The sequence below is a fragment of the Desmodus rotundus genome, chromosome 9 (genome assembly GCF_022682495.2).
Source record: "Desmodus rotundus isolate HL8 chromosome 9, HLdesRot8A.1, whole genome shotgun sequence".
Taxonomy (NCBI): Eukaryota; Metazoa; Chordata; class Mammalia; order Chiroptera; family Phyllostomidae; genus Desmodus; species Desmodus rotundus.
The window spans coordinates 105958495-106099442 of record NC_071395.1 but is presented as its reverse complement, the minus strand read 5'-3'; the positions used below and the strand labels follow the sequence as shown (position 1 = coordinate 106099442).

Genomic DNA, 140948 nt, shown 5'->3' with positions numbered 1-140948 from the left:
CAGGTTCAATGATCTCGGAAAGTAATCCTAATTCACTACAAGGACCAAAGCAGGGTTAGTTCAAACTGATGCATAATGGATAACAATGGTTTCCGGGGCATGGCCTATGGATGGAATAATGCCGTCTGAACCAGTAATAGAAATTATTTTTCTAAAATGGCTCAAAAGAAAGATCTCCTGGGCGGAATCTCAGAAAAGCCTAAAGACACACCGTGCCTGCGGCACACCGCTGGGTAGGCAGACCCCTCGTCCCAGAACAACGTTGCATTTACAGATCATGCATCCAAGTTACTTTCTTTCAGGACAAGGAACTGTGGCTGTGATGGCACTTTAAAGACTGAACTTGGGCCATTTCAAATTGTGTGAAATAGCCCTAACATTACAAACAGGTATGTTCAGCAGGTCAAGGCACACTAACAGGGTGTGTGTTTCACTGCTCGATTTTCTGAGGCTAAAAAGAGCTGGGCGGCCCCGCTGCACCCTCGGGGGAGGCACGTTTCTCTTACCCTTCGCAGATTTTCTTGACTCTGTTTTTCAGCTGATCGCCTTGGAAGAAAATGATGAACACCGACTTGTGCACGTAGTCGCCCTAGGCCCCAAACCACAACCGTGAGTTCAGCCTTCCACTCCGGAAGGACGGCTTTAAATAACTCCCTGCCTTGGTGGTGCGGCACCGGCAGCGACTCCGTAAGGACGTGCAATCCTGCACTTCAGCCGCTGTCCTGCACCCGGCTCTTCGGCTCCCCTATATTCGCACTTGCCTGTAATCGCTAAGTCACAAAAAACTTCCTGTGTTTCCTTTTGATCTCAACCAGGAGCCTGACACAGACTCCAGGATGACTCTCCTCTTAGTACAAGTTAGCCCCACTCAGCAATTCCACTTTGAATCTTATATTGCCCGGATGCCTAAGCACAGAGGAAAGAGAAGAGCCATTCCTGTCTGTTCCCACATTCTGAAATGCCCAGTTTGGAGCCAGATATCTTTTGGTCCCAGATAAGTAACAGAAAACATGTAAGGCTAAAGGTTAAAATAACTGGAAAAACATATTTGCAATCAAAATAATGCACAGGTGTAGCTTTAAAATGTATATGCCATGGCAGTTAAGAAGAAAAGAGCAGCCCCTCAAAGCAGAGGCAAACACAAGGGCTCCTCTGTGGGAGGTGGGAGTCAGGTGGCACCGGGCCGTGTTACAGCTCTGGGCTCCCTTTACAAGACCTACTCCGTGAGACACAGTTCCCTTGTCTTACAGTCACAGGGTCCTCCAGGGGGTTCTCGATTTCAGCCTGTCGCAGGAACACATTCCCCCGGCACACCCGCCAAAGCATGCGCTCAAAAGTAGGGATGCGCTCCCGGTTAATCACACCAGCCACGAAGCTGTGGGAAGAAGAGCCAGATTGGGAAACCTGTTCCGTGCCATGGGATGGAAGGCTTTTCGACAAAGAAGGAAAACGAGGAGAGGGACAAAGACACAAACTATGCACTGTTATGTCAAAAGGACGGGTGAAGTTTTATCCCTGGGCCTAGAAGAGAGTTGCCTAAACACAACTCAGGGACTGAATCCAGATCGACTTAGAAACACCTCTCAGCAGGCTCAGAGGGGCATCCACCTGGAAGCAAGTGAAGGCCAGCCTCTTGCTCTTCTGAACAGCGAAAATGAACAAGGCCCCACTGAGTACGGAGGGCTGAAGTGGTACTTACCCAAGCCTCAAAGGCGTGCCTCTTCCCAGCTCACTTGGCTCCAGGAGGGATGAGGACTCTTCCAACAGGTCTGGATCCGCCATCTGCTGATGATGCAATTCAGCCTGAATTCACAAATCAATTAATATCTAATGAAAATAGTTAGTGGCATGCAGGGAACGAGGAACCAGGAGATGAGTTCAGAAAATAAAGATGGAAAACAAACCACCGAGAGAGAAGACATACCCACAAAAAGAACACAAGGAGAATACGGAAAGAAAACAAAGGAAAGAAACAAGAGGTAAAGAAAGCATAACTGACCCAGTAAAGCAACTGGGGAAACGGCTTAAGAAATAAAAACTTAAAAAGAAAACAACATGAAATGATGGTGACATGTATAAATCTTAGTTGGTGGAAGCCATTTTTTCTCTTATATTTTCCTAAATGAGCCATGAAAGTACCAGGAAATACCTTTTCATGTGGATAGAAGCTGAGCGTTTCTTCCTTTTGAGCAAAAACAAGGCAGCTCGGCAGATGCTCTCAACATCACATTTCCAGGCAGTTACAAACTAGAATTTTCCCTGCGTGAGAGTGTGAAAGATGCAGGCCCTCTTTCCAGGGAGGAAAGCAGAGCATCGTCACAGTGCGTGCGCTGAAGAAAGGCAGAAGAAGCACCTCCAGGTAGCTAGATGCTCTGTGCTCTTAAAAATGTAAAATATAAGAACTTTCAGCATGGCCACTGTATGAAACACTCCCAACTGTGGGCTTTAAAGGGTATTTCTTTCTCCAAAAGGATAAGAAGCACAACAGCTGGACAGGCCTGGGCCTCCACTGCATACATAAAGGGGAGAAAAAGTGAAAAAAATACCTGAATGGGCTACTTTCTGAGCAGGAATCTAGGAATATTAAAAAGTCCAGGTAAGCTTTACAGTTTGAGGATTCTTGAAACATAGCTCAATCCAACAATCTAAATCAAGTGAAGCAAAGAGAGTAACAGATACTAAGCCAACAGAGAGTGTGCGGGCTAGTTTAATAGTTTAGATGTAAAATGATTTCCACCATGACAGTTTATACAATGAAATGAAGGAGCAGAGGGACCTTCTCAGATGCGCTGGGTCTGTATTTCCTAACCTCTCTCTATGGAACACACCCCGCCACTTTCTACTCCCACGAGGAAGGAGAAGCGGCCCTAAAAAATAAAGGCCAATCAACGTCTCCACGGCCTGATCTCCCCAACTTCAATACCCATGCACTTCTTGTTTGACCGAGGACTAAAAGTAAGCCAGAACAATCTTCTTTGTCAAGAGCAAAATTAATGGGGAAAAAAAAAAAAAAAACAGGAAAATTTTTCTCCGTCATTTTCATTCTGAATTTCAGGATTCTACTGCTGTCAACTCATTAACAAAAACCACCTCATGGGAACCTCAAATATAAGTCTGAAAGCCTGAAAAAGTGAAAGTAATTATTTTAGGAAGTAAATTCTAACAGCAGGATCAACGTTGATCCAAAAAAGAAAAAGGGAAGGGCCACACTGAGCATGTCAGAAGAACAGAGGGGCAGAGAAACACTGTCAGGAGATTTGGAAAAGCTTGAGACAGATAACGGGAGCACAGGTTACCACCTGCTGCCAAATGGAAGTGCAGGGGCCCTTTTGGTTTCTACTAAAAGGCAAATCAGGTGACTGTAAGCCACATGTGATTTATTCTGAGGACCCAGATGATTACCACATTTCACTCTGGGGATTCCCTTGGCGAAAACCAGTGAAACGGGCTGCTCCTCACAGGACTCCTGCCTGCGTCCCCGTGGGGTCCATGAGACCTGATTCAAATCTACCCTAGAGAGCGGACTCAGAGCAGACTTGTGCTCTAAAGGGGACAAACGATGGAGCAGCGATTAGGCTACCCCAAAGACTGTTATCTGGGACTCTTTTGGTTAAAACTTGCAATAACATTCTAATTCATAATTTCAGTACTTTATACCTAAGAATCCTATGTCTTAGACAGGAAAGTTAAAAATTTTTTAAATAAAATAATCGTGCCTGCCCTGGCCGGTGTGGCTCAGTTGGTTGGAGCATCATCCCATAACCAAAAGGTTGCAGGTTAGATTCCTGGTCAGGGGACATACCTAGGTTGTGGGTTCGATCCCTGGTCTGGGTGCATTCAGGAGGCAACCAATTGATGTTTCTCTCTCCCTTTCTCTGTCTCTAAAAGCAATGAAAAAATGTCCTCAGATGAGGATAAAAAAACAAAAATTAAAGTAATCATGCCTGATGAGAAAATAGGATGACCAGAACCAGTAACTGAAGGCCTTTAAAGCAATCTCTAAAACCATGTTTTCGAGTATCTAAATCCTAATCTGGGTTCTCTGGTAACAGTAACATCACTGCCAGTGTTCCTCAAGTCACTTGCTCTGCCCTCTCGTTTACCCCCCTGCCCAATCAGAACACCGAAACCAGGCCTAGAAACAGGAAGCAGCAGAGCTTCAGCAGTCCTAGTTCCACTCTTAAGTATAAGCAGCACGCTCAGTTCAAGCTACGTTAGTTACCAAGGACACACACTTTTAGTTCCATCTAATGTTAAGAAAGAAATTACACTTTATCACCTAAGGTATTCACCCACACCCCAAAGGAGATGGCAGATGGAAAACAAAAGTAAGGAAAGCGGATGAATGGAAAACTCAGAAGGAAAAGGAAGGCGGGGATCTGCATGCCATTAACCATTACTTTTCCAGTCTTCTTTACGTTCTCATATGTTATGGTGCTTATGGTAAAAGATGCAGAGAAATCTCTCCAGCTCTTACAGGTCTTCATAAGCAAGAAGACTGAGAAAAGGATAATCATTAACAAGTCATTTTAAATGCTATGGATAAGAAATGGCTAAGTCGGATTTGTAATCATCTTAAATCGTAATAATATTCGATGTGTTTACCTTTCCCCTTCTACACCCCTCACCAGCCATAACCCCTCTACCAAAAGGTGGAAAGAATCATTCTCTGATTTAGTCATTTTCTGCTAACTCATTATTATAAGTTATTAATCATATTCACCAGGAAGGCGGCTTTGAAACTGGTAGTGTTTTAGGCCATTTGCAAATCTTCTCACTTCAGGCATGGAAGAACATCTCATGGAAAAACCTATGTTTTCAAGATTTGAGGGTCTCGAGTTTCCTTATCCTTTGCGTTATTGAAAGCGTGCCCTCGCACGTGCACACGCGCTTACTCCGTGAGGTCTGGTCTCCTGTGGTGGCAGCGTTTCGTAACAGCAGGGCAAGGGCTATGGGAAGGGGCCTGGCTGAGGCTGCAGGCCAGTGGCAAGGGCAGGCAAGGCACTTGGAGAGAAGGCGCAAGGTGGTTCTTGCCAGACTTCCTGCACTGCGCCGAGGATGCTAGGAATGAGAGGGACTGATGACAAGACCTCGTGTTCCAAAGCACTTCCAGAAATGTGTGTGTGTGTGCGTGTTTGAATATCTTGCTTAATTAGGAAGGGAAAACAACTCGCCATGGATTGGGCACGAAGGTTGTGAAGACTTAGAGCTAGGTAGGCTTCCCAGCACGGGCTTTGCGCATTAGGAGTGTCAACCACAAAGAAGTGCCTGACCCCTAACTTAGGATTTTAAAATCTTGTATTGTCTTTCCAAGTGGTTCCTCTTATTTTATTTTTACTGTTTAAAAAAAAATTATAACAAAGTTTAAATAACTATTTCTATTAAGGGAGTCCATTTGTCCATCTTTATTCAGAATTTCTTCTGGAATGAACTAGACTAGGAAGCCTATTTCAATCCTTAAACTTGGGAGGTTATGAAAGAACTTTTCATACTTTGCAGCAACATCTCAGCAGCAAACAAAGACTATATCAAAAGGAAAAAAGAGGAGGGGGGAGAATTAAGTACCGAGTGATGCCAAAAATAGCTGGGCTTTGATCCTGAGGCCAGGTTTACTCTGCATCTGGGGGCTGCGGCTGGAACACAGTTAGAAAGGTGCACATCTGTGAGCACCTGGAGGCGCCGCGTCTGGGATGTTTCCTCTTATGACTCAGTGGTAACATTCCTTGAGCACAGGAACTGTGGTTACTCATCTCATGCCTCACAAAGAGTAGGTGTTCATCCAGTCCCCAGGGAGTTAATGAGGATCGATACAATGCAGGCGGTGAGCACCCTGAAACTCCAGACTACTTGTTCCTTAAAACCATGTGGCACAGTGGCCATGCCTGTTGCAAAAGACCTGAAAGACTTGTAAGGACTTAATCACACTGTCCCCACACCCTCTAATGTGACAGTAATTGGGGACCAGGGAAAGAAGTTACCATGAGTCTCAAAATTCTCAACTCAGTGGGCAGGCTGAGTATTCACACCAAACCTCTCTGCATAAATATTGCCAGATTCTGATTCTTGGAAGGACCTGGCAATTCAATTCATAAGACCTTTCCCCCTTTCCCTAGCTCCCGCAGATCTTTTTAATTAGCCTGGCTTCTCTAAGTTAAATCCTTAGTTACTGAGGAATGTATCACATTTTCGGATTCCTCTAGCACAGCGGTTCTCAAACTAATCTGCCCTGGGATCTCTGGGGAAAACAGATTGCTGGGCTCCACCCTCCGAGTTCCCCACAGAAGGCTGGGGCGGGGGACACTGCTGGTTGGAGAAACACTGCTCTGCTCTAAGAACTACAGGGACTCGTCCTTTCCTGCAAAGACAGAAAGTAAAAGTAGAACTGAGAACACAGCAGCTGCTCACTAAAACGGGCCCTCTATTTTTGAAAAGTTTTGCCACACACACAGAGAGATTTTTTTTTTTTTGAGCAAAGGAAATAAAGAACTTTCTGGGAAGGCACACTGAACGGTGACTAGAACGATCTCTGAGGTGCCTGATGGTGCTAATCGGGTGGCAAAGTCACCTGTAAAAAAGAGAATTACCCGTGTTTTCCGCCATCAGAAAAAGCACGTCCAGGTTGAGAGCTAAGACTCCTTCCCAAGTTTAATTAGAAGAAGGGAGCCTGTCATCTGACAACTTAGTCACCTGCACTTGAAATCCAGGAACTTGTTAACATTTCCCCTGTATGGCAATGCGGTTGAGTTTATGTGAAAATCCAGGAATTCGAAACAAGCATCCTACCAATATTTCCATATAGGATTGAAAAAACGCAAATCAAAGTGTTACGTGTGCTCTCTAAAATAGTTCAAAGTGTGCTCAAAGACTGATGGGCAAACATAGAGAATAAAATCAAAATTTGATGACAAAGCTTGGGAGATTAAACTTTTGTTATCATATCACATATTATCAAATGTTTCTTGTCGCTTCAATTTTAACCTTAAGCTTTTACTTACCTTAATATATAATGTAAAAATTTCAACTAACTACGTTTATACAACTACTTTAGGATTCCTTCCCCCATCTGGAGATGAAAAATTACAAAAAAATGAAAAAATATACAAAACTATGTCTGGCCGTGTTCTGCATGAAAAAATGGAACATAATCAGATATTTCTTCAACGCAAACGGTGTGAAAATGGCACTGCTTTCAAACTAGCAAATTAAAAGAATTACTGGAATAAAAATATGGCCCACTTATGCAGGTGTAATACCAGCTGCTCATATACTGAAATAAACAATAGTCTGACCTCATCAAAAAACTGCTGAGTTTTGCGAAGTATAAATTTTAATTCAGTCAGTTCCAGGAAGTTTCTCTTCAGAGCTTCCTGGTTTGTGTTGATTTCCTTCAGTTCATTTTCAATCTTCTCAAAATTAGCCTACAAAAAAGGAAAGGAAATCAAACTACCAACTCACACGAAGCTCAGAGTGCTTGCTCTGAAAGACACGAATTCATCTGTCCAACAAAATTCTTGCCACCCTGATGGCGGTCTTCTATCTACCCTGCAAATACGTTTTTTTTCCCAGGGCAACTTTCATTATGAAAAATTTTGTTTAAAATCATCTTTGGTTACATATTCTATTATACATTGGGTTGCATTTCTCAGGGGACTTCAGATGGATAAAATAAACATTGAAATCTATTGGCTACTCGTTTATTTGGCCTATGAGAGTAATAAATTACTAGAAAAACTGACATGAATTCAATAAGTCTTCAATAAGCCAATAAACACTTATTTAGTGGCACGTGATACTGTTCAACGTACTGTTCCGTGCCATAAAAAAGAGACTTCATTTTAGTCCCATCCACGAGAAATTTGCAATCAACAGGCAATGCTGACAAGGACAGCAAGAATTCCTCTGCTCTCCATCCACTCAGCAACTTCTACATTTCAGCGGCAACAAAGTTATCTGGCTTCTCCAGAACTGTTTACCTCTAAGTCAATCATGTCCCGGGGGAAGGGCACCTCTGGATTTTCGCCAGTGTCCATGATTGGAATATTAGCTTTTCTTATCTCTTTCTCAACAAATCCTAAAATGACAGAATCAAAACATTCATGTACAGCACATGGCTGGAATTGCCAATATTTGAGGAAATAAGATGCCAAACATGGCTAAAAAAGAACTTCATTCTAAGAAAGATACTTTTACATAAAAGAAGCAGAACATGTAAATCCTTTTTTACTCTCTACATTCCTCTTTCTCCTATCCCACATCCTCTAAACCACAGCTACTCCAAAGAGGGTTATCATCCCACTGCCACCTTCTTTCCTCCTCTGATATTCAAACTGGCCCACATCCGCTTCAGCTCTGCACCCCGCGTGACGGCCACCCCAGAGTAGGATGGTTCTGGCCACAGGTACTGCCGGCAAAGCAGAACTACGGAAGAGCCAATTCAATAGCATATTTGAAAATCGACACACTGGTAGACAACTCTAGGTGAAAGGGTTGCATTACATTTGAAAAAGAGTTGTCTGTCTGTTGGAATAAAACAAACAAAAAGCAAGAGGCAGATGAAGACCCCAAAACACAAGAAAAATGTTGGCAACTATGGACATTTTTGTTTAGGATGGGGGACGAATTCACCTATTAGCTCAGGGAGAGCTGGCATAGATAGTACAATAGCGAGATCTCGGGTTTTACTGACTCCATCACGACCACTTACACTATTGGTCCACGTCACTTAAGCTCTCTGATTTTTGGTTTCCGCATTTATTAAGTGAGGTTAACACCCATCTTGAAGGAATGTTGCGGGAAATGAATGAAATAAGGTATACGAACACCCTAACTCTCAGTTAGACCTTAATAACTGTTAGTTTCTTCCCTTATACATAAATAGCTCAGATTAAAAAGTGGCTAGGCTGACATCCAAAATTGATGGTAGTCTGGGTTCCACTTCTCAGAATTCTACAATGCAATTCTACTCTAGAACCCCTCCCACAAAAAACAAAGCAAAACAAAAAAAACAGTATTTTCAGCTTGCAGCCTTGTTACCTCAAACAAGGCTTCCATTAAATACTACCTACCCAAAACACCAAACTCTACTGCATACTAGAAATTCATCTTAACATCAGGGCCACAAGATTTTTCCTCCTTTCTTTTTCTTCTATACTATTTCCTTTTTTTCTTTTTTCTCCCCCCCTCTCTAGTTTTATTGTTATTCAAGTACAGTTCTCTGCCTTTTCCCCCTACCCCAGCCTAATCCCCAGCCCTTCCCACCTCCCTCCCATTTCCACCCTCCCAATCCCCCCGTTATTGTCCACGTGTCCTTTATAATTATTCCTACAAACCCTTCACCCTTTTCCCCTGAAATTCCCTCCTCTCTCTGGTCACTGTCGGCCTTTTCTCAATTTCAGTGTCTTTGGTTATATTTGCTTTTTCTTCTATTTCCTTCCTTTATTAAGAGGGCTGGTGTCTCTAATTTAAGACAAATGACTCATTATAGGACCAAAGTGCACATACGAAGCTTTCGATCCATTTCTTCACATCTTCTAACTTCATTCACAAATTTGCGCTGGAAGACATTCACATCTGGATTTAACTGCAAAATAAGAAAACGATACCAAAAATTCAAACATTGCATCTATTTCCTCCGTTTCACAAGCAACACATCCCGCAAAGTGAAAGCCTACTTTTGTGTCAACGTATGATGCAACACGCTGATTCACCTTGGAGCCAGCTGCACCAACTAAAGATAAAAACCCCTTCCTCACTGCTGCTACACATTGGAATGAGGGCAAATCAGATACAGTACAGAAAGCTCTTCCCAGGCCCAAAGTCTCAGTGAGTCCCCTCCTCAACACACCACCAAAGCTTTGGACCACTAATGTCGTAGAAATTGCCTGGTTTTCCTTCTCTCCTTCTCCCCAATCAGAAGAAACAGAAGGTACACTTCTCTTGTTCTTCTGTTCCAGGTTTTTCACCTTCTAAGTGACAAGCTGGCTCACTCACTCACACATCACAAGTAATTTTCATTTCTAAAAAATAATTATCTTAATCTTCACACAAGGAGATGTTTATTGATTTTAGAGAGGAAGTGAAATATAAACATCAATGTGAGAGAGAAACATCAATTGGTTGCCTCCCATACGCGCCCTGCCTAGGGACCGAAAGCGCAACCCAGGCATGTGCCCTGACCGGGAATCAAACTCAGTGACCTATCACTTTGCAGAACAATGCCCAACCAACTGAGCCATATCAGTCAGGGCAGAAAGAACCATTTCTGTTAACTCTTGGCCTTAACATTCATTAGAATCATGCTTCCATCACAAAATTACAGGTTACGTATGTTTAAGGATTTATTTGTGAATGATTGTAATAATTTCCTATAAAAGAGCTTAATGATAGTAAGAAGAAATTAATACTTAATAACAGATATATATGAAGCAATTTAAATAATTTATGAAATGATAATGAAAACGCTTAAGATCAAATTTTGTAGGACGCAGCTAAAGTGGTATTTAAAGGGAAAATTGTAGACTTAATTGCATATAGCAGAAAAGACTAAACATTAATGTACTAAATGTTCAAATTCAAGATGTTAGAAAAAGATAACAGGAAGTAGAAAACAACAAAAGAGCAGAAATGAGGGGAAGTCCCAGAACAAAACAAAGTCCTAGAGAAGATTCCCCAGATCAAAAGCTGGTTATTTTTTCTTAGTATTTTATTTTATTATGATTTTTTCTTAATAGCTGGTTCTTTGAAAAGACAAAATGGCCAAAATGTTTATAAGACTGAGAGAAGGCAAAAATAAATATGATAAAAAAAGGCAACGACACACAGAAAAGATTTTAAAAATATGATACTATAATCAGCTTTATGTCAATAATGTCTCAGAAAGCTTAGATCATAAATGGCCTATTTTCTAGAAAAATATAACTAGTAAAACTAACTTGAAAAAAACCTATAATTTGAAAACACCAGGCCTACAAGGTTTAAAGATAGGTTCTACTAATCATTCAAAGACTAGACAAGATCAAATCTTAGAAAAATCAATCCAAAGAGGAGAAAAATGAAGGAACATTCCTCAACCAATACCTCAGATTGGCCCATATAACCCTGCTGCCAAAATAAGAATAGTTTGAGAAAGGGTCATTCTAGGCCACTATCACTTACAATAATTTTAAAATCCTAATAAAATATTAGAAAACTGAACTCTAAATTTTTTTTGAAATATAGTTCATGACCAGTTGATATAGTTCATGACCAGTTGAGTTTATCCCAGGCTTGCAAGCATGATTTTATGTTTTTTTAAAAAAACCTATACAAATGACTGATAAGCATATGAAAAAATGCTCCCCATCACTGACCCTGAGGGAAACGCAAATCAAAACCACACTGAGATACCATGTCATACCCACTAACTAGGGTGGCTGTAATTCTCCTTCAGTGGAAAGTAACAAGTGCTAGTGAGGCTGTGAGGGAACTGGAACCCTCATGCGTGGCTGGTGAGACCGTAAAATGGTGTGGCTGCTATGGAAAGCCGTCTGGGGGTTCCTCAAAAAGTTAAACATGGAATTACCAGATGATCCAGCAATTCCACTCCCGGGCATACTCATACATCCCGAAGAAGTGAACACAGGTACTCAGACAAAGAAATACTCGACACATATTTACAGCAGCATCACCCCCAACAGCCAGGAGAACGGAAACACCCCAAGTATGTTCATCGACTGCTGCATGAATAAATAACAGGTGGTGTGAACACACCAAGGATACGGAGAGATAAAAGGGAAGGACATACTAACACATGCCACAGCACGAATGAGCCCTGAAAACAGTGTGCTCAGTAAAAGAAGCCAGTCACAGGACTACACATTGTATGATTCCATTTACATACAGGGCGGGACAAAATGGGTTTACAGATATTTGTATGGAAAATAATATAATAATAAATAGTAGCACAAGAATAAACTCTGTTTCTCGTACTCACAACTGTAAACCTGCTTTTACCCCACCCCGTATAATGTCCAGAATAAGAAAATCTACAGACAAAGGTAGATGAAGTGGTTGCCAAGGGCTGGGGGAAGAGGGGTGACTGTGAATGGGTACAGGGCTTCTTTTGGGGGTGACGAAATGTTCTGCAACTGGACAGTGATGGTAGTGGCACAACCCTGTAAGTACAGTAAAAACCACTGACTTGTACCCTGCAAAAGGGTGACCTTTTTGGTATATCTCAATTAAAAAGAACACGGGCAGAGGAGTCAGATAATCCTGGGGGCTAACCTTTGTGTCCTTGTGGTAGTTATTCTCATCTGTAAAATGAGAACGGTAGGCTCCACTAAGTAAAAGCAGGTTCTCCTTTGCAGGGTCGTTATGAGAAATGCCTGCGTAATAATGCAAAATGCTCAAGAGGACATCTATTGAAGAAAATGTAAACTGTCATTTTGCTCGTGTTAGCCAGTAAGGGGCTGATGAGTAGGAAAGAGTCTGACCGAGAGCAGGAATAGATGAGGGAACGTGAAAGATTTTGAACACGTTGAGGGAGGAAACATGCCTTCTCAATGTCTTCTCTCTAAACCCAGAGTGATATCTTTTGCAGAGAAGAGAGAAGATACCAACTACTTCTTATATTGAAACCAATCATTTTAGTATGTTGCATATTTTCATATTTAAAAAAGGATGCAAAAAGACAGAAAAGTATAGACACATGTTACGACACAGATGAGCCTTGGAAACACTACGCCGGTGAAAGAAGCAGTCACAAAAGACACGGTGCATGATTCCATTCACACGAACTGTCCAGAACAGGCAAATCCACAGAAACGGGACGCACATTAGTGGTTGCCAGGGGTTGTGGGGAGTGATTGTTAATGAGTACAGGGTTTCTTGCAGTAATGAAAATGTTCTAATATTGATTGTGGTGATGCGTGTACAATTCCGTGAATACACTAAAAATAATTGAATTGTACACATTAAAAGGACAAATTATATGGTATGTGAATGATATCTCAGTAAAGCTGTTAAAAATTATAGAAAAACAATCTGGATATGTAACTCAGAAGATTACTAGATTAAAGAGAAAAAACATGATAACCTCAATAGAAGAAAAGGCATTCAATGAAATTCTACAATCATTTGTAACAATAACTTCAGAAAATCACAAATTGAAAGGGATCTGCATAATCTAATAAATAGAATTTTAAAAAAATGTAAGAGTAAATATCTTAGTTAAATTGTGAAACATCAAAAAAAAGTCCCCCTTAAAGTCAGGAGCAAGACAAGAGTCCCATGTGACAGATACAGTCCATGACATTTTGCCCTATTTCTTCAGTAACAAAAACCCCAATTTTGTTCAATGTAGCGACTGCTCAATTGAAAAACCATGTTTCCCAGAGTCCCTTGCAGCTAGTGTATGCCATAATCTTGGTGCCAATAATAAGTCAGGAAAGTTCGCTGAGGATTTCTGGGAAAGTTTTTTTTCTCCTGATATAGGTACTTCCCCATCCTCCTTGCACTTCCTTCAGTGAAGCGCCTGGAGCCGTGGCGGTTAATCTCAGTACAAACGCCAAATGTTCCAGGATGTTCGGAGGGATGGAGATACAGAATGATCTTAGGACACTGGTAACAGCGTGGGGCTGGGCGCCATGTAACAGGAGAAAAGCACACCCCTGTCATTTGGGTTTTCGGTTACACACAGCTAAACACAACCCTAACCAGTATGAGCTTGCTGTCCTTCAGCTTGTTACTGAAGGTCGCGGTGTGTGTGGTGAAATGAGGGAAAAGAAAGAAAAGGGTAAGGATTCGGAAGGAAGGAACAGCTTGTTCTCTAATGGCGCCGTAAAAAAGATTATATCAAATGTGACAAAATGTTAACAACTGGTGAATCTCCGTAAGAATAGTCGGGCTGGAAATTTTTCAAAATAAACCATTTAGGAAAAGAATACCCATCTGCAAACAAGAAAGTGATACTTTATGTATGACAAAATATACTATAAACAAAGGGAAAAGACAAACAACAGCCTAGAACTCCTTGGTAAAGGAGTAGGAAAAGGTTAGCTTCCACAAGGCATGAACGAGTTTTACAAACCCTGCAAGTTAACAAGCAGAAGACCAACAAACTCCATAGCAAACAGGCAGATGATATGGACAGACACTCGAAGAAAATGAAACCTATTATGTCCAATGCACAGATAAAAAGATATCAAATGTACTAATCTAGAAAATGCAAAATAAAACAGTAAGATATTACTTAACACCCATTGGGTTGGTAAATTTCTCTAGCTCTGAGCACGGAAGTGCTGACACCGTTGTGGAGTGACGCCAGGGGAGCGTGAAGAGACGCACGCGCTGTGAAGTACACCTTGACAACACCTAACAATCAGAGACGCACACTACACTCAGCAATGCCCATCGTAGCTATATCCCTGGAGAGGCAGCAGGTCGGCGTGCTCCACGCCATTTTCACAGTCACACTAAGACCTCATTTGCCTTTTTCATTTTCATTCTCGTGAGTGCCTGGCGAAGTATTCCAGAGTCGTATGATGTTTTCACAGCAGACTGACCGCAGATGCCAATGAGACTCCAGCTTTCTTCTATTAATTCAGACACTAAAAGACTTTCAAAAATGTAAAAGCAATACCACTCCTCTCACTGTTTTTTTAAATATAGCAATTTTTTACAGATATGTTATGGTAACATAGTGAGTTTTTATTACAATTTTTAAATGATTTAATAAATATTTTAAACATTTCTCAGTTTTAATTTCTAATCCAGTAATTATGAATAGCTATAATTCACATAAAAGCCTTTTAGGGGTCTCTCTCTCTCTCTCTTTTTTTAAATTAGAAGATTTTATTTATTTATTTTTAGAGAGAGGGGGAAGAAGGGAGAAAGAGAGGGAAAGAAACATCGATTTGTGGTTGCCTCTCACACACCCCCCACTGGGGACCTGGCCCACGACCCAGGCATGTGCCCTGACTAGGAATCGAACCAGCGATCCTTTGGTTCACAGGCTGGTGCTCAATCCACTGAGCCACACCAGCCTTTTTTTTTTTAAATCAGTGTAAAGAAGTCTTTAGGCTAAAATGTTTGAGAACCACTACCCTGGAGAAACTATCACAGATAGTTTCACCATAGACAGAGACAAGAATTTTCATTGCAACATTGTAATAGCAAAGAACTGCAATCAATCGAAATGTTCATCAGAAGGAAATAATGATAAACTGTGTATTCTTACAATAACTATATAGCAATTTTTAAATAAAAGAACTAGCTGCAAGTATCAACATGGTCAAACCTCACAAATGTTAAGTTTAAAAAGTATCTGCTGAAGGATACATACAAAATTGTACTATATGTTATTTAGTGATATATACATACGTAGCAAAGGTAAAAAATACAAGCATATGGGAATGATAAAAGCAAAAGTCACTGTAGGAAGTTACCTCTGGGGAGGAGGGGGGAGAGATGAATGGCAGGGGCCTTCAATTATATGTGGAATGTTTATCTCTTAAGTAGATAGTACAAATATAGTTACTCATTATATTATTCCCTATAATTTTCTGTATGATTGAAATACATCCTAAGTAAAAGTTAAGAATGCTGAGTGGACAAAAAGGGTGTTAGAAAGGGAGACACTATAGGATCAGATGAAGGATTGCAAATTAAGGATGACTTCGATTTAATTTAGGTTTCAAGTCTAGAAAACTGGAAGAATATCAGTGCATGAGCTCAACTCCAGGAAGTCAGGAGGCAGAAATAGTTGGTGAAAAGGTAAGGTGTTGGGATTTAGACATTCTAGCTTGAAAAGCAAGGATGAAAACAATCCTAGAGAGTATAAATTCAGAGAAGGTGTTTGGGAGGTCAGGGTCAGAAATATAGATTTGGGACTCACTGAATAAAGATGGAAAATTTGAGAATAGATGAGATCACCCGCCCCCACCCCCCCAAAGAAAAACAAACCCAACAACAGTAAATGGAGATGTGGGTATGGAGGAGAGAGCTTAGGAAACACTGACTCCAAGGGCAGGGGTGGAGGAGAAGAAAGAGGGGCTGGTGGAAGAAATCGAGACGGTCTCAGAAAAGTAAGAGAAGGAATCCGGGTCAAGTGGAACACTCCAAAAGAGACGGTGTGAAAAGGTTCAAGGAGAATGAGGAATAAGACTATGTCTCTGGATCCTCTTTGTGCAGTTTCAGCTCAGACTGAGAACTTCCTGAAAGCCTGCCAGCTCCAGGAAGCTACTATCGATGAATCTCACACTTTCCTGCCCACTCCTCTTTTTCTCTTTTTTAAAAACATTATTGTTGTTCAAGTACAGTTGTCTGCCTTTCCCCCTCACCTCTCCTCCTCCCTACCCCAGCCATCCCCACCTCCCTCCCCTGATTCCACCCAGTCTTTCGTAGTCTTTGTAGTTGCTCCCCAAAACCCTTCACCCTTGACCACGCCTCTTTCACCCATCCATTCATTCCAGCAAATACCAATTAAGCATCTTCTATGTGGGCACTAAGGATAAGATACCGAATGTCTCTGTCTTGATGGTACTTAGATCGTGGTCGAGAAGGGCAACGTTAATCAACTACTCACATGGATGAATGTAGAATCATGACTATAACGAATGCTGACAGGGAGAGGTACATGGAGCTTTGAGATGGTCTGATGGAGAACTGTTACCTCCCCCCTCCCTTCCCGTAGCATCTGTCAGATTGTAAGCCCCACAGGTGTACTTTTTTATACTCTCAGACTGTCCATTTCCTTTTGGTATCTTCTCCAACTTCCCAGCATAATGGGTATTCAGAATAATGGGTATTCAATATATGTTTACTTCTATACATCTGTGACTGGGTGTTTCAGATCTTGTAATAAATACGTCCTAGTGCATGGAAGAGCTATGAAGAAATCTTAACACCCTGCTATGGGTGTTAAGGAACCCAAAAATAAAGTGCAAGCCCCAAACAGGTTAGTTTGGAGTCTTCCACCTGCATCCCAAGCAATTACCTTGAGAATGCTTAGGATTATTCTCAAAGAGGGAGATAGGAAAAATATGAAGGGATTGGCACATGACATTCTCAGCTCCAGAAAGACAACTCAAAAAACTACCAACAGTAAATAACAGTAAGCTGTGCTATAATGTTATTTCTGCAAATAAAAAGCAAAACATTCATCCTAAGGCAATTGGCCATAACAAGAAAAATACAGTTCAGTGGTAATCCAGGAGCAACCCACAACTACTTACATCACGAAACTGAACCTTTCCAAGTTCTCCTAGTTCACTGACGCAACAATAAGCAGCTTCTGACTGTAGAAAAAGCTGAGCCAGCGTCATCTCCTCACTCCGGAAAAGCTCCCCCATGGTGCCAGACAGTCAACTGAGTACCTGGATTTCTGTCCAACCTAAGGCAAAAAGAGAAAAATTACATGACCTTGGAAAGTACTGAGAGGGCTAAGAGCAAACAACAGCCCGGAAGTCTCTTCTGTTTTTGCATTTCATGTATTCCCGCTCATGCTGACAAGTCTTTAACAGCTGTTTTGACATCCTGCTTAGGAAGACGGAAAGGAGAAACTGCTGAGGCTGTTACTGAATCCTCTTCCACAGAGGGCCTGATGAAAAGTCACTTCCTTTGCCGTCAACGTCAGGATCAAATGACAATATTTGGGGACATCTTAATACATGAGAATATATCCAGATTAAAAACAGGAACTGGGAATCCCAAACAACTTTTTAATACCCTGGGCACAGTATTATAAAGCAGTGACATTCACACTGCTCTGTGTTGTTTTCCACTTACGTCAGGAAACAGAATCGCTCACTTTCTACCCTCTGCTGTCCATTCCTAACAGCCCATGTCCCAGCATTACCCTAAAGCTATGGCTACCTTAAAGAGTTTAACCTTCCGAATTCCCCAGCAAGCACCATTTTCTCTCTAAAGAATCTAAATACATAATCAGTATCTAAGAAAAATAAATAAAAAGGAACTGGCTTGCACATTATGCTCAATTTCAAGTCAAGCATAACAAGAATACGCTGGTAATGACAAAGCAGTTTTATCAAGCCACAGAGAATAAGCTTTCGACCTCTGAAGCTTTCTGTTTCTTATCCCCACCTTGGAGACTAATTACATTGTCCCATCTGTTAAAGCTTCTCATACATGAGCCAATAAAGGTTTCATTTTAGGGCTGTCTGATCACTGCCAGGTAAGAAAGACAATTTGCGCTATCAGTGGTCCTGAAACTGCAATTATTTATTCTCAATCGGCTATTGTGAGGCACAGACTGTACCCTCTAAACTCAGCAAAACGTACAGTATTTTTAGTATCACGAGTGCATCCATGATGATAGGTGAAGCTGGCGTCAAAGGAAGAATTACTCTTCGGGAAGGCTGGGAGACATTTTGAAAAACTTGAATGACAAAACCTTTGTGTGTTTGATGTTCAAGGCAACAGAACAACACAGACATAAGCAAGGATTTCTCAAGAGATTATGTAGCTTGCCTTTATGACTGTCTATACCTGAATCATCCAAATCAGCTGTTACCAGTCCCCAGTACACATCGCCCCTCAATGATGGGACAGATTCCACAGTCTCTAAACACATAAAATTACGCCTGATCAGCAGAGTTCAGAGGCTGCCCATACTGACAGCCCACAATGAGTTGCCTCCCTCCTATCTTTTAACGATTACAAGTCTCCCTAGGACACCTCTCCGACTGGAGCCAAACAGAAAACCACAGGCCAAAGCTTGAGTAGGGGATGCGGGGTGGGGGGCTGTCACCAAACGAAATAAGAAAAAACAGTAATTCTGCACGAGATGAATCCAAATAACGCGTCCCCGCGCATGACCTGTCACTTAATCCTCACCTCCTAACGAGGTATTTAGATTCACCTGCTCCGTTTCCTGTCCACTCGGTGAGCCCAGGCACACCTACCTCCTTAAGTAGGGACTAAAAGGGGAAAATCCTCAAGTTGGGACCCCCTTTAAGGAGCCCCCCCCCAAATTCTTCGGACATCCCAATAACCTTCAGTTCCTCCGCATACCCCTTAAGTGGGGGAAGGGATCGGGGCTTCTAAAAGGGAGTGAACCTCCAGTTCTTCTGTCTACAAGAGGGATATCCAAAGAGGGGTGTCCAAAGAGGGGTGAACCCACATTTCCTTCCAGAGACCCAAGATCCCTGCCAATTCCTTTGACAAGCGAGGGGGCTGTCAGAGGAATTTCCCGTGCCCCTCGGGGGCCGTTTCCTGCCGCGCTGTACCTCCAGCCCCCGCTCACCTCCAGCCGCCAGCGGGGCCACTACCACGGCAGTCGCGGCAGACCGAGCCCGCAGTCTCCCCAGCTCGGGGCTGCAGCGCCTGGACGTGCCTGCGTCAGCAAAGCCCCGCCCCCGCGCCGCCGCAGGACTCCGCCCCCAAGATAACCTCATCGAAGTCGGCCAATAGGGTGCGGCGTCCTTCAGCTGCCGCAGTGTGTTTACGCCATCTTGCCCGCCCTGCGGGGGCCGCGGGCGGGGGCGGAGGGCTGGGTGGGGCCGCCAGTGCAGGTACTCGAGGTCTTGGGTCCGCGAACCCTTCAGACTCTTTTCTCGAACACTAATACTCCGGGCTAGGCTGACTGCTTTCTTTATTGTCCTACCCAAAGGATCAGGCCGCAACTGTTTCTTCTCGAGGGAAGTAGCCTGAAGGAAGGGGAGAAAGCATTTCTATGAAAGGACCCGAGAGCCGGAGGGGAGCTTGCAAGCGCAGCCGGCGCTCACATGCACTTTTGTCTTTAGTTTACAGAACAGAAGATTTGAGCTCTAGAGTGCGGAGCGGCTTGCGAAAGGCGGGAGTGCCTGCAGTAGAGCCCTGAACGGGGGCTCCTCCCTTAACTACGGAAAACTCCCCTTCGCAAAGATACTTGGTTTAGTCCCTCCAGCAGCTGGACAGGGTCTGTTTTTCCTCAATTAACGATGGCGGGGGCGGGGGGGGGGGGGGAATGCCAAAACCGTGATTTGTATCTTGTTTGGTTGATGCCTGCGGGCTCATTTGACCACATCAGGGTTTTCTATTCCTCAAAATTTTTAAAAGAATAACTCCCCCCCCAAACTAAGAAGTGATGCCCACCCGTTTTTATAAAAATGACGTTCTCGAGTAATTGGTCTTGATTCCTTCTTCTTGGCCTTTTAAAGGGGAGTAGGGAATCCCTTGTCATTGGTAATAACTCAAACCATATCAGGAAAAACTCGGAAAACCGGTTATTCCGTCTCCGTGGGTGGTGGAACCCTGTTGAGATTCAAGTGTAACGAGGGAGACGTTTCACATAACTACCCGGTGCTAAGTTTGTCTACCTGACAATGACGTCATCGACCCTGCTTTACCAGCCTAAACGAAATAAGGAAGGGCAGAAAGACACATTTTGTTTCATTTCTCTAGTTCACATTGAGAGTGAAAATAGAATTTAGCTGCGTTACGATTGGGTTGAGAAGTAGCACCTTGGAGAGCCCCAGATCCTCCCGTTCACTGGTGAACTTAAATGCTCCCTTGTTCTCTCAACTTGCCCAGCGAGGTAGAGAGTCCCACATTGGAAAGCCTGTCAAGTTTCAGAAAACTATTAGGCAATGACGGTCATTTCCTTTCTGTGACCTTTAAAAAACGAACAAACAAAAACCATCTTTTTAAACCTCAGCGTCAGCTGCATGCCAACCACCAATTTTTCATACTCCACCTTTAAGACACCCTTTCCTCTGGACTCAGCTTAATTCCCTTGAACTCTCTTTTTCTCATGGCTTCCTTGAAAGTATACCCTCCAGAGCTCCTTCTCTGTCTCCTTTCATCTCCGGCCCTCAGTGTTTCTCCAGTGTTCTAGTTCTGTTCCCTCCACCATCTCTTCCTCAGCAGCCCTGCGTGTTTTCAGGTGTAAATGTCTATGTGTGGGACTCGTACCTAGTTTTTCCATCCACCTCTCTTTTCCGAGGCTCAGAGATAGAGTTTCCAGCTGCTGGAATAACGTCATTCAGGCAACAAATGCTTGCTGAGGCCCTAATATGGGGCAGACGTCCTAGGTGCTGGGGATAAGAAAATGAAACACATTTCCTGTCTTAAAGAAGCTCAAGTGCAGTGAGAAGTAAAGTCCTAATAATTGAGAGAGACAGAGACAGATAGATATTGTAGATACATAGAGACCAGAGGTATGAGTGCAATGGCTAGTATTTACTTTTAACCATTATTTCCTTTCCTTTACTTTATGAACCACACACTTTTCTACATGCTGCATAAACAGGATCCCATGTAACCCTCACAACAGTATTGGGAGGCAAATACTACTATCATCACCATTTAACAAATGACACGGTGATGGTGAAACGGACGCACAAAAATCTTCCCAAAGCCACTCAGCTACTCCATGGCCGATCAGGGACACCCGGTCGGCTTGTCGTCGTTTCTGCCCCCGCGTGTACTGCACAGGCTTGCCCGTGGTGAGAGTGCTGTCTCTGAGCCCGCCCTCAATTCAAATCCTGGTCTGCCACTTAGTATCCGTAACCGTAGAACTCTGTAAGCCCCCATTTCCTCATCCGTAAAATGGAGTTAATAATAGTACTGACTTCATAGGGTTATTTTGAGAAGTCAAAGGAACCTAGCACATTCTTGACACTGTCTGCATTTTTAAAATGTTTGCTGTCATTTTCATGGTCATTCTTACCGTTGTTGCTGACATACAAAAAATACTGTAGAATGGAGCTGGGGATGTCAGAAAAGCTTGCATTGAGGGGATGATAAGAGAGCAGGGTTTTGAAGGATTAGAGCTCTCATTAAATAAAAGCTGTCCCTTCCCCTGAGATCCTTAATCCTGCTAATGGCATCGTTGTTCTTTGCAATCACCCAGGGTCCAAGCTTACGCCATCCTTAATTCCACTTTTTTCGTTTCTTTCCACATTTAGTTGCCATGGCATGCTATGGGTCCTGCATTTATTTCTTGCCTTTACCCCCTTCACTCTTTTTTCTTTTAACTGCCAATAACCTAGTACAGGTTCAGTTGCCTCTCTCAGATAACTGAAGAAGTAGCCTGTGGGAGGCAGCATGGTGTGCAGTAGACCACAGCTTTTGTACTGGGTGTGAATCTCAGTCCCTCCATTTACTCCATCTGATGTCAAATGTAGGAGAAATAAATCTCAGCTCTAACAGCTGCATGGTGTGTGAACTTGATCAAGTCAGTTCACTTCCTTGAGCTTCGTTTTCCTCGTTGGGAATCTCATGAGATTTTTTGGTTTCTTTTTTTATAAAACACAGTGCTTTCTACATGACTTTTCGGGTCCAAACTATAAACTCCTTTTCTTCCCTAGCATTGGGCCTACTCATTCAATAGTAAGTACTGCTTCTTGAATGAATGCGTGAACGGATAGATGACCATGAAAGAAGTGGGCCTTCTAATAAAAATCTGCTACCAACAAGAGAACACAGGTGTCACGCAAAAAGGAGTATGATCTCATCCTGCCTCGTCTCTGTTCCCTTTGTCTTATGAACTTCATTATCTGTGCGGAGGAGAGCTCAGGCAGATGCTTGTATCCCGGTAACACAGATGTGAAGGACAGCTGGGAAAGGTTCAGAACAGAAGCTAGAATCAGAAAATGTCTGTGGAGTCGGTGAGAACTGCGGGATCATCAGCCTCAAAAAAACAATAGTGCTGTGTCTGTATTCCTTTTACAGTTCTCAACTCTATTCTACATCGAAGCATACCTGTGAGGGGAAATGCTCTTCAAATTCAATGAAGTGTACTTTTATTAAGAAATCCAAAATCCTCAAAAACCCAACATTCCCTTTAACAAATATCTATTAAGTGCATACTTTATACCAGGCCTAATGCTAGAAACTGGAAATGCACAGATGAACAGGAGCTCAGAGTCTATTGAGGAGTCAGTCAAACAACTAACTGTAATATATAGTATGTAATACAGCAGCGATTGGAACAGAAGTCTATGGAAGCCCAGAGAAGAGCATGATGAATCCTGTCTGGCCTTGGGAAAGGCTTTAAAAAGACATGACATTTACCCCCCAGTTGGTGTGGCTCAGTGGATTGAGCGCCAGCCTGTGAACCTAAGGGTTGCCAGTTTGATTCCTAGTCAGGGCATGTGCCTGGGTTGCAGGCCAGGTTCCCAGTTGGCGGCTAGTGAGAGGCAACCAATTGATGTATCTCTAGTACATCAGATGTTTTCTTCCCTCTCTCCCTCCCTTCCCCACTCTCTAAAAAATAAATAAAATCTTAAAAATATTTTTTTAAAAAAGACATGACATTTGAGATGGGTATAGGTAGGTAGATACAGATATTTTTTTGTTTTAAGGGTTTTTTTTTTAGATTTTATTTAAAGTGTCAGGCTGTATTTTTTAAGAAATAATTCTAATTTCAAAAAAGTTCTTCAGAGCAGGTAAGCAGTTCATTTAAATTATTTCTCCTACTTGTTATTAACAAGGAGACTACAAAAGAAGAGAAAATAAAGAATTATGCTTCCCAGAGCTCTTCTGCACACCTGCTCACTCCTTTGGGCCAATTCCACCCCGTGGAAAGACCTGAAATGCTGCAACAGGCCCTCGAACCAATCCCAGGCCATGAGTATCAGCATGGATGGGAAAACCCAAGACTTGAAGGTGCCAGAGACACGAAAACTCAGCAGCAGAATAGACAGTAGGGACAGGCCTGGCCCTGCCCCTCCTCCACACAGTTCTGAGGACTTGGGCTCAGCCTGCTGCTTGGCCAAGGTTAGACAAATCAAAGCAACTCCCCTCAGGAAGAAGTCAGTTCCTGACTCTCCACAGTGTCTCTTCGGGGGGCCAATGCCAGCCCCCTAGGCTCCCTGAACAGGTGAAGGCTGGCACCCTTAAAGCAGGCCATTGGGCCTTCCAGGCTCCAGGACCAGCGTGCCACGCTCCTGCCGTTGGATCTTTTGGTGCTCCCAGAAGTGACGCTTCTGAACAAAGCTCCTTTCACCCTTGGTGCAGCTGTAGGGCTGCTCGCCCGTGTGGATGCGCTGGTGCTGCACCAGACCCGACAGCTGGCTGAAGCTCTTGCCACAGTAACCACAGATGAGGGAACTGACTTTTCCTCCAGGGCATGTGGCTGGGCAGAGCAACCAGTTCGTTGGGCAAGAACCTCTCCTGGACACAATGGCCACCACTGGTACCCTCCTGCAAGTGGCAGTGCTGGTGGGTCACCTGGCTCACCCTGAAGCTGAAGTTTCTCATGCACACCTCACACTGATGCTGTCTTGTCGTCTTGGACTGGGGCTTCAGCTGTGGCCTGTGCCTAAGGCTGTCCTCTAGCTCTGAGGCAGAGAAAGACTCCCACCCTGAGTGGGTCCACAAATAGGTGGCCAGCTGCTTCTCACTGCAGAAGCTGATCTTGCACTCCGAATGTTCTTCGTAGGAAATGGAGGTATCCTTTTACAGCTTCAGGCCCTGCCCACATTCCTGACCCAGTTGCACCTGCCTATTAAATTTCTGCTTGGGTCGGGGGCAGCCCAGAGTTCTGTCACATCCAGGGTCTCTGCTGCCCTCAGTGGGTTCCTCTACATTAGCGTCCCTGGGATCTGATTCCAGGAGGACAGAACCGCCCTGACTATCCCAAAGCTCAGTCTGCTGCAGGGTCAGAAAAGCCTGCTCTTTTGCAATGCCCAAGAACTCTCCAGGAAGATCCTCAGAACGTTCCTGTAGGCAGACACCAACAAAGCCTTCCTCCTTCAAGTCATCCAGCATCTTTGACCCAACTCTGCTTCTCCTTCTGGCTAGCCAAGGACCTTCAGAGAGACCAGAGTCTCATAGTTGCTCGTCATCACATTTCTGTAAATCTCCTCTGCCAGTCCTCCAGATTGTCCTACTCCTGCTCTGAAAAACAGGCTCCATCATTTTTGAGTGACCGGGACACCTTGGGGGGCCTCCCCTGTGCTGTTTGGGGGCAGCTGCAGGACTCAGAAGTTTCTGTTCTTCAGCAGGTTCTCCCAAGTTCTCTAGCCACTCTGCAGCAGGCTCCCCAGCACAGCCCACTTGCCTTCCAGCTGGTTTCCAAACTCCAAGGTCGTCTTCTTGAGGTTAGCCAAATTCTTCTCAGCTGTCCCCGTGTGTCTCTCCAGGCTCTGTAGCTAGGCAGCTTGGGACTCCGTCTTCTTCTCCATGCCCTGAATGGTGGCCACCACTCTGAGGAGTGAGTCTCTGTGGTCTGAAAACAGGAGCTTTTCTCAGTTGCTTGTGGGGGCAACATGGAAGGAGTCAAAGGCGTGGAGGCGCTTCCTCCTGTGCTGAGCCAGTGCAGATTCCGCTGTGGCTCCTGGTCGCCTGTCAATAGCAGGGCCCTGCCTGATGCCCTTCTGACTGCCTTGAAGGCATAGTTTTATAAAAGAATACGATTTCAGAAGTCAAACATAAATCATTCTTATAAAATGCAAAGTAAGCCCTGGCCAGGTAGCTCAATTGGTTAGAGCATCGTCCCAATACGCCAAGGTTGAGGGTTCAATCCCTAACCACAAATTGATATTTCTGTTTCTCTCTCAAATCAATGAATAAAAAAAAATTTTTAAGGCAAAATAGATGTAGGAGACAATATTCCTACTGAAATGGGAAAAATAATAACAGAACTAGAAATTTCCAATGAAACAACTAGGAAATAAGTATTTATTTTCTAATGTTGGGGCATTATTTGAGGTTTGTCCATGATCTTCCCTTATACTTTTAATATTTGCCTTCTGGCGTCCATTGTTTGGGATGAGAAGTCAGCCATTTATCTTACTGTGGTTTTCTTGTATGTGATGAATCACGAATGACTCATTTCAAGATTTTTCTGTTTCTTTTCATAGTTTTATGTCAGTGTGTCTAGGAATGAATTTCTGAGTTTTGAGATGGGTATTGAAGGATGAATAGAAGTTTGTTCACAGGAGGAGACAGAAACAGTACAAATATTAGACTAAAATCGGATTTTCTTTTCATCATAGTCAGCATATATACTAACTTAGCCCAAAGCTAATTAAAATGTTTTGATCCAGAATAATCAGGCATTTATGTTGATTTCATCTATAGCTACCTATATGCTTCGGTAGGAAAGAAAGGAAATAGAGAAGGAAGGAAGAAGAGAAAAAGGATCTTCTGTGCTCCATCTTTCTGTCACTTGAACAAATACAGCACATGTTCAACAAGATCAAGTATAAGATGCCGTTGACCACATGGTCCTAGAAGACATGAGCAATTTCTTGTGAGGACTAGCCAGCACTGTAATTCTGGGTGTCTGAATGGAGCTATTTCTCAGCATCTGTAAAGATGTCTAAGCAATAGTACAAAAATTAGTATTTTACTACCAAGACAAAGCAGAAACAGAGGCACGGATTATAAAAATTATAAAAATTTTTATGAAATTATAAAAAGTGTCATTTTAGTGAAATGATTAAAATAAATGTTTTTCCTACTTTTTCAGTTTGACTGAATACACAGCAATTGTCAAAATTTCCACAAATGAAGGGTCAGCTCATATTTACCCATCCAATTTAGATTCCTAGATGGGGCCTACAGAAGAGCGTGAAAGTTAAACCAAGTGTTTTGAAATATGTTGCTCAAGTGCCCTTTTTTTCCTTATGCTTCCTATGTTAGTTTCATAGGGCTGTTGCACAAATACCATAAATGGGGTGGCTTAAAACAACAGAAATTTATTCTCTTAGAGATCTGGAGGCTAGAACTCTGAAATCAAGATGTCCACAGGACCATGATATTTCCAAGGAATGTCTGGGGAAGGATCCTTCCTTCCCTCTTCCTAGCTTCTGGTGGTTTCCTACAATCCTTAGCTTTCCTTGGCTTCAGGCTGTGTCACTCCGATTACTGTCTCTCTCACAAGGCATTCCTCCCTCTCTTTGTCTGTATCTATGTCCAAACTTTTCTCTTCATATAAGGGCACCAGTCATTGAATCAGGGCCCACCTTAATCCAGTATGACTTCATCTTAAATTGTTTACATCTGCAAATACACTATTTCCAAATAAGGTCATATTCACATGTTCCAGGTGGACATGAATTTTGGGAAAATGTTTTCAACCCAGTACATTTCCCTTACCAATTTTGGGAAGGAAATTTTGTTTTGCATAATTTTTCAACTGTTCACCTGCAAGGAGTTGGCAACAACCACTAAAATTGTTATTTAAAATTTTACTTCCTCTTGTCTGAAATCTCTGAGATGCCAGTAGCTCAGTTCAATGATTGTCTAATCGAATTATTTTTTGTTTTTCCCTTTTATGTGAAAAGGAACTCTGGTTCTTAAACTGTTCTTCCACGGACCTACTTTGAGTGTTGGATGAGAGCTCTCCTGCCACGACCTATGGGTGACCTGTAACCACTTTGACTGGCCGTCATTCTCCAAGCGTTGATTTGCATTTTGTATTCATAGAGTTAGTTTCTTCTGCAGTTTCAGCCTGAGTTCCTCTAAATAACACCTTGTTTTTACTTTCAAAGGCTGCCAATGTTTAAAATAAAAGTCTTTTGGTAAAAAGCAAAATTCTCTTCATAACAGATTTTGAGGCTTCCTTTGGAGTTCAAAGAATGTCAGCTTCCTTAGCTCTGTTAATGATTACATCTATAAGTAGATAGGAATGAGTCTAAGGCATGTGACACTTTCTGCAACCCTCAAGGTTCTTGTGACCAACACATGAGGCAAAGAGCCTTTAACTCCAGGAAGTTAAGAAAGCCATGAAAGAGGCTTCTTTAAAGAAATAAAATTTAGAAAACATGAGGAAGGTTGAGATGGGAAGAAGGGACGGAATGATTGACACAGGGCAGAGAGGCCTCTCTGAGACATTAGACCTAAAGTATTTGCCCAAGGGAAAAAAAAAAAAGAAACTAGTTCGAGAAGTGTTCTGAAGTACAGAATCCGGCAAATGTTTCTGTATTGGGTTTCTGGTGACGTAGAGAAAGGAGGCTGTACTTGGAGTGAAGAAATACATTGGAAAATTCCAGTAGAAAGAACCTGGTTGATTCAGTAGTCAAGGGATAGATCTAACTTGAACTGTTGTTATTTCCACTGCCTAGCTTAGTGCCTGGCATTCAGATGTGCTTCATAAATATTTTCGAAAGGAAGAAAACAAAGCTGGAAATGTAGTTTCTTAACTTGGGACAAACTGATGTGGGCTCTTTGTAACCATGTACTTATATAAGGCTGGAGATTGCTATGCCTTATAGTTGACTTGTTTTTGTTTTATAAAAAAGCTACTGGGCTGATGTGGTCTCTTAAGGAGGGAGCTGTGGGGAAGGGTGTCTGCAGGAAATGGGTGGGAAGAATGTATAAGGACATGGTCTTCGGAGAAGAAAAAATTTTTAGGGGAAGTAAGAAGTTATCTGAAAGAAAACCTTCAGTTGGATATTGTCTTGAGCCCTATTTGAATTGTTTCTTTTTGCTTGGAGTTTTAGAAACTCTGAATACAGATGAACAATTATTTCTATTTAAAAATATAATTTGGGACCAAAAAATCTTCTGGTAATATGTATAGCCATTGCTAACACTATATTTGAGTAGAAATGTGAGGTAAGTAAGTTTTAGAGGCTTTCCAATCAACTTTTACATGCCTCTGTTCAATTCTTCCTTTTAAATCCTCGCCTGAGGATATGTTTATTATTTTAGAGGGGAAAGGAGGGCGGGGGAGAGAGAGGGAGAGAGAGAAAGAGAAACATTGATCAGTTGCCTCCCTTTAGCGCTCCTACCTGGGGATCCAACCCATAACCTAGGTAGCTGCCCTTACCAGGGTCGGAGCTGCAACCTTTTGCTGTACAGGATGACGCTCCAACCCACTGAGCAACTCTGCCAGGGCTCTCCAATTCTTTAATTCAACACAAAGTTTGGGGCTTGATATGACCTAGGCCGAGGTATAAGAAATTGGACAAGGATCCTAACTTTAAGGAACTTGGAATCTATGACGCAATAAGGATTTTATCAGCAATGTATGGATAGTGCTTGGATAAAGGCATCACTAGCTATGCTTGGAAACCTTTAGTGCGAAGATTAAATTTGAGTTGAGTCTTAAAGGATGAGAAGGGTCTGCCTGTTCACTATGAACCTGGTCTGTTCTTTGCCTGCTTTGCACACTGGGAGTGATTCTACCACCTCTCTGCAAAATCGTTTCTTTCAAGACTGAGTCAAAGATCAGTCTTTTAATAATGACAACACTATATATCAAATTTTATGGGATATCACTAAAGTTACACTGAGTGAATGAGAAAAGTAATCATAGGTTTAAATGTGTTCATTAAACAAGAAAGAATTAAGGTAAATTATTATTATTATTATTTTAAAGATTTTACTTATTTTTAGAGAGAGGGGAAGAGAGGGAGAAAGAGAAGGAGAGAAACATCAGTGTGTGGTTGCCTGTCTTGCACCCCCTACTGGGGACCTGGCCAGCAACCCAGGCATGTGCCCTGACTGGGAATCAAACTGGTGACCCTTTGGTTTGCAGGCTGGCACTCAATCCATTGAGCCACACCAACCAGGGTGAATTAAAGTAAATTAAAAAAGCATGACTCAACATGTTTTAAAAACACAACAAAATAAACCCAAATAAGACAAAAAGAATTAGTAAAGTCAAAATAGCTTAAAGGATAACAAAAATAATAGCTAGTTCTTTTTGAATATTAATAAAAATAGAAAAACATCTGGTAAAGTGAGAGACTACAAATATAATAATAATGAGAATTGGTTTTAACTACAGATACAGAAGAAATGTTAAACATAAAATACTATATAGTCATAAATATAAATGTTAATATATTTTTAAAAATATTAATAGATTGATTTTACTTAAAAATTATAATTGAACAAAACTGACTTAGTTTTACATGTTTTCATGTTTGTTAGATTCATACATGTTTCATTTTTTGAGCAATTTAAATTGTATTTTTAAGTTGATTTGAGAGAGAGAGAGAGACAAAGGAAGAGGGGAAGAGAGAGAGAGAGGGAGGGAGAGAGAGAGAAAGGAGAGGTTTGTTGTTCCGCTTATTTATGCATTCATCGGTTGATTCTTGCATGTGCCCTGACCTGGGATTAAACCTGAAACCTTGATGTATCAGGACAACATACTAACTAACTGAGCTACCTGGCCAGAGCAGGATTGTATTTTAATTCCAGTTTCCATGTGTTCACTCTAACCATAGAGAAATAGGATTGATTTTTGAGTGCTTATTGTGTATCCTTTAACTTTGCTGAACTCATATATTTATTCTAGAGTTTTTGGTAAATACATTCCTTGGGATTTTTTAAAAAGATTTTATTTATTTATTTTTAAAGAGGGGAAGGGAGGGAGAAAAAGAGGGACAGAAACATCAATGTGTGGTTGCCTCTCACGTGCCCCGCTCCGGGGACCTGACCCACAACCCAGGCATGTGCCTTGACTGGGAATCGAGCTGGTGGCCTTTTGGTTCTCAGGCCGGCATTCAGTCCACTGAGCCACATGAGCCAGGGATTTTTTACATAGACCATCATGACACCTGCACAAAGTCAGAGTTGGATTTTTTTTTTCTTTTCCAAACTGTATGCCTTTTTTTTTTTTTCCTTTTCTTACCTTATTGTGCTGGCTAGTTCTTCCAGTACTATGTTGAATAAGAGTGATAAGAGCAGACATGCCTGACTTATTTCCAATCTTAGGAAGAAAGACTCCAGTCTTTCACTTTAAATATGATACTAGCTAGGCAGATATTTTTATCAAGTCGAGGAAATTCCCCGCTATTTCTGGTTTTCTGAGAGGTTTTTTTGTTTGTTTGTTTGTTTGTTTGTTTTTTATCATGAATCAGTATTGAATTTTGTAAAAGACACTTTCTGAATCAATTGGTGCAATCTATTTTTCTCTGCTTCATTTATATGGTGAGTTACACTGACTGAATTTTGAATGCTGAATTAGCCTTGCAACCCTAGAATAAACACCACTTAGCCATTATATAATTCTTTTTTACATATCGCTGAATTCTATTTGCTATTGTTAAGGATTTTTGGATGTATTTTCATGAAGGATATTGGTCTGTACTTTTCTTTTTTTGTACTTTCTGTCTGGTTTTGATGTCGGGATAATACTGGTCTCATAAAATGGGTAGGAAAGAGATCCAAACTCTTGTTTTCTGGAAAAGATTGTGTGGACTTGGTGTTAATTCTTCTTTAAATGTTTGACAGAATTCTCCATGAAAACCATCTGGACATGGAAGTTTCTTTTTTTTGAGATTTTTAAATTACAGATTAAATGTCCTTAAGATTTATAGAGCTATCCAAACTATTTCTTTCATATTGGGTGAGTTATGGTAGTTTGTGCTGTTCAAGGAATTGGATTATGAAATATATACTTAGTCTCAAAATACTACCCTACAAAATAGTTATGGATGAGAAAGGGGAAAAGAGTAATTTTACACTGGAGAGGTCTGATACCTTAACCAACTGATCAAGGTTAACATCACTAGCAATGGGCAAGTCAAAATCAGGTACCACCTGATAGAGGACAATGAGAAGAACAGAGCATCCCTTTTGTGCTACTCCTCCCAAAGACAAATATCTTAAATCCAACCACAAGGAAATATCAGACAAGCCCAAACTTAGCAACATTCTAATCATTGTTCTTTAATCTTCAAAAATGTCAAAGTTATGAAAGTAAAGGAAACAACGAAGTAGCATTCCCTTGAATGAAGGAGACTAAAGAGAGGCACCAGCTACGTTCGAGAGGTGGTCTCAGATTGGATCATTAAACTCTAAGGATAATTTCAGGACAAATGATGAAATTTGATAGGCTGCTGGGAAGCAGATGGTGGTATGTGTCAATGTTAATTTTCTGATTTTGATCATTGTACTAGGTTCTATACCCGAATGTTCTTGTTTGTAGAAAATACATAATATTTGGGGGTTTTGAGACATCAGGTTGTCAATTTACTTTCAGATGGTTCAGAAAAAAAAATATTTTTGACTTAAAAAAACTTTCCTGTAAACTTTAAATAATTAAAAAATTTCATAAATGAAAAATTTTTCCAAGCTAGTCTCTTCCCATTTTGATCATTCTGTTATTCTAGTGCTCCTAAACATTGATTAATATATTTTACATACATTTGTATTGAATATCATCTACTTATTTGGGAATCTTTCTACTTCTTGTGTACTTATTTCCTCTCTTAACAACCACTTATAAACATTAAAGTTTTTGGACCATGAATTATCTGAATAGTTGAATTGCCTCTTCCAATTTAAGTCATGGAAAAACTTTAAATCATCTCTCTGAAGTACTATAATGGATTCAGGAACCATGTCTGTTCTGATTGCTCATTCACACCAATCAGTGGCCCCAAGGATTCATAGAAATATGTGTTTTGGTGGAAAAATGAGTCACTCCACCAACACACAGCTGGCCTCTCCCACCCAGAGCACAATGAAAACGTGGAAATCTGAGCGAAGCACAGAGCCCCTGCATCGGAACAAGAGTCACACTCTTCCTGTTCTGCACATTGTGAAAGGGAAACTTGGTTTCCCGGGAAGAGGGCCGGGTTCTGCAAGTGAAATGGTCTGGTGTAGGTGTGCACAGCTGCTAACACTTACTGTTTTTATTGAGAGCGTGCAGTTTCAAAGATCTGGCCTTGCTTCCAACTGGAAAGCTGGAAGGAAGGTGGAGGATCCTCTTGTGAGCAACAGAATGAGTTTAACAGAAAGTCTTCTTGATACCAGTTCTTGACGGGTGCAAGTTACGAGAACGGGCAAAGGCTTGTGCACATTTCTTGATACCAGTGGTGTGTCAACCATTCTGACATGTCTGTTTCTATGGATAAACATATTTCATCCTCAAACAACCTTTTTTTTAATCCTTACCAGAGGATATGCTTACTGATTTCAGACAGAGGAAGGGAGAGAGAGAGAAAAAACATCAATATGAGGGAGAAACATTGGTCGGTTGTCTCCCTTGCGCACCCCGATCAAACCTGCTACCCACGTACGTGCCCGGACAGGATGAACCCACAACCTTTTGGTGTACAGGACAATGCTCCAGCCAACTGCACCACTTGGCCAAGGCCCTTCAAACTATTGTTGACATTCCCTCAGATCAGCTTTCTTTCTAAAACTCCAATCAGTTTCTCTTCCTCTTTTGGTTGCAATCCTTAATTAGTGCCTTATAATCTTTAGGATAAAGTCCAGACTGCTTAGCATGACTTCCAGGATGCACTGCGATTGGGCGACTTTTCTCAGCCCAGCCTCTCACCTTTAGCCTCTCTGCCTCCAACCATCTTACACTTCAGCTTCGATAAAATATTTGCCACGGCAAATAGCCACAAGGGCTCAGACAGCCACATGCCTTTACCAAGAATTTTCCTCTGCTTAGAATCCCAACCCCCAGCAAATGCCACAGCTCAGCTCCTCTGAAATGGCTCCCGACAACCTAATATAAACAGTAATACTCTTTCCTCTGTGCTGTCATTGTTCATTGTATGTGATGCCCTTTGTGGCCACTATCCCGTTAAACCGTAGTTGTTGAGGTCCAAGGCCAGCTCTCATGTTAGGCCGTAAGTTCCTGATAGCAAGGACCAAGTCTTTCCATCTCTGGGTCCCATCGCCTGGTCCTGGGACTAGCACTTTGTAGGCACTTGATAAATATTTGTTTGAGTGAATGATATTCAAAAAGATTTTTCTGAAGCACCATCAGGTCTCAAAGGGCTTTTTAATGTATCAAAGATTCGTCTCATAGACTCACTGAATATCAGAACTGGAAGGGACCTTGGAAATCATGTACTCCTATTTTTTCATTTACAGGTGAAAAAACTGAGGACTAAAAGAGATAAACTAAGAGAAGAAAAGTCACTTGAAATCATATACCAATTTGGAGGTAGAGCCAAACTGAGTAAATCTGAATAAATGAGGTAAAGCCATAGAAGGCTTTTTTTTTTTTTTGCAGAGGAAGACAACACAGTAACAGTTTAGGAAGATTAACTAGCAATGCTGTACGCACCGGATGAATTGGAGGGAAGAGATTAGAGATGCAGAGACCAACCAGGAAAGAACAATAACAATGCAGGCATCAATGGGTGACAACCGGACCAGAGAGGTGGCCGCAGTGATGGGAATGACAGGAGAATGATAACAGGGAAAGGACAAGCAGACCTCGGGATTCCATTTGCTTTGAGAGGTGAGGGGGAGAGAAGAGTTAAAAAGAACTGCAAGGTTGGAGACTGGTGGTTGAAAGGGTGATGGTACCATCGGTGGAAGTAAGAAAGTCATGAGAGGTCTTACTTTTGAGGGAAGACATTAAATTTAGTTTGCATTGAGTTGAGATGATGGTGGGATATCCAATGAGGCTGCAAGCAGTGGGAGATGAGGCGAGCCTGGTGTTTAGGAGGGAGGCTGACATACTGGTAACCAGTCACTGCTCCTCCTGGCCTGGTGGGATTCAGCAACTGCCTTAGGACCCTTGGTAATGCCTGGCCCCGCAGAACTCTGCTTCAGCAAGACAGACAACAGCGTCCCTTCTGATCACTTGGTGTCTGTGCCACTGGTTTCCCATATGTGTAACACTTCAAGAAGCTGAGACACTGATTTTAGAGTCACAGCAAAGAGGATGCTAGAAGAGAAGAAAGAAAGAAAGAAAGAAAGAAAGAAAGAAAGAAAGAAAGAAAGAAAGAAAGAAAGAAAGAAAAGAGGGAAAGTGACTGGAACCGGAGCAGAGGGCTGGAGGCAGAACCCATGTTAAACACTACATTAGGAAAGTAGCCCAAGGAAGAAAAAGGGAAATAGCGTGAATATTCATAGCAGGGTTATTCATAGTAGCCAAAAAGTGGGAACAACCCAAGTGTCCATCAGCAAACGCCATGCAGCATATCTATACAACGGAATTTTATTCGGCAGCTACAAGGAATGCAGTACTGATACATGCTATAGCAGGGGTCAGCCTTGAAAGTACACCACGTGGAAGAAGCCACACACAGAAGGCCACATGTTGTATGATGCATCTTACGTGAAGTGTCCAGATCAGGCAAGTCTGTAGACCGCAAGGAGATGGGTGGTTGTCAGGGCCTGGGAGAAGGGAGGAATGGGGAGTGACCGCTAATGGGCCTGGGGCCACAAAGTTGAATTTCGCCCAGCCCTGTACTCCTGGAAAACACTGACGTTTAAAGGCCTCTCCCTACTCTTTTGTGTTCTGGAAAACAGCTTACTGCAAAGAAGCACCCTCTCCCTATGACTCACAGGCACCCCCTTATTTACCTGTGCCCAGGACAGACACAGACCCTCCATGTTCTCATTCTTTGTCTCATAAATGATACTGAACTGTTTGTCCCCGCTCGTCACTCGGAACAAAATGCTTCATAACCAAACTTCGTTTAAGCCTCTCTCCTTCCCTGATCTTTGCCCCTGATCTTTGGCCCACTCACAGCCTCAGCCGGCACACAACCTGAGGATGGGCTGACTTCAGGGAGAAGCATTCTCTGATCTACTCTCATGTCACCCTTTCGTCCATTCCCTGCACCTGCTCGTGTTTGTGCTTTCTAGCTCCATTTAGCCCTCTCAGTAAAAGAAAACTCCCCTTCGTTTGGCCTTGAGACACAGATCTTGTGGTCACAGCATTCTCTCCGGTACGACAGACCCCTCCCTGACCGTACAGTAACAGTCCTTTCCTCCCGCGCAGACGTTGTCTCAGATAAAGTCTCCCTTTACTAAGTCCGGATCTGGGTTTTTTTTTTTTTTTTTTTTATTTGACAGGTGTTTATTTGGGGGGTGATAAAAATGTTCTTAAATTGTGGTTGCTAACTCTGTGAATGTACTAAAGACTATTTAGTACATTTTAAATAGGTGAACTGTATATTATGTAAATGATATCTCAGTGAAGCTTGGGTTTTAAATGTTTTTTTTAGAAGTTTTAAAAGCTGTTTTAAGAAATGAAAGGAAGAAAAAACAAGTTAGCAAGGGGGACAAGAAATAAACAAAAATAATACAGCCTCACAAAAGGCCACGAGGGAGAATCTCAAGGAGAGCAGTGCTAAGTCCTGCAAAATTCAAATAAAATTATAAAAGGAGAGGTAGTTGGTAGAATATGGAGTTTATCAGTGACTTCTAAGTTCACTTTTGGTAGAGAGGAAGCCGACTTTTTGGATAAACTGCAGAAGTGTAAGGACCGATTGGGGGAACAGATCTGCAGAAGTTCCAGAAAACAATGAACTTGAACAGGAGAAAACAGATGGGTCCAACCTGGAGGCGACAGGAAGGTAAAAGCAATTATGACGGAGTTTTGTCTGTGTGTTTGCTTTTGTTATTTATAGGTAAGATAAGAGACAGTGCATGTTGACGGCAAAGGAGAGGGAAGGCTTTATGGGATTTTCATTAATGTATTCTCTGGATGTTTTCTGTGTGTTAGCCTGAGTCACCGCTTCCCCGAGACTAAAACCTCTCACCCCAGAGCAAACCTGCTGTGTCCTGTGGTTGGTTTCTGGCACCAAATGGTGCATAAACTAGCACCAAATAAATATTTTTTATTGTTTGCTGGTTCGGGAAGTCTATCCTATATATTAATGTTTGAAAAAGAAAGGAAGGGATTTTTTAGGAAGAGAAATATACAAACATCATAAGCACTTTCCATTTATGTCAGAGGGACAAGAATAGTGTGCATAAGTCGGGAGAAAAACCCGTGGCAGCTGTGAGCCAGCTGCTGAGGACTGGTTTTCTATGTGGGATGGTTTGTTTCTCTGATGTGAAGACACGTCATTCATCCCAACCGTTTATTATTAACAAAACACACTGTCTCCCTAGGCTGTCTCTCAGCACAGATGCAAAGCTGAATGGAACACATTACATGCCGCCCCCCCCCACACACCTTGCTGAATCTTCCTAGGTATAAACAGATAAGACTTAAGGCAGAACCACAGCAAGAGATGAGCAATGCCTGGCTACCCACCCCTCAGCCCTGACCTTTCACACCTCTTGTTGCCACTGGGGGGAGGGGAGAAAGGGCCTACCCTCCCTCCTCTTACTAGAGACCCTCCCCCTGTGAATCCTTCCTCACTCTCCCAGAAGTAGTGGCAACCCTCCCTGAGCAGCTGGAGGGCCCTCCACTTTGTGTGGGAAAGTTTTCACGCATCTGCCTCTCCTGCTACGCTTTGGATTTCTCCTTAGGAAGGGCTGAGCTTTCCTCACCCTCCTTGAAGTTCCCAGCCCAGTAGCTGGCTCATGGTAAGTAGTCACACTTTGCTGAACACGTGGACAGATGGAGGAATATGATAGAGCGCTGTGAGATAGAGCGGCTGACACCAGTGCAACCTGTTCTTTTTCTGGGCCACAGGGTTGTTTGTTTCCACCTTTCTAGCACTTTTACAGACTCTGCCTCAGCAGCTAGCTGAAAGCACACAATGGAACAGTTTGCCTTTCAGCAAATAGAGTGAGCAATGGAAAATGGAAAGCGTCAGCCCTGAATGCAAGCGACGGCACGCTGAATGCAATTCCAAACGAAGGGAAACTGCTTATTTTCACTGAAACGAAGTGCTCAGAATTGTTCCGCTCCAGTTCTGGCTGTCAGTGTTGACAAAACTAGTTCACCAAGGCTTAGCACGCCCCCTGTCGGAGTTAGCTGGCATGTAGTAAGAAGAGGCACAGTGGAGAAACATCTAAGTAGGGGTAGGGCCCTTTCTGCAAAATTCTCTGTTAAAGAGGCATCGGTTGACTCATGTATTTACTAGACTACCCCTGGAACCTAACTTGACTTATCTCAAATACTGTCATTCCTTTTTGAAGAGTAGAAATATTCTCCTGATGGGAAAGCTGACATGGCATGGACTTAATTCCGTTAGCAAGTACACAACCACAAAAACCAAGTCAACCACCAGAATTTCTCTTCAGCACCCCCCCCCCACCGCACCCTGCAACAGTGAGGTTCACGCTGTAATCTCCAAATGTCCACTGAGAGAGAACTAGTTAAATAAATACAGTGCATGTACACTCTGGAAGACAAGGCAGCTCTACATGTACTGATATGGAACGATCTTCAAGATATATTAGTGACTGAAAAAAAACGCTGAGCAATATATATATTTGATTTTACATGCGGAGACTTTCTATGGAAAACTCCACAAAACAATAGTAACAATTATCTCCTGGGAAAGAAATTAGTTGCTGCAGACAGGGGTGGAAAGAAACCTTTTCACTGTATTTTTGTATGCTATTCACACTTTGTATCTTGTGTGTCACCTATGAAAATAATCTAACCAATTAAGAAATGTAAGAGCCTTGTGAAGGTTCAGTAGGTTTCTCTCCTGTCACTCTTCTTTTTTCTAGAAAACTTATCAATGCTCGATGGAAGCCACTTAGACTGCCAAAGTACACTTTCTTTTAAGTTCTAAAATAAATGGGTCAGGTCTAGCAGAAATATCAAATGTAATATATATTATATATTATATATTATAATAATATATTAGTATATATCATAAATTATATACATCAGATATTATAAGTAGATATACCAAATGCAATATATATTATATGTGATAATATATAATAATATATAATACATTATTATATATTATTATATATCATAATATATATATAATTTTATATATTACATTTGATTTTATATGTCAGGTATGATTTTATACTTGTATACCAGCTCATTCTACTTGAATCTCAAACAAGAAAGAAAGCCATTTGTTTCTGAGAAAACAGCTATTGAAGTGTTAGGGAAATATTTTTTCCAACAGTCATTGGGACCGTCCTGGGCCACCCCAGACAGCTCTCCAGCGCCTTTCTGGGTTGGTGGGTTCTCCAACTGGATTGATGGAGCCCCAGGTTTCCACCAAGTGATTTTTCACTCTTCCTAATGATAAGGCATGCCCGACTAGAACAGATCTTTTGCCAAGACCATCGTCTGTCCAGCTGGGGAAACCCAAGCTTGGTTTCCTAACTAGGGAAAAGGTTTGCCGCCTTTCTGGGGGAAAGGCGGGTGGTGCTGCTCCAGAGAACTCACAGCTCCAATGCTGTGCTAGAGAGCAAAATGGGCTTGCATGGGCAGCCTCTCTCTCCCTGCATTTCTGAGCTAAGGGTCCTCCTTGGTCCTGCTCCTTGGTACCCATTATAATTGAAAATACATCTGTAGTTAAAGCAGCACAGGTTGGTGGCGGTTTGTGCTCATCCTGTACTAACGAGAGGCGTAGCGCCAGGGGAGAAAGTGTGGGAGGAGTCTAGGGGACTGTTAAGCCGAGGCTACCCTGCAGGTGAACCACAGCAGGTCACTTTCCCTCTTCAGGCCGTCCTGTCCCCGTTCGTTAAGTGAGAAGGTGAGATCTGCTCATTTCTCTCATTGCTGAGCGCTGGTCTTCTGAATGTGGAGAGAAGGTGCATTCCTAGGTCCTGCTCTGAGGGTAGTGCCAGCTAGGCCTCTGGGCCAGGGGAAAACACAGAAAAAGCTGGTTTTTCGAGAAAGGTTAGAAATGGGTAAAAGGCTTTACTTTCTATTTCATTGCCCGTTTTAATAGAATTAAAATAGGATCACCCTAACAGACACCTAGAGGAGCTCTGCAGCCCCTCCCCACCACCGTGATTCTGACTGAAGTTTCTTTCTCTCGTTCCCCAAGCAACCCCTCAAGCTTTTAAAATAGCAGTTGGTAATTTGGGGGTGTGGGTTAGAGGCCCCTTCGAAAAGATTGTGGATCCTTTCCTTTTCAGAAACTGGGCACAAGCCGATACAACACAACACAATATTTCACGTGTCATTTCAGGGTCTCGTGTTCCGCCTACTCCCCTGCTCCAGAACGTAAAAGGCTGAGGTAGGCTTGCGGGTGAGCAGAAAAGGAGAGGGGAAAGTGGGGCAACGCTCTAGGACCTGTTTCCTCTCCAGCTCACATTCCTCCGTCGCAGTCCCGCTCTCTTCGCCTCCGCTTAGTCTCCGGCTCCAACTATTCCAACCATCCTGGGAAGGGTGGGGCGGTCGGCTCTCCGGGCCCCCTTGGTTGCCCCCTCCCCCTCCTCCTTCTCTCCTTCGGCCCCGGTCCCTCCCTTTCTGGGGTGGGGCCAGCCAATGGGCGACGAGACTCCCGGGTTTGGCCTGGGAGCCCGGGAGCGCAGAGATCGCCCCCCCTACAGTTCTGGCCGAGGTCCCGGGGCGCACGGACGTGGCTTGAGTTTCCTCCTCTCACTCTCTTCTCCCTCCCGCTCTTCCTCCTCTCCCGGTCTCCCACTCCAGCTTCAGCTCCACCCGCCGGCCCTGCACGGCTCCGGGTAGCCATGGAGGACACCCAGCTCCACATCGTCGAACAGCCGCTCCCCGGGTACCCTGACGCAGAGGACCCGGGGTCCTCAATAATGCGGGCGTCGGCGGCCGAGGAGCCGTCGGGTGCCGGCTCTGAGGAGCTGATCAAGTCGGACCAGGTGAACGGCGTGCTGGTGCTGAGCCTTCTGGACAAAATCATCGGCGCTGTCGACCAGATCCAGCTGACCCAAGCCCAACTGGAGGAGCGGCAGGCGGAGATGGAGGGCGCGGTGCAGAGCATCCAGGGCGAGCTGAGCAAGCTGGGCAAGGCGCACGCCACCACCAGTAACACCGTGAGCAAGTTGCTGGAGAAGGTGCGCAAGGTCAGCGTCAACGTGAAGACCGTGCGCGGCAGCCTGGAGCGCCAGGCCGGCCAGATCAAGAAGCTGGAGGTCAACGAGGCCGAGCTGTTGAGGCGCCGCAACTTTAAAGTTATGATCTACCAGGTGAGCTGGCGGGGTGGACCTCGCCCAGAACTCCGAGCCCGGCCCGTAGTCCCAGGGCCGGGGCTTGGGGTCGGGGGACCTGCCTTCAGCGCGGTTCAGCTCCCCTGCCAGCCTTTCTGGGCCCAGGGGACCCACCCTCCTCGGGACGACCGCTCCTAGGGTGGGGTGCGGTGAGGAGCAGATTCCTGGAGTGCGCAGAGGGGCGCGCTCTGCGCCCCGCGTCTCCTCACCGAGCCCCCTCTCTTCGGTGTCAAACGTAGTGGAGCCGAGTTAGGGGGCTGGATTCGGGGTCACTATCCCTCGCAGAATGCTCCTAACTTGGCTCTGTCAAAGGTCTACTCCAAGGAAGTTTGGGGGAAAGCCGTAGGTCCCTGGCGGCTTTTGGGACCCGCTGTAAACGGACACTGGCGGCCAGGCCCGGGTTTGGGGCCTCAGGCGCTGCCCGCCCGATATAGCGGGTGATTCAGGGCCCAGGCACGCACCGGCGGGGGCTGAGCCGGGCGAGGGACACCATAGCCAGCACACCTCCGCGGACCCTGCACCCCCGCCTCAGCCTTGGCTACCTACCCTATCCCCTCGGTGCAATCTGTCCCTGGCCTCCCGGCACTTTCAGGCCCTTGGGGAGGCCCTCGTCAGAGGCGCGCCCTTCCTCTTGGCCAGGTGGAAGCAGGCAGGCGGGGGTGGGGATGGGTGGGTGAAAAAAGCAAGAGGGGCTGGTGGAGGGGAGTGGACAGCCCAGGCCCTCGGTCCAGGCACAGTGAATCACCTCGCATACCTGCGGGGGTGGTGGAGGAACCGCAGGCAGGCTGGAGGAGGCTGGCGCGCTCCAAGCTCCGCCCAGGCGCTTATTACTTCGTTTGAACCTCTCCCCATTCTTCCTGCCAGGATTAAAAAAAAAAAAGTAGTTTTGTATCTTAACCCCAAATAAACCTGCCCCTCTCCGCACCCCCTCCCCAATTCCATTAAGTGGGCCCTCAGCTGAGAGCTTGGTGATCTTTGCCTGGGTGTGAATGTGCCCAGCCTCGCCTCCTCTCTGGTCCCGGGAGGCCTGGTGGCTGCCCCTGTGCTAAGGAGATGAGACCAGGGGGAGGTAGTCTGTGCTCCCTCTCCCTATCGAGGGGGCTGAAAGAAAAGGAAGGCTGGGTTTCCCACAACCCCTAGGCAACAAGACCCCTCTCGGAGAGCTTTGGTTTCACTGAAGACTCTGGGGCTTGGTCGAGCTGGCTTCCGAGTGACCATCTGAGATGCTACATGGCCTGGGGTTGGCCTCTCTAGAGGAGCTAAGAAAGATGCAGATTGAGACAAGTGTTTGGAGATAAGACACGGGGAGGTGGGCGAGCTGGCACTTAGCCGAAGAGGTAGAGGTGGGACAGAGGCAGAAGTGACATTCTGCCCCCACCTCCCCTGCCCAGGGATCTACCCAAGAGGCCTTTAAAAAGCTTTACCTCTCCCCATCCAGCACTGTCAGGTAGTAAATGTTCAGCCCGAGTTGTTTCCACTTGGTCTGCTGGGAGAAAGCAGAGTGTGTGTGTGAGTGTGTGTGTGTGTGTGTGTGTGTGTGTGTGAGAGAGAGAGAGAGAGAGAGATTTTTAAGGAGATCTATCTAGCACTGAGAGGTATCAAAGGAAGGAGAACAAGATAGGGGAGCAAATGAGCCTGATCTTTTCTACCTGGTATGGTAGAGGGTTGCCATGGAGGGCTGAGGGGGTGGCCATTCTCACTTTTAAAGGTCCCAGACCATAGGACCTGGGGAAATTCTTGGTCTTGGAGTAAACCTCCCCACGTCAAAGATGGAGATTCTGAGAGGACGGGTATGGAGGGAGAGGCCAATAGCATCCCTCTGTCACTCCCTCTCAGCCACTGGCAGGGATCTGGAGCTGGGTATTGTGTGTCTGTGGGAGCAGGAGGTCAAGTCTCGGGGTGGCTTTGACTACATCTGTACTAACCCAGGCTCGGAGGAGAACAGAGAGTTGAGGTAGCAGGAATAGCTCAAGCTGAGGACCCAGAGCCTCCAAACATCAGGGGAAATAACGAAGAACTAAAATGGTCCCAACTCTGGGAAGATCTCAGAGACAAAGACTGCCGACAGGGTGGGGCTCAGGGAAGCAGAACTTCCCTGAGTTGCACAGCAGATGTCCCAGGTGGAGGCAAGCGGGTGGGGTGCTCTGATGCTGGAGGAAGGCAGAGGCTGCTCCTCCCTGAGTTCTGCAGGCCTGGGAAGAGAATGAGGTAAAAATAGCTCTGGGCCTTGGCAGACCTAATAGGGAAGATCAGGGGAGGCAACATTTATGGTAAAATCAGGCAGTTGGGGTAGGATGTTTGGGTGGCCAGGCATGGAGAGATTTGGAGAAAAGCCTCACAGGATGGTGTGAGTTCTCTAGCAGGGGAACAGGAAATTCTGTATGCCCCACTGCAGATGTGGGAGGTGATGATACAGCGAAGGGGGGTGGGGGCAGGGGGAGGGAATCCTGAAAGGGTGGGAAGGCCCCAGCTGTGGGGTCAGGTCATCTGGCCTTCCACACCTTCTTCCTGGGGAATAAAGGAGGGAATCCCTTGTGTGGCCCCACCCCTGAGTCAGGGAACTGCTAGACACAATGACATCACAGGTTAAGTTTGCATTCGACCACACACACACACACACACACACACACACACACACACACAATTCAGCCCCTCCCTGGCATTTCCCTCTGTCTCCCAAATGACAAGTAGCAGTTTGGCGTCCCATCCTACGAGATGACGCCTAGCTAGGCAACGGTTAGTGAATGAGAGAAGTGAATTCTGCTAGTAGTTTGAGGTCAGTGGATTGAGAACTGCTCGGAGGATCAGGCCGATTTGGGCACCATCCAAACAGCAGGAACTGTGATTATTAAAGAGCCAATTCTCCCAGACGGTAATTTGGATGTTATTAGAGTTCTTTTAGAATCCAGAAAGGGAGGCTAAAATGGAAATGAATGTGTTCTGGAGTATTTTTGATGAGGCAGTTAGTTGGTGACCTACACATGGATGCCCATCAGACCTGGTCCAAGTGCTTGAGGATGGGACCAGGAAGCATTTAAAGCATCCGGGGGATCATGGGCATTAAAGGTGAGGACACCAGGGCTGGAATGAGGGCTGGCTGACTTCTCCCCAAATCCTAGTCCATCCTACAGCTTCTTCTTGGACTCAGACAAATCAAGCCTACTTTGTTCCAGAATCCCAAAACTTGGTCAAAAAATATTCCCAACTTGGGTTTCTGGTCCCTCTTGTCCCCCTAAGCCTAGTGGCCACGGAGAGATTGCTTACCATGCCTTTCCTCCACAAAGCTGAGTTTGGGTGGTTTTTCCTGGTTGTTGAATCCAAAGCAGGGAGGACATTTTTAGGGGTATTTCTTTTCTTTTTTAAGTCCTCACCGAAGGACTTTTTCATTGCTTTTCGAGGGAGAGGAAAGGAGAGGGGAAGGGAGAGAGAGAAACATCAATTAATTGCTTCCCACATGCACCCAGACCAGGGATCGAACCTGCAACTGAGGTATGTGCCCTGACCAGGAATCAAATACACAACCTTTTGGTTAAGAGACAGTGCTCCAACCCACTGAGCCACACTGGCCAGGTCTAGGGGTATTTCTAAGACTAAAGGAAATCATGCTTCTTGCTCTATTTATTTCTTTTTAGTAAATAAAGTCAGAAAGGCAGGAGATGGCACAGGGTGGGCAACTGGTAGGGAGAGGGGGGTTATCGGTGCCAGGCAAGCAGCCTCAGAGATGAGTAGTGGTTTGTTCCATTTTTTTTAATCATACCATTGTGAATGTTTTATCATTTTGTCGTGATAGAATTTTTGAGTTGGAAGATGCTTCAGAGATAATCAACTTGTTTCTTCATTTTGTATTGGAGGAAGTTGAGGCTCAGAAAGGGGAAGTGACTTGCCTATTGTCACTCAAATGATTGGGGGGTCAAAGCTGAGGCCAGAACACAGGTGTACCCCACCCGCTCTTCTGCTGCCCTTTCTTTTTGAAAACAATGTTTTATTTATTTATTTTAGAGAGAGGGGAAGGGAGGGAGAAAGAGAGAGAGAGAAACATCAACATGAAAGAGAAATATCGATCAGAGAGAGACTGATCAGTTACCTCTCTTCAGCCCCAACGGGGAACCAACCCAAAACTCAGGCATGTGCCCTGACTGGGAATCCAACCGGCCACCTTTTCCTTTGTGGGCCGACACCCAACCAGCTGAGCCACACTGTTCAGGCTTTTGCTGCACTTTCTGCTCCTCACCTCCTTCTTCCATCCCTGGGCCCTACAGCAGGAAACAGGGCGGAGGCTAGCACTGGCAGAGGGTTGCTTCTGGCTCCTTCATTCTCTGAGGGAGACAGTGTCACAGCCCTGGCATGGGCTGCTGCATGTGTGCGGGTGTGCACAGCCCTGGCACGGGCTGCTGCGTGTGTGCGGGTGTGCAGCATTGGCTAACAGTGACTAAGGTTGATGGCCTTCAGCTGCTCAGCCTCACAGCGCTGAAGAAGAGGCAGTGTGTGATCACCTGGCCCAATGACAGAGTGTGTGAGGACAGCAGGGTGTAAAGACTGGCACTCCCTGCCCCGTTGGGGTGTCCCCTGGCATGGCCTCTGCATCTGGCCAGACAAAGACCACGTTGTCTCCTCAGCCTCCCTGCCCCTGCAGCCTTCTCCCTGTGCCCCACAGGGCAGGCTGGCACCTGCTGCCTTGTGTTTCTGTGGCTGCAGGCCTTTACTCAACACTGCTATCCCCATATCTGGTGACACACCCAACTGTCCCTCTCCCCTGACATCTCCTGATTGTCCAAAGCCCCTCAGGAGGGAGAGTTGGGAGCTGCCGCTGGGTGCCCCAGGATGTGGGCCCACCTGTCATAAAAATAGCTTAATTTCTCTGTGCATCTTGGTGTCTGCTGGCCCAAGCATGGGTGGTAGGAAGGGTAGCAAGGGAGGCAGGAGGGGAGGATGTGGCCAAAGGGAAATAGCCACGGTGTCCCTCTTCCATGCCTCTCCCTCTCCTTATCCGGGGCGGCACCCAGCGCCCAGGGGAATAACAAGCACTGGGGTCAGCAGTGTCTGACTCTGAAGACAATGAAGTTGTTTGCCTCCTCTTTTACTCGTTGGAGCCTCCCCAGCTAGAATCCAATGACTGGCCTCTTAGAAAACTCCTTTTCCACCCCCCCACCCCCCGCAAGCTCTTTCCCCCATCACCCTACCCCCGACCCCCAACAACAGCTGGTAGGAGGCCAAGGCCAGGACAGGGGAAGATTCTAGAGGGAGGATGGGAGGGGGGTCCATTTAAACTGTGTTTATTAATTCATGGGTCTGGGTTTGTCCCACCCCTATCAGCCCTAGGGCCTTCCTGATGAAGCATTTAAAATGTGGTTCCTTTCCATCCTAATACATTGTGTACTCCCTCCTCCTCCCTACTCACCCCTCCCGACTCTGCATGCTCACCAAGGCCTCCTTCTCTCAACCCTATCTGCACCCATTCCAAACCCCACTTAAACCCCTTTTCCTCGTCTTAGCCCAAGAAGAAGCTGAATGCACCCTCTGACCTGGTCACACCCAAGATCGTGCCTTTTGACCTTCTGCCTGAGACTGAGCCCTTTGACCTGAAGCCTGATACAGTGCCTGAGATCCCACCCTTTGACCAGACGCCTAGGGCACTGCCCTATTACCCAGAGCCTGTGTCTCTGCCCACCCCAAAGGAGCCAACAGCCGGTGGGGGCATTTAGGGCCTCCTGGAACCCCTGGGTCCATGGGCATGGGGTGTCACTACTGTCCACCATGAGCTCTGCACTTGGTGGTGGTCAGGGCAGGCTGGTGAGCCTCTTTCGAGACACTGCCCCTTGGAGGTGGGGGGTGGGTATTATGAAACGCTCTTGTATTAGGCAGAGTTCAGGTGAATATGGTGTGTGCAGTAGAGTGGGAGGTGGAGGGAAGGCCCCTCCCTCCACTTCTTGATTTTTGTGTTAATAGCGACACTCCAAACACCATGCTTGAGCTGCACCCAATGCCGCCCTGCATGAAATTGCATGAAACTGAGCCAAGGCTTCGGATTCTCCCTTCCCTTTGCCCTTCTGCCTCCTCCTCCGGGGCAGGCCAGTTTGGCTCAAAGCCTCTTAAGAGAGGCCTCAGGAGGCCCAAGCCTGGGGTCTGCTCTGTGCCCTCTCCACCTCCCCCCATGTAGCTGAGGAAACATTTACACTTATTTTTTCCAGTGGTTTTTTTTTTTTAATGTTTTGCAAAGCAATCCCTTATGTTTGCCAGATCCTGCCTTGGGTGGGGCACTCAAAAGCTGCCAACTCAGAGAGGCCAGAAGGGGGAACATTTTAGCTGGTTCTGGCTTGGATTCTCGGGCCTTCTTATAGGACAGTGTTGCTCAACTTTTTTTTTTTTTCCATAATCATCCGCTTGAGGAGTCCTTGTAGACATTTCCTCCTAACTGTCCCCTCCCCCATGAAATTTTAATCCTGCAGTTATACTATATATCTGTTTATGTACCGGGACTCTTTGGAACACCAGAAACTATCACAATATCTAAACTTCCCCTTACCCCCCAAGAGCCTGCTTCCATCTTCCTGGGGACAACATCATGCCTGTTGAGAATTACTATAGCAAGAAAGAAGGACCGTCTGCCTTCAGTGTCTCCCACCCCCTTGTCATGGCAGTCTCAAGTGGGGAGCCTGAGTTTTTAAGACACCCTCTCTCTCACCTCTCCCTCGGTCTGCACCCCCCTCTAACACCATGTCTCAGCAGGTTCTAGGTCCCCAAATTACCTTTCCAAAGTCTACCCTGGCCATCCCCAGATGGTAGCTGGGGACAGAGCTGGTTCACTCTAAGTCAAGAAAGGCTCCTACCCAGAGCTATATGACATTGTCCCTTCTCCCTGACAAATACGAAGTGCCTGGCCAAGGACCAGACACATATTAGGTGCTCAGTTGTAACCATGAATTGTTTTTCGTAAGCCAGAGGATCTTAAGTTTATACAGCAGAGTTGGGGAGTGGTGTGGAAGGGGCTGGGAGCTCCTCTGGGGAGTCCTCTACATTCATCCTGGGCTGGGGAGCTGTGTGTGTGTGTGGGCGGGGGCGGGGGCAGCTGTGCATGCTTTTGTTCAGACCTGGTCATTAAAGGTAACTCTGGAAACCAAGCCTGTTGGGAGTGGTGGTTTTGTTTAATAAAAAAAATGTGAAAACAGAACAAGCCGAGCCCTCCCTCCTTGCTACCCACTGAGGCCTCTCCTTCAGTTCAGGAGCTCTGCCAAGGAGGTCGGGGTGGGACAAGGGTGCCCTGGCCTGTGTGCCCAGGGTAGGGGAGAGGTGCTTTAGGATTGTGTTTATGGTTGTTGTAGCAACGGGCAGACTGGGTGGGCCCAAGATAGCGCTCCAAGGCTGTGAGTCATAGGGGAAACCTGGCTTGGAAAGGGGGAGAAAAGAGAAAATCCATTAATGGAGGTGAAAAGCTAAGGTCCTGGTGGTGTACCCTCTCCAGAACCAGCCTACTGGACATTGTTCAGGAGCTTGGGCCATATCGTTTCTTCCTGCGTCCCCTGATCTCCCACCGGGAAGGCAGCCTCTCTGGTGTGAGCCATCGCTCTCAGGGAAACATACAACGAACCAGGTTCTATTCACAGGTCCCTATGTGGACCAAGGGAGATGCCCCCAAATCCAGAAATAAATCTTCTCTCACTGGGATTGCTCCCTGATGTTGTATTTGAGGCCTTTCATCAGGCACTAGGAAGATGGGATGGGCTACAAGAAGTCTTCAACTCTCCCCCCAGCCCTGTTCACTTCTAAGATCAGTTGGCAAAGACCTTTATCTAGGAAGCCAGAGGCCAGGGAAACCGGCCAGCTCAGCCTTTATGGGGTGGGTGGATTAGCGGGGAGAATCAGGGATGCTGGGAGTGGGGCAGAGAGACAATGTGGATTTGTTTTCCAGGAGCTGGGACTGTTTCCTGACTATTCCCCGCCCATCACCCTTAATCCTTCCAAGCCCATCCACATTGTCTGAGCCTAGTGAAAGGAGGGGTTCTCCACCCTCTGGTGTCCAGTATGTGGGGTTTTATCCTGGGGAAGCTGCAAAGGAGAGATCAGAGCTGTTTTTTTTTTTTTTTTTGAACAGGGCTGCAAGTACATTCTGGGTGGAGACAGATGAAGAGATAGTGGAGAGTTTAGATCCTAGAGAGTCCTAAAATGGTATGTAAGAGAGAGGACTCAAGTAGTGTCCAGGGAGAGCTAATTGCAAACAGAGACCCAAAGAGTACAAACTGGAACTAAGAGGGAATGCTGAGAGTGGTCGGGACCCCCCTACACCCAGAACAAGGCAAACGCCCCTCCAATGCTTCTGTAAGTGTGAAAGACAGAGGGATGAGCAGAATGAAGTAGGATGCCCACAATAGTACTAAACAAGCTATGGCAAGTAGAGACTACAAGTCCCAGCATGCCCAGTGCTCAGGTCACCTTGCCTGCTGGGAGGTGTAGTCAAGGGATGAGAGCTTGAGGTGGCTTGATGCCCAGAAGAGCCTGGTGCCCAGTTTGGGAGCAGAGGTGGAGCCACTATTCCCTCTTTGTCCCCGCTAATGCTATTGACAGGGAGGGAAGGAAGTTGGGAGGGGTGTTCCTAGTTTTCACTGTAAACCAGGAAACTGGGGGGAGGTGGGTGGGAGGGAAAAGGAAAGAAGTTGGGAGCGGGGGAAGGAATTTCTGTAGCAGGTGGTGCAGAGCTACCAAGTGGCCAATGTATGTGTGTGTGTGTGTATTTGTGTGTTTATGAGAGGTCCCTGCTCAGGGTGCCTCACTTTTCTTTTTTCTTTTTGTACATTGAATTTATTGGGGTGACATTGATTAATAGGATCATATAGGTTTCAAGATGCCTCATTTTTCTCAGTCGGGGTTTTCTTACAATACTGGGAAACAATCTCAGAAAACCCTTTAGAAACTGTCTCTCATTCCTTCATCTGAAGTCTCTAAAGAGCATCCGGGCCAAAGAGGAGGCCCTGTTTACGCTCTGGGTCATGTCCCTTCCTGTGCCCAGCCTCCCCTTACCTTGTGGGAGGTGAGCCTGAGATTCTGAAACATTGGCCCAGACTCAGGGTCTTGGAAAATCTTCCCAGAGTGGAAAACAGTGCTGGTATTAGGCTCTGAGAGGGAGGAGGGAAGAACTGGCTCTGAGCTCCAGGATCTCAGGGAATCTGGGACCACCGTCCTATACTTGGCCCCTTGAGATACGATCTGCAGGGGCGGGGGGAAGGGAGCAAGAATGGAAAAGTAATCCCTCCCTTCCATTCCAAAGTAGGGAAGTCCGAACCAGAAGAAATATCTGTGCTGGGGGGAATACATGCCAGCCACTTTTTTCCCCTTTCTTCTCCGAATTTCTACACGGCGGGGGAGGGGGAAATGCACTGGTGGAACCAAACAGTACGAGGAGGTCAAGGAGTGGGGCAGGGGCCACAGTTCTTCCGTAAGACTTGTTCTGAAATGGTTTGAAGTCTGGGAAACACACTCCCTTCACCTTGACTTCAAGCTGCTCTACTTGGGGGGGTGGTCGCCTGATATTGGCTGTGTGTTCATCTCCCTTCCCCGAGCCCTCGACCACTCGGTCCCTCGACCCCTCAATCTGAAGGAACGTTTCGCAAACCCCTTTACTTTTAGGCCTGACTCGGGCAATGCGTGACTTACTGCACCAGAGGGCGCTCTGCGCATTTCCAAAGTTAAGTTGTGTTCCTTGGGACGCAGGAGGCAGGGAGTGGTTTAACTTAAGAAGGGCGGATGTAGGGCTCGAGGACGCAGCTGCAGGGCCACAGACATATTTAACCGAGGTGCAGTTAATCTCCAACCCGAAGCCCTGTTCCCTCTCGTCCTGCCTGTAGAGTTATTCATTCAACACGTTTGTGGGATGCAAATAAGGTGTCTGTGCCAGGCGCTGGGGACACAATGGCAGACACGTTCCGGCTGATTTCATGGGTACCACGCACTCCCCAGCATCACCTCCACCTTGCCTCGGTTCACTCGTTGTCCCCCCAAGTCCCTGCCCACCGCCCCTCATCTTTTCTGCTCTGCTTTCCCTTTAGGATGAAGTGAAATTACCGGCCAAACTGAGCATCAGCAAGTCGCTGAAAGAGTCAGATACGCTGCCCGAGAAGGAGGGCGACGAGCTGGGTGAGGGCGAGCGGCCCGAGGAGGACGCCGCGGCGATCGAGCTGTCGTCGGACGAGGCGGTGGAGGTGGAGGAGGTCATCGAGGAGTCGCGCGCGGAGCGCATCAAGCGCAGCGGCCTGCGGCGCGTGGACGACTTCAAGAAGGCCTTCTCCAAGGAGAAGATGGAGAAGACCAGGGTGCGCACCCGGGAGAACCTGGAGAAGACCCGCCTCAAGACCAAGGAGAACCTGGAGAAGACGCGGCACACGCTGGAGAAGCGCATGAACAAGCTGGGCACGCGCCTCGTTCCCGTGGAGCGTCGGGAGAAGCTCAAGACCTCCCGAGAAAAGCTACGCAAGTCCTTCACTCCCGACCATGTGGTCTACGCGCGCTCCAAGACGGCCGTCTACAAGGTGCCGCCCTTCACCTTCCACGTCAAGAAGATCCGCGAGGGCGAGGTGGAGGTGCTGAAGGCTACGGAGATGGTGGAGGTGGGCGTTGACGACGAGGAGGAGGGTGGCGCGGAGCGTGGCGAGGCCATCGATTTGCTGCGCGGGAGCAGCCCCGACGTGCACACGCTGCTGGAGATCACCGAGGAGTCAGATGCCGTGCTGGTGGACAAGAGCGACAGCGACTGAGGGGGAGGAGTGGGGCTCTGCCCGGGAGGCCTTGCTGCCCCGCCTCTCCCCACCCCCACCCTGATCCTTTTCATCCTGAACTTTCTCTTTTGCATTCTTTCTTGGGCCCACACGGGCTGACATATTTCTAAATTGAGAGCACCTTCCCCTCAAGGCGCACCCCTCAAGTCTTAGAGCTGTTAAGATGAGAGGGGGAGGCAGCCTCCACAAAGGCCAGCCCCGATTTAGGCGTAGCCCGGGTGGAAACGGAGAGGGGACGGCCCATGTTCTGGTTGTGCAAGCTGGGGATCCTGCGGGAAAATGCTGTTATTTCCATAGTCGGGGCCCCCTCGGGGCAGGCTGCCCCCCCTCCCCCAACCTCCCCCTCACACATCCAGTTCTGTCATTCCTGCTCACTGAGCTCTTCTTTCTTATCCTGATCCCTGGAAGCTTCGAAGCTGAAATTAATGTAATAGAGAATGAATCCTGAAGAAGATCTTTGTCCACATGGGAGGCCCCACACACTGGAAGGACTTGAAAGTTGCTCTTGGGAGAAAAAGCCATGCATGAGGGTCTAGCACAGGCTGTATCTGCAAAGCGTCCCAACAAGGAAGGTTGGTGCCAAGCAGAGCCCCGGGCAGTGGGGGTGGAGAGGGACACACTCACACTCCAGGCACCTGCACACAGGAGCATGTGGCTGTGGCTTTGGGAAGGAGAACAGGAAATAGCGGAAGGTGGAAATGGGCGAAGAGAGGACCATTTGCCTCAGGAGCAGCATGAGAAATGCAGAACAAGAATCTTGTCTTGGGTTCTCCTTATCCATCTCAGGATAAGGAGTGATGATGAGAAAGAGAAAAGAGAGGTAAGCCTCACTCCTTCCCTCAGCTGGGATCTGCCTGGTGCCCCAGGGCCAGTCCATCTCTCAAAGCCCAGAAAATTGGGGTCCCAGAAGGGGGTAGCATCTGGCTGCGGAGAACTGGGAGTTAGGAGGCAGGCAGGCTAGAAAGAAGGTGGGGTGCTAAGGACCAGGCCACCAAGCTGAGAGCTGGAGGGGAAGTGTGTATGGAGCCACCAGCAGCCTCTTCTCAGGACCCTCCCCTAGGACTAGCAGAAGAGCTGCAGAACTGGCCAAGACCGCCTTGCCCTGGTGGGCTCCTCTCCTGAGTCTTTAGGGCTGAGAGGGTTGCTGTTCCCAGGTTCTCCTTGGGATACTAACACCCTGCTGCTCCTCCCCAGGAAAGGCGAATGTCAGGAGCAAGCATGGCTCCCCTCTCCCGCCAAGCCATTTGTGCCATGGCCCACAAGTTCCCTTAAGAAGAGGCTGAAGGATTCTTTCTTCTCCCCCATCACCTCTGCCTTATCGTCCCTGCTCTGCTTTTTAGAATTGCAGCCAATTGCTTTCAGGGGTGGAGGGAGAGGGGGAGCCTGGGGACACAAACTGTTTTACAATACAAAGCTTTGCTCCCTTTCCCCCCTCACCGCCTACTTTCTTGGTTCCTTTCTCTCTTGTGAATGCTGGGAGACAGGTCAACTGAGGCAGGACGGGGACTGGGACAAGGTGCTGATGGGCTGAAGGGGCCTGAGTTGGGGGCGGACACCGGTTCCTGTGGGCTCTGGGGGGTCTCTCGTGTTGCTGTGTCCTGGTGAGCAGCTGACCAATAAACCTGCTTTTCTAAAAGGACCTGTGTTGGATTGTATTCTCCGAAGACAGCTGTGTATAGGACGAGTTACAGAGGGCAGGAGGGAACCAGGGAGGGAGAGAAAAAGAGAAGACTGTTGATTTAAACTTGCTTCACTGGCGTGGGGCGTGTGTGTGTGGGGTGTGTTATTGTCATCCCTATTCTAGAGATGAGGAAACAGTGACTTGTGGGAGGCCATGTAGCTGGTAAATGGTGGGGTTGCGATTCTGAGCCAGGCATCCTGTTACCCTGGGCAGTCTGGATCTCCTTCCCAGCTGCCAGGGCACTAGCCCGCCAGACATGCCCAGTTAGCCTGAGCTTCCCCCAAATACACACTTCAGAGCCATAGGCCTAGAGGAGGCAGCTTCAGGGAGGGGAAAAATCAGAGGCCCTGACTCAGGGGGCTGAATGTCATAAAGGAAGGGTTCCAGTGTGTGTTGTATGCTGGTTGTAGCCACACAGCATAGCTAATGCTCCCCGTGACCCTGGGATGAGCACCTGTTTGGGGGTTTGTACAGTCTCTCTCCCCCGTGAGCAGTCTGCCCCACCTTCCCACAGGCTGTGGATTTCCCAGAGCAATGGACTCAAATCATTATGCAGGTTCTGCTGGCATCAGAATCACTTAGGAAGGAGTGTCCCTAATAAATATCACTTGACCAAAAGTCCATATGGTTTTTTTTCTGTAAACTAAAGGACACATTTTTCATTTTCACCAATAACTTTATTGATTTGGACATTTTGAGTATGTTGGCTCTCTCCCACGTGGTATAACGTTGATTGTTCTCAATTAATGTCTCTATTTGATCACTGTCAACTTGAACTGGTCTACCCAACCGTGGGTTATCGTCCAGCAAGAGAGCTCCAGAACGGAACTTTGTAAACCACTTTTGACACATTCGATCAGTCACAGCACCTTCTCCATATACTGTGCAAATCTTTTTTTTTTTTTTGCATTTCATTTTCATTTCTACCTTTCTTGAAATAATAAAGCATAATATGCCAAAAATGTTGTGTATCTCTTTTCATCTTCAACATTAAAATGGCTACACAAAAATTCACCAATTTTGATAAGTTTTTAAAAGATTTTAGTTATTTATTTTTAGACAGAGGGGAAGGGAGGGAGAAAGAGAGGGAGAGAAACATGAATGTGTGGTTGACTCTTGTGCACCCCCTACTGGGGACCTGGTTCACAACCCAGTCATATGCCCTGACTGAGAATTGAACCAGCAACCCTTTGTTTCACAGGCCGCACTCAATCCACTGAGCCACACTGGCCAGGGCTCCAGCCTCCCTCTTACACCAACCTCTTTCCCGCCTCTACCCCAGTCATACTAATCCCTCCCTTTTCAGGGCATCCGTAGAACTTTATGTCAATAAACATTTGTTGAATGAATGAATAAATTAATGAATTAATTACAAGACTTTTTCCATTACAAGTGACACAAACTCACCTCTAACTGGCCTCAGCAGAAACAAAACAAAACAAACACAACCAAAACTGAAAACAAACAGAGAGGAAATCAGTGTAACTGGAAAAGTTCCTGTTAAGAGGTCTAGGGGTGTCTGGATGCAAGTTCTGATGTAATATCATCAAGAATTCATCTCTTCCTATCTTCTCTTTTCCACTGCGTTTGTTTCATTAGAATCAGATTTCTCCCATGTGTTGGCAAAGATGACCACCGACAGCTGCAGGTTTATGGTTTAACAGCTGAACAGCCCCAATCAAGAGGGTTTCTTTCCAAATCCTTCCAGCCAAAATCTCAGATATGATGCCCATTGGCCCTGATAGGTCACATGTTCAAATCACCCTGCCTCTGGCCAAGTCTAGGCCATATACCACCCCTAGAACCCACCTGAACTGTGGGATTGAGTATAACAAAAGGCTGATCTCCCAAAAGAAAATTGGGTTGCTGTTATCCATAGGAAGGGGAGAGGATGCTGGGCAGACAAAACAGCACATGTTCTTTCTGAATTATCTGTTTGTGATACTGTGCTAGGAGCCACAAGACTAAAAAGACAACAATCCTAGCTCTTGATTTTAAGGGGTTTGTAATTAGTGGGAGAGGCAGATGTTCAAAATAGCTCCAACAACAGATAACCGTGAGCCAGTTAAAGCAAAACACAATGGTGATGCACTGGGGTGGGATTAGTCCTGCTTGGGGACTCTGGGAAAAACTCAGAGGAGGACGGGGGCTTAAAAGTCGTGATTCAAAACCTGAGTAGGATTTCAAATATATTTTGCTGCAGGGAAGAGATAATGTTTTACCTGATTTTTTTTTTTTTACTTGATTTTTGTGTCACCAGAGCCTAACAGTATCTCAAAAACAATTGTACTGGTTAATGTCATTTGGATGAAAGTATAAGAAAAGGACATTGGCCAAAAGCGAAAAAGAAACTTATATTGGAAAGCGGCCAAGACATCCTCTGGACTCTATGGAAGTGCTGAGCAGCCAGGCGAGGAGGAGTAGGAATCAGGGGATCTCCAGGGACTTCTGGGAGGAAGTTGATGGATGGCCCTCTCTAAGATGCCGACATTAATGGACCCCAGGCTCTGTGCCTCTCAGCTTCAAATTCTAAATTCCTGGCAGAGAGAATCTGATTAAGCCAGTTAACGTTAGTGTTTACTCTGGATTTCATAATCTATGGCCAGGAGGACCAGATCATGTCATACAGACACGGCTGAAGGGACCCATTCCGGTGTATGATGGGGGAGGGGAGGGGCAATTCCCAGGAAAGGAGGCCTGCAGCCAGGCAGGACCCAAGAGACACCTTTTGAAACAGTAGGTACTCAACACGTTAATTAAACAAAAGCAGTGAAATGTGAAATTTCTTTAGGTAAAGGGAACAGCTTGCAGGAAGACAAAGAAGTAGGAAAGCTGAAGGCATGACTAAGGAATAGTTAATAGAATTATGGAATGCAAGATATAGAAGGGGTCTTTTTAAAAATTATGTGTTTACTGATCTTTAGAGAGAGGGAAGGAGGGAGAAAGAAAAGGAGAGAAACATCAATGTGAGAGAGAAACACACACCTGGACCTGCAACCTCAGCATCTGCCCTGACTGGGAATCAAACCAGTGACTTTGCACTTTGCGGGACGACACCCACCCAACTGAGCCACCCAGGTCAGGGCTAAAAGGGGTCTTTTTTATACATGAGGAAATAGTCATTTTACAGAGGAAGTTGCTGCAGACCCAGGAGAGAAAGTAATTATCTATGCCTAGTAAGACTCAGCATAAAAGTTCTCAAAAGAGAGGTGATCATTGAAGTGCTTGGAATAGATGAGAGCCAAGGGGAGTAGTAAGGGAGAGAAGAGGATGGAATTTAGAATTCGAGGCGCATGCCCACCTTTAGGGGATGATGGGAGTTGAGACGGCCAGGGAGGGAGAAGGGTATCTCGCTGGGTGCAGGGCTGGTTCATTAACATTATCTCAGGTAATTCTGATCTGTATTGGTAGCTCCTCTGTTTACAAAAGTTCCTGCCTCCTCCCTCCAGGGCTCTGTCTCCGCGGAGCAACCAACACCCCTATCCCTGTCCACAGCTGCTTTGTCAAGGACGGATGTCTGGTCCTGTCTGGGCTAATGAAATCTTCTCTGCCGGCAGTTTAGAATTTTGAGCCAACAGGCATAGAGACTGAACATTTTTATTAGCGGCCTCAAGTCAAGTCATGACAAAGGAAAGGCAGAGTTTTAGCGGGATGGTCTCTCTGGTGAGCTTCCTGCAATTGCCCTCGAGGGGACGTGGATGTTTAACCCTTTATTCAAATTTGGGAGAGGTCTCAGCTTCCTTTCAATAAGTCCTCCCCTCCCCCCACCTTGGTTTTCTGCATGAGATAATAAGAGTTCACTTAAGTTGAGGGGTGCAATGTGCCAGATGCTGTATTGTGGGCTTTGCTGGTTATCTCATTTAATCTTCACGATTGTCTCATACTCTCTTTCACAGAGAAGTAAACTGAAGCTCACAGTGGTTAAGCAATTGGCCCAAGGTTGCAAGCTGTGTGGGTGGCTGAGCAGTGGACCCTGCCAGGACCCGATTCTTACCTGCCATGCAGGTAAGTTAACTTGAAAGTATTTTCCAATCAAAAGCACTTGAATGCAAACTTACCAAGGTCAAAATTACATTCTCTATTTGAAGATGAGGGTGCTGAAGCTGAGAGAGGTTAAAAAACTTGTCAGCGTTGCACTGCCTATTCTGTGTGAGAGCCGGGATTCGAACCAAGGTGTATCATTTCAGCTCCCATTGGCTTTCTAGGTAATGCAGTTTGCTTCCATTGACCACTGTGATGGCCAAGGGAGGAAAGAATGTCTAGGGGTAAGGATGAGCAACAGTGCCAGATCCTACAGCCAAATTAAGTAAAATGACTGAGAAGACATCAGCTTGGAGGAGTGGAGGTCCCCATGGCCTTCAAGAGCCCTGTGTTATAGAGAGGAGAGGGCAGAAGCCAGTTTGGTGGAGCAACTGGGGGTGAAGGCCTGGGAGCCATGATAGCAAAGGAGGGTAACTGGAGGGTCAAGAGAGGAAAGGAGTATCTTTGGAGCAAGAAGGAAGGGAGTAAGTGGAGAAGGTCAGGGGGAGAGGAGAACTGACAAAGCTCAGAAAGGGGAGGGATGGAACCAAGAGCACTTCCATTCATTCAATAAGTATTTACTGAAACCTATCCCCAGCCACTGGAGAGACAAGGAAGCACCAAACAAGTAAGATTCATTATCTTTGGAACTGATAGTATAATGAGGAAGTCAGATAACAAACTGTAAGCAGATCAATGAAAGGAGAATAAGAGATAAGGAAACAACATACAGAGATAGAGATTAAGGGGCTGGAGTAACTATAGGTAAGGGTAGTTAGACAAGGTCTCTCTGAGCAGGTGAGACCAGAAGGGTGAGAAGAAACTAGCCATGCCAAAGCTGGTGAAGGAAAAAGATTGGCATATGCAAAGGCCCTGGGGTGGGAAATGGATGGCTAGAATTTAGTGGGCAGGAGGAAAGTTGGTGGGGTAAGTAGGGCCTTAAAGAAAAAGGAGAACTCCTTTATCCTAAGCCTCATGGAAGCTGCTGAAGGAACAGAATGACATAGTATGAATGATGTTTTAAGCATCCTAGGAAAAGAGCTTAATCTTGAAAATATCAAGGGGATTGTTCTTCAGACAGGAGGAAAGGGAATGCTTATACTGGAAGCTGTTTTGCCTTTTATGACCTCAGAAGTCACACAGCATCATTTCCACTATGCTCTACTTATTAGAAGCAAGTCACTGAGGGAATGGAATTAGACTTTACCTTTAGGTGGGAAAAGTGTCAAAGAATTTGCCGACATGTTTATAAACCACCATAAACTCACTGGGCTTCTGCACTCTGCCTTCATTCACCTCATGGTTAGAGATGAGGGCCTCCTCTTTTCCCCTGCTTTAGACCCTTCTTTGGGGATCCAAGAGGAAAGTCAGGCTTGGAGATAGAGTCAAGGAAGAGCAGTTATTCAGGATCTCGAAATAGACCACTTGGATTTGAATCTTGACTCTGCCATTTACCAGCTCTGTGTTCTTGGGGAAGTCACTTAATCTTGGGTAAGTCTCATTTCCTTCATCTGTAAAATTATGGTATCCTTCTCCTGGGATTACCGTAAGGATTAAACAAGTTACTACATGGCTATATAACAGACTTAAGAGTACTGGCTAACACACAGTAAACACTCTGTAAGTGTTAGCTATTGCCGATATGGTTATTCAACACATTTATTACTGTTTAGTTCAATCAGCCTTAGGTGGGTTCTGGGCTAGCTAGTAAATGCTTTCAACCATGTGGGCAGAGAGTCCAGGCTTTGGAGTCAGCCAGACCCGATTCTCACTCTGAGTTTACCTGTAGTTTCTGGTGCTGGGACCTTAGACCCATCTTTCACTTTCTCAGCCACAGCTTTCTCAGCTGAAAATGCAAATTATATAGTACCCTACTTCACTAGGTTCTGGTGAGGATCCAATGAGGAAATCTGTGTGTAAAGCTTAGCTCAGTTTCTGGAACATGGTTATTACTTAATAGATGTTAATCATTAATTTTATTTATCAGGAACTGGTTAATGAATGGATACATTACAGTCTGAAGCAGAGAATACTATATTAGATGGGGAAACAACCTGCTAAGGGAGTCCCGCAGAAGAGATTAACGTTGCCAGGAAGAATCTCAGAAAGCCCAGAGGATGTAATTTGGAAACTGGGCTTTGAAGAGTGAGTGAGCAAGAACTTCTCTGGTAGGAAATGAGGAAAGAGAGGGGATTCCAGCTGGTGGGAAGATTTGCAATGGCATAAACTTGCAGAGGTGTTGCATGATTGGAGGAGGGTGATTAATTCAGCGTGGGAGCTTTAGGAGTGTGAGAAGGGGATGGGGCTGGAAAGGGGAGTTCAGGGCAACACATTGGCTCAACCAAAAGAAACTGCCGCCTTTAAGTCAATAGCACTGGCAGAATGTGGAGAAAGGCCAGCGGCGGGGCTGGAGAGGGGTTTTGTAGGTGGAACAGATAAGCTCAGGGGCAGATTCTCTATGTGAATGACGGGGAGGGCAACGAGGGAGTCAAAAGCCAGCTGCTAAGGAGTCAGGGGAGGAGGGCAGCATGTGAGTGGACAGAACAAAGTTATGGGATGTGGAGTTCCAAAAGCCTGGCCCTGAAGCTACCTGGTATACCTCTGAGTATCTCCACGATCTGAGATCGTCATACCATTTTTGGCCTTAGTTTCCTATCAATATATAACATGGCCTCTCCTATCTGCTACACATAAGTGTTGTGAGAAAGAAAGAGGTAATGAGCGTGTAAGGGCTTTGTAAGCAGTAAATAACTAGACCGATATTGGACCCCGTGTTACTAGGGAGGCACTCAACTGCGTGGGGTAGCACAACTAAAGCAGAGTTTTGTGAGGTGGGAGGTGGGGCTATTCATCCTGGGTGAAGGGAAAGGTAGACCCAGCAATCAGCACACACACACACACACACACACACACTACAGATAGATACAGCACTTTCCACACTGGGCCAAGTCTATTAGGAGGGCAATGGGAACCTCAATGCTATCACCAGTGAGCCTACCAGTTGCCCTACACTGCTCTCACCTCTCACTTGGATATAAATAAAATGGTCCAAATCTGGAGCCTTTAGCTGGGCTTCAGGTATCTGGAGAACCATGAGAATATACAGCTCATGCTGGATATTTCTAGGGCCAGAACCCGTAGTTTCCAGCACAGTCCAGAAGGATCTGGGACCACGCCCCCACCACAGGTTAAGAGTCATTGATTTTCTCATCAGAAATTAATAAGAATAGTTATCCTTGGGGAGAAGACCGGTGGAGGGAGGGGTGAGATTTTCATGTTTAATTTTCAACTTTTCTGAACTCTTCGAATTTTCTAACCACAACATGTGTTAGTTTCATTGAAAAAATGTCATCAGGGGATATCTGGGTGATGACATAATGAGCCCTTTTAAGATTTCATCTTTATACCCTTTGGTACTAAACACAACACAAACACTAATAGCTGTTATTAAAAAACCTGATAATATCAGTGTACGCGCGCTAGCACACACACATACAAATCATTCCATTATGCAAAGTACATCCTCTATTATGCAAGGTAAAATGTCTACATTTCCTATAAACTACTGGCTTGAATGCAGTAATACTTGCGATCTAAGTTGACCAGGAAAAAAAAGAATAGGCAATTTCAAGTATTTAAACTCAGAAGCATGAAAATAACGTGTATACGTGTCAATTTTTGTATGTATTGTCTTCTGCATTCTCTTGAATTGGCCAATGTGCGAGCAGTTGGCGTTTGATGTTTCAAGCGACGGAACGGAGAACAGGGTTAAATTCACTATCCTCTCCCCACGCACTCTAGTAATTACTGTATTCCCACGTCATATTTCCGGGTGTGTGTGGCCCGTCTCACGCAGAAACTGAAGTTCAAAGCAGGCGGGAGTCACCCATGTTCTTTTTGCTGTCCCCAGAAACCCAGTTGAGGTGTTGGGCCCCCTGAGGATCTGGCGATACCTCAGGACTGTCTAACTGGCTGATTCCCACGTGGTAAGTAGCTCCCACTCTCGCGGCCACGTGCTGTCAAGAACCGGAAAAAAAAAAGAGAGCAAGCAAAAGACAGCCGCATCGGGGCATTTAAAGTGTCTTGACGTCACACACTGCCAGGAACTCAGCTGAGTTTTTAGCAGGGCATTCCAGTCATCTTCTCTCCCTCCCCCCGGGCTTCTGGGCCGAGACCTCGGCAATTCCCCTGCTGCTGCGGAGGGAGAAGCACTAAGACTTCGGAACAGCCAGTACGGGGCGTTCTCCGTCTTGGCTGGCTCCGCCCTTTCTCCCAGAGGCTCTCCTCATTGGTCAGCTGGCGGGACTTGGGCGTACAGTACAAGCTCCAAGGCCTCTGGGTGGAGGAGAAAAGTGGCCGTCTCATGAATTATGCAGGACGGAGTGTCAGGGCCAGGCCGGGGCTGGGCGGGGATTGGCTGGAGCGGCTGTAATTCAGAGGTTTCCGGAGCTGCGGCGGCGTAGACAAGGAGGGAGAGTCTGGGGTTCCGTCGTCGCGGCGGAGGGAGTGAGCCCGAACCGGATCCTTGACGAGCAGCTCCGCTCCGCTCTCTCTCCCGTCTGCTAGCAGAGACCCTGCGGCCTGAGGGAGCCCGCGGCCCGCACCCCGGCGCAAGCGCACCCCGTCCTGTCGGGCCTCAGCCCGAGAAACAGGTGAAGGGGGTGAAGGGTGGGGCCGCCCCTCGGTCCCGACGGCTCCCAGGCCTGGGGATCCCGGGGGACGTCGGAGGGACTGGGAGCTTCTGTGTTGTTCGGGGAAGTTGTGGAAGGAAACTTCAGGGGGGCGGGATGATACGAGGAGACTCGGGAGGGTTGCTCTGAAGGGACAACTCCCCGGGATGACAGGAGCGGGCCTCTGAAAAGACAGGGGGTGCCGTTCTTCGGAGAAAGGGGAGGCGACGAGAAAGAGAGAATGGGCTCGAGGGGGCGGTCTGTGGGGCGAGAGCACGCCAGGGTGGGGGTGGCAGGAGTGAGGGACAGCCCCCCGACTTCCTGCTCCCTGGGGCTCCGGGGACGTTCCGGCCACAGGAGCGACTGTCAAGTCGCTGGAGGTCACGGGGAGTGGGGGGGGGTGTTGAAAAGGGGCCCCCACCCCCCTACCTCGGCCTTGCCCTGTTCTCGATCCTTTAGGAGCCAGCCGGACCCCTCCGGAGGTGAGAATAGGTGCCTTCCCCCTACAGTCTCCCCTACTTGGTTGTGGGTAGGAGTGTTGCATAAGAGTCAAGTTTCCTGTAGGGAGATTGACAGTCTTACACACTCTTTCTAAAGTCCCTCCCGTCTTTTTCTCGGCTGGGTTAAGCCGTGCTTCTCCGCAACCGCTTTCTAAAACACAAAACAAAACAACACCCCCCTCCCCCATCAAGCCAGCTCGAGAGAGCAATAAACCTCTTTTCTCCTTGACATTGTTCTTTTATAAACACCTGGTGGACTCGTCCAGAGGATAAATAATTGAGCCCTTGCGTTTACTGGATTGTGGTGTTGCTTAATTGCATAGGACAGAATGAACCAATCGAGAGTGGGAGTTTTTTGTCTCGGAGCCAAGATCTTGGGTAAATGCGGAGGAGAGGAAACAAAGACAGGCTGGCCTTGGGGAAGCCATGCGTGCAAACTTTACCTGTGTTTGGGGTGTGTGGCTGGGTTTCAGTTAGCAAGATTCCAACTGTCACCCCAGCTGGGTCTTCCGTGTTTAGTACCCATCCCTCTGTGTTATATCAAGTGTGTGTATGATGTTGGCACACATTTTAAAAAATAAATAAAAAATGTATATAATGTGCATCTGCTGGTTCTATTACAGGGTATGTTTATTTTGTGTATGGCTTGTAACTTTTTGGTTAGTTGTGCTGAAAGCATGGGTCTGAATAAATCAGAATAGCATTCTGTTATATGTGCCCTTAGACCCTTATAACTTGATTCGGCCAACTTTCTATTTTACTATATATTAAATACATCTGTGTTCCCTGAGTCAACACATCTATTTCCCTATTACATGGGCCAGACTGGAATGCTAGCAGAATTTGTGCTCAGACATTTGCATGGTGGCACAGGGAAAGAAGTCTGCAATATAAAAAAATCGTTGTAGCTGTTGGAGAGTTGGTCTTAGTCACTAGCAAATTTATGCATCTTTTCTACGTAGTTCTTTTGGGAAGAGTAACCATGTAGAAATATGCAGTTAGGACTTGACCCACAAGGAGCAGACGGTTTATAAAAACTTGACCCTATTTTGTAGGTAAGGAAATTGAGGCTAAGGGAACAAGGCATTTGCCCAAGACAGTAGTGGTGGAACTCACCCCTTCCGTATATTCTTCTGCTTAGGGAGCTGGTCTTGGCTTAGAGATAGTGCAGACCCTGCTGGGGAAACTGTCAGCGAGGTTCTAACGAAGACCTGGGCAGTGAAGTGCCCCCAATGGGCCGTGAGACTCCGTGGGAGATTGGCGATACATAAACAGGGGAACAGCACAAATGGGGTTTGCTTAGGTTGTTTTTCTGACTGCTCTAACTTGGGAAGTAACTCACTTTTGGGTCGGTGTGATTTATCATCAGAATTTAGCTATTTGCTGATGGAAAGAGATGTTTGTTTAGGCAAACTGGTGGATAAAGACCAGTTGTGACCTAAATGTCACTTCAGGCAAAGTGCCTGCGGCTGGGTCACTGGTTGTTTGTGTTTTCAGAAAGTCACTTTCTCCTCCTTGCCCCTGCAGGTTTTGACATTCAGAGGAGAGATGGGCAGAGATAGTGACCCTCATTTCAGACTGGAGTTCAGCACCTTTTTGCCTTCTCGTTCTCTCAGAAGTGGTTTACAAATCAGCAAATATTTACTTTTTGCAACTTAGTGAAAGTTGCTGTGAAGAATAAGATAATATGTTTACAGCACTTGCAGTTTACTGAGACAACTTGATAAATGCTTTACCATACAATGCAACATGTGCTCATGGAGATGGTGGGACACGGTCTGATGGTCAAAAAACTAGCTATTTTATATAAAAGACATATATAGCACGGATAAAGAGCATTTCCATCACCATGGAAAGTTCTGTTGAACAGTGCCGCACTAGGAGCTGCAGGTCTGCAGAGGAAGGAGAGGCTGTAAGGCCTGGAGTTGTCTAGGAAGCCTTCTTGCCATAGGAGAGATTTGATCTGGGTCCCAAATAATGGTTGGAGTTTGATAGGTATAAAGAATTGGGGGGTGGGGAGGTATGGGGGTACAGACAAAATCCTGGTAGATGAGGAAGGTAAGTAGCGGGGAAGGAGTATCTAGTTATATGATATCTTGAATACAAGACCAAGGGATTTCAGTTCTATCCTTTTGTAGGGGAAGCTTTTAAAGATGTTTGAGGCCCTTGCCGCACGACTTGGTTGGAGAGTCGTTTTGTGAACCAGAATTTTGCCGGTTCAATTCTGGCCAGGGCACATGCCTAGGTTGCGGGTTGAATCCCTGGTTGGGGTGCATACAGGAGGCAACTGGTTACTGTTTCTTTCTCTCCCTTCCTCTCTCTCTAAAGTCAATCAATTACAAAATAATCCAAAGCCAAAAAAATAATAGTAAGTGAAGATGTGTGAGGCCACGTACTGGCGCGCCTGTGATGTGTCTGGTGTGTGTTAGTTTGTGCAAAGTGTATCAGTGCACATGGCCTCTGCCCTAGTGGAGTTGTCATTGAGACTGACCTTATAAACTGGGCCAGCACCCAAAGAGAGGTGTCCTGATTTATGGGGTTTGTGTGGGTTAAGAGCAGAGATGTTTTTTGAGGGATTTTTAATTGGCTACAAATTGACCATTCACATTTTGTCTTACATATTTAAAAAATTTTACTATAACTTTTGGGTCATTCATGAAAACCAGCCAAAGAGCACATGAAGGCCATCTGCGAATCCTGAAGAATCTCTGGTGTCCTGGAGCAGCCTTGGTGAGGTCCACCAGGGTAATATTGATGGGCTGTTTGTTTGTTGGTTATGGTGAAGAAAATTAATGTTGTGGTTACATATTTGTTGCTAGGAACCTTGGCTTACTATGGTACACCTTAGTCAGGGTGGCCAGATGGTACTTTGGTGGTAAATTGTTTGGAATGTCTCCAATTTTTAAAGGGAATAGTCTATGGAAGAATGAATCTCTGTTATGGTCAGTTCTCATTTATCATGTTAGGGTCATCACAACTCTTAGTTCAGTGAGGCAAACGTCAGACATTGAGAGCCGGTTATTGTGCGAGGCAGGGTCCCTGGATAATGGAACATGATCCCCGTTTCCCCAGAACCGGAGGCATGACAGTGAGAACCAGGGGGTGTGCTAGGTCAGTATGGACGTAGGGCAGAGGAGATGATGACAGAATCGTGGTTTCAGGCTGGAACTCTGGAGTCAGACACATCTGAGATTGGATCTTGGATCTGCCCCTTCCTGGTCAGAACCTGAGCCTCAGTTTCCTTATCTGCAGAAGGACAAGATAACAGTACCGGTCTCTAAGGGCTGTGGAAGATTCAGTGACATAATACAGGTAAAACGCTTGGCGTAATGCCTGGCACACAGTAAGAACTCCTTACATCTAAGTTCTTATTAAATGTCTAGTTAAAGAGATTGATTCTCTTCAGGGTGAGAAAAGGCTTTGTCATACCGGGGCTTTACCAGGTGGGAAGCCCTGAATAGGGTTTTGGAGGATGAGTTAGGAATTCTCCTTCCAAGCTAGGTGGTGAACAGTTGCATGTAAGGCTCATGCGATGGAGTGGTAAGAGGCTCAAAACAGTGTCGGGCATCCAGGGAGCTCTAAATGCAAGTTCTTAAGTTAGAACTAGATGGAGCGGAAAGGAAGCTGCAGAGCTGGAGCTCTTACCCCTTTTCTGTTAATAATTGGGTTCAAATGTCATTAAAATAAGTTGTTTTGTCCTGTTTACAGAAGTAATACGTTTGGTAATTACCAGAGGGGCAAGGGTGTGGGGCAGGTAGAAGAGGGGAAAGGGGGGATAAATGGTGACGGAAGGAGACTGGACTTTGGGTGGTGAACACAGTATACAGATGATGTATTATAGAATTGTACCCTTGAAATGTATATAATTTTTTAAACGCGTGGCACCCCAGTAAATTCAATAAATATTTTAAAAATAATAAAAAAAGAGATAATGCATGTTATTATAAAAAATTTAAATTTGTAGAAATAAAAACTATGTATATGTCCTGTTAATAGTTTGCTGTCTATTTCTCCAGGGGTTTTTTTGCAGCTTTTTCTACTTATCAATTTATCTTGGACAGATTTATTGCAAATTCCTTTTTCACAGTCTAATAAAAGAATAATAAGGAAGGCAAATCTGCTCCTCCCCCCCCCACCCTGATAAAATAAGGTTTGGATTATCTGGTTTTCCTTTCTGTTGTCTCCGTCCATAGTAAATGATTCTAATCAGTGAACTTTTATCTGCCCTTTGACTTTCTAACTGCAGTGGAGGAGGAACTTATATTTTGAGCTTTCCTGAGTTAACTACTATTGTAGTGTCAGAATGCCTGGGTGGTGTGTTTGGGGGTTTCGTGCTCCCCAGTTGCTATAGGAGGGAAAAGAATGGGCTGTGAAGTCAGACTCTTCGGGCTTTAATCCTGGTCCCCCACCTCTTAGACCTTGGGGTCAGTTGCTTTAACTTCTCTGAGTTTCTGTTCTCCATCCAAAAAAATGCTGGTACCAGGTTCAGTTGGAGGGGAATTGTGAAGATTAAGCAAGATAATGTATATAAAGTACTTTGCGTAGCGCCTGGCAGATAGCCAACATTTTTGAGCGCTAATAATATTATTAAAAACTGCAGTATTTAACTACAAAGGTGGGAAGTTATAATTCATGGTAGCCATGAATGACCCAAAACAAAGGAAAGAAGAGTAATTGGGAGATTCTAACCTAATAGGAACAAAGTAAATGAAGAGGGGCCGCGGGGATTTACGCTGTGGGGGAGGAAATGGGCTGAAAATTCCTGCTTACACCAATGTCCTGGGGAGAAGTCTCTCGCATCTTCAAGCGCCTGTGATTGAGGCTCCTTTACTTTAAGCATTAAAATTAAACACCCTAAAAATTTATTGCTAGTTAGAAATTTGAACAGTCCCTTGAAGTTCTTTATGGCACAGAAAGTACAGATAATACTGGAAGTTTGAGGAGTGAGGCAAGGAGGGTGGGACTGTGTGCAGTGTGGGGGGGCGGTGGAGAGAATGGCCTGTATGAAGCTGGGCGGTGTTTCTTCTCATCTGCGTGTACATGTGTAAGAGTGTGTTTGCACTGGAGGAGTAGAGCTGTTTTCCTGTCCTTCAACTTGTGTGTGCAAACGAATTGGTATGCAAAATGGCCTTGGGGTGAAGAAGAAGCCCTCAGCTTCCCTGCGACACAGGTTCTCTGCACACCAGCTCTCCGGGTTGGGATCGGAGAAGGCAGGAAGGAAAGGCCTTCCAGTTGTTTCCTGGCCGTACTTGCGCAGGAGGAAGCCAGCAGAGCTTGAAAGAGAAAGTAAACCTTCTGGTAAATAAATGGCTTCCCCATTGTGGAGGAGGAGTGCAAATTATTAGGGGGATGTTTGGGTAGTTTTTGCAGCAGCGGTTTCTGAAAACTGATTTAGATTATTGAAGGTAAACCCAGTTTAGGAAAACCCTGGCTTGTCTGCTGTTAACCACCTGTTTTCCCACTTTGTTGATTGATTTTATTCGTTTGCGGTGTCCTGGCCTCTCATTCTTGTTACAAGAATTAGTGGACTTGAGTCTGAATTTGAGCACCTACTTAGGTGAAAGCTTCCTGAAGATGTTTTTTGCATCTTTTCTAATATTAATTCGGTCTTGCTGTTTAGCAAGTACTTTTTCTAAAAGTCTCAAAGCATTAGACTTTTACTTTGTTCTTCCCTACTCTCCCCCCTTATTCCACTCAGATGTAATCCTCAAAACCTCAAACCCCAGACGTTAGCTGTGTAATTACCTCTCCTAGAAACCCAAGTGCAATATCGCATCGAGTTAGCATTAAAGTAGTCGGCCTTTGAATTTTTTTCTACTTGTGGTTTAGACACAATAAATATTTAATCTCAGACTGACTGCCTGGCAGATCCGTTTTGTATTTGGGCCTCTTTTTGTCAATATGTTTAGGGGAAGCAAATTTATTGAAACATTAAGCAAACTAAAACATAATTAGGATGGTAACTGTCTCACGCGTAGGGGCAGGTAGAATAACCGAAGCATTCCGAAGGCAAATGTCAATATTTATTCTTAATTCCATGTGTTACTGCCCCTGCATCGGAGTACATAAACGAGAGCGGGACATGAGTGGGCATAAGCATACAGGATGCTTTAGGGTCCTCCTTACTATGTTGAGGAATCACGCACCACTGTGGCTCTGGGTGTCCATTGTTGGGGGGGTGGGCTTGTACCTGCTAGGGGACAGGCAGTTTATGGGAACTCTCTGTACTTTCCACTTAATTTTGCTTTGAACCTAAAGCTGCTTTAAACATTAAAGTTTATTCATGAAAGAACAATAAAGCCTGTTTCTTTAGAAATATTCAAGGTGTCCTGGGTCAGAAGTGCCCTGTGTGCAGCTATGTGATTCCATAGACTTCTGCCTCAGTTTACCTAAGCTTTACAATGAGAGTACCGTTGTTTTACACCCACTGAGAATATTTTCCAAGTAATGGAGAATGAGACAGGAGGTGGGGGGCCAGAGAAGACCCCGACTGTCTCCGGATTAAACTGCTTCCCCTTTCTGTGGGAAAGATGAATGTGAGTCTTAACCATAGATTTGTAGTATGAATATATTCATTTTGTCTTTCAATTCCAGACTCGTTTTCTTGATTGTAAAGGGCACATTTAAGAAAAAAGGCTTACATTAGTACAAAAAGGTGTGCAGTAAGTGGGAAGGCTTCTCCTCATCCTGTCTTCTGGATGCTCTTCCTCAGGGACAGCTAGTTACCATTTTCTCACTTATCTTTTCAGAATGATTTATGTGTACACATGCAAACATTCTCTTTTTCTCCTTCCACAGGAAGGAGCAATTACGTACAACAACTCCATGTCTTGCATTTGTCACAGTCTCCGAGAAAGCAGTTCATGTGAATGATTTGTGTCCATCACGTCTTTAAGGCCTGCGCAGCCGTGGCCTAGGCTGTGGATGTTACTGTCTGTGGAACGACCCCCCGCCCCCCATGACAGGCCAGGTGTTTGCAGAACCTAAAGGCAGAAAACAGCGTTATAAATCTCCGCATTTGTGCTTAGACACGCACAAATAAATCCGTACATGCATACTTTTAATCTTTTAAAGATCATATGCGTACTGTCACACTGTTTAGAAGTGGAGTTTTTCAGTTAACAGGGTGCACATTTGCCCTCTTAAGCTTTCGCTCTGGGGAGAACTCTAGCTGCGTCAGTACATGAAACCCCAGTGTGTATCTGTCACCTGGGCAGGTAGGAATTACTGCAGCTTTCCCCAACCCAATTTTTTTTCAAGATTTTATTTATTTATTTATTTTAGACAGAGAGGAAGGGAGGGAGAAAGAGAGGGAGAGAAACATCAGTGTGTGGTTGCCTCTTGCATGCTCTCCTCTCTGGGGACCTGGCCAGGCCGGGCAACCCAGGCAGGTGCCCTCACTGGGAATGGAACTGGCGACCCTTTGGTTTGTAGGCCGGCACTCAGTCCAGAGACACACCAGCTAGGGCCCCAATTTTTTTTTATGTTTGCTGTTCATATAGCTGTGTGCCAGGGCCCACCTCGCACTGATTTCAACCACACCATTCCTAAAACACAACTGTTTTGTTTAAGCCCCATTGCTCCTTTGGCCAAGTGGGGCAGGGGTTGTTTTTGATATTTTGTATTGTTTTGAGGAATGGGTCACTCCGGTGCTTTTTTTTGAGCTGTCAATAGTCAATAGCAGCAACTCTCAGACTATTGTCCGGCGGACCCCTAGGGGTCCTGAGATCCTTTGAGGGGGGTGTCTTTGAGATCAAAACTACTTTCTTAATATTATTTGTGTTGTTACTTAGTGGCCTTTTCACTTATACTATTAGTCATTGTGTTCATTGCACTCACAGGAAAAAACCCACCTGGTTTCATTTAATGTCCATGATGAAACAGTAAACAGTATTAATTTCCCTGTCTCTCAACTCTTGGGGATGTTTCCTTTTGGTATTCTGTATGGAAACGGGAGGCCTAGATACAGTGCTTCTGCCGCATGCAAAAGTAGGATGGTTGTCTCACGCGAACGCACTGTGGAATTGTTCGAGTTACTCTCTCAGACTAGCTGCTTTTTCCATGAAACACCGTGTGTTTACTTGAAAGAATGACTGACAGACCTAGTGGGACCCTGGTAACAAAGGTGGTTTTTTTGATGGTGCATAATGAAATGTATCAACGTTCGGAAGGTCTGCATGTGTCTGAAACAGTGTTTTCAAAATGATTAGTGCTCGATATTAGAAAATTATGCATGGAAAAACATTCTATTCTAAAAGCAAGGGAGACTAATGGATCTTAATTTAAGCGAGTATTAAAAGTTCATGATAAAGTTTCATATTCCACATTGCCTCTAACCTTTAAGAAACTATCACATGTCGAGTTTTGGTGCGGTATCAGAGAAGAATGTCCAAAATTATCTGAAAAGGCTATTTAGATACTCTCTTTCCTTCTCCAAATGGTATGAGGCCAAATTTTCTTCACATACTTCAACCTAAATAACATACTGCAACAGATTGATGGCAAAAGCAAATATGAGGATACACCTGTGTTCTATTAAGCCAAACATTAGAGAAATTTTGAAAACTTTAACAATGATACTCTTTCCATTTTTTGGAAAATATAGCTATTTTTCATAGACATGTTATTTATGTTAACATTATAGATTTACTATTTTTAAATGAGCTTATATTTAAAAATTTCTCATTTTTTAAAAAAGATCTTATTTATTTTTAGAGAGAGGGAAAGAGAGGGAGAGAAACATCAATGTGTGGCTGCCTCTCATACGCCCCCAACTGGGGACCTGGCCCGCAGCCCAGGCATGTGCCCTGACTGGGAATCAAACTGGCGACCTTTTGGTTCACAAGCCGACACTCAATCCACTGAGCCACACCAGCTAGGGCTCAGTTTTAATTTCTAATACAAATACTAATAGATATAACCTGTATAAACAAAAAATCCTTGCTGTCCTCAGTTTTCAAAGCTTAAGTCCTGAGGGCAAAATTTTGAGAACTCTTGTTGTAAAAGTCTTTGGCATAAGAATCCCTGCGGTGGTTGTTTAAAAAGAAAAGACTCTGTGGCTCTGCCCCAGAGTCTGACTTAGTAGATCTACGGTCATTTTGACAGGCAGCCAGCCATTCCGGTGCAGGCGGTCCTTGGCCTGAGAACTGCTGCTCTGAAGGACCGTAAATTGTGAAATCTTCAGGTGTGTGAAGTCACATCCAGAGGGCTTTGGAATCATGTTGTTTGGGAGGTAAAGGTAAATGGTAGAGTAGACATGTAGTCCACTAAGGGAGAGTGCTCTGGAGATTTGTTTCTGTTCTGTTTACTCTTCTTGGTATTTGTGAGTCTGAGAATGAACCAATGAGAGATTATGACTATCAAAACAATCATGATTTGACTAAATTAATGTTCAGTCTGGTTTGTTTGTTTTTTGGGGTTTTTTTGATAGAATATCTATGAGTTTGGGAAGACAGTTTCTGACGGCTTGGATTACTTTCTAAAGACAATTTAAGGGTTGTCTAGCCCTGGCCAAGTAGCTCAGTGGATTAGGGCGTCATCCAGATGCGCCAAAGTTGCGGTTCCGTCCCTGGTCAGGGCCCATGACAAGCATCCACCAATGATGCATAAACAAGTGGAACAACGAATCAATGTGTGTGTGTCTCTCTCTCACTCTCTCTGTAAAATCAAATAAAAATTAAAAAAACTTATCTTTAAATTCTCTAAGAAGTGTTGCTCTATTTACACATGTCTTGATTGATAATATTAACTTTCATTTATTACGTGTAAAATAAGTAAACCTCTACTTTTCCCTTTTTTCTTTGAATTGTTTGTATAACAAATTCAAAGAGAATTTTACTTGTCAGCGATCTCACAGCAGAGATAAGGCTTTAACAGAGATCATTTGACCCAGCTAGCCTGGGAGTGTGAAGACTCCAAGTCTGTTTTCTGGCTCTACCCTTCATCTGCATTGTCACTAAAATTTGTGCTCTTATCTGTGAAGTGGGAATACGCACCTACTTGATAAGATTGTTACATTATCTTGGCCAATTTTGGGTTCTCTTTGGTTGATTGATTGACCTGTAAAGTCCAATGTCAGTTCATGCTTCAGCCTCGGTTGTGCAAGGGTGTGATTTCTAGAATTTCGATCCTGAGCTGCCCCGTGCAGACTGGAATAGCGTTTCTTTTTTCTTTTTTTAAATTGTTGTTCAATTAACATTCTATTAATTGAATGTTGTTCAATTAACTATTCCGTTGTCTCCATTGGAATAGTGTTGCTTCATTATTTTCTAAGTATTCATTCTTTTTCTTTCTAATTGAGCCTTTTCTTAACCTTCTCTGTGTGGATGCTAATGGGTAAGATCAGCTGTTCTCTGAAGAGTACTTACATCATTTAGAACTATGATGTACAGTGAGGCCACATGTTTTTCAAGTAAATTCATTGTGATAAGACTTCCATAGAAACCTTGTCTAATTGGGGAGATAGTTGATCTTTCAGTTTGAGTATAATTTAAACTTTATGGGTCCTATTTACCCTTTAAAATACTTTTCATAAAGCTCAATTCACACATTTAAAACATGAATAAACTATGTATTAATAAACTGTGAGCAGAAAGTACAGTGTTTCCTTATACTTTTCTCTCTCCCCCACTGTTCCCGCAGTTATTACCATGTTGCATTAATATGGTGCATTTGTTACAATTGAAGAGCCAATATTGATATGTTATTATTAATTAAAGTCCATCGTTTACATTAGTGTTCACTCTATTGTACATTTTATGGATTTTGGCAAGTGTATAATGACATGCCTCCACCATTACAGTATCATACAGAGTAGTTTTACCACCCTAAAAATCCCCTGAGCTCCGCTTGTTCATCTTTCCCCCAGTCCATGGCAACCACTGACCTTTCTTACCGTCTCCATAGTTCTGTCTTTTCCAGACTATCATGTCGTAGGAATCATATAGTATGTAGCCATTTTAGATTGCCGCCTTTCACCGAGTACCATTCATTCATATTCCTCCATGCTTTTTTCATGGCTTGATAGCTCATTTCTTCTTATTGCTGAATTATATTCCATTGTCTATGTGTACCACAGTTTTGTTTTGTTTTAAGATTTTATTTATTGTTTTTACAGAGAGGAAGGGAGGGAGAAAGACAGGGAAACATTAATGTGTGGTTGCCTCTAGCATGCCCCCTACTGGAGACCTGGCCTGCAACCCAGGCATGTACCCTGACTGGGAATCAAACTGGCGATCCTTTGGTTCACAAGCTGGTACTCAATCCACTGAGCCACACCAGCCAGGGCAGTTTTTCTTTATTGTTGTTCAAGTGCAATTGTCTCCATTTTCCCGCCACCACTTTCCACCTCCCCACCCACCCCCACCTCCCACCCTCATTCCTACCCCGCTTTCGCTTTGTCCATGGGTCCTTTATACATGTTCCTTGATGACCCTTCCCCTTCTTTCCTCCAGTATCACCCTCCCCACGCCCCTCTGTTTACTGTCAGTTTGTTCTTTATTTCAATGTCTCTGGTTATATTTTCCTTGCTTGTACCACAGTTTTTTTAATCCGTTCACCTATTGAAGGACATTTTGATTGCTTCCAAGTTTTGGCATTTATGAAGAAAGCTGCTGTAAGTATTTGTGTACAGTTATTTTGAGTGTGTGTGTAGACAAAAGTTTTCAACTCATTTGAGTAAATACCAAAGAGAGTGATTGCTAGATTGTGTGTTAAGATTATGTTTAGTTTTGGCCCTGGCTGGTGTGGCTCAGCGGATTGAGCATCAGACTGTGAAGCAAAGGGTCGTCTGTTCGATTCCCAGTCAGGGCACATGCCTGGGTTGCAGGCCAAGTCCCCGGTAGGGGGCACGCAAGGGACAGCAACACATTGATGTTTCTCTCCCTTTCTTTCTCCTTCCCTTCCCCTCTCTCTAAAAAAGATAAATAAAATATTTTTTAAAAAAAGAGTACATTTAGTTTTGTAAAACCCTGACAAACTGTCTTCCAAAGTGGCTATACTATTGTGCATTCTCACCAGAAATGGATGCGAGTTCCTGCCGCTCCACATCCTCACCAGCATTTGGTGTTTTGGATTTTGGCCCTTCTAATAGGTGGTTAGTGGTATCTCACTGCTGTTTTAATTTGCAATTTCCTGTTGGCGTATGATGTCAAGCATCTTTTCATATGCTTCTTTTTGCCATCTGCATACCTTTTTAGTGAGGTGCATGTTCAGGTTATTTTTTAAATTGGGTTGTTTTCTTATTTTTGAGAGAGTTTTAAGAGTTCTTTGTATATTTTAGATAGATTTATTTTTTCCTCCTTAACACTTTTTAAAACTGTCATAAAATTATGTTCTAGAATGCAAGCTCACGCACAAACTTTGGGCTGCTTGTGGTTAGTGTACCAGGAACAAAGAAATAAAGTATTTACCTCTTCCTCCCCCAAATGGATCTTCAGACTCTCCGTGGTATCTCTAGGGCTGGCCAGAGGGCCGTAGTCCAGAGCACACCCTGGTTTGTGTTTACTCTCTCTGCCCTTACATATAATGTGCTCAACGGTGTATTGATTCCTCCTTAAGACTTGAACATTGCTGAGCCTGGTTGGATTAGAATAGCGGAGAAATACTGAAGATTTAAAAATCTTTTGAGGGAGGAAAATCACTATCTTTAGAGGTCATCCTTCTCGGGCCCTCTCTAATCACCTTTTTGGGGGTCAAGGAGACAGTGTTCCTGGGGGCCCTGAGAGCCTCTAAGTCAGCGAGTCCTAGGAAGAACAGTGGCAAGAGTGGCTGGCCTGCCTTTTGACTTCTTGGTGGCTTCACCTGGGGGTTCAGAAGCATTAACCTAATTGAAGGAAGGCGTGGCGCCAGTGATCTGTGCATTGCCAAACTAACTAGGCGCCACTACCCTGGCACTGTTTGTTCAGCCTTTCGTGACGTTGGGCACAGCCGGGCATCTCTGTTCGTTTGGCTTCCATGGCCCCTGGTGTTTCTTCGTCTTAACTGGTCTTTCTGTTGCACTTTCCTGGTTCATCCTTTTCCTAAACACCAGTGCTGTAGTGCCTCAGGCCTCTGTCTTGGGCTCTCTTTCCTTCTCTTTTTCTATGTTCCTTCCTATGATGTCTTAAGCTTTACTCTGGCTTTAGCTACCATCTCCATCCCGATGACCTCCAACCCAGGTATCTCTAGGTTCCCGACACCTGTACCCTGCTGCTTACTTGACGGTCCCCGGGACAGCCTGCAGTCGTCTCCTGTGTATCTCGCCCAGCACATAATTCCTCAACTCTCTCACCGCAAGCTGTGCCATTCTCCCCAACTTTCCCCACCTATGTAAATGGCACCACCCCACTGTGCAAGTAAAAAAAAATCTAGAAATAGCCTTAATTCTCCGGTTCTCTCATACCTCTGCTTCTCTGCAAACTATCTGCAGGTCTGGCTGGCTCTGCCTTTTAAAGTTTTTAAAAATTCTTTTAATTGTCACATCCCGATTTCTGTTCCCACCCTGTGGCAGACTAGATACCCTGGAAACCCTCCTGTACAAAATAAAACAAAACAAAAAAACCCACTAAGAAATGCTGGATAAACTGAGCTCTTAAGAAAATTAGGGAAATCTTTAGAGGCAAAAAATCAAATGAAACCTCCCCAAAACAGGGGAGAAGAAGCCAGCCTGCAATGGGGGTGGAGGGTCGGGTGGTTAGCGAGCTCTGTTACTTAGGATTTCTAGTTGACAGCCCTGTCTAGGGAGGAGCCACGGTCTTGGGCATGGTGAGGAATTTGAATGCCAAGTCTCCTAAAAGAATCCCTAAGCATAGGTCTGCCCATTTTAAGATCTGAATTTACACTATCTTTTTGGTCTTAGAAACTCCAAGCTGAGATTTTAACATAAAAAGGTCTGTCTTACTGAATAAATAGTTACTTCCTCTAAGATAGCTGCTTATCTAAAAGTATTCCAACCTGCCCGCAGTCACTCAGTGTTATCTTTATTGTTCTTGTCTCCCGTGTTAGTTATCTGCCCAGTTTACTTGTCCTATTCCTCCATTCAAGGAGGCCGGAGACCTGTCTGTCCTGTTTACTGTTCTATATCCCCTGCCCCTGGTTCCACATGGGGTTTGTTTGTCTGTCTGTCTGTTTTTTAGTGAATAAATGGCTGAATGAGCCAAGTAAGGAGATTCCTTCTGAGAGAATATAACATGTTAACTAATTTTTTTTTAATTTGGTACTAAGCACTTCATTTGAAAACATAATTTTAATTTTTATCCAAGTAATGCATACAAATAATTTAGAAATTGAAGAGTACTGAAAGGCATATCGATAAGTCTTGTCCCACCCCTCCTTTCTTCTACCTGTTGCTTCCCAGAGACAGCCACTTTCAAAGCATTTAGCTGCTGCTTCTGGTATTTATGTCCATGCTTCTAAGTAATAAGCTTATACTGCTGTTCTTGATTTATTAAATTTTAGATAGCTTTTAACTTTCCTGTCATTATTGGTGAAGATTTTTTTAAAAAATATTTTATTCATTTGTTTTTAGAGAGAGAATAAGGGAGGGAAAAAGAGAGGGAGAGAAACATCCATGTGAGAGAGAGACATTGATTGGTTGCTTCTTTCACGCTCCACAACTAGGGGCCAAACCCGCAACCCAGGCATGCACCCTGACTCAACCGGCAACTTTTTGCTTTGCAGGCGATGCCCAGCTGACTGTACCACACCAGCCAGGGCAGCATCATAATTTCTAAACCACTTTTCTCAAACCACTAATCATACATTTTATTTCAACTAAATAAATATTGTTCACTGATAAGCCATGTAGTGTACTCTGATTATGTTTCCCTTCACACACTATTTGGGTTTTTTCCTGGAGTTAATATTTTTATTAACATTTTCCCCCTTAGACTTCCCCAAATGTTCTATCAGGTCTGTGAAATGCCTGGCAGTTTACTTCAAATGCTTAAACACATTGACAATCTATTCGTTATTTTCTTGGCAAACCCCTTTTCACACCGCCCCCTCCAGTCCTGCTGCAGTCTGGGTCTCATTTTACCACTCTCCTGTGTCGGATTCCCCTTCTTCTGGACCCCATGTCTTCCTCTTTCTGGGTTTACTGCTTCACTTGAAACTCATATTCTGGTAACACGCTGTCAAGAAAAGTTGCATAGGAAGTACACTTTTTGAGTTGTCACATATCCGAAATATCTTTATTCCCTTCATGCTTGATGATCCTTTGCTCATTGTATTGAAGGTGTTTTTGGCTCAGTTGCCTTAGAATCTGTTAGTGTTTGTGTTCAAAGTCTGATGCTGTTCGGATTTTCAGTCCTCTCCAGGAGACTCGGTTCTTTTCTCTGGAAGCTTGTATAACTTCGTTATTCACTGTTCTGAAATTGCACGGGATGTGCTTTAGTGTAGGTCTATTTTATTTTATTTTTCTTTTTATTTATTGATTAGAGAGAGAGAAAGAGAAAGCAACTTGTTGTTTGTTACTCTTGTGTGCGCCTTGACCGGAGATCAAACCCGCAATCTTGTCGTGTGGGGACGATGCTGTAACCACCTGAGCTATCCGCTTGGTCAGATACGGGTCTTCTGCACAGAGCATATGAGTTTTATTTTGTTTTGTTTTCGCTTCCCCTCCATTTCTATTTTTGATATTTTGTTGTTGCTGCTGTGGATTACGCTCTAGGAGGTTACCTTGATTCTATCTTTCAACCCATCTATTTAATTGAAATGTTTTTTATTGATTGATTTTAGAGAGAGAGGAAGGGAGAGAGAGCCAGAAACGCTGATACGCTGTTGCACTTTTTTATGCATTCATTGGTTGATTCTTGTATGTGCCCTGATTGGGGATCGAACTCACAACCTTGGCATATCAGGACGATGTTCCGGTCAACGGAGCTACCCAGCCAGGGCCCATCTGTTTAATTTTTAATTCTGGCTGTCATTTTCAATTTCAGGAACTCTTTTTCTCAGTTACCATTTCCAGCTTCATCTTCAGTTTTATCCTGTTTCTGTTTAATGGGTATAATTTGTCTCTCCGAGGATAATATTTATAGTTTTGTGAAATTTTTGTCTCTCCTAATACTCTGAATCCTGGGTTTGTTCCGTTATTCTTACGTTCATCTCTATGTCATCTTGGAGTGTTCTTCAGAAGCACGTGCTTATTGGGTTTGTTGTATGTTGGGCTTCTCTGTGGGGCTGGAAGAGGCTATGGCTGCCAGGGTTCTGGGAGCTGACTGGTGGAGCTTCCTGCCTAATCTCCGTGCTTTATTTAGTTCAGCGACTCTCTTGCCCACAGCTGTGTCAGTGTCTCCAAGTCCAGACTTAGGTTTCTCTAGACAAATAAGAATTCTGTCTCCTGCTGGGTTTGGAGAGGTTTGGGGAATGTAAATGCTCTTTATACATATTTTTCAACCAATTCAACAGCACTTATCGTCAAATGTCCTCTTTTAGACGACAACAAGGTGCTAAAGTCTCATTATTGCAATTTAAGGAGAAACAACTGTACTATACAACAGTTTAGCTTTATGGGCAAAACCTTATTATTTAAAAAAATTCTTTTGAGGCTTACATTTTAATATAAACCCTATTGGGAAACTATGTTTGATTTGTCTCTTACAGTAAATTTTCATGAATTGTTGCACCTATTATCGCATTGTTAAGGAAGATCAGCTTATGCCATTACATGAAGTTAATTAGCTTCTTAAGGTATTTCAGTCTTTATGCTCAGAGTATGTTACAGATATATTTTAGATGGTTTTATTTATTTTTTAAATATATTTTATTGATTATGCTATTACAGTTGTCCCATTTCCCCCCTTCACTCCACTCCATCCTGCCCACCCCTTCCCTCCCACAGTCCCCCCCTATAGTTCATGTCCGTGGGTCATACAGATAAGTTCTTTGGCTTCTACAATTCCTATACTATTCTTACCCTCCCCCTGTCTATTTTCTACCTACCATTTATGCTACTCATTCTCTGTACCTTTCCCCTCCCTCTCCCCCTCCTACTCCCCTGTTGGTAACCCTCCATGTGATCTCCATTTCTGTGGTTCTGTTCCTGTTCTAGTTGTTTGCTTAGTTTGCTTTGTTTTTGTTTTAGGTGTGGTTGTTAATAGCTGTGAGTTTGCTGTCATTTTTACTGTTCATATTTTTTATTCTTTTTCTTAGGTAAATCCCTTTAATGTTTCATATAATAAGGGCTTGGTGATGATGAACTCCTTTAACTTGACCTTATCTGAAGCACTTTATCTGCCCATCCATTCTAAATGAAAGCTTTGCTGGGTAATGCAAAAGATTTTTTGGATGTAGGTCCTTGCCTTTCATGACTTGGAATACTTCTTTCCAGCCCCTTCTTGCCTCTAAGGTCTCTTTTCAGAAATCAGCTGACAGTCTTATGGGAACTCCTTTATAGGTAACTGTGTCCTTTTCTCTTGCTGCTTCTAAGATCCTCTCCTTCTGTTTCATCTTGGGTAATGTAATAATGATGTGCCTTGGTGTGTTCCTCCTTGGGTCCAGCTTCTTTGGGACTCTCTGAGCTTCCTGGACTTCCTGGAAGTCTATTTCCTTTGCCAGATTGGGGAAGTTCTCCTTCATTATTTGTTCAAATAAGTTTTCAATTTTTTGCTCTTCCTCTTCTCCTTGTGATACCCCTCTAATTTGGATGTTGGAACGTTTAAAAGATGTCTTGGAGGTTCCTAAGCCTCTCCTCATTTTTTTGATTTCTTGTTTCTTCATTCTTTTCTGGTTGGATGTTTCTTTCTTCCTTCTGGTCCACACCATTGATTTGAGTCCCAGTTTCCTTCCCATCACTGTTGGTTCCCTGTACATTTTCCTTTGTTTCTCTTAGCATAGCCTTCATTTTTTCATCTAATTTGTGACCAAATTCAACCAATTCTGTGAGCTTCCTGATTACCAGTGGTTTGAACAGTGCATCTGATAGGTTGGCTATCTCTTCGTTGCTTAGTTGTATTTTTTCTGGAGCTCTGATCTGTTATTTCATTTGGGCCATTTTTTTTTTTTTTGTCTTGGTGCACCTGATACATAAAGGGGAGGAGCCTTAGGTGTTCACCAGGGCGGGGTAATGCTGGTTGCTGTGCTGTGACGCTGTACGTGGTGGAGGGACCAAGAGGGAGCAATGGCGCCTGCTCCGCTGTCTGCCGGATTTTAGTCACTCCCTCCGCTACCTATAATCAAACTGGGCCTCTCTAGTGCTTATTCCCGAGTGGGTGGGCTTGTGCATGCTCTAGGCCCCTGTGGGTCTCTCCAATGACCTCTCCTATGAGGCTGGGAGATTCTCCTGCTGCCGCCTCAACCCCCACAGGTGTTTTCACTCGGTGGTTTGAGGCTTTATTTCCCCGCGCTGGAACTCTGCGCTAGAACTCTGGGTTGCGCGGTCTGTCACCTGGTCCACCAGCTGCTGCCTCGCCAGCCAGCTGCAGCTTTACCTGCCCTACTCCACAATCTGCCACCTCCCTGGGTCCTTTCCGCCCCTCCTACCGGTCTGGATGAATGTTTCTTCTTTATCTCCTTGGTTGTCGGACTTCCATACAGTTCGATTTTCTGTCAGTTCTGGTTGTTTTTTGTTTTTAAATTGTTGTTGTCCTTCTTTTGGTTGTGCAAGGAGGCACAGTGTGTCTACCTACGCCTCCATCTTGGCCAGAAGTCATTACAGATATTTTTAATTATATTTTATTGATTATGCTATTACAGTTGTCCCAGTTTTTCCCCTTTTGCCCTCCTCCACCTGGTACCCTCTTCCCTCCAGCACTCCCCCATGTAGTTCATGTCCATGGGTCGTGTGTGTAAGTTCTTTGGATTCTCCATTTCCTGTGCTATTCTTAACTTCCCCCTGTTTATTTTGGTCCTACCAAAAATACTTAATCCCTACACCAATTCCCCATTCTCCCCCTCCCCCTCCCAGCTGATAACCCTCCAGATGATCGCTATACCTGTGATTCTGTTCCTGTTCTGCTTGTTTGCTTCGTTTGTTTGTTTGGATTCAGTTGTTGATAGTTGTGAATTTGTTGACTTTTTTATGTTCATGGTTTTGATCTTTTCTTTTCTTAAATAAGTCCCTTTAACATTTCCTGTAATAATGGCTTGGTGGTGATGCACTCCTTTAGGTTTATTTTGTTTGGGAAGCACCTGATCTGCCCTTCCATTCTAAATGATAGCTTTTCTGGATAGAGTCATCTTAGTTGTAGGTCCTTGCTTTTCATCACTTTGAATACTTCTTGCCAGTCCCTTCTTGCCTACAAAGTTTCTTTTTGAGAAATCCACTGACGATCTTATGGGAACTCCTTTGTAGGTAACTCTCTGCTGTTCTCTTGCTGCTTTTAAAATTCTCTCTTTATCTTTAACCTTTGGTGTTTAAATTATGATGTGTCTTGGTGTGGTCCTTTTTGGGCCCAACTTCTTTGGGACTCTCTGTGTTTCCTGGACTTGTATGTCTATTTCCTTCACCAAATTAGGGAAGTTTTCTTTCATTATTTTTTCAAATAAGTTTTCAGTTTCTTGCTCTTCTTCTCCTTCTGGCATTCCTGTGATTAGGATGTTGGCACATTTGGAGGTATCCCAGAGGTTCCTAAGCTTATCCTCATTTTTTTTGAATTCTTGTTTCTTCTTTTTATTCTGGTTGAATGTTTATCTCTTCCTTATGTTCCCAATTATTGATTTGAATCCCAGCCTTCCCTTCTCTGTTGGTTTCTTATGGATTATTCTTCATGTCACTTAGTGTAACCTTCATTTCTTCCTTTATTTTTTTGCTGTACTCAAGGAGTTCTCTGAACATCCTGATAACCAGTGTTTTAAACTCTACATCTGATTGGTTGGTTATCTCCATTTTGCTTAGTTCTGTTTCTAGGGTTTTGTTCCCTTTTACTTGGGCCATATTTAGTTGCCTCTTCAGTTTGGCAGCCTCCCTGTGCTTGTTTCTGTGTGTTAGATAGAGCTGCTTTGACTCCCTGTCTTAGTAGCTTGGCCTATGTAGAAAACGCACCTGTAAATTGTGTGGGGTGGAGCCTTAGGTAATTGTCAAGGAGGGGCACCCCCTTTGCTGCTTTGTGGCTGTGTGGGGAGGGCTCAGAAAGGGGACAGTGCTGCCGCCTGGCTTCTGGCCATTCAACTGGCGCTTGCCCCGTTTCTAATCACTTCACTCCCTTCCAGTGTGTGACTGGTGCCCTTCCAGCTGCTGCCCCAGTGGGGAATCCTGGAGGGGGTGGGTTTGCATATATTCCAAGACCGTTTTGGACCTTTAAGCAGTGAAAATCCAGCAGTTTCTTCTGTCCAACCCCTAGTAGATTTTACAGCCAGAGGTAATGGAATCTGTCTTCCTTGTGCTGGAACCCTGGGCTGTGCAGTCTGGCCTGGGGCCAGGATCACCTGCTCCTACGTTATCCCTCCCATTAGTTCTGCAGCACTGCATTCCCTTTCCACAACTCTGCCCCTCCTCCTCGTCTAGATGAATGTGTCTCCTTTAAATCCTTGGTTGTCGGACTTCCATACAGCTGGATTTTCTGATGGTTCTGGATGTTACTAGTTTTGAGATCTGGTTATAATTCCATGGTTGCACAAGGAGGCGAAGTGTGTCTACCTAGGCTTCCATCTTGACCTGTTAAAGATATTTTTAAAAATGTATTTCATTTTTATTCATTTATTCAACAAATATTTGAGCATCTGCTAGGTGCTGGGGAAGTAGCAGTGAACAGAGGAGCTTACATCCCTAGCAGGTGGTGGTGGAAGGAGATAAACCAAAAAATAAACGATATATTGGAGGGGGATGAATAATGTGAAGACAAATTCAGCAGAGGTAGATGTACTGTTTTGGATAGGTTGGTGTCAAGGGACACTTGTGCAGAGACCTGAATGAGGTGAGGGAGTGGGCAATGTAGCTGTCTGTCTAGGGGAAGGGCCTTCTAGGCAGGGGAAGAAGGGACAAAGGGCCTCGGGCAGAAGCGGCCGTGGTATGTTTCAGAAGCAGAAAGGAGACAAGTGTGAGCAAAGGGGACGGCAATGGGAGAGGAGGTAAAAGAGGCCTCCGGGGGCAAAATGGATTATCTGGTGGGCCATGGTCAGAGTTTGGATTTTTTTGAGTGGGTTTTAAGCAGAAGAATAAAGCGGTCTTTTATTTTGAAAGGATTTGTAACGTGGAACATAGATTATAGAGAGACACAGGCGAGAGCATCAGGAGCAGTTGGGAGTTGAAGGCAGTTTTCTGGGTAAGAAGTGGTGGTGGCTTGGATTAAGGTTGTATAACAATAGCAGCGGAGCTGGTGAGAAGTGCTCACATCCCAGGTATATTTTGAAGACAGAGCCAACAGAATTTATTCATGGATGGGGTGCTGTGGGGAGGGAGAGGAAGAGAGAGATCGGAGTCAGACCTTATCTTCAAGGTTTTCAGCTTGAGCACGTGCGAGAATGGAGTTGTCATTGCTGAAATGGGGAAGATTGGAGGGGAAGTTGGCTGGGAGAGGTTTTTAATAAAAGAGTTAGTTTGGGATACGTTAAATTGAGATGCTTGGTAGATATTCAAGTGCAGGTACTGAGCAGGCAGCTAGATTTAGGACTGTGGAGTTCATGAGAAAGGACAGGGCTGGAGATGGAAGTTGGGGATTGTCAGTGCATAGTTATTTTGAAGGAGTGGGACTGGGTGAGTCATTTAGGAAGTGAGAACATAGAGGAACAAATAAATTAACTATTTGAATACTTTTAACAGCAAAACCTTTTTCTTTGAAATTGCAAATTCTTTTCTCATGGAAGGTGGACTCTGTATAAAAGTGGTTTTCTATCACTATGTTAGTAAAAGTGTCATTCTCGTCACCAAATGCAATGAACTGCCTCAAATTTAGGGCATGAAGCAGCAACCGTTTCATGATGCTCAAGGATGCCGGGGCTGGAGTTTCCACGGGCCCAGCAGAGGTGTCTTATCTTTGCTGCACAGTGTCTGGGGTCCCAGCTGGGAAGGCGTGAACGTCTGGGGGCAGTCGTGCTGCTTCCCTCACACACGAGCTGAGCTGGGATGCGTCAAAGGTGGTCTCAGCTGGAACTGTAGACCAAGCACCGCCATGCGCCCTCTCCTTTCTGCCTTGGGCTTCTCACAGGATGTCTGCTCAGTTCTGGACAAGGAGCCTTACGAGAGAATCAGGCGAAGGGCGTGGCCTTGGAAGTTGCATGTGGGTACTTCTGTCACACTCTGTGGTTGGAGCAGTCATTGGCTTATCCAGGTTTAAGAGGAGGGACAAAGATCCCTTCTTCCAATGGGACAAGTATCAAAGAATTTGGGGTCATGGTTTCCAACCACCACAGTGTTCTTCAGATTTGAGGTTCTGCCCCCATTCCGTAGTCACTTTGAAAGAAGGAGCTCTAACCCAGGACCCATGGATATGGACTCTTAGCCCCAGTTATAAGTTGCTTCATGCTCGGGAAAGTGATCTGCATAAATTTGCAAAAAGGTTCTTCCTTCTCTTCAAAACGTTTGATCTCTATTGTGGGTTTGCGATGTTGAGATTCAGGAAGTAAGTTTTCTTTCTCTGCTTTATTTCAGCTGGCTATTTTATTTTATTTTAATTTTTTTAAATTTATTTTTTATTGTTATTCAATTACAGTTGTATGCCTTTTCTCCCCTTCCCTCCCCCCACCCCGGCTGAACCCACCTCCCTCCCCTACCCCCTCCATCCCCCCCCCCCCCCCCGATTTTGTCCATGTGTCCTTTATAATAGTTCCTGCAACCCCCTCTTCCCACTGTCCCCACCTCACTCCCCCCTGGCCACTGCTAGACAGTTCCCCCCCTCAATGTCTCTGGTGGTATTTTGTTTTCAGCTGGCTATTTTAAAGGAACATTAATAACTTCCATGGTGTTCTGGATCATTCTGGATCAGTGGATGCTCTCATGACTCTTTCATTTGGGCTTTGGCCAAAGACAACAGAACCCACAGGCTTTTTCCCAGCAGCTTGCCCTTTTCCTTCAGCCGTCTTCAGGCCTGGAAATTTTGACATAACAATATGCTGGTCCAACCTACAATCATTTCTCAAAGGCTGTACTCCTTCTGTTTTAAACAGTTGGCAGTCTGCCTCCGACCTCTGTGAGAATGAGTCCGCCAGCATTCACAGCTCATTGGAAGGATGCCTTGCTTCTCTCCGGAAAAGGTTCCAAATTCTAGCTGTAGCCAGTCATACAGGGCAGAGCTCACCCTGTTTTCCCAGATGTAGCAGCCACGTGGGCATCGTGCGGTTCAGTACTATGGCTGCTCAGTAGGCACCATTGCAGTGTGTGCGCCTGTGCAACTGTGAGCGGAGGAAGCTGTGAAGGAAATGCTCCTTTGGTGTCTTGCATCTAATATCCAGTTGGAAGCCCCGGATCTGAATGAATGATGCATGAGGGTTGCCAGCAGAGAGCAGAGCTCCTCCTCAAATGGAGACGGTGGAATTAAAACAAGAAAAAGGCTCGGCTGTGTGTGTGTAGGTCCTGCGGGCATTCAGAGTTAAAGCGGTGACTGGACCAGAGGGGGGCTAGGGAAAGCCTCTCTAACACTGGCAGGAAGGGCACCTACAGTGCCGCCAAGGGGAGATTCCCATTTTAGGCGAGAGTATCTGTGAGAAAGGAACAAAGTCTGAGCGGTGGAGGTGAGGGAGAGATAAGTTGACTTCATGCATTTTTGATCAAGTCATTTTTGACTTGGACATTTTTGAAAGTCTTCTTGAGGCTGGAGAGAGGAGCTGGAGTTGGCCTAAGGTGGCTGAGGAATTGGAGCGACTTAGGCCGGGATAGCGATTTTACAGTGGACGTTGAGAAGTTAGTTATGTTTTTCAGCTGGGGGAGTGTTGTGATTTTAGCCTTACCGAAAGGTCAATGCAGGATCATCATTGAATTTTTCAAAAAGCAAAATGGAAAGAATTGTTCTGCTTCTCAGAATACAGTGGCTTAGCCTGGAGAATCTGGCATATCGATGTAGTTGTACTTCATACCTGTGGTTTATTCACTCAGGACATCTTTTTTGAGCACCTGTGATAGGCCAGCACTCAGCTGGGTGCTGGGGGTGAGGGAGAGGACACAATAGGAAGCGAAAGCCCAGTTCCTGCCTGTCCTCACAGAGCTGGCAGTCCTGCAGAGTGGTTATAAGTGCACGTTAGGGAATCACAGTGCTCAGGTCCAAGCTGTGATGATGGTGGAGAAGAAAGGCATGTGGAGGACCTGTGGAGGAAGGCCTTGGTGTTGTCGAGCAGCTGGAAGAAGGGCAGGGTGGGTGCCACAAGCTCTGGTGCCAGCTGACGCGGGAAAGGCAGGGCTAGCCAGGCCATCTGTCACATTCGGAACACTTACAGACGCTTTATACTGTGTGCCGGCTGCGTCCCAAGTGCGTTCGTTGTGCGCATTACCTCTTCAGTTCTGACAGTGACCTGGGAGGTACGTCCTGTGTTCTCCCTCTTTTTACAGATGAGGAGACTGAGGCACAAGGAGGCAAAATAACGGGCACTCACTCACACGTATCTAAGTGGTGGAGTCGGAGTTCGCTGTGGCCCCAGAATGCGCTCTAAGCACACCACTCTTCTGAGTTAATGTTACGTCTTTTGTTTCAGCCTGAGAACAGTGCAGTCATCAGCCTATGTCACTTACTTATTTATGTTTTTATTTATTTATTTTAGAGGAAGTGGGGGGGCAGAAATCAAGTTTTTTATTGTTCCACTTATTTACGCATTCATTGATTGATTCTTGGATGTGCCCTGACCAGCGATCGAACCTGCAACCTTGGCATATCAGGACGATGCTCTGACCAACTGATGTACCCAGCCAGGGCAAGTCTGTGTCTTGAAAGGTCTCTCTACATTATGGAAATGGACTGGAAGGAGGCAAGCCTATGTGGGGAGACAGTTCAAAGTTCTTCTCGTGACCCAGCCGCATTGTGGCTCCAAGACTGGGGGAAGGGTGGAGTTTGTCAGTCAGCGGGAGTACAAACCCTGGACATTTTTGGGTAAATAGCAGTTTACTGCTTATAGCAGCATTTATTCTTGGATTGCAGCAACCTATGTCTTGTGGGAATGGAACTTGATTGTAATCTACAGACTGAATACTCTGTAGAGGCCGCCCAGCCCATTGCTCTCCGAGTATCGGAATTACTGCTGCAGTGTTTCTCAGGGCGAGCACTTAACCTCCATTTGAATACCGAACTCAGTAAGAACCTGGGAGGTTGTCCCTTACTCCTCACTTTCTCTGCCTCGCCTTTGCCCTTCTACCAGTCACCAAGCTCCACGATGCCTTCCTCGTTAATATCTCTGGAAGATGTCCACTTGAAAACATTTCGGAGGCCGCTACCCAAGTGCGGGCCACTGCCATCTCTCACCTTGATTATTTCTTCCTGAGGGATCTTTCTGAAATGTGAATCAAATTATCATCTGTCTGCTTAAAACTTGGCAGACCTCACCATTGCCCTGTTCATGTGGCTCACACAAGAGCCTTCTCCAGCCTCATCTCCCGCAGTGGTCTCCTTATGCGTTCTCCGCAGCGTTCTGCTCATGACGACTGCCTGGACCGCCCCCCCCCCCCCCCCGCCGAGATTATTATCCAGTCTGTGGGGAGCGAGATCCACTGTCTGGCTTCTCAGAGCCCCTTCGGTGGTTCCCATGTGCATCCGGAGCTGAGCTTGGACCTCTGCTCGTTCTCCCCGGCTCTTAGTGGGGCCACACATTAGCATTACCTGAGGAATTTACAAATATTGAAACCTGGTTCCCACCCTCAGCAATTCCAGTTTGGCATCTGGTTTGGTTTCCAGGCAGCTCTATGTACTTATTTATTTAAAAAAAAAAATCTTCCTTTATAATTCTAATCTGCAGCCAGAGGGCAGAACTTGGGAATAGATATTACGGGGAAACCGATTCCAGTTCTGGAGTGACTTACCCTTTCATGTACTGATCTCCAAGTATTGGAAGAGCCACTTCTCTGTAATTTAGTGTCTTTCTCTGCTAACCCCGTTTCCCGTTCTCCAAGCCTTCTTACTGGGCAAAACATTCGAGTTTTTGGACTCCTTACACCCTGACAGTCCCTCCCTGGATGTGTTTTTAGGGTGCCATTCGAAATGTGATACAGTTAGAATATCATTCTAGATGTGGGCCGTTTCAGCAGCCCCGATAGATCCTTCAGTCGTAATACTACATGTGTCTGTTAAAGTGCCACAGGGTCACAGGGGCTTGGTGTCACGGCTGACTCATGGGTTACTTAAGAGCAGGAAGTCTGAATACAGACTACTGTATGTGGGTTAGGGCTCTAGCTCCACACCTTTACTACCTGTATGACCTTGGGTGACTCACTGAAACTTCTGTGCCTCAGTTTCCTCCTCTGTAAAAGGGATAAAAATAGCACCCATCTCTTAGGATTGTAGTGAGGATGAAATGAATAAGTAAATATAGGTCAAGTGATTAAAACAGTGTCTGGCACTTAGTAAGTGCTATGTAAATGTTAGCTATAAATATCAGTTCTTTGGATTGCTCTTAAACCGAGGTAGTTTTTTCTCTTTTTTTCTTTTATTTGGATATCACTTAGTGTTTTAACCTTTAGTCTTTTTAGGACCTGAAGTTATCCTCAGGTGAACTAAGAATGGAGATATTTGATTAGGGCACCACCCAATCCTTTTGTCCTCCCCTTGTCCCCTTAAATACACACCAAATCACTGCATTTACTAACTTCCTCCCATAGGATATGATACAAAGGCCCATTAAAATGCATGTGTTTTACCTAGCAGGGAAAACTGACTTTATCATTTAACTTGGCTAATCCAAGGGATTAATGTATGTTTCCCTGGGCATTGAAGAAATGTTGATGAAAGGGATTCCACAGGGGAAGGAACAATACAGCAATTAGGCATACCCCGCACCCTGTTGTAGAGGAGGGATGCTGCACATCCGTTATGGTTTTTTAAAAAATTTTTTACAACAATCCTTAAAAGAGGTGTACTTCCCCACTTTACTGAAGAAGAGACCTTTTCAGTAGTCAAGTAATGTTTCCCAAACCAGCAGCTGATAAATAGCAGCCAGGGCTTGCACCCCTGCCTGGCTGGGGTAGAGTTTCTCGTTTCTGTGGCCTCAAACCCCACTGCTTTGGAGCAGTGTGTCTGGTTGGGGGAGCGGAAGAGTCACAATGTGGGGAGGCCGTGTGACACACAGATTTGGTCTGTTCTGTGGTTTTAATGTAGTCAGACCCGTTGTCAGGCAGCCTTAACCATAAGCTACGCACTTAGTAGTCGACAGCATGTCTAGCTGCATTACTTTCAGTTTAGAGAACATTGTGTTTGTTAGGCGCTTGCTCCTCCAGTCTGAAGTACCTGTGATCAAATGCGGTGCCTGTCCCAAGTGAAGTATGGAGAACACATCAGTTTGTCTTTTTAAATGTCTTAACACTGTTAGATCTGAGATAACGAGGGGGCTTGGTAATTCGTAGTCCTTAGATCTTTTTCCCAAAGACAGCTGGGTGAACACCAGATTTAGGGTAATTTTTTGGTTTTGTTTTTAAAACCCTGGCTGTCCTTCAAGGATCAGAGGTTTCCTTTCCTTTTTGCTGTTCACATTCCTGGTAGTCTCCGCCTCTTAAATTAACTGTAAATCTGATACATTTTATTCTCTGTTTCTGGATATACATTAGATAACTATGCAAAGGCAGTACTAATGATAAGATTTGGAATGGGAAAAATAATGTGTTTGGCACAAGATGCTTTTTTAAAACTCTTTCTAGAAGAATTGAAGTGAAATAAGAAAAATGAGGGAAAAATACTTTTTTGGCTCCAGAGTGTCATTAAAAACTATTATTTTCCTTCTTTCTCCAAGCTCTACTCCTCAGTAATTTAGTCGATTTTCATATATTCAATTTTGGCACATTAGTGGGGAGCTCTAAGTCAAGTTCTCTTATATCTCAATGTCCATTTTTGCAAGGAAGAGTTGGTTTCTGGCTTTAAAGCAAATCCTATTATTTGTAATCGAAATACTTGAGTATTACAATAAGTATAGTTCAGATCAGGCACTCAGGTGTTAACATTTGGTCGTTCTAGGAAATCAATATTAGACTTATGTATAAATTTCTTGTTGTAAGGGCAAACATCTGGTTTTAAACCTTATAAAGGTACTATGTGAATTTGTAAGCAATAGAAATTGTTTGTCATACCAGTGTTTGTATTTATTGATTTTTAGAGAGAGAGAGAGAGAGAGAAACATCAATTTGTTGTTCCCCTTATTTATGCACTCATTGGTTGATTCTTGCATGTGCCCTGATTGGGATTGAACCCACAACCTTGGTGTATCAGGACAACGCTCTAACCAATTGAGCTACCTGGCTAGGGCTTAAGTGTACTTATTTTAAATCATCTATTTTAAATTTGAAATTTTAGTCTTACTGTCTAGGGTAATTATGAATGGTTAAGTTAACAACAGTTAAATAAAGCTGTAATATTTATTTATTTATTTTTAAAGATTTTATTTATTTATTTTTAGACAGAGAAGGGAAGGAGGAAGAGAGGGAGAGAAACATCAGTGTGTGGTTGCCTCTCACTTGTCTCCTACTGGAGACCTGGCCCACAATCCAGGCATGTGCCCTGACTGGGAATTGAACTGGTAACCCTTTGGTTCTCAGGCTGGTGCTCAATCCACTGAGCTACACCAGCCAGGGCAAGCTGTTATATTTAAATTGGACTCCCTCTCATTCATTATACCTTTAATCCTACAGTCAGAATTTCATACAGGTTGAGTGTCTTCTTCTATCATTAATTGCCTTTTATGTCTTCTCCTACCTAGTTTACTTTAAGGAGTTTGCAGCTACTTTATATTATTTTTGGAATGTGATATGAGAATAAATAAATTGGAGCTTGCAAATATAAGTAAATTCAATGTCTCTCAATGGGTTTACTAGGATTATATTTAAACCACTAATAGAAACCAAATGGTTGTTTCCTGGGCTTTAAACAAAACTCTCTTTGTATAGAAAATGTAACTATATAATAAGCTTTAAAAGAGAATACAAAGCTATAAAAATACTATGATCCCAACTTTTAAAAAGAAATAAAATATACATATTCTTGAGCTAGATTAAAAGGAATTAGACCAACACTATATCACTTATAGTTCTAGACAGTGGGGTTCCCCCCTCCCAATTTTCACAGCAAACATTATTACTTTTATAATCTTTTAAAAATATCTTCTTAAAAGGGTTGGTTTCTATAGCAATTAGTGCAGCTACGTTTCTGTGTTACTTTTCACTCCACCTTAGCCGATGCTTTTCCTGAGAGTAGAGAGGGTGGTTGCGTAGGGAACAATAAAATACCACAGGTGCGTTCTATTTACGACATAGGCATCCCTAATGTGGAGGCTGGCCAACACCCAAAGAAAAATCACGTGACACATTCTAGGTGGAAAATGTCTTTAGATCTGTACCTGTTCTGGACGGGCCTATTTTCCTCCCTCTCCTCACTTTCTCCCCTCCGGCCCTCGCCCCTATTGTAAGCCCACTGGTGCGGGAATGTGAAGTCCAGGTCTTACTTTATAAGAAGTTTTATGGAGTGATGTAATGCAACTCTTTGGTAAGTGGTCGGCTTGTGTTTCTGCACTTGCCCTTGGTAAGCTTAGACTGCGGCGTGCAAACGAGAACTGTGACTTCGGACCGACTCGTGCAGCGATCTTTATGGTAAGAAGTTCCCCATTAGACAGCGGTCGTTTGCCTTATGACTTGTTGTTGGTAAAGTTATCCCCAGGGGGTTGAGAAATTCCTGTTTTGAAAAGTCCACAAAGTCTTTGGTGACTTACTGTTTCATTTTTCTTTTTCTTTTTTCTTCACTTGTAGAAAACAGTATCACATTTTCCTTCGTATGCTGACATTTACTATCTTCTAACCTAAATTCAGTAAACACCTTGAGAGAATTAAGCCCCGAGTCGTGCCCTGAGCGAGCGAGTGAGCCACTGTAATGGAGTGAATCGGCTTCTCTCCTGAGCACTCAGAATGGTACTTGGCACTTAAATGGTTAACCGTGCAGACTACTTTCTGTGTCCTGGGGTTTGGTGAAAGTGGTTATTAAATCACAGACTTAGAATTATTCCGGAGGTAAGAAATAATTGAGTTAGAATTTAGTGGAGTTCTTTAGATTAACTCATAATTTGAAAAACCGGAACTGAGACTGTGAAATAAATTGGCCTCTTTAAAATTTTCTTCCAGTAAAACAGTTACCACAAAGCTAGTTGGCACCGGTTTTCCTAGATAACTTGGCGCGGTCTCTCAGAGATACGCTTTTCTCAGGAAGAGCATCGGGTCCGATTGCACTGGGGCCCCTGTTGGTTAAACAGGGTTTGCAGCGAATCAGGAGATCACTATCTGATTCTTTGCGCATGTCCTCCAGTGATTAGACTAAGAAGTAGAACATGACATGACTCATTGTTGGGGCTTGAATTTTTATGGAAAAACTTATCTGGTTTCTGGTTTAAGAAACAGCACAATTACTGTGCTATTTACTAAAATCCCAACTAAAATGAAAACAACAACAAAACCCTCCGAGTTACGGACTAGAAGTGAATTGGACACTTTTCGACAACTTGTAACTTGCTGATGGTACATTAGTTTGAAAATGCAAGTATTCATGAATGACCCCAATGTTAATCTATCACTGATCTGGTATAAACGGATGTTGCTTTATGGTTTTACCTGAGAGTTTCAGGGAGCAGACGTGATGGCTCTATATTTGTATCAAAGATAAGCAATTTATAACACTGGAGTATATTTTGAGAAGTAGGTATCTATTTCTTTAAATCATTTGTTAGAAGAACTACAGCTTTTTGTTCACATAAGGGCGGCAGCGTTCAGTAAAAGTACAAAGCAAGCCCCATATGTAATGTTAGCGTTGCGGGTAGCTATATCGAAAGAAGTAAAATGAAATGGGTGAAATTCATCTTAATACGATATTTTAGTTTACCTAATACAGCCAAAATATCATTTCAATATTAATGGGATAGTTTACCTTTTTTCTTTTTTTACTAAATCTTCAAAACCCAGTGTGTATTTTACACTGAAAACCCATCTCAGTTTGAAGCAGCCACATTTTAAGTGTCTGGGAGCCACGCGTGGGTAGAGGCTACTATATGGCAGGTCTAGAGTTTCAGTACATTTGCCTTGTAGTAGAATCGACATAAATTGGCCTAATATACAGCCTTCTGTGCAAATCAGGTCCTGAGATACATAAGGCAGATACTGATGCTTTCAGCCTGTGAGGCAGATTTTAACTTGGCTCTAATGCGAATGTTGTAAGAGAGTTCTAGTGACCTTTGGTTTCTTGGTGGGGGTAAAACACACCGTGGTCACAGCACGTCCGCAGGTAGCAGGTAGCCTGCTCTGAGAAAGAAGTAAATTAGGAAGTCTAGTTAAGTGTATGTGCTTGTGTGTATTCAGTCTTTCATTAAATGTTCTCACTGTCCCAGAGAACCATCTCTCTATACTTTGATGTGTATATACCTTAGTTTTGGCTATTACTCAGTTATTTTTACAACTTCTAAGGCTGCTTGTTTGGTGTCGCTATTCAGAAAGAGAACTAAAGGTGGTTGGCGGGTTGGTTTCTCATACCTGAATATTTCCCTGGGGTACTCATTAACTTGAGAACGCGTATACCTGGTGTTTAGCTTCTCTTCTCTCTCATCCCAGACGGAGAAAATTTATAGGACCAAATTACTTTTTGTTGAGTGGGAGAATCCTAGGCAGATCCTTGCTTATTTTCTTAAACCTGTAGTCTTAGAGTTAGCCCTCTATCTTCCCTGAGCATCCACACCCCTCATTTTGGTCTTAGTTCAGGTTTACTCTGTGTACTCCCCAGTATCCTTGGAAGGCTTGTATGGTGGAAAGAGGACCTGACAGCTGTTGAGCATCTGTTGTAAGCTAGGCACAGAGTTGGGGCTTTAGAAATATTATCTCAACAGCCCGGCTGGGAATTATGATCTCGATTTCACAGACGAGGAAGTGGAATTCTGGAAGTCGTTTTTCAACTTCACGTACCTCTGGTAGATAATTACAGACCTTGGCATCGTGCCCACACTGTCGTCTAGTTCAGAAGGAGCTGTGACGTACTTCCAGAGGAAGAGATTGTGAATGTGTGTATGTTGCTCTAAACTGGCAGAGACATGCAGGATCCTTTCCAAAGCGTCTCCTACCCCTAATCACAGACCTGATGCCTGTGTTGTGCAGACAGGGTGTTTCTAGATTGTTTGCCCTACTGGGGCTTGTAGTGACCTTGTGAACCCTTTGGTTTACAGTTGGGACCTCTGATTGCAGCAGGATGGCCCAATGGAATCAGCTACAGCAGCTCGACACTCGGTACCTGGAGCAGCTTCATCAGCTGTACAGTGACAGCTTCCCCATGGAGCTGCGGCAGTTTCTGGCCCCTTGGATTGAGAGTCAAGATTGGTAAGTCCTTCTTGAGAAACTCCCCAAATTGTTAGGTTTTGGTTTGCATCAAGAAGCATGGTCTGTTCTAGCTTAACTGTGTGCTATTTCATCGAAAAACGTGTGGGTACCGGTGACCGGCTAAAAGATATCAGGAGATAGAGGTATTCCTAATCTTGTATAAACATCTTCTACATTAGAAGCACACACGTCGAACCACCTGCTTGCTAGTAAATGTTTTTAGGACTGATTTGGATCTCACTAACTTGATGAGATCCTCTGTGTGTTCTCTGATGCTTTGGAGTTGTGCTACCAGTATTTACCTGGATGAGACTCTGTCATGGGTAGAAGTTTGGGTCCTTGCATATGATTCCCCTTTAATTAAAGGAAAGAGACAGAGTAAGAGAAATAGACTTGTTCATAGAGGAGATAATGGCACAGAATCCCAGCAACTATTTCCTGCACTTTGACGTGTTCAGATTCAACTATTAATTTTGGTTAAATCAGGGCTATGACCTAGCTTTTCCAGAATTTGGTGAGGGCCAGGAAGGTGATTCAGAGCTATTGGAGATAGGCCATCCTACTCTGGGATTGCTTATTTGCCACTAATAATCTGGCCACAGAGTTGACTGGGAATTTAAAGCAAAACAACATATCAGTCCGTGCAATATTTTGTATAGACTATGAGTGGCTAATAGTATCTAGAATAATTTTTATAATGATTAAATTGCTGATCGTTATTGTTGCTGAGCAAGTTAAATGTAGAATGGTGAGTGGATTGAAGTATTGGGTTTGCCTTGGGTTTTATTTTTCCTCCTTTACCTGGGTTTTTCCCCGTTGATGGTAGCGTGTGTATGTACATTTCAGAATCATTCTTTATTATTCTTCCTTTTCCTAGGGCGTACGCGGCCAGCAAAGAATCGCACGCCACTCTGGTGTTTCACAATCTCCTGGGTGAGATTGACCAGCAGTACAGCCGCTTCCTACAGGAATCAAATGTTCTCTATCAGCACAATCTGCGAAGAATCAAGCAGTTCCTTCAGGTGTGATGAGAAACTGAACCTGCAGAGAAGGGTTTTAGCTTTCTTTCCTGGAAGTATTTCTTTTCTCGTTTGAGAACCTATCTTGTACTTGAAATCAAAGAAGAAGTAATTAGCCCTTTATCAAATCTCTGTATGCTCACCCAGGAGCATCATTACCTGAAATTCATTTCTTCAGACAGTTGAAGTAATAATGTGATCATTATGTTAATATTATATTGACATGTTAATAACGTGACTGTAACCAGGGCCTCCCCTCACAGGAAGATGATGCTTACTTTTCAGTGTTAAAGGTTTGACCATAATTGGCTACTGCAGGACAAAGCGAGTCACTTCCCTGTAAGCCCAGGGTAGCAGACTGCCCGAACAATCAGAGGAAGTGCCTTCTCTCACGGCAGTACAGCTCAGCAGGACTGCCTTCGTCCCTTCCTTCTCCCTCTCTCTCCCACCGACTGCGGCCAGGATTTGAGGCCTTTGTTTTATTGTTTCAGGTAGTAAATGTTATTACTCAATTTAGGAAGAACGTAGCTTTAAGCCAGCAAAATTTCTGTCCGTATCTCCTTAGTCTACCACTGCTTTTCATTCTCTTCTCTTACTTACAGAGCAGGTATCTGGAGAAGCCGATGGAGATCGCCCGAATTGTGGCCCGGTGCCTGTGGGAAGAGTCCCGCCTCCTGCAGACTGCAGCCACTGCAGCCCAGGTGAGCCCTGGGCAGGAGCGCGCTGCTGCTGAGATGTGCCTCCCTTCTTGCGTGCAAGGATGTGCTCGCTCTTATGTGTTTGTTAGGATGCGCACAGCCCTCCAGGGTAGAAGTGGGTGTTTTGGATTTTTTAATTTTGTGCATTGAAAATAACTTAATCTTTTTCTGAATACATAATGCATTCTTCCCCTTAAAAAAATTAAAACATTACAGAAAAGTACAAGTAAGAAAGTTTTTTAAAAATTTGAAATGTCACTCATTCTCTCCATTATTTCTTCCCAAGAAACCAACATTAAGAGTCTGGCATAAATCCCTTCATGCCTTCCTCCAGGCTCATTCAAACTGTGTAAAGTACACACGCACATTATATTTAAATGGGCTTACGTTCCTTCATCTTGCTTTTTTCATTTAATATTATACAATGTAAATCCTCCTAAGTCAAGTAACACAAAGCTAACATTTTTTTATCTGCTGCTTTCCCACCCGTGGTGTAGAGCTGCTGCAGTTTATTGAGTGGTGCCCCCTCGACAGACGTTCACATCATTCTGGGTCTTTGTGTTGTAAACACTGCCGCAGTGCCCGCTGTATACCTTTACATATTCATGCTTCGATTTCTCCGATAGACTTCTAGGTTGTCCGTTTTCACAAATGAAGTTTTTAACATTTTTTTAAAAAAAGATCTTACTTATTTTTAGAGAGAGGGGAAGGGAGGGAGAAAGAGAGGGAGAGAAACATCAATGTGATAGAAAAACATCGATCAGTTGCCTCTCGTAAGCGCCCCAACTGGGACTGAACCTGCCGCCCAGGCATGCGCCCTGACCGGGAATTGAACTGGTGACCTTTCGCTTCATGGGTTGATGCCCAACCAACAGAGCCATACCAGTCAGGACTCAATGAAGGGTTTTTAGCACACGGCACACACACGTGCATGTGTGCCTTGTCTGCGGCTGCTTTGGTGCTGCAGCCAGGCATTTGTGCAGCAGCTCAGGTTTTTGTGACAGAGACTGTATGGCCCACAGAGCCAAAAATATTTGCTGCCTCACCCTTAGAAAGCCTGCAGCCTCTGACGTGGAGCTACCAGGTGGACATCAGAGACCTCAGCCCAGGCCTCACTGTTATTTTCTCTGTGTACATCACCTGGCATGTTCTCAAGTGTCTTTTATGGGTGAAGCCCAAGGAGCTAGGAAGACGAGCAGACGTGATCCCTGCCAGCAGGGCTCTCAGTCGGGTGGGATCGTAGACACGCACACACTCAATGTGAGAAAAACATGCGGGAGGATGTGAGTCATCCTGCCTGGGGAAGTCGAATAATGTCACCCAGGAGAGCAAAAGTTGTATTGAGTTTGAAGGTGAATGAGTTCAGGTGTACTCGGGCAGGAGCACATGCTGGCTGAGTGGACAGCGTGTGGGGAAGTAGTGTGAAAACACGCTGCGTGCGGGGAAGAGTGGGTGGTTGGGGTGACCGAAGTGCAGGGAGGGAAGGCTCAAGTTGTTATGAGGGTGTGTGAGACGTCTGTCTGTGCTGAGCTGAGGTGTTTGTACCTGGAAGCAGTGGCAGACAGCAGTTCACAAAGGAATTAGAGGCGGTGCTCTGTAGGTGACAATGAATCACATCTGTTTCTCTCTTTTAAGTGCAGTACCAGTCAAGAAACAGAATGGGAGTCAAACACAGATGAAAGTATCAGCTGTATTGTTCGTAAAACAAGACTGGAAAGCAAGGTGTGGGTGGGTAGCCGTAGGGCTTTCTGATGCCTGGCGCCCTGAGTTAGATCTTGGGATGGAGAGATTGGGTTTACAGAGCAGCCATCCGCAGGGGCCTTCAGAGACCACAGACTCGCGCCCACTGAACACAGAGAGATCGGCCTCTAGAACTGCTTCTAGAGACCAGGCCCTCAATGCTGCTCTGGGTGTGCCCTAGGAAGACCAAGAGCAGAAGGAGGCACCAGCTCAAGTGCTGGGTTCTTTGAAGACCTGAGTGTAGTTCTCTCAATCTCGCCAATCAGATGAGTCGCCGTTTGAAGAAGCAGGGATGGAGGTAGCCTTCTCAAACCTAAAGGAAGTCTGTATTCTGTGGGCTTGGGTAGGGGCCATGGGAAAGGGAGAGAATGGCTCCCTCTGAAACTGGCATATTTGGATCTATTTGGGAGACTTCTGTAGCAGAGTACAGAACTGATTGGAAGTGAAAGAGATCAGAGGCACAAATATCAGCAGTTGGGGTTGAAACTGAGCCAGTGGCACTGGAGATCGATTCGAGATTGCGGGATGCGGAGCCAGGAGCTGTTGGTGACTCTGACAACAAAGACAACAGGGGAGTTTCTAACTTGGAGCGCTGGGTACGCAGCGTCTGTCCTAGGCCCCCAGCCCCGCGCCACCGACCGACATCCCTGGCCTGTGCCAGCACCACACTGTCCTGAGCGACGCAGCTTTTGCATGGTCTTTTTTTAATCAGGCAATATCCTATTACTTTGACAAAACTTAAAATTTTCAAGTTTCATGCGCTACTTGACCTTTTTAAGGTACCAGTCTCCCCGTCTACTCCTAGATACTATCTCTTGATATGGTATTTCACCACAGGACAAAATAACTTTTTATTATTCCACAGCAATGTATTGGATACTACATACATTTAAATAGGCATCCAGAATCTGCTGTCCTAAATACATGCTTACCTAGAATGAGCTTTTAGAAGGTAGGGACTTTAGCTCAACATGTCTTAGTTCGACGTGGGGTTTCCTAGTGCAGTGCACAGAGTAGGCCTATAGTATGACCTAGCGACAGAAGGCCAAGGACGCAGGTAGGACTAGGGGACAGCTTCCCTGACGTCACACCCACAGCACCTGGAGAGCGCCAGCTGCTGCCGAACTGCCCGGCACAACGCCCGGCGCGCTGCCTCTGTTTCCCTTTGTCTCCCAAAGGCAGCAGCCTCTCAGGCCAAATGGGAAGGGGAGTGCCGTGGGATGGAGACTGGACAGAGGTGTTTCCCTCCCCGCATCGCCTGCATTCACATGTGGCAACTCCCTGTTTTGGCAGCAAGGGGGCCAGGCCAACCACTCCACAGCTGCCGTGGTGACGGAGAAGCAGCAGATGCTGGAGCAGCACCTGCAGGACGTCCGGAAGCGAGTGCAGGTAAAGCGGGCCTGGGGAAAACTCCCCCTTTCCTCGGGGTATTGCCGGGGGGTTCTGCCTGTATCTTTCTTTGAAGTTTTGGCTTCATTTTTCTCAAAGCCTTTCTTTTCCATCTCCGCAAGGAACTGTTTTCTACCTCTATTTGTATGTTTGTTTTCACAGGATCTAGAACAGAAAATGAAAGTGGTAGAGAACCTCCAGGATGACTTTGATTTCAACTATAAAACCCTCAAGAGTCAAGGAGGCAAGTGAATCTTAGAGACGTTAGAAATCTCCTGTAGAAAGTGAGTTTGTGTTACCTGAGTTTCAGGAATTATTTGTCTCGACTCTCTGTGCTCAGACTTTGGGGGTGGCGTTCTTAGGGACTACCGTTGCCTAAGGGAGCCTGCTTACTAAGGATAGGAGCGTTCCCTCAGGTCAAGAAGTTTTTCCTTCCGCTGCAGACATGCAAGATCTGAATGGAAACAACCAGTCAGTGACCAGGCAGAAGATGCAGCAGCTAGAACAGATGCTGACTGCGCTGGACCAGATGCGGCGAGTAAGCGCGTGGGACTGCTCCCCCTGCACGCCTCCCTCACCTGTGGTATCCCTGCATCTCCTGGCAGAACCTGCCAGGTCGTTCAGGTCCTTCCCTGAATTGATTGCAGCTTGTGGTTAGAGACAGTCTGAGGAAGTGTTTTCTGACTCTGTTTTGGTTTCCAACCAGAGCATTGTGAGTGAGTTGGCGGGGCTTTTGTCAGCCATGGAGTACGTGCAGAAAACTCTCACGGATGAGGAGCTGGCTGACTGGAAGAGGCGGCAACAGATTGCTTGCATTGGAGGCCCTCCCAACATCTGCCTAGATCGGCTAGAGAACTGGTAAGAGATGAAAGAGAAGTTTTGCCTCTCTTTCTAGAAAGCTGGGCTGAATTATGGCCATAACTGCAGGCCCCAAGAGTTGGGGCTGTATCTCAAAGGTGGGGACTGTTATATAGCAAATATATCTCTAAGAGATAAAGCTTTCACTTTCTTTGGACATTTAAAAAAAAATTAAAAAGTATTTATATTAGTATATTTTAAATGTTTTATTTTATAACAAAGTTTTTGGTTTAACTGTATTTAACAGGACTAAATTAATAATCTAAAACAACACAAGCTCTTTATAAAGGGAAAAAAGTTCAAATCCAGAGAGTTAATAAAGAAAAAAATAATAAAGAAAGAAAAATCTTTTAAAATTGAGTTATTCAGAAGCACCTACAGTTCAGATTGTGGTGACCAGCGCTCTAGACAGCTGTTGCGGTAGATATTCATAAAAAGAGAAATCTGAACGTTTTCCCATCAGTGGGATTGTTCCTTAAATGCTCTCCTGTAACCTGCTCTCGTAGCACCCAGCCAGCCAGCATGCCTGATGAGCACCTTGTGCGGCCCGGTGAGGAATGGGCTGCACCAGCTGAAATAAACTGGGAGACACTTGACATCATGGGAAACCCAGATACGCGGAGCGTGAAATTGGAAATTTAGGGCAACTCTATGTGAGAATGCCTCACTAACCCTGAGTTTTGCTAACTTACTGAAAGCAGTTTTAAATGCTTTCTGATGAGGGAACCAAAAAGCTTAAGTTCTGGGAATGGGGGAATGAATGTAAGTGCCAGAAAGGAGCCAGGGAGCTCAGAAGTCCTATCAGCTGTCCTGTCCCATCCCTGCCCAGGCCCCCTGTATGTTCCGTCTTCTCTGTTTGAGGTCCTTTAGTCTTCATTAAACTAATGGCAGACCATCAAGGAGAGACACTAATATTTTCTATTTGGGGGGACAGTCTTAATCAGCCTTTGTCTCGCTGTCCACTTTTCCTGTGTGCATGCTCTCAACCTTTTGAAACATAATGTCATATCCTTTGATCCTTTGAAAGTTGATATTGAAGGGTTCAGGGGCATCACGCAGTTCAAGCCCTTCTCTCACGCAAGGGGACAGCAAGCCCCATGATGGTGAGGGAGCTTGGCCAAGGTCGCACAGGTAGTGAATGGCAGGGCCAACTCTGACCCATCTTCTTGGGTTGTCTCACCTGCTGTCTCCCCAGTCCTCACATTTTGGTACAAGGATAAGTTAGGATAAAAAAAGCGACTGCCAAATTCCGTATTTCATGTTCTCCACATAAGGGTTCTATTGCTTGTCCCTTTCCAATGATAACTCTTAAGTACTTCCTATGGTAACTCTTAAATATAGTAGCAGAAGTTTTGACACCACTTCTTTTGTGCCTAGCTACCTCTTTGAAATGTAAAATGTTAGGAAGGGACTGTTTTAGAAAGGCAAAAAGGGGGAATTTGTAAATTCCCCCTTTTTTATTGAATACAGGGTAAATTCCCCCTTTTCTTATTTAATGCCGCTGAATTGTATGCCTACAGATGGTAAATGTTATGTCATGTGTACTTTACCACAATAAAAAAGCCCCCCTCCTTATTTAGCAGACTGCAGAGTGGTGCTTAGAGCTGTGGTATTCCCTTCTCCCCCCCTTTACCCGTGTGCCCTCCCTTAGGTAACTGGTAACTTCCTTATTTAATGGCAGGATAACCTCATTAGCAGAATCCCAACTTCAGACCCGCCAACAAATTAAGAAGCTGGAGGAGCTGCAGCAGAAAGTGTCCTACAAAGGGGACCCTATCGTACAGCACCGGCCAATGCTGGAGGAGAGAATCGTGGAGCTCTTCAGAAACTTAATGAAAAGGTAACTTAGAATCCTTGTCCCTTCCCCTCATCACGGTCCCCCGGTCCCCCGCCCCCAATCGCATCCTTAACCGAGAGACTGGCTCACTTCAGACGCCCAGGATGAAGGCTGGCCCACCGCATAGTGTGTGAACTGCTGTCCCTTCTCCCTTTCAGTGCCTTTGTGGTTGAGCGGCAGCCCTGCATGCCCATGCACCCCGACCGGCCGCTAGTCATCAAGACCGGTGTCCAGTTTACAACTAAAGTCAGGTGGGCCGTGCACTTCCACTTTTGGTAGCTATTTTATGGAGGGACGTTCTTAGGACGAAAGCATAGTTGGTGGCCTGGGTTGTTCTTCACAGACATCTCAGGCAGTACTGTGGCGGGTATGGAATTGGTTGGCATAATATGGACTTGCTTTTTGTTTCCTCTGCCAAAAGCTAAGGAAGAGTCATCTTTTTGAGGCATATTCCTGGGGCATATTCCTATGATTCCAGTCCTGCGGTCTGAGAACACAGTGTTTCCTTCTGCCCTGCAAAAGGGGCAAAATAACACCGGTCGTTTTCCAGAGTTTGAGCCTACTTTACCCTGGGGATTTTAAGGGAGAGAGTAAGGCTTAGTGCTGTAGAGCTAAGGGGCACCACAGGGCAAGTGGGTGGTGGGCCAGCAGGGTGGAGTGTTACTTTCACACTCCAGTCAGACAGGTATGCTGGGGTTTGCCCTTCTGCAGTGAAATTTCCCACTTGGAAACTTGGTTTGGTGGTAGGTTTCGGGTTTAATAGGAAGAAAACCAGCTGCAGAGCACGTAAGCCTGTAGTGGCTTCTATTTTCCTTTGCTGCATCTTTCAGAACTGTGTCCAAGTTCTTACTTCTTAGGCTTTTTTTTTTTTTTTTTCTTCAGTACCTTTGGCCTAAAGGGATGATGCTTAACTTAATATCAAAGACAGTACTGGCAGGAAGAGGAATTTGGGATTGTGTTTTATTCACCTCTTAGAAATGAAGAGTTATAAATTTTATATTTCTTCAGCTAGACGTTGCTAGGGGAGCCTTCTGACGTTTTGTTTTTTTTTAAAACTGGATTGTTTTTTTCTTTGCTCAGAAACCTTTCTTCTTTTTTTTGGTAATAGATTGCTGGTCAAATTCCCTGAGTTAAATTATCAGCTTAAAATTAAAGTTTGCATCGACAAGTAAGTGCCCTTTACCTTAGCTCTTTTTTCTTTTTTTTCAAATGACAGAGAAATGAGAGCTTTGACGAACATGTGAACCGAAGAGACTTTATCTCCATTCAGAGATCTTTGTTTCTTTGAACAAAAGTTTTCATAAGACTTGCAGTGCGTTGCCGTTTACATGCCTGAATAAAACCACAAAGTCAGTGGTACAGATTTGAGTTGTGATTGCTCTTGTGACTTTGAGTCCTTCTTTTTCTTTAATTTTTTACTTACAAATGTAATTTACGCATATTATATAAAACTGAGAATATATGAGGAAAATGGATGTTTTAAATTGTTCTACACTTCACGATAAAATAATTTTCAGAATTTGACAATACCTTTCAAATATTAAAATACATATAGCTTTAAAAAGTATATTTTATTTATTTATTTTTAGAAAGAGGAGAAGAGGGGGAGAAAAAGAGGGAGAGAAACATCGATAAATATACCCCCAACTGGGGCCCTGGTCTGCAACCCAAGCATGTGCCCTGACTGGGAATTGAACCAGTGACCTTTCGGTTCACAGGGCAGCACTCAATCCACTGTGTCACACCGGCCAGGACTACTATATAGCTTTTGAAGAGATTATAAAACAGAAAATGGCCCTAGCAGGGTAGACCAGTTGGTTAGAGCATTGTCCTAATATGCCAAGGTTGCAGGTTCGATTCCTGGTCAGGGCACATGCAAGAATCAACCAATGAATGCATAAATAAGTAGAACAACACATTGATGTTTCTTTTCTCTCTCTCTTTCCCTTTGTCCCTAAAATCAATAGAAAAATAAAAGAGAAAATGTATTAATTGTATTTTTATTTTTAGGTAATATAATTATTTATTTGGAAATTACAATAGAATAAACTGGAAAATAATTACTAATGAAGTAAGGGACTTGAGGAAGGTGGGAGGTTTAATAAATAAATAAATAAATAAAAATTAATAGCTTCAACCGTATGTTAGCATTAACCAGTTAGAAATTATAATAGAAAAATGACCTTATAATAAGCAAAAAAGGCAAAAATGTATTGTTTAAAATCTTATTTGAGGAAAACATTTCAGTGAGAAAGGAATAGTGTAAAAAGTGAGACAAATGAGGAATTAATGGTATCTCACAACTTGATATTGTGGGATTAGAGAGAGAAGTTAGTTTTACTGTCCATGAGAATAAATTCCAGATGTATTTATGTGTTTAAACAGAAGTATCTTAAAAGCGCAGGCAAACGTATAATGTAATGGTGGTGAAATGGCAAAATGGTAAAGCCACTTTGGAAAACAGTTGGGCAGTTTCCTAACAATTAAACACGCACCTACCCTGTGTCCCAAACTTTCCACTCCGAGGATTAACCCAAGAGAAACGAAAGCGTATGTCCACACGAAGGGTTGTAAGCAAATGTCCATTCATAGGTACCCGTCTATGAACAGGTGAATGAATAAATCAATTTGTGGTATATCTGCAGAATGGAGTATTGCTCAGCAACAAAAAGGAATGGACTATGGATACATGTGAATTGTGCTGAGTGAAAGAATCTAGACAAAATAAAAAGTACATAGTATATGTTTCCATGTACGTGAAGTTCTAGAAATGCAAATGAATCTACAGTGACGGAAAGCAGATCAGCGGCCGCCTAGGGACAGGGGTGGGGGGGGTAGTGTGGGATTGGGAAACAGAGCGCAGGTGGGTGTGGGGAGACTGGAAATGACAGATGTGTTCATTATCTCGACTGTGCTGATGTTTCGACAAGTGTATATAGTGTATATATACATATATGAAACTGTATCAAATTGGACACTTTAAATAGTAGTTTTTGTTTGTCAATTGTACATCAAAGCTGTAATACAAAAGGAATGTTTTTTTAAAAAGAAAGATAGGTTAGACTCAGGGAGACTATGATGATGAAGACTCTGAAGTTCTAAAATGTGATATATGGAAATATATCTTCTGAATGGTTTAAAAATTGATCAATATTTATAGGTAAACCCACTTGGAATACACTGTTTAATAAATAGTAACTGTTACTAATTCTAAAAAAGTAAGAGAATATGTAGCAGTGGAGAAAGATTTTCAAAACAGTATAAAATAATTAAAAAAAGGAAAAGACCAAGAAACGTGACTATTTAAAAAGACTACATATTTAAAACACAGAGTTAGAGGGCAGTGGACACACCAGAAAGGGCATGTCAACAGGGACTCTCTGAGTGGCAGGTCATAGTGAGCCTTTACAGAAAACCCAGTGGAAGGGGCACGATAAGGAAGTCTGCAACCCAGTGTAACCGGAAATGCAGAGTTAGGCCGAGTCCCTGACAGTGAGGTTAGTGTCTCACTGATGGCATCAAGGACCCGGAACCTCCTGTCCCTTCTCTGTCATTGTAAGCATCTCCTGCATCCCAAGGTTCCCTTCTGGGCTGCAACACGGTTGCTTGTAATATAGGCCACATGCTTCCTTGCTCATGTTCAGCTGAAGCTCGGGGATGTATTAATTAATCCAGCCTGTGATACGATTCCTTCCCAGTCTGACTGAGACCGTGTGGTCATGTCCTCACCCCCTGGACCTCTGCACTGCGGGCAGGCTGTGTTCCGATGGGCGTGATGAGCAGAGTCCAAGTTCAGTTAGGAAAAGGGCAGGAGATGTCGGGTAGACGACCAGCTGTGTCTACTACTTAAGCATGTACAGGGTTGTTATATTTCACACATGAGATGTAATTGACTGGCTTATAGAAACTCCCAGCAGCACAGCAGCTTTTCTATCAGAGTAAATTACTGGTGTTCAAAGTAGATTTTTCTAAAGAAACCCAGGGCCTGTCTCATTAACGTGGGTTTGTGTTCTCAACAGAGACTCGGGGGATGTAGCGGCTCTCAGAGGGTGAGTTCAGCCTAGAGGCTTCCTTTCGTTCTGTTTAGTCTAACTTCGTCCTCCGGCCCCCCAGTCCCTTACGTGGTTGGTTTTTCTCCTGCGATTCAGATCCCGGAAGTTTAACATTCTGGGCACAAACACGAAAGTCATGAACATGGAAGAGTCCAACAACGGCAGCCTCTCTGCAGAATTCAAACACTTGGTACGCCGGGAAACCTGGCCTCCCCTTCTCCACGGCCCGGCAGAGGGAGAGGGAGAGGGTGGGGGCGGCAACCTCACGTGACAGAGGTGCTCTTTGCTTTTCCTACAGACCCTGAGAGAGCAAAGATGTGGTAACGGGGGCCGAGCCAACTGTGACGTAAGTTTTACTGGGGATGGGAGCCAGCTGGGGGGGATTTCTCCGAGGCGGAGAGAAAAAGGGCCTAGAATTACAGACGCCACCCAGCAGTTTCAACTGTAGTCATTCAGAAAAGTCACCATGGACCAAAACGACATGATCGGAAGTCCCATCTGCCGTGAGTTCCGTGGCTTGGAGTGTTTCCTCGGTTGTCCCAGGAGTTCGATCTCCATGCAGCAGGAGCGGAAAGTCCCCTGCTGTGCTCCCCACACCCAGTTAGTAAGAAGGGGCCTGCCACCTGGCCTGGGGCTTTCCAAATTCCTCTTCCAGCCTCTGCCAGCTGGCGCTGCTTGGGGGTTGGCTCCCCATTTTTACGACATTTTTCTCACTGAGGTGGAATGTAACAAATCTGAGTTAAACAGTTTTAAAAAGAAAAAGAGCAAAACCTACCTGTTGTTTATCCCCCATATTTTTTCTCTGCTTCTCACTGAATCAGATGATTGGATTCTCAGTGCCAAGAATAAACTTTAAGAAAAATAGGCAAATGTGACCAAAAACTAGTTTTTAATCTTTTTAAAAAAAATTGTGACACCCTGTTCTTTTTCTAATATTTGTCTTTGAGCCATTTTTTCTCTCTTTTCTAAAATGTAGCAGGTCTTAAAAAAACAAAAACCACAATGAATTGAATTTATAATGCTTGACAGTAAAGAGTAAGGCAGTTTATGTTCAGTGATATGTTAATATGTATGTGGCATGTTTGTTTAGAAAAAAGCAAGATGCAAAATAATCCAAGTAGTATATTAGTATATTCATTTTAAAAATATACTACTGTTTTTTGCACATTTACGTATGCATTAAAAAATTCTAGAGGATGCCCTGGCTGATGTGGCTCAGTGAGTGTGTTCCAGCCTGCAAACCAAAGGGTCGCTGGTTCAATTCCCATCAGGGCACCTGCCTGGGTTGCGGGCCAGGTCCCCAGTAGGGGGCGCTCGAGAGGCAGCCACACATTGATGTTTCTCTCCCTCTCTTTCTCCTTCCCTTCCCCTCTGTGTAAAAATAAATAAATATTTAAAAATAATTCTAGAGGCCTGTACACCAGGCAGTGCTTATGTATTTGTGCTGCTGTTAGTATCGGAGGCTACTCTATACTGTCTCTGTATTATGTGCACTTTAAACTGAACACATATTTCCTTTAAAATCAGAAAGAGAATATTTTTAAGATGAACTGAAATTCCGTTTCTTAGGATCCATTGGTAGCTCTTGTTCAAAATCAGGCTGCCACTGACAGTGGGAGTATGAACCGTTGGGGTTGCATTGGAGGACCATTTGGCCCTATAAAATGGACGTACCTTATAAGTCAGCAGTGCCACTCCTGGAGTTAGCAATAGAGGAAGCCTTGCACGTGTGTCCCAGGAGACATGTACAAAATGTCACAGTGGCCTGAGGACAAGCCCTAAACACAAGGCACATAAATACCCACCTACGCCAGAACGGGTCAGTGACCTCTGGTGCAGCCATATGTGGAATACCACACAGCAGTGAAAACGAATAAATCGCTCCCACACACCCGCAAAGATGCGAAAAGCGAGTCACCACCGGATGCATGGCACATGATTCCATATGTGTAAGGTTCATAAACATCTAAAATAAACTATATATACTGTTCAGAGATATAATTGTGGTAAAGCCATAACTATAAAGCTAGGAAATGATAAGCCCGAAAAGGTAAAGTAGCAGTTACTCCTGAGCGAGGAGGGACAGGGACGGAATTGAGGAAGGACACCCAGCGCATCTCAGTGGTAATGGTCTTTTCCTTAAACTGGGTGGCGGGTGCACAACATCCATCGTTTTGTTTCTCTTTGTGCCTCCCCCATCTTACAAATGACCAGTTGGCTCTGCAATAGTATAAAACCCAGCGAAAGATCAGGGTGAGGGCTGTAGCATTGGCGAGTCCTGGTGTTGAAGAAGCGTGTGGGGGTGTCGTGGCCCCGGCAGTTTAGCCACCCAGTGGGTTACCCTTCTTAGTGCAGCATGGCAGTGGCATGTTACTCTCCTCCACGGCGTCTGTTAGTACTGAACGCCCTTCTTGTCGCCGTAGGCCTCCCTGATTGTGACCGAGGAGCTGCACCTGATCACCTTTGAGACTGAGGTGTACCACCAAGGCCTCAAGATTGACCTAGAGGTGAGTCCTGCCGCAGAATAGCGATGGCACCGCACGCGAGGGTCAGGACAAGAACTTCTGGGTGGGGTTTTTACTACAGAAGGGGGGATGATGACTCTGTGTAAGGTACTGTGTGTGTTTTTGCTTATTTTTCTCAAAAAAAAAAACCCTTTAATATTCTATCTGGAAGTGCAGTTCTGCTTGAGTTCTTAGAAGACGTGTGTATACTCAGCTTTAAGCAAACTTGATAAAAGTCTGTATTTAGAAATTGATGATAGCTAATTTCTAAAGTTTGGGCAAAATAGTATTTAAATAGCTAATGTTTTTAGCACAGAGAAAATTATGGCCTTTGCATTCTCTTCTCCCAACGTTCTTGATCTTTAAATTAAAGATACACCTGAAAAAGCAGGAACCCTAGTCTTCGATTTCTGGGGCCTCTCTGTTCACTGGGCAGACACGGCTCCTATTCGTGAAGAATCTGTGGACCGTGAGTCCAGCTTTGAGCCAGTCAGGTTTTACACACTCCCAGTGACGTACAGACCACGGCCTGAGTCCTGTGGCCTGTGCTCAGCATCCTTCCTCCTCTGGTGGCAGTGGGAGTAGCTCACGGCATGGCCTTTGGTTCCAAACCCTGGAGACACTGGTGGAGAGGTTCTGGAAGCCGAGAGGGCCGCCTGCCTCTCCCACTCATCTCCTACTCACCCCACAGACCCACTCCTTGCCCGTGGTGGTGATTTCCAACATCTGCCAGATGCCGAATGCCTGGGCGTCCATCCTGTGGTACAACATGCTGACCAACAACCCCAAGGTCAGTGCCTTGTCCTCTGGAGGGAAACCCACCTTCCCGCCTGGCTCCTCACTGCCCGGAGGCCGTTGTGCTGCCTTGCGCAGGCCCCTCGATCACTGTCTTCTCATCTCAGTGTGCAAATGTGTCGTTGTCACCAGAATGTGAACTTTTTCACGAAACCCCCCATCGGAACCTGGGATCAGGTGGCCGAGGTGCTGAGCTGGCAGTTCTCTTCCACCACGAAGCGAGGGTTGAGCATCGAGCAGTTGACCACGCTGGCAGAGAAACTCCTAGGTCAGCGTTTTACCTCCTTTCCCTCCTGCACTCCTCCGAAAAGGAGCCCGTCCTATGGGGCCCTTCATTTAAGAAAGTTCACTGAGCGAGGCTCTGTGTTGGGGCCCGAGAATGCAGGCCCCTGCAGGGGGAAGCTAGGTGCAGAGGAAGTTGGCCTCCCGGTGATCATTCTTATGAGGTGGGTGGCAGGTGTCTTTTCCCTTGGTGGCATCTTTGTCACCTTCCCTAGGCACTGCTTTGTCTAATCTTAGGATGATACACGAAGTGCATGCTAGAGGGTAGAGCTATAGGCCTGGCATCCCTGTCCATTTCTTCAATAAACTGGTTTGTTTTTAATTTTTTTACCTGGAAAAAAATTTTAGTAGAGTATTTTATGTGCTACCTGGACTATGAGTAGCTTTGTCCTGTGCTGCCACTAAATGTGACCCTTTAATACCAGCTGTCAGCTGGTCAGTGTGTGTGCTGGTGCCCGGGCCACCACACAAGGCTAGGGAAAAGCGGGGGACGGGGTGTTCTTAATATATCACCTACCGCCTCGCTGGGCTACACAACAAGCCAGGGAGGAAGGGGTTCAAAGGGTGGGGTTGAGTGGAGGGGGGGAGCAGGGCGTGTGTGGGGGTGTGCCCACGCGTGGAAGCACACACGTGCATGTGGGTACCTGGTAGCAACCTTCAAATACAGGAAAGCCAATGCTTTCGTGGCCCATTGTAGGACAAGTGTGTGTGAGTGATTGTTCTGTTTCAAGAAGTAAGATCTTCATTCAAAGCCGGAAATTACACCACTTTATTCTTTTTTCCTTCAGGACCTGGTGTGAACTATTCAGGGTGTCAGATCACATGGGCTAAATTTTGCAAAGTAAGTAACCTTGTTCATTCCTTGCTGTCACGTCTTGGGAGCAGGCGTGGGAGGCGGTGCTCACCCATAAGATGGTTACGGAGCGCACCGGGCCCAAAGGGCTCAGACTCGTAGTCCAGTGGCCAGTAGGTCCCACCTGCGGACAGACAGTGCTGAGGGTGTTGGTGGCACTGAGCCCCGAGGAAGGAGAAAGCCAGGGTGGTGGTAGACTTGGCTTTCCATTATTCTTTTCCCCAGGAAAACATGGCTGGCAAAGGCTTTTCCTTCTGGGTCTGGCTGGACAATATCATCGATCTTGTGAAAAAGTACATTCTGGCCCTTTGGAATGAAGGGTAGGTTGATGCTCTTGTGTCTGGCAGAGTACAGAGGTGTAACGAGTCACCTGCCCTCTTGGCAGGCCCGGGGCTGGGACCCTTCCATCCATACCTTGCTGTTCCTCTTTGGCTCCAGGTACATAATGGGCTTCATCAGCAAGGAACGGGAGAGGGCCATCTTGAGCACCAAGCCCCCAGGCACCTTCCTGCTAAGATTCAGTGAAAGCAGCAAAGAAGGAGGCGTCACCTTCACTTGGGTAGAGAAGGACATCAGCGGTAAGCTCAGCTGCTTCCTTTGCTGCTCCTAGTTCCAAGCACCCACTGCCCCCTAGTGGGCAGACATGGCCTTGCACCTCCTGCCTGAGATTTGCAAAACACACGGGTGACTTCTTTTCTCTAAATTCTCCCTGAGGAAGGATTAGTTTGCCAATTTGTTTTGCTTGCTCTAGGGGCTAATATTTGCCTAGAAATTTGCAAGTTACATTTTAGTCTTCATCTCCTTTCTTACCTACCCTGTTCATATATCTTATGCGAGTCGTTATTTAAGTGTATTACCTGTGACCCAGCTGGGTAGCCTCTCCAGAAGCCTGGCAAACATATCCGCAGTGCCAGGAGACTGGGCAGGATGCCCAGGGTCTCAAGTGCTAGGCTGGCCTAAGCCTTTCCCTCGGAAGGAAAGGTGCATCAGGTAGTTTTCTCTGGGGGTGCCTGGCCGCAGGTTGCATCATTTCCCCTCCCGCACCGCACCCCCTTCAGGTAAGACCCAGATCCAGTCAGTGGAGCCATACACCAAGCAGCAGCTGAACAACATGTCGTTCGCGGAAATCATCATGGGCTACAAGATCATGGATGCCACCAACATCCTGGTGTCTCCCCTGGTCTACCTCTACCCCGACATTCCCAAGGAGGAGGCGTTCGGAAAGTACTGTCGGCCAGAGAGCCAGGAGCATCCTGAGGCTGACACAGGTAGTTGTTGATTTTCCACGGCAGGCATCTCTGGGGAAAGGGGGGAAGTTGCAGGATCCTTGGAGAACAGACAGGTGAGTGCCTGCAGAACCAGTGATCTGTATTCCTCTTTATGGGAAGGCACTTTGCAGTGAGTGCTTTCGGGGTGGCTGATGGGTTGCAGAGAGGAGAGTACTCAGAGTCACTAGTCTGTGCCCCCAGGGAGCATCTCCGCCCCCCAAACACACTTGAAATGCCACAAAGAGAAAGCAAGGACAGAATTCTTTAGTAATGGGTGCTCAGGCAGCTGAGCGCGCCTCACCTAGCAGGTGCTGGAAGGCTTGTGACCCAGACTTCAGTCTAGCGCACTTCCTTCCCCGTCACCGCACGCTGTCAGCAGTGTGGACAGGCCGGGAAAGCGCCCTGGAGGAGATGAGTGTTCGCAGCACTCACACGAGCTCTGAGAGCAGAGTCGGAGAGCGAATTGAAGGGCTAGATGGTAACTGTGAGGGGTGTGGAGTGTGGTGTTTAGACTGTGTAGCTGTTGACCGTAAGGTATTTTTAATGTGTTCATGTAAGGTGTATGTGAATTATTGTACATTGAACCTGTAATCTCGAGCACTGCCTTCAGCGTGGAGGGGCGGAGCCCTTCTGGTCTGTTCCCACCCGTGTTCCTGCTTTTGATTCTCTAGGTTCCCTGATGAGGAATCTGTGATTTGCCACTTTTGTTTTCATTTAACTTTTCTTAATCACAGAGCCAACAGTGGCTTAAAGTGATCCTTTGAGGTTAGCTTCCCTGCCCCAGTTGGTTTTGAAAAGACGGTTTTTGTACAAATAGCTCACACACAAACTCCCCAGCTTCCCTCCCACTTTTTCATAGGAATTCCCTCTGAAGAATTTCTCGGGGTGGGAAGAGGAGGAATTGGAAGAGGGAATTTGAGCTAGTCGACAATTGACTTTCCTTTTGCCCTTGTTCTGGTTTTGAGTTTTGTTCATATTCTAGAAGAGTTTAACTCTCACTTCCTGTCTGCTACTTATCTCTCTTTCCACCTTGTGCTTCAGTTGGGAGATGTGTTTATCAGCCCGCCTCACACTGCTCTTTGTTCCTTCTGCAGAGGACAATTAGGTCCATGTGCTGGTCCTCCGACTAATTAAGCTTTCAGGATCCGAGTCCCCAATCCAAGGCTGTGCCCTCTGTGACCGTCTGCCCCTCCTGTGTGCCCGGGAGGCAAGGGCCTTTCCTGCCTGGAAACATCGGTGTTTCCTGAGGGGCAAAATGCCAGTCACAAAACAGGAACGAATGACTTGAGGGCTTCGACTGCCCCCTGGGGAGGCTGGTGTGAGCCGAGTGCAGAGAGGGGCTCAGTGTGGAGAGCCCGAGCCTGGCAGTGGGGTAGGCAGGGCACGTAGGGGCGGCAGGGTGCGGGCGGAGCCCTGTGTTAAAATGGAGGTCCTCAGGCAGATGGGCCTGTGACAATGTCTTTTCTCCTCCAGTCACGAAGGTATTACTGTCTCCCAGAGGTGGATGGTCTTTCCAGGACTCTTCCTTCCTCCTTGCATCTCCATAAGCACAGGCAGTGTTTCCTTATGGTTTTGGGAGAGAGAGCCCTCTTAGAAATGACACATCCCTTACCGTGCAAATTGGATAAAGCATATGTACAGCCTTGTATGGAGCCATAAGTCAGCTTTAGTCCCAGCCCTCCTGGGCCTGTGCAGCTCCATCTCAGGCTGGCGCTGCTTGTCTCAGCTACCTCGATTACAGGGGTTAAATCCTTTTATGTCTTGGGGTCAGCTGCCCTCAGGCCTGGGCCAAATGGAGTTCTAAGACACCAGAACCCTGCCTCCGTGGCTTCTTTGGAGGCTGCACTGCCCAAATCTATTTCTTGGCCACAAATTGACCTGAGGGGCAGGGACCTGAGGGCCCCTCAGCGGTGTGTTTTCTCAGGTTGTCGTTGTCCTTCCTGATCCCTCAGTTTCTGCATGAGCCCCTTGCTTTGTAAACGTGCTTCTCTCAGCCCTCCTCACCGTGCCCCGTGCCTCCTCCATGACTGCTCGCCTGAACGCCCCACAGCTCACGCCAGTATCTCCAAGGTTCCCCGGCCTCTTGGTGTAAGCACTGAGCACCGAAAATGCATTCATTCCGATTTTCACATGTCTAAGTCTAGGACAAGGGTTATGATTGACAGAACGGGCACCTCCCTCTTCCCCCTCCCATCTATTGCATATGCGAGGGGTGAAGTGTCTTGCCCCAGGTTCTGGGCTCCTGTCTTCCCGTCCAGAGTCCCCTGTGCTGTACCCCAGACACCTCCCTGTGACAGAGAGGCTGCTTTCTGTGTGACATGGTTATCCAGCAGGAAAGCTTGACACCCTCACCTAAAGACGTAAGAGAGGCAGGTTAGTGCTGGTAGGAATAGAAGGTGTGACACTTGGCTGTGGAACCACGAGCATGAGAGGCTTCACGTCCTCCGAAAGACCTGATGGCACTGGTACCTGAACAGGACGCCCGGAGCTCTGCCCCTGCGTGCGGAGAAGCCCTCCGAGTGATATGGCCAGGCCAGCACACTGCCCTCAGACACAGCCAGGCAGTTAAGGGTTGGCACAGTCCAGGGAAATGATGGACACGAGGCTGACGTTCCTCGGGGTGCAGGTCGGATGAGGGTATGCTGAAAGGTCTCTGTAGCTAAGGAAAGCTTTACGGAAAGAATTGAACTTCCTTCCAAGCCGCAAGCGCCTAACACATCGTTAGTGAGGAAGGGCAGCCTCAGAGCAGTCTCTGCTCTCGGATGGAGAGTTTCCAGTCTGCCTGGTGAGGCAGCTGGCTTCCTCCTGCCAGGCACCAGCATGGGGTCCCGATGAGTAAGCCCCTGTTTTCCTCCTCCCAGGTGCCGCCCCCTACCTGAAGACCAAGTTTATCTGCGTGACACCGTAAGTGGCTTCCTCTCCCAATTTCACCTTCACTTCTTATGTCCTCAGTGCCCCCTGGGGTGGGGCTCCGGGTGCGAGTTCCCCTACGAAGGGTTGGAAGGCCCTGGGCTATGTTTAGTTCTCAAAGTGACCTGGTGTGTTTAAGAAGCTTGAGCTTTTATTTTTCTGTTGGAGACCAGAGTTTGATGGCTTGTGTGTGTGTGTTTTGTTCTTCTTTTCTTTTCTTTTTTTTTTACCCACTGTGTCTTGTCAACGCGGCCCTTCGCCTCCCGCTGCCCCCTTTCCTACAGAACGACCTGCAGCAGTACCATTGACCTGCCGATGTCCCCCCGCACTTTAGATTCCTTGATGCAGTTTGGAAATAATGGTGAAGGTGCTGAGCCCTCATCGGGAGGGCAGTTCGGTGAGTGCTCAGTCGGCAGGCTGTCCCTGCGAGGGAAGGTGGTCCCCCTCGGGTGACTTCCCGTGTGTGGAGCCCAGAGCGGGTCACACAGCTTGTAAAAGGGGCCCTGGAGCGGCGCTCTCCGCCAGAAACAGGCTGCGCCACGAGTTTGTGATTGCCTAGTAGTCATGTTAAAAAAAGTGGAGAGGAACAAGTGAAGTTAATTTTAATTTTTTGTATTTAGCCCAATAAATCCAAATTGCTATCAGTTCACTGTGCGAGAAGAAAGTGGATGAGGTTTTCTTGCACCGGGTCTTTGCAGCCTGCGGGTGTTTGTAGCTACAGCCCCTCTCGGTGGACTAGCCACCCGCAGCTGCTGCGTTCAGTGGGGCGGCCTGGTCGTCTCTAAACACACAGAGTTGGGAGTGACTAAGGTCAGAGGGGACAGTGCCCTTCCAGAGGGCCTCCTGTAGGGAGGAGAGTGAATCTGGGCTGTCCGACTCTGACCCTCAAGGGCAGAGGTGGCCTGAGCCTCTCTGTCCCCCAAAGGGCGAGGGGTGTGCCCTGCTGGCTGAAGGGCTCAGGCGACTCAACTGGCTTTCCCTGTGTGTCCCTCCAGAGTCCCTCACATTCGACATGGAACTGACCTCAGAGTGCGCCACCTCCCCCATGTGAGGCGCCGAGGGAGGACTGAAGCTGCGGAGAGAGATGAATGAGGCGCCCGCCTGTGTCCCACCCCCACACAGCCAACCCCCAGAGCGTCTGAACTCCTAGCGCTGTGGTTCCAGATTTGTCTGACTCTCCTCCTCCTGCTGTCTTTGAGCGATCTGGGCACTTTTTTCAAATAGAGAAATGAATGAATGTGGGTGATATGCTTTTATCTAAATGCAAATAAGAAAGCGTTCTCTGAGACTGTGATCAGGGGATGTGGAAGGGGCGGCAGGGGCTGGGGGAAGGAAATGCTTTCTTTTCTTTGCTCCCCTGCCCTCCTTTCTCAGCAGCTGGTTAGACGTGTGCCTCTGTGCGAGGTGCCCTCTGCCCGTCTCCGAAAGCTAATGCCACAGGCTGCCTCTAGCTGCGAACCCTGGCATTGCACTTTTAACCTTGCTAACGTCCAAATAAAAGAGAGGACTTGCAAAGCCCCTAGGTTTCTTTTTAAATTTAAAAAAAAATAATAATAACTAAAGGGCAAAAAACACTGTATCAGCATAGCCTTTTCTGTATTTAAGAAAACTCAGTTAATAGTCTTCTCGGTGCTTTAGGCATTCAGCTTTCTCCAGGCTGAGACTTTATATAAACCCTGAAATGGGCTTCAGGTCCAACTCCGAAAAGACGTCTGGAGCTGTGGCTTGGCCTTCGGTTTTGAAATAGGACGGTTGAAAGAGAACCTAAACATTCTAGATTTTTTTCTTTTAATAAACAGAGTTTTTATTTTTCCCTTTTATGTGTTGGCCTGTTAGTAGGTAAGGCTGGGCAGAGGGGTGCTTATAACCCGTCTCTTTCCTCCTGGACTCACGCCCCTTTCAGAGCCCAGGTGGTGCTGTGGGTGCCTTATAAGGAACGGGATGATTCTCTTTCCTTCCCCCAGTCCACCTGACCCCTCGGGCGGCGTGGCTCCTTGCTGTGTCCAAAGGTCCCTTGCCCTGTTTGCTTTAGGACTCCTGGTCTCAGGACTTCCTGGAATAAGAGGGAGAAAGTTACAGGTTGAACGTGACTCAGACTGTGGGGCCCCAACCAAGGGTCTGGTTGAGCTCAGGGAATGTGGTTCTTGTCCCAGTTTTTTGGCGATTGCCCACAGCACCTGTAAATTACTTCTTCACGTGGCTAAGCCAGGGGCAAAGGCTCAGTCGGTCCTGTGTGAGGGAGTATGCACCCAGCCTCCCCCCTCACACGGGTAACTACCGCCTGTCCATTGGGGCCCCATAGATGGGGCAGAACAGGTCAAATTCACTGTGTCCTTCAGAATACTTAGGAGCGTGAGGGCTGCTCTTTGACGTTGGGGCCCCGGTGGCCCAGAGGCACGGCCAGAGTGGGGGTCCAGAACCACGGTATCGTTTGATCGGTGTCTGTAGATGCTCTTTGTCATGGCCAGATTAGCCAGTTGCTGAATTAAGGGCATAAGGACCTTCTCTCCAACAAACGGGTTGCCCTTGGCCATCCTGTCCTCCTGCCTAGCAGTGGACAGAGCTCTCCCCTTGCCGCAGCGCTCTCGTTCATAATCTTGACTCATGAAATGAGGGAAGATTCAGAGCGGGGGGACCTGCGGCAAGGATCCGGGCGTCTCTGGAGCAGATACTGTCGAGTTCGGCGCTTTGAGGTAGCATTTGTATCTGGGTTTAACTCTGATTGTAGCAAAGTTCTGAGAGGAGCCGAGGCTTGGTTTGGCCGCTCTCTTAAAGAACCAAGTCCTCCAGAAGCTGCCCGTCTTCTCTCCATTGTCCGACCCCGCCCGGCCCCAGCCCGACCTCGGGGTTCCCATCCATCGCTTAACCTACTTACACAGTGGTTTGTAAGCTGCTGTTCTGGCCACTGCATCCAATTCCAGTGTATACTTCATAGTGTAAAAATTTATATTATTGTGGGTTTTTTGGTGTTTTGTTTTTGTTTTTTTGTATATTGCTGTATCTACTTTAACTTCCAAAAATAAAAATATATAGGACCTGTCTGATAGCGTGGCGGCTCTGTCTGGCTGGTGGAGGCCCTTACGCACAGGCCAAGCCTGAGTCCAGAGAGCGGGTGGTGGTGCCGCTCCCCGGCTGGTCACCTGAGCCTCTCATTCCTGAGTCGAGCAGCCCTCCCTGACTTGTGTTGGTCACTGGCTTCCAGGTAAGGGGTCACTGGAGGAACCAGGGGTCACACTCCTTCGCACACACAAAGGTGTCAGAGTGGAGGCCCCCCTTCTCTCTCTTCCTCCCTCCTCCCTCCTGGGGCCTTTGCAGCTGGGCCTCCTGTCTGGGGTCTGATAAGCTACCCCAGGCCACCCCCAAAGGCCTGCCCTTTCACAGTGGCTCCATTATCACTCCCTCTTCAGTCACTCTGTGGGGACAAACTAAACACCAAACTGGCTGCTGCTCTGACCCGCAGTCGGTGGTGATAATTCGCAGGCGCAGGCGCCCACTCGGCTCACCCACCCCCTCCCCGGAGCTGGTCCCACCACGCTGATCTGAGCAGCGGTGTGAGGTAGGAGCTGCCTTCCCCAGCGGAGATGGAAGTGAGATTAGTTATGCTCAGGCGGGGAGGCAGCTGCTTCCCTCCCCGCCCACCCCCAGCGCCCTGCTCTGGGCCCCTGTGCCTCCCGGGGCGAACTGCCAGCCCCTCTTCCCTCGCTTTGAGCTCGGAAGAAACCTTGTCAGCCGGTCCTTGCTCTCGCCTTCCCCTACCGGGCCCCAGGGGCAGCCCCTGGACCTTGATGCCAGAGGTGTCCGAATGGGGACCCCATCCTCCTGCTCTCCCGCCCACCGTTTCAGAACACAGGGGCAGCAGCATGGTGCCACCTGCTGGTCTCTCAGGAAGAGAGGCTGGTGCGGCTCTGCTGGGACCCTGGGCCCTGGAGGGGTGGGGTGAGAGTCACTGGGGGCCCTGGCCCTCCCCCGCTTTGAGACTGTTCATAGCAGCCTCAGTTCTTTCCACTCCTCGCGTCCCCTTACCCTAGTAATTCCTGCCCCAACCTTTCCCAAGACCTCGATTCCTAGCTCTTTAGTCTCCTGAGATGCACCCACAGTGTTGGGGGGGAGGGGTCAGCACCCTTAAAACACAGAGAAGGAGCGGGGCTGCAGCTCCAGGCTACACGCAACAGTGCTGTCACTTAGGGACCGAAGGGACAAAGCTCCACCCGGACTCCCCAACCAGGAGCTTCAAACCAGCAGTTTTATGAAAAAAATACTTTATTCAAAAACACTTTTACAAAGGTATGGCCTATGTACAAAGTACAAAAGACTCCCGCTTATCCCTACCTGCCTCAGAGGTTTAAACCCACGGCTCCCGCCCAAGTCAGCTGCCCCTGGCTGTAGGCCAGGTCGTCTCAGAAGGCGGAGCCAGTGAGGCTGGAGCCCGGCCTGCTCTGACCACAGCCGGTTATGCAACTGTGCTGAGGCCTCTTCCAGGTTCCACCACGCCACAAGGGGAGGCCGAGATCAGCTCTCACCCCCCTGGTCCAGGTCCCACAGGCATCCGTGCAAGAGGCTGCGTTGCTGCCGTCTCCGGCTGCAGGTTTTTCTGGATTGGAGGGGATCTGCCCTGCCAGTCCTGGGTCCCCTGTTCACCAGTGACGTCCTGGACCTCTCTTCCCCTGTCCTACCTCTCCTGTAAGCAAGAGAAGCGAGGGAAGAAGGCTGGGGCCTCGTGGAAGGGAGGGGATATTAGGTGGGACGTAGCGGAAGTGTGGGCAACAGCATAATGCTGCAGGTGGGGGGCCAGAAGGCCGTGAAATTACATACTTGGGGCAGCTTTGACAGGCCCGACTCAATGACCCATTTCTGCTGGGTTAGGGACATGGCCATGACCTAGATAAGCTCTCAGTTCACAAAAAGTCTGGAGTCCATAGTCATTAGCTAAAGCATCAAATATTACTCAGCGTTGAACCCCCACCTCCCTCCTAAGGGAAGAATGGACCAGCACGTGTGCGTAAGAACAGACACACACGCACGCACGTGCAAGCACACGCTTGGGAGGCAAAGCTTCTAAGTTAGGAGCAAAGCTTAGAGACGTTACCTGGCTCTATTCCCCTTCGTGAATGATTTCGTTCACAGAGCTGCTGAATAGAGAAAGGCCCTGGCAGGAATAGGGGGGCCCCACCCTGGGCACCCGACATGACAGAAGCAGCTCCGTCCCCTCCACAGGAGACAGGCCCAGGGGGCTGTTGGAACAACTTGACCCGAGAAAAAGGTGGCTGCGGGTGGTTGCAGCCCCACACCCAGGACCGTGAAGGCCAGGCGGGCACAGCCCTCACACACACACACTACGCACGCATACGTGTGCTGTCTGCAAAGGCACCAATATGCACAGCGACACTAAAATCACAATTAAAATGAACCCTTCACAGGAGTCTTGTTTCCAAAGAGAAGTGTGGGATTCACACATTCAAGAGAGCGAGCCCCTGGCAGAGGTGAAGAGCCCCTCAGGCGGGGACAGGCGGGGGTCCAGACTGTCCATCGGGCGGCGGAGGAGTTCCTCCACGTGCCGGGCTACATCCATGGTCTCATCCAGGTCGAATTCTCCATCCTGGTCAAGGACTGGGTCGGGGCTGGTAGAGAGAGGGGGACGTCAGAGGGAGTTTGCCTGCCTCACCGCCATGAGCTCCCGGGGGGCCGCCTCGGGCCTGCTCCCCACACAGACTAGAGTCTCATGGGAACAAGACCAGCACTGGCGAGACCCCTGCACCCCAAGTTGAATTAGTCCCTGGCTCTTGGAGACGCGCGCTAATCTCGAGTCTCCCTGCCTCACTGAGTGATCGCGGGGAGTTCACTTTCCTCTCCCCATCCTCATCTGTAACACTCCGGCGATGGGGCCAGCTCTGCCCACCTGCGGCCCATTCCATCAAATCCCAGCACCTGTCCCTGCACACCGTCCAGGACCCGGGCCTTGTAACCACCTAACTCCAATCCTTCCAGCCACCTGTATGGCAGGTATTTATCTATCCCACTTTACAGAGGAGGAAATGAGGCTTGACCATGTTCAGAATCTGGCTCCAGGCCACCTAGCTGACAGGTGGGGTCAGGATTGAAATTCCTGTCTTTGTGACCCCCAAGCGTGTGGTGGTTCACCTGTCGCTGGAGCCTTCCTGGCACCCAGACATCCACCCCAGGCCACCCACAGTTCAGAAGAGCATTAATTCTCTCCCCTAGGAACTCCACGAGGAGCAATTAACACCCTGTTCCACCTGACCCCTCAGCGCAGGCCTGGGGAAAGCCCCTACAGCAGCCTCACCTGTGCTCAGTACTTCGCCCACACTCTCTCGTTTGGTCCCGATCCCAACCCCACAAGGCCGGTATTCTTGCTCCCATTATACAGATGAGGAAGCTGAGCATCAGAGAGGCTCCATAATTTCCCCAAGGCCACACAGCTAGTCAGCACCTCAACAAGGACCCCGCTGTGTGCAGTTTCAAAAAGCTCTGTGCTCTTTGCTGCTTGGTCTCACCCTCTCTGCTCCTGGGCGCATCATGCCAGAGCCCGGCCTGGGCTGGGTGGTCTCAGACCTAGAGGAGCCCTGGATTCCTTCGCCCACCAGCCCTCCTGGGGTCCAGCCCAAGGCCAACTGCCCAGTTCCTTCCCCCCTCCTCCACCCTCTGAAGCCCGGTAAGAACACGACCTACTTCTGTGGGTACATGTTATAATGAGCCTGGGGGCACACAGCGGGGGAGGGAGCCTGGTCCATGTAGGTGGCACTGCCCCCAGCAGAGTCTGCAGATGTCACAAACCTGTAGGAGGAAGCAGAGCAGAGCCTCAGCGGCCTGGGGGCAGCAGCCGAGTTGGGGAAGGGCCCCGGGGGCATCTTTCTTTTTCAGGTGTGGGAGGACCAAGCACCCACAGGGCCTGGGGACTGGCTTCCTGGTGACCAAGCCCAGTTCCATCTCTGGGGCTGAGCCAGGTTTTAGGGGGAAGGGAACGCTGGGCCCTTGAATGGGAGGGGGTGGTAGTGAGGGCGAAGACAACCAGGGGAGGAGAGAGGCGGCAAGAGACCCGGGCTGGACCCCAGACACTTACTCAGGGACCACTTGCTTGATCTGTGGCTTCACATACCCATCCACTGCTTTACCTGCCAAGGGGGGAACGGTGATGAGAACCAAAGTTTCTGGGAGCTTGCCAGGGAGCGGAAGCCCACACCATGGAGTCTTCCTCCTACCCAAGTCGCTGAGGGCCACGGCGAGGATGACTTCCCACAGACCCTGAATGAACACCCACTGACTGGACCAGCCAGAGGGCTACCCAGATTCTCATCCATCCTCGGCTTCCTTTTCCGGCCCTTTGCTCTCTCTCTCCCCACCCCCACCCCTGCCAAGGATACAGAATCACTACCAAGAAGCAAACCCAACCCATGCATGGGGGGCAGGTTGAAGAAGAAAAACCTGTCCACTGTGCTTCCTACACTTGACCTGGGGGCAGGGTGAAGGGCGGGGAGTAGAGACAGCGTGGACGGAGCGGAGAGGAGCGTGGTGGGCTATCTGTGGGTTAGGGTTATCCTGGCTCGTCCCCCAGCACTGCAGCCTCTTCTTCCAAGGGTGCAGAAGGGAGAGTCTACTCAGCTTTTTTATTTTGCAGGGAAGAAAGTTGACTCAGAGGTTTCGCTTTCCTTCCCCTCACTTGTGAGCCCTGAAATCCTCTCCATGTGTGCTTTGCACCACCCCACGACCAAAGCCCAAGGGGGACTGGCTCCCGGGCTCTTCCCGGGGAGTCCCCGCTGCCTAGCCTGAGCGTGCGTGCGTCCTCAGGCTGAGGAGTTCGCGAGCGCCAGGGCAGGACACACCGAGCACGGGGGTGTAGTACTTGGAGAAGACCTCGTCCTTGGGCCGGTCGGGGAACACGTAGATGAGATAGCTCAGGTCCCCCAGCCGGTCGGCCAGGGACCGGATGGAGAAATCCCGCGTGGTGAATGGCTTCAGGTTCCACAGGTTGCGGTCAGCTGTGAAAAGGACCAGCTTGTTCCCACAGCCCGCCGCCGTCAGGAGGAGGACTGGGGTTGTGGGGGTTTAGGGCGGGCTTGCGGAGACACCCTGGCTTTTACTGCAGCCCCATCCCTTGTGCTGCCTGGCACAGAGCAAGGGAAGCGCTGCAGGAATGTTCTACCCAGCAAACCAGGTGGGGAGCTACCACCAAGGCTGGGTCAGGGCAGAGGAGGGAGAGCATGAAAATGGTGAAGGACCCACCCAGTAAGCCTGGAGTCTAGGGAGCCAGTGATATTAGGTTCTGCAAAACGGAGAATGATAGAACAGGAATGTGTCTCCTCCCAGATCCTGAGCTCAGGTCCTGTCTTTCCCACAAGGCACCTTTAAGGATGTGGGCCTGACGGAGAGTGGGAGCAGGGACACTGGGGCTGCAGCGTGGGTCAGAGGGCACTCACGGGAGTCGAACTTCCAGGCGATGGTGATGCCCCCGATTTCTGAGTCGCTGAAGCGCAGTAAGAAGGTCCCATCGGGCTTGTTGATAAGCAGGTCGTGGGCCTGTTGCTTATTCACAAACCCTAAGATAGCCCTGGGTGCACAGAGCATAGGGCATCACTGCCGCCGTCCCCTGAGCCCACGCCCCCCAGCTCCCAAGCCCCCTATTCCTTACCCATCATTCCAATGGGGCTTGTGATGCTTCTTCAGCACCTCCATGACCCCGTCGAACCACTGCCAGAAAGTGTAGTTCCAGCCTGGCAAGTTCTCCTGAGAACCCCGGAAACCCACGTCAGGGCCGGGGCCCCTGTCCTCACAGGTGGCCCAGGAACAAGCCGGCGCCCTCTCGTCCTCACCCAGAGCCTCCCCCAATTCCTCACCCTACCTGTCCCACTCTGGCAGTGCAGAAACTGCCAGCCCCAGCCCCAGCCCCAGCCCCTCTCCTGGGGAACTCGGGAGTCACCTCGCCTCTGGCCTCTCACACACAGAGGTCCAAGGCGACCCTTCATGGAGTGGGAGTAGGAGGTGCAAAGAATTGCGGGAGCTGGACAAGACCCCCGCAGTCATTCCTGCCCACCCCCTTCATTCCACAGGTGGGTAAACTGCAGCACGGAGACGGGAAAGGGCCTGGCAAACTAGGGAGCAGGGCCAGAGCTAGAACCCAAGGGTCTGACTCTCGGCTCTGAGCTCCTTCCGTGGTCCTGCTTTGACTGTTACCGCTGCCTGTGTTCCTTGGGGTCCCAGCGCCCCCATCTCTCCTGCTTGTAAGAGGTGCTGACCTCAGGCAGAACCCTGCCTGTGAGGCGGGGGTGGGGTGGCAGGGCACAGGCAGCCCCAGGCAGGCAGCCCCAGGCAGGCAGCCCCAGGCAGGCAGCCCCAGGCAGGGTCCCTCACCCTGTTGAACTGGGACCAGGACACGGACATGCTGCTGTAGTCCTCCAGGTGGTTGCTGCTGCTGTTGAACAGCTTCTGCGCCAGGAACACGAGGTTCTCCTTGGTGAGGCCCCGGTTGCTCTGCACTTCGGCCTTGAATTTCATGTTGAGTGCCTCGCACAGCTGCGGCCACAGCACTTTGTCAGGCACAGCGAATGGCACCCTGCCCTGAGCGGGACAGAAGAGAGGGAAAAAGAAGAAGCCTGAGGGACTAGGAAATACTTACACCCTCACACAGACACACAGATAGGCAGATAGCTGGAGACAGTGTGGACTGAGAAAGATCCAGAAAAGGAAACAAACACAAGGGGAAAGAACGGTGGGGGGGCAGGAGCAGAGGGTTTCGGGGGCAGGATGAGACCCAGAACAGGGCAATGAGGACAGAGATCGGGGGCCCAAACCACAAGCTGAAGGAAGACCAGGGGCCAGATCTCAAAGACCAAGCTCACAGACCGGGCACAATGACCCTGGGAAACCCTAGGGTCTAGAGATGGGGGTCCCAAGGGGCCTCACCGGCTCAGCGAAGGCGTTGTCCCACAGCACGGTGGCCGTAGCATTGTGGTCCTGGCTGCCATGAACAATGACAACCACGGGGAGGGACAGGGTCTAGAGAAGGCAAGAGAATGAGAGTCGAGGGCACACACGAGCACACGACCACCATCTTGCCCGTGGTGTAGACAAGAGTCCCAACCCTCGGTGCTTACCCACAGTCCCAACCACAAGCCCCTCCCAACAAAACCAAAGCAAAAACAAACACAAAAAACACATCTTTCTTCTTGGCCTGTTGCCTAGGTTCTGTGGGCAGGTGCCAGATTATAATATAACCTCACAAACAGGCACCGGCAGAGTGAAAGTAGGTTTTCTGATAGCATCACGGGGCAGTTTGTCCGAGACCATGGAAGGGAGGACCCAGAGCTCTCCGGCTTTCCCAAACCAGACAGCTGGCCTCAGCCAGGGCCCTCTGACTTGCTGGGTGACTTGTGGGGGTAGGAGCGTGGGGCCTCACCTTCACCTGGAACACGAGCTCGTTGCTGCCTACACTGAATTGAGACTCAAACAGGACCGTGAACTTCTCCTCCGTCACGGACTCTGCGCCACGCCGGTCAGCACGCTTGATCCGCTTTAGCGACTGTCAGGGAGGGTCAGAGCGGGACAGGGAGGCAGGAGCTGGTTACAAGGATGGCGCTCCGGGCAGACCTTCCCTGAGAGGCGGTCCCCGTCCTCACCATGTTTCGGAAGTGGGCGCTGAGCGTGCCGGTGGCCTGGTGGTACTCCATCACACAGCAGTTGTTCAGGATCTCGCCACTGCACTCGCTGCGGGAGAGAGGGCAGCCACGTGTCCACACGGGCCCAAGGCCAGTGCATGGGCCTGTCTGCTGACCGGTGCCCGCGGCCTCTGCCCAATCCCCTACGAATATTCCTCGGCGTGTTTCTGGCCTTACTTTCTCCTCGACCTGAGGATACCTAAGCAAGGTCTTCAAGGGCAGGGCCTGGGTCTCCATCATTAGGTCAAAAATGCCTTGGGCATCAAGATTGACCTGGGCCCCCTCCCCCCACAGCTTCTAGTGCACTTAAAATAAAATCATGGCCACAGCCTACAAGGGTCCCCGTGATCCCCCTCTGCCCACCTCCCTGGCCTCATTGGGTTCCTCTTCCCTCACTCAGGACAAGCGAGCCACACCGCCTGGTCTGTTTGCTGGACACGCGGGCTTGGTGCCGACCTCAGGGCTCCTGCGCTCGCTCCTTCTGGTGGCACAGCCACTCTCGCCCTCCTCAGTCAGGTCTCAACTCCAACACCTTCTCAGAAAGGCCCTCAGCCACCCATGCGGTAAGGAAATCTCTCTCCAGATGCTGTGATATCTGCTTTATTCCCTGTCTATAGTTTATCACTCTTTGACACTGTCTTGTTTTCTTTTTTTAATAGTGATTTATTTATTTAGAAAGGGGAAGGGAGGGGGAGAAACATCAATGTGTGAGGGAAACAATCGGCTGCCTCTTGCACACCCCCAGCTGGGGACCTGGCCTGCAACCCAGGCTTGTGCCCTCACCGGGAATTGAACCAGCAGCCTATCTCGAAGTTCGAAGGCCAGCACTCAATCCACTGAGCCACACCAGCCAGGGCGACACTGTCTTCTTTTCAAAAGTATCAAGGACGTTTCCCTCCCCAGCCAAAATGTAAGAGCTAAGAAAGTGAGGACCTCTCCACATTCTTTCTCATCCCAGCCCCACATCACACGACAGGCATTCAGTACGTGTGACCCAGTCTCCCACTTCACACATTCCCTCCCCTCTTCATTCATTCACTGTGACCTTTATGGGCGGCCTTCCCTGACCCCAGGACCGCAGCCCTGGGTTCTCTATCCACACAGGCAGCTTCAGGACACGGCATGCTCTCTCTGCCTGGAAGTCTTCTCTCCCCATGCGCTTTCACTGGCTGCTCCCATTCGTCCTGCGGCCTGAAACTGCTGTTCTGCTCCACCCACATCATGACCCACTTCCACAGTGCCCTACATGTCTCCCTTGCCACACACCAGCGACCATGTCTGGTGTCTGCTGCCTGCTCTACTGGTCAAGCGATCAGCGAGGACAAGGTTCTGTTTGGATTACACCATGTCCCAGTACTCAGCACACCCTACGACACCCCAGCAGCACAATCCTTGCTGACCGGTTATGACCTGGCACAACAGGACAGACAGAAGGACATGGGGAGACAAGAGACCACGCCTGCAATGCCAGGCCAGAAGACTGCAGGCAAGGAGGCCACGCTGTCCCTTCACTAGGACTCCGAGTGTAGGACAGCTCAGGCCCCCAGACTGAGCTTAAACTTGGAGACAGGCACATGTGAAGGACATGCATACTTGCGGGTGTTCTCGTTCTTGAGCAGCGACTTGGCCTGCTGCTCACTGATGATGGTGGCCTTCACCTGGGGGGGGTTCATGTGCACGTTCAGCTTCCCGCCCACCAGCAGCCGCACTGTGGCCGCAAACTTGGTCTGGGTCTTCAGGACCTGCGGGGGCTGCTTCTCGATGATGAATGTGCTGCAGGGACACGAGAGGCGCGGCCTCAGGGACGGGGCTCTGGCCCCTGGGGGGGGCTTGCACAGGGCTCAGCAGGCAAAGGAAGAGCACGTGGCAGACAGAGACCCTGTTCCAGGGAGGCCACTGAGAGTCGGGGGGAAGGCAGTGAAATGAACTTGGCAGTGGGCTCGGGATGCAGGAAACCAGGGCAGCCCCTGCGGCATACCCAAGAGGAACTGGGAAAGGTCAACCCCAAGCAGTCATGGCTACTGAGGAGACACAGATTCAAGCAAGAATCCCCCATCATCAAAGCACCCCCTGCAGCCCACCCCGGCCTCCGCCTCCCACCCTACCCCAGCCCGCTGACCACATGCAGGGCTGGGAGGGGCTGAGGGGCAGCAGTCACCTAGTCACCAGGGCTGAGATGATGTCTGTGATGGTGGCATTGACCTCAGCCAGCATCTCCTCCACTGGGCCTGGGATGGGCAGCTGCTGGCAGAGGTGCTCAGCTCTGCGGATCTGCTGCCTGTTCTGCCAGATGATCTCAGCTAACTTCTCACACCTGCCCCAGAGCCGAGGCCAAAGGGAAGGACAACAGTTTCACCCCATCCCCCAGGACACAGGTGGAAAGGCTCCCAGCCTGGGGCCAGACCCCCAAGACCGGGCCCCTCCCCCACCCAAGAAGGCGTCACACCCCAGCCACCCCTCCTGTGCTCTGAGCAGAGCAGAGGCGCCCTGCCTTCCAGAAACACAGACACACACAAGAGGCGTGACCCTGAACGACCCCACCAGCCCGAGCCTCACTCTGCACCCTGGCCCTGCTCCACTCCCCAAAACAGTGACTCCTGTCCCAAGGAGGGGGCAGGGCTGGGGGCACCAAGTCTGTGTCGGGAGCCAAAACCACGGGGAAATAAGCCTGGCCACAGGACCGGGCAAGCCGCCCACCCATGGAAACACAGGAGCAGAGTGAGCAGCTGGAAGCTCCATCCAGGGCCCCTGTACACCCCTGCCTGCCTGCCTGCCTGCGCCCTGCCCGAGTCCCCACACCATTACCAGGACTGCAGCACGTCCAGGCTGCCCTCAGGGGGCCCTCCGTTCCCGGCCAGCTGCTGCCGCCGCTTCCACTGGATCAGCTCGTCATCCAGAATGATGGTCTGCTGCTTCCTCAGCAGCTGCAGGGTCTTCTGGTGCTTCTCGGCCAGCTCCTGAGACAGGGGACAGCAGGCCCTTCTGGGCTCCAGGACAACCACCCTGCAGGGCCTCACGCGGGAGGCAGGGCCACCCCTCTCCCCAACCTGCTCTGCCTCCCAGACCCCACAGGCCTCCTGCTCCCCTGGGCCCTGCTGTCTTGCTGGCTCTACCCCTCTCTCAGGTGCCCCGACACTCAGGATGTCCACCGTGCGCCTGGAGGAGAGGGACGAGGGCCGCACTCACCCCACGGTACTGCTGCAGAGTCTGGGCTTCTCGCTGCAGCCAGGCCTCCAGGGACACCTGCTTCTGCTGGAGTGCCGTCTCCCGGCTCAGACGCTCCTGGGGGTTCAGCTGGGCCAGCTGGGCAAACTGAGCTAGAGGAGGGGAGGGGACGGGACGGCCACGACCATCATCTCCCAGCTTCCAGCCCACAACCCTCAAGCTGACAAGTCCTACCAATGGCAAGTCAGGGCTCTGGAAGCGACGGGCACCCGTAGTGAGCCGGCCCCACTCCCTGGCCCCCCAACTCTGAGCTCCCCTCTAGAGATGGGGACACAGAAGCTTGTGGGTCCTGCTAAGGAGGATCCCACCATCCTGGCCCACACAGCTGGCTGCCCACCTTCCTCACACCACACGGGAGTCCAGCTCGGTGCCACACTGCCCAGTTTGAAGTTGGCCCTGGCCGGTTACTGCCTTGGTGGACTCGGGCAAATCACTTCTGTCCCCTGGGGCTCAGTCTCCCCATCGGAGAAACGGGAGAGTCCTGTTTCTGCCCTCAGTGGGTTGCCATGGGGATTACAAAAGGACGATACAGCAAATGCTTGAGAGGATGCCTGGCCCATGGAAGCTCTTGGTGAGAGTCGGTCCCTGTTGGTTACTGGCTTACAGGACAGGGTGACAAGTGATGGACACCAGCAGCTCTGGGCCCCACCCTCACCCACAGAGCCTGGTCAGGGAGGCCTGCCGCACAGCCTTGGGCCACTGCCTGGGGCACAGGAGCCTGCCCTCAGGGAGGAAGGAGTGTCTGCCTGTGCTGAAGGGGCCTCACAAGTCTGACCAGGTCAGGTCACTGCGAGCTCAGCTGACCAGCAGGAAGAGAAAAGACAGAGAAGAAAGGAGAGAGGGAGAGAGGGAGAGAGAGAATGGGAATCCAGGGCCCACACAAAGGCAGCAAGATGCCCTCGGGAAAAGAAGGCAGCCCTCTTCCTACCAGCTTTAGAGAGCTCGTCTCAATGGTAGGAATAGGGACTCAGTGAGGCCTGATCACCCTTATTTAAAACAGAAGCCATGAGCCTGACTGGTGTGGTTCAGTAGGTGGGGTTGCCAGTTCAATGCCTGTCACAGCACACGCTTGGGTGGCAGGCGAGGTCCTGGGTTGGGGGCCTGCTAGAGGCAACTGATCAATGTTTCTCTCCCTCATCGCTGATTCTCCCCCTCCCTTGCCCTCTCTCTAAAAATAAATAAATAAAACTTAAAAAAAAAAGTTATGAATTGCTTAAGACATTAGGAAGATAGAAAGAATGATACAGAAAACACCTGTGAATCCATAACCCAGCTTAAGAAATGAAACATTTCCACAGTGAGCGCCACCTGGCCACACCCTCCAGCCTGCAAGCCCATCCCTCCCGCCACCGAGGGAACCACTCTCCTACAAACCGGGGTGACTGCGCCCTGCCAATAGCCTTTGGGAACACCCCGGTGTTCTGACTCAGGCAGAGTCAAGAAGATGTGAGCATCAGCATGTTGCGGTCAAGTTCCTGGCAGGCCTTGGTGGGCCATGCCTCACTGACCTAGGCCCCACGGCCGCACAAGCTGGGACAGGCCAAAGAACTCCAAATGGCCAGGAAGAGCCGGAATGAGAGCAGAATTCGGAAATGCGGCTCCGTCTCAGTGCAGGGCCTGAGCGGGAGGAGGGGTGTCCAGCCGAGAACACAGCAGAGGGGTCTGGCGGCCACCTCAGGAAGCCCACTACCCACAGGGAGGTGGCGGTGCCCCCGGCATCTGTGCCCAGCCTCCCTATGCAAGTGACCCAGTTGGGCGTCTCCCGGCAAGTTGCAGAACTTTCTGGGATGGACGCCAGGGCACGTGGGGCGCCTGTCCGTCCCACTGCAGGGAACCGAGCCCCCCTTGCACACACGGATACATGGTCTGCATTTCTGACGGGAGCTGGCAGCTCGGACTGAACTGACTGGCACAGTGGGCTCCGACCCAGCCAGAGCCCAGCTCAAACCCAGGCGGAGGAGGCAGAAACCCAGGAACAGGGTCGTAAGGGCTGCCCACCAGTCCAGGGCCTGGGGCGGAAGTGAGCCTGCCTCTCCTGTTCCCTAAGCTAGGAAGGGGGCAGCCTCTCTGGGCCAGTCTGGATGGACTCCGATGGGAGGCAGACATGCTGGAACCATCCCACCACTGTTGACTCGACGCCTGTGGCGGTCCGGGGCTCGCGCTGGCCTCGGGCACAGGAAACACTGACCGGCCGCTGAGGGGGAGGCTCGAAGAGGCAAAGGAAAGGAGAACCCTAAAAACATTAAGTAACAAAAAAGCAGAGAGAGAAACAAAGCTGAGACGGGGCACAACTGGGAGTAGACAGTGGAGTAGAGACCTCAGTACCAGTGTGTTACATGTCAGTAAACGTTCATGGACTGAACACCTTAATCACAAGCAGAGAAGGTCGGATACAAACGGAAGCAAGACCACTGTCTGCTGCCTGCGCTTTAGATGAGGAAAGGTGGGTACAGACATGCTGAGCCCACGCGGAACAGGAAGGTGGAGAATGTCTATCGACCACTCGCGAAGCAGACTTGAAGACAAAGAGCACAACCAGAGCTCAAGAAAGATATTTCATGATTATTAAAGCATCCGTCAGAAAGAGAATGATCATGAACGTACATGAATCTACTCACAAAGCTTCAAAGTGCGTAACGGAAATATCTACAGAAACAACTGGAGAAGTGCACAGTCCCACATAACAACAGGAGACTTGGGTGCCTCTGACGGAACCATTAGGCTAAACGTAAATAAACAAACACAGACAGACAGAGACCTGAGGGTCTCTGACTGCTGCAGGGATTCCGGGGGGTACCTAAGACCCTGCGGGAGGCCCACAGACCAAAACTGTCTTCAAAGGTCCTTCTGCCCTTTCCTTTGTTAATCTCGTAATTACACCCTGTGCTTTTCTCGAGGCTGCAGGACACGGGACACTGCAGCAATGGACAGGAAGGGCCGCTCCCTGATTCGCCCTGTGCTTCCAGAGACTGGTAGGAACGGAGGGCGGGGCCACTGTGCTCGCCAAATGTTGTTTGGGGAAATACAGGTGTTGTTACTCTTCTGTTTTTACTTTTTTTGGTAAAACTTTATTATGTTAACATAGTAAATATACATAAATATTTATAATGTGTTTTATATCGTATATAGTATAGTACACATGATTATGGTTATATTTTACACCTCATGCATAATATATGATATTCTATAAATATCGAGACCAAAACATACATGTAAATATATTAGCCCTATACTTAAATATAGATTTAAAAATAAATATTACTGCTGTATTTGTTAACATTATTGAATTTATTAGTGCTGCTTTTTAAAGAAACATTGTAGAAAATACATCCTTTCCAAGCCCACCAGATACATTCACCAAGATGGAACACAGGCCGGGCCAGAGAACAAGTCTCAACACATTTAAAAGAACTGAGATCAGCCCTGCATGGCCTGGCTCAGTGGACTGAACGCCGGACTCCGAAGGAAAGGGGCGTGGGTTCCATTCCCAGTCAGGGCACGTGCCTGGCTTGCGGGCCAGGTCTCCAGGAGGGGGCACACCACAGGCAACCACACAGGTTTCTCTCCTACTCTTTCTCCCTCCTTCCCCTCTCTTGAAAATAAATAAATAAAATCTTTAAAAATTTTTTTTCAAAAAAAAAAAAGAACTGAGACCAAACATAGCATGTTCTCTGACAACAATGGAATTCAATAACGAAATGAAAATAAAATCAAAGATGACAGCACATCTAGAAAAGAACAAAAACTTGAAAACTAACGATATCCTTCTAAGTGCACGGGAACAAGTACCAGAACTTAGAAAACACCTCAAACTGAATGACAGGGATACAGCACATGCAAAACCATGAGATGCGGCTGAAATTTGCTTAGTGGGAAATTCATGGCTCTGAGAAGAAGAAGTCACAGAAGAAGAAAGGTCTGAAATCAGGGACCTAAGATTCCCCCTGAAGAGACAAGAAAAAGAGGAGCAGAGGGAGAGGCCACAGGCACGCCCTGCTCTCACTGGACCAGGCAGGTGCAGCCCCGGTCAGTCTGCGGGGAGGGAACAGCCCCGTTTCACGCTGCTCAGAGTGTGCCCAGGGCTCACGCCCCAAGGCTGATTTTTCTGTCCCCACACCCTCATCGTGGCAGTCACGGGGACAGACCTAGGGGACAGGAGAACTTTCCACTGTCACCTCCTCCTGCCAGCTCTGTCTCCTCAAAGGGAGGCTACAGGAAGCGCATTCCCGAGTTCCACCGCTCCCCACCTGGCTCAGCCTCGGGACTCTCAGCCTAAATTCTCCCTCTCGTTGGGGAACACTTTGCCCATATTCATTCACTCACTCACTCACTCATTCATTTATTCATCCACTGAGATATTCACTTCACTACCTACACTAGAGAGAGAACATGAGTTAATGAAGCACAGGGATTTTATGACACATCTCTGCCACTTTCAAGCAACACAGGCCAAGTCACCTGTTCTCTGTGAACCTCAGTGTTACCATCTGCAAAGTGGGGATAATACCACTGTCTACACCCTGCATCTGGTGTAGGGTTCGATCGAATCACACATGCAAAGCGGGATGGATGGCCCAGCAGGGGGCCGTCGCCTGCAGCCATTACTCCGCCCAGGCTCTGGGGAAGGCTCCCCGGAAACAGACGTGGACCCAGCCCCAACCCCGCAGGAGCTCACGAAGTGGCCCTCACTCCCGTCCCCCACACACGGCGCCCGCGGCACGGCAGCCTCACCCTGGATCCTCAGGCTCTCCTGGTACTGGATGATGAAAAACTCCTGGGCCTGCTGCAGCTTCTTCAGCTCATTCTCGGTGTCCTGCGTGACCAGTCTCAGCTCCTCAAACGTCTGGTTGATCTGGAGGTGTTTCTGGGACATGGCGTCCACCAGGGTCCCAGCAGGAGAGGCACCCTGGAGACATGTCAGAGGGGCGGCAGCAGTGAGCTGGGCAGTGAGGGTGGGAGAAACCTCAGGCCTGGGGGACCCCATTACGACAGGCCCCAGACTCCAAATCTGGAGTAAGAAGGGAGGGCAATCTGAGTCGAAGGACAGTCATCTGTCACAACTGGGGTGCAGGGGCCAAAGGAGGAGGAGGGGCGTGTGAGCTGGCAGACTGTGGCATCTTCACAAGGCACGGCAGACACTTTTGCTGCAGTTCTGGCCTCCGCCAGAGTAGCCCCAGCAAGGTCCACCTAAATTCTCTCAGAAGACACGACAACTGAACACGCCCCAAGAGCTCCTGGGTTCTCCTGCTGATGATGACAACAGCCCTCAGCCCACACTCTTGCACCCCCCCAGTGCCGGGGGCTGTGCTGGGCACGGGGGACAGAGTGGGGGACGAGGCCAGGTAAACTCACACCATCTCTGCCTCTCTCCAGGCCCACTGTGGCTGAGGGAAGAGGGAATGAGGTCAACTTCTCACAGGGGGTGTCTGAAGACCCCGAGGAGAAGTCATAAGTGCCAAGGGGAGGCATCAGCAAGGGCTTTGGGGATCCACACACTTAAGTGACCTGGTCTGAGCTTTTTCCCAACTGAGTCTTCAGGCCTTTCCAACCAACTGTTCTCGGGGGACATTCCAAACCCCTCTCTGCAGCCCATGGCGCTGGCTGAGAGCCGCTGCCCCCCTCCGCCCCCAGCCCACTGCCGCCCAGCACGCCAGTTACTGTCCATTCCTTCAACACACATCTCGTTCCAGCCTCAGGGCCTCTACAGTGGTGGGTCCATCTCTCTGGAACCCTCCGGCCCCACCCACCCTCCTGATGCGGGACTCCCACTGGCACCTTTTCAGAGCAGCCCTCCCTGCGGGCCCAAGTGAAACAGCACCGCCCTCATCCGAGAGCGTCTAGTTCTTGTGTTCCCCTCTTGTCTGCTGAGGGCACTGGCTTGTGAGCCTTGTCAGTGTGGGACCACGCCTGTCCTGTGCACCCAGAAGGACCCATGACCGCTTGAATTCCCTTCAGGGGACCAGGTCTCTCTGTGCTTCTCCAGGCGTAGCCCAGGGCCACACACACCACAGGACCTCTAGACATGCTTACTGAGCGAATGGCCTAATCCCCGACATCCGTGTTCACGATGACTAGGGGTAGAAGGAGGGCCTGTGCTCCAGGCAGCGCTGTGGCCTTCACCTGCCTGGCGTCCCTCAGTGAGGTCCCTCTTGTTTTACTCGGATAGTGTGAGGTCTGCACCGGCCTCCTAGCACAGTTCACGCCTCTGCCACTCCAGAACCTGGGGGACGAGTCCCTGGCCCGCCTCCTGGGGCCTCACTGCTCTCGGTGTGCCCATCTTTGTTTCTCTGACACAGACCGCACCACCCGGTATTTCTCGTTGGCCCCAACCCCGTTTATTGAGTGACAGAGCCTTTCCCTGGCCATCTGTACGCCACCGCTCACTTGGACGGAGTTGCCAGGCGTGTGTGAGTGTGGGGGGTGTGTTCAGGGCTTCCTCTTCTGTGTCATTGGTCTGCTGGTCTATCCCTGGCCCACACAGTATCTCATTTAACCTTCACAACACCCTGCAGGGGAGGTGCTTCTACTGTCCCTACTTCTAACTGAAGACGCTCAGGCTCAGAGAAGCGCAGTCACCTGCTCAAGTTTCATGGCGAGTAAGTGGCAGGGCCAGGGCCCGAGGCCGGGGCTCACTCTGAGCCTGCAAATCAAACTGCCCCTCACACCTGCCCATGCCCTGACCTCTTTGGGGCCCTCGCACACCAGTATTTATAAATCGCAGGTGAGTCTGCACACGGGGACTTCCCGACTCCACTCCCCAGGCCCACGGGACACTCACGTTGTTGGCTTCTCGGACCAGCCTCTGTTCGTTGTACAGAATGTGCCGGATGCAGCGGACCAGGTCCATGGGGCAGCGGTCGTACGTGTTCTGAAAGGGCCCAAGAGCAGCTACCAGGGGCCATCCTCCGTGCCCACCACGCCTGTCGCAGGGCTACGCCCAGCCTTCCTCTCCCCCAGCCCTGGCCTCAGCTTCCCCAGAAGTCTCAGGAACTCTCGCCAGACACCTCTCTCTCTCCTGGACTCGATTCCCCGCCCCCCACATCTTCATTTCATTTGCAGCGCCTCAGAAGCCCCCCGTTTACAAAGCACTTCCAATTGACCATCTCCTGTGACGTAGCAACCCTATGACACAGCAGAAATGACTGTCCCCATTTCAAAGGGGACAAAACTGATGCTCAGAGAGGTTAAGTACGTGTCCAGAGACAAACGAGTGAGCAGATGACTCAACACTCTGAGCACCCAATGCCAAGGTCAAGGTACTTCCCACCATCCTCCAGCTCTGGGTTCCTGTTCTGCTCCCCTCTTCACCCCAGGTTTCTCCTGCTTCCTCCCTCTTTGGGGATGGGCTTTTCGTTTTCTTGGCACCTGCTGCTCATATTCAAGAATAATGGTTCTTGGAGAAATACTCATGAGGTCTAATAAATGCTTCACTATGATTACCACCCACACCCCTTTCCTGCTTCACAAAAACTCCCTCTCTCCCCTCCACCCCTCCCTCCACCCCCTTGGGAAGAAGAAGCTACATCTGACATCTAAACCCCAATTCAAGGCTCTTTTATCCAGTCCTGCCTCCAGGTGAACCCTGCCCTCTCCTGCCCCACTTCAAGAGCTCTCCCACCCTGCAAAGAGCCCCAAGAGGGATGTCTGGGCGCCTCATTCCCTCACTTCTAGAATCTCTCAGTCTGCCTCCATCCCTTCTGCTCAACCAGCCCAGAGTGCCATTTCAGCCACTCCCTTCTCTCGGGAACAGACCCACTCTGCCCTTTTGCTTTGTCATATGCTAGAGGAATCCAACACATCTGATTTAGAAAGAGGGGGTGGGGGAAATCGAAGCACCAAAAAGTTGCCGATAAGCTCAGGTTCCCGGGGTGAGTCAGAGGCCAGGCCAGGAAAAACCCAGGGGTGCTGATGCTGGAAAGAGAGGGCGGCCACTGCTTGCCTGCAGGTGACCCAGCCTTCACACCCACCTGGAGCTGCGTGGCGTAGTGCCCCAGCTTGATCTTCAGTAAGAACCCATCTTCCCCCACTTGGTGCTCGGCCTTCTTCTGCAGCTCCTGCACCAGGCCCTCCAGGAGCTGGGTGGCCTGGGCTTGGTCCTGGGGATTTTCTGGATCAATGGCATCCCTTGGGGCAAGGCAAGGGAAGCCTGTTGTGGTACCTCCTTGGCTAGAACGTCAGGCACCAAGAGGGACGTGGAAATCCCAAGGCTCCTCCCTAAGGGCACTCCAGAGCCCACAAGACGTTCCTGGCAACTCCACAGGCATCAGAGTCTAGAAACATCCCCTCTCCTTTTCCCTGTTCCCCTTTCCCAAGAACACTGCCCCTTCCTCACAGAAACGACAACCAGGGCCAGAACCACACCAAACCACAAAAGAAGAGACCTAAAGGCCAAGGGGCCTGGCTGGCAGGGGCCGGCAGAGGAAGACAGGGGCACCTACCATGGCTGACTCTCGATCCACTGTGCTAAGTAGTGCCGGACCTCGATGGGGAAGTGCTGCCCATACAGCCCCTGCATCTGGCGCAGTGCATCTCCCTGCAGCTGCTGGGCCTGGATCCAGCCCGCCATGTCCGTTCACCTAGGGCGAGCAGAGGGCTGAGGAGGCGCCTCCCCAGCAGAGGCGAGGGTTGGGCCTGCCCCTGGCCCTGCCGTGCCCACCCATGCCTGGACCGCGGTCAGGCCAGGCCCCTCCCCTCCCACAGACACGCTTTCCTGTGCGGGAAGAAAGATGGTGAGGAGGGGAAGGCGCGCCCTGCCCTCCAACAAGGAACCCGCTGAGGCTTGGGGAGGGGCTCTCGAAAGTCAGGTGCCCTCCTCCTCTTCCTCTCCCCTCGCCCCACCGGGGCTTCCCCAGAGGGGGGACAGCTAAAAACTGAAAGAGAAACTTGAGGGCGGAGGCCCACGGCCCTCTGAGGAGGGTTGCAAGAATCCCCCCCATCCTGCCTCCAACCCTGAGTACCAATTTCTGGGAAGGGGGGATACTCCAGCCCAAAGTTACGCCACCGACGGCGTCCCCTGGACGGCTGGGGCTGTGCGGGCACGTGGCTAGTGTTGTTAAAAGAGGGTTGGGGAGGCAGAGGCTCTCCTTGGCAGCTGTGCCCCGTGGTCTCCCACTGTCCAGCCCGACAGCGCCCCCTGCCCACTGCGGGCAAGGACGGCGCGCATCCGCGCCGCCTGCCTTCCATCCGCGTCCCTCGTCCCTCGTCCGCGCTGCGCCTGAACTCCCTCGCGGTCGCAGGGACCATTCCCTGCACCCCCGCCCGGCCGTCGGGCTTTGGGTCCCGGGGCGCGGGGCTGGGACTGGAGTCGAGTGTCCCCTCTCCGCGCGCGCGCCGCCTGGGACGCGCTGCCCCGCCACCCACCTGGTGGCACCGAGCCGTCCGGCGGCGGGGCCGGCTCTGCGCCCGCGGCTCTCGCTCCCGGCCCGGGCTCCTGGCGGCTGCGGCGGCGGCTGTTACTACAGGAAGGAGCAGAGAGCAGCGATTTCCTCCTCAAAGGTCAGCTGCCTCCGATAGACCATACACAGCGCGCGAGCTCTCGCCAACACCCCTCCCAGCCTCTGTCGCTCCCTCCCCGCCTCCGCCCTCGGTCGCTAGCTCCCCGGCGAGTGCGCAGCGGCGGCCTCGGCTGGGTCCCCGCGCGGCGAGGCTGGGCGGCGCCGCGCGTGGGGGCAGCCCCGACGGCGGGCTCCCCCGGGAGTCCCAGCGGGTTCTCTCCTGCGGCCGCGGACCGTGGCGAGCAAGAGGCTCAGGAGTGGTGGGGAAAGGGGGTGGCAGGACCGGGAAATCCCGGGCTCTGGAAATCCCGAACCTGGGCCTCAGTTTTCTCATCTGTGAAAAGGGAGGGTTGGACTAGCTGGAGATGCCTTCCAACTCTTGCATTTGTCATCTTTCAGGTCTCTCGACTAAAAAAGTAAATGAGTGTGCGTGTGTTTATGTGGGTTGGGGACACAGCTTTTGTGACTTCAGAGGCAAAGCCCAAGGAAGGGGAAAGACTGGGGATTCCAGCGAAGCCAGCCAGCTCACGCCAGGGCCCCACCTCCCCTCCTTCCATTACTCCCACCACCGTGCACTCATCTTCTGCAGCTGAAACCGGAAAGAACCTTGGCAGTCACGTGTTCGAACACCGCCCCCCCCCCGAGATTTTGCAGATAAGAAATGGAAGTCCAGAGAGGGAAAGGGCTTGCTCCGCGTGATACAATGGGCACATGGTCTAGTTGGCAACTGATCCATAAATGATTCTTCCCCTCCCCTCACCCCAACGCAGTCAAATCCGAAGCTGGCCCTACCTTCGGAAAGGTCCAGAGAGGGTTGTCCTTGGTACTCACAAGCTCACGACTGCCCATAGGCTTTGCCAGACCAGGGAACAACCTCCCAAGCCTTGCCTAGGTCACAGCCCCTTCCTGAGAGCCCCCTTGGGGGGTATGAAAAGTTGGGCAAGGCTAGACTGGAAGTCTTCCATCCCCTTTGCCCAGCTTCCCTCTCCTCTGGGCCTCCTTCTGCCTGGCGGCTGGTATTGGCAGCACCAAGGGAGGAGCCAGGCTGGCTGCCCTCTTACTGCCCAGCTGGGCCCAGGCTTCTGTCCTGGGGGATCATTCTCTCCTCCCACCCCTCCCTAATGTCTTTGTAGATCTGCCCTTTCCCCTCCATTCCTTCCCCCCTCCACTTCCCTTCTTTCTTGCCCCTTTCTCTCTCCCCACTTTCATTCTTTTTACTTCAGAGGAAAACCGAAGTTGAAAGCTGCAGAAGCTGGACTGCCTGGGTCCCAACACACCCCCATGTGTGGTCGCAGTCTCTGTTGTCAGGGTCACAAGGGCAGGCATGGAGAGCTGTCAGTGGGGTGGGGGGGTTCGAGAAGGACTGAGGCAACCTTGCTCTTTAGATGTTCCACAGGGGAGCCTTGGGAAGGAGGAAGTGCAGGGCCTCTCCCTCTCTTCTTCCCCCGCTCTGTGCAATGGGCTCGGGCAGGGGAGGCTCAGACGCCCCGAGCGGGGGGGCATCTGCAAGGACAGGCAAGTGTCGGAGCTGGAAACAACTGTAAAGAAGATTTTACAAATGGAGAAACAGAGGCTGGAGAGGGGAAGTGACTTGGCCAGCGTCGCGCCGCCTGGCAGAGGCAGATCCAAACCCACTGCCACATGGAGGGTGGGCCCAGCCTGGCACCTGTGCCCTCCAGCCTCTCACTTTGAGCAGGTGGGCAAGTCAGTCCGTGGGAGAGATTCCTTGGATTTCCAAGTCCCCTGAGTCACCTCCAGGGGGAAGAAGACCATCCTTGCCATGCACCCCCACCTGGGCATCTGCAGAGGATGATATGGGGGTACTAGCTCCAGACTGGGAGCCCTGCCTGCCTATTTCCAGGCAGCCCCCTCTCCAGCCTCCTCCCCAGGGCCAGCCCCACCCACAGAACATCTGGCTGGGTTGGGCTGAGCTGGGTTAGGGGGTGGGTAGTCCTGGCTTCAAAAAAGCTAGCACTGAGGTGCCAGGGAACAGAACTGGAGGGGTTGGGCTAAAAGGACGTACCCAGTGCCTTCAGAGCCCCCCTGGGCCCCCTTCCCCACTTTGTGTCCAGCTGTCTCCCCGGGCAAACACTGGCTGTCCCTACTCTGCCTCTCCGGCTGAGAGGGAGGCTCTGAATCACAGTGTTCCTCGCTGCACGTTTCCGCCCCTTGCTGTTTGATTCTTCTTCTCCTTTTGAGTTGCTCTCTAGGTCCCTGTCTTGTTCTCTGTTTGATTCTGTCTGGCTTTCTCTCCATTTCTTTGTGCTTCTGTTCTCCCTTAGAGATGCAGTGGGAAGGGGAGGAGCTTTGGAGCTTTCCCAGGATGGGCAAAGGCCACCCAAGGGAGCGGGAGAGGGAAGGGGGTCAGAGTTGGGTTGGGGGCAGAGGTGACTGTGGTCACAGCTCCGGATAACACAACCACCCAGAAATGTCAAATCTGGTGTTTCTTTTTGCTCCAGTTCCCTGGTTGGATCTCTGCTATTTCTCACCACAAAGCACCCTGGCGGCTTTAGGAGCCCAGGCTATAGAGGAGGGAAACCGAGGCCTAGGGGATGGGGTTCAGGAAGGTCAGAAACTGCTTAGGATCTGGACTGAGCTGGGGTCCCAGAACAGGCTCCTCTAACTGCCCCCTCGTCCCGATTCCAAGTCGTAGCATTACCTGGGGAGTGAGGAAGGATTGAAAAAAATCTTAC

General features: G+C 47.4%; 4 protein-coding genes and 1 pseudogene across 13 annotated transcripts in view; 2 read left to right on the top strand and 3 right to left on the bottom strand.

Moving 5' to 3' along the window:
- The window catches only part of ATP6V0A1 (ATPase H+ transporting V0 subunit a1), a 51090-nt gene extending 31720 nt beyond the window's left edge, over positions 1-19370 (bottom strand). For 3 of the 5 annotated variants that reach the window (XM_053911919.1, XM_053911917.1, XM_053911918.1), the window contains exons 1-8: positions 19244-19370; positions 17214-17371; positions 9502-9580; positions 7974-8071; positions 7290-7418; positions 1700-1782; positions 1249-1375; positions 507-589 (exon numbers count right to left, since the gene is read on the bottom strand). In XM_053911919.1, coding sequence (XP_053767894.1) covers positions 507-589; positions 1249-1375; positions 1700-1782; positions 7290-7418; positions 7974-8071; positions 9502-9580; positions 17214-17330 — 716 coding nt within the window. In that variant the 5' untranslated portion in view covers positions 17331-17371; positions 19244-19370. Of the gene's footprint in view, positions 1-506; positions 590-1248; positions 1376-1699; positions 1804-7289; positions 7419-7973; positions 8072-9501; positions 9581-17213; positions 17372-19243 lie in introns of all 5 variants that reach the window. The other 2 variants (XM_053911915.1, XM_053911916.1) reach the window with 1 other exon arrangement.
- A 4449-nt stretch (positions 19371-23819) lies between these two features.
- LOC112298861 (zinc finger protein 212 pseudogene) lies at positions 23820-25687 on the bottom strand (annotated as a pseudogene).
- A 14080-nt stretch (positions 25688-39767) lies between these two features.
- CAVIN1 (caveolae associated protein 1) lies at positions 39768-53058 on the top strand. The gene is made up of 2 exons (XM_024553510.3): positions 39768-40635; positions 50694-53058. Exons 1-2 carry the CDS (start codon positions 40165-40167, stop codon positions 51396-51398), a joined length of 1176 nt encoding a protein of 391 aa, XP_024409278.1. The 5' UTR covers positions 39768-40164; the 3' UTR covers positions 51399-53058.
- An 8432-nt stretch (positions 53059-61490) lies between these two features.
- STAT3 (signal transducer and activator of transcription 3) lies at positions 61491-117910 on the top strand. Of its 4 annotated transcripts, none has more exons than XM_024553507.3 (24): positions 61491-61772; positions 94514-94664; positions 95542-95686; positions 96286-96384; positions 99415-99510; positions 99673-99754; positions 99954-100048; positions 100217-100368; positions 102050-102208; positions 102364-102456; positions 103314-103373; positions 106225-106254; positions 106354-106447; positions 106556-106603; positions 108681-108764; positions 109453-109551; positions 109689-109824; positions 110627-110679; positions 110917-111011; positions 111130-111269; positions 111750-111962; positions 114821-114863; positions 115154-115266; positions 115865-117910. In XM_024553507.3, exons 2-24 carry the CDS (start codon positions 94537-94539, stop codon positions 115918-115920), a joined length of 2313 nt encoding a protein of 770 aa, XP_024409275.1. In that variant the 5' UTR covers positions 61491-61772; positions 94514-94536; the 3' UTR covers positions 115921-117910. The 4 variants fall into 4 exon arrangements, with proteins under 4 accessions (XP_024409275.1, XP_045045885.1, XP_024409276.1 ...); XM_045189950.2 differs by having other exon boundaries at positions 61515-61772; positions 111750-111959; positions 115204-115266; XM_024553508.4 differs by having other exon boundaries at positions 61515-61772; positions 111750-111959.
- A 1220-nt stretch (positions 117911-119130) lies between these two features.
- On the bottom strand, positions 119131-138651 carry LOC112298561 (signal transducer and activator of transcription 5A). Of its 3 annotated transcripts, none has more exons than XM_053911345.2 (19): positions 138122-138651; positions 137200-137337; positions 136729-136885; positions 135540-135629; positions 133493-133667; positions 128723-128853; positions 128342-128493; positions 127695-127850; positions 127130-127309; positions 125498-125585; positions 125278-125400; positions 124785-124877; positions 124233-124439; positions 123514-123608; positions 123302-123432; positions 122708-122863; positions 121948-121999; positions 121557-121661; positions 119131-120487 (listed from the first exon to the last, which is right to left on the bottom strand). In XM_053911345.2, exons 2-19 carry the CDS (start codon positions 137325-137327, stop codon positions 120325-120327), a joined length of 2382 nt encoding a protein of 793 aa, XP_053767320.1. In that variant the 5' UTR covers positions 137328-137337; positions 138122-138651; the 3' UTR covers positions 119131-120324. The 3 variants fall into 3 exon arrangements, with proteins under 3 accessions (XP_053767320.1, XP_053767323.1, XP_053767321.1); XM_053911348.2 differs by having other exon boundaries at positions 137200-137366; positions 138122-138230; XM_053911346.2 differs by having other exon boundaries at positions 137200-137354; positions 138122-138229.
- Positions 138652-140948: the final 2297 nt, after the last annotated feature.

Coding starts and splice junctions, on each gene's coding strand:
- LOC112298561 (XM_053911345.2), bottom strand. CDS start 137,327: ATGGCGGGCTGGATCCAGGCCCAGCAGCTGCAGGGAGATGCACTGCGC. Junction 127,310..127,694: donor ATCTCAGCCCTGGTGACTAG/GTGACTGCTGCC, acceptor GTGTCCCTGCAG/CACATTCATCATCGAGAAGC. Junction 120,488..121,556: donor TATAACATGTACCCACAGAA/GTAGGTCGTGTT, acceptor TCTCTCTACCAG/CCCCGACCCAGTCCTTGACC.
- CAVIN1 (XM_024553510.3), top strand. CDS start 40,165: ATGGAGGACACCCAGCTCCACATCGTCGAACAGCCGCTCCCCGGGTAC. Junction 40,636..50,693: donor TTAAAGTTATGATCTACCAG/GTGAGCTGGCGG, acceptor CTTTCCCTTTAG/GATGAAGTGAAATTACCGGC.
- STAT3 (XM_024553507.3), top strand. CDS start 94,537: ATGGCCCAATGGAATCAGCTACAGCAGCTCGACACTCGGTACCTGGAG. Junction 106,255..106,353: donor GATGTAGCGGCTCTCAGAGG/GTGAGTTCAGCC, acceptor CCTGCGATTCAG/ATCCCGGAAGTTTAACATTC. Junction 106,604..108,680: donor GGGGCCGAGCCAACTGTGAC/GTAAGTTTTACT, acceptor TTGTCGCCGTAG/GCCTCCCTGATTGTGACCGA.